The sequence below is a fragment of the Eutrigla gurnardus genome (assembly GCF_963514095.1).
Source record: "Eutrigla gurnardus genome assembly, chromosome: 14".
Taxonomy (NCBI): Eukaryota; Metazoa; Chordata; class Actinopteri; order Perciformes; family Triglidae; genus Eutrigla; species Eutrigla gurnardus.
In genome coordinates, this window is record NC_139937.1 from 17,483,253 (window position 1) to 17,627,431 (window position 144,179).

The 144,179-nt window shown below is 44.0% G+C and overlaps 4 protein-coding genes across 12 annotated transcripts; all 4 read right to left on the minus strand.

The window, feature by feature from the left end:
* Positions 1 to 2,493: 2,493 nt before the first annotated feature.
* On the minus strand, positions 2,494 to 26,119 carry lipeb (lipase, hormone-sensitive b). 2 transcript variants are annotated; one of them, XM_084027006.1, is made up of 16 exons: positions 25,975 to 26,080; positions 25,495 to 25,531; positions 23,496 to 23,533; positions 19,047 to 19,288; positions 17,527 to 17,811; positions 16,512 to 16,602; positions 15,370 to 15,515; positions 14,856 to 15,041; positions 13,837 to 13,989; positions 10,333 to 10,477; positions 9,104 to 9,331; positions 8,020 to 8,205; positions 6,979 to 7,160; positions 5,939 to 6,205; positions 2,854 to 5,380; positions 2,494 to 2,607 (listed from the first exon to the last, which is right to left on the minus strand). In XM_084027006.1, exons 1-15 carry the CDS (start codon positions 26,063 to 26,065, stop codon positions 4,976 to 4,978), a joined length of 2,682 nt encoding a protein of 893 aa, XP_083883132.1. In that variant the 5' UTR covers positions 26,066 to 26,080; the 3' UTR covers positions 2,494 to 2,607; positions 2,854 to 4,975. The 2 variants fall into 2 exon arrangements, with proteins under 2 accessions (XP_083883132.1, XP_083883133.1); XM_084027007.1 differs by lacking the exons at positions 23,496 to 23,533; positions 25,495 to 25,531 and having other exon boundaries at positions 2,496 to 2,607; positions 25,975 to 26,119.
* A 200-nt stretch (positions 26,120 to 26,319) lies between these two features.
* Positions 26,320 to 29,115, minus strand: cd79a (CD79a molecule, immunoglobulin-associated alpha). The gene is made up of 5 exons (XM_084026566.1): positions 28,983 to 29,115; positions 28,222 to 28,560; positions 27,650 to 27,765; positions 27,359 to 27,421; positions 26,320 to 27,182 (listed from the first exon to the last, which is right to left on the minus strand). The coding sequence occupies exons 1-5, from the start codon at positions 29,020 to 29,022 to the stop codon at positions 27,057 to 27,059; spliced, it is 684 nt and encodes a 227-aa protein (XP_083882692.1). The 5' UTR covers positions 29,023 to 29,115; the 3' UTR covers positions 26,320 to 27,056.
* A 2,462-nt stretch (positions 29,116 to 31,577) lies between these two features.
* Positions 31,578 to 66,872, minus strand: arhgef1 (Rho guanine nucleotide exchange factor (GEF) 1). 7 transcript variants are annotated; one of them, XR_014598274.1, is made up of 32 exons: positions 66,785 to 66,872; positions 50,623 to 50,709; positions 50,346 to 50,459; positions 49,898 to 49,996; positions 48,321 to 48,363; positions 48,107 to 48,212; positions 46,997 to 47,137; positions 44,835 to 44,864; positions 44,019 to 44,130; positions 43,809 to 43,884; positions 43,582 to 43,611; positions 42,987 to 43,187; positions 42,415 to 42,556; positions 41,288 to 41,299; positions 40,364 to 40,528; positions 39,171 to 39,361; positions 38,938 to 39,084; positions 38,573 to 38,655; positions 38,171 to 38,296; positions 37,888 to 38,002; positions 36,930 to 37,030; positions 36,674 to 36,748; positions 36,504 to 36,579; positions 35,748 to 35,915; positions 35,565 to 35,652; positions 35,373 to 35,480; positions 35,218 to 35,270; positions 34,954 to 35,097; positions 34,723 to 34,842; positions 33,866 to 34,044; positions 33,214 to 33,343; positions 31,578 to 32,463 (listed from the first exon to the last, which is right to left on the minus strand). XR_014598274.1 is itself a non-coding variant. In XM_084026326.1 (32 exons), the coding sequence occupies exons 2-31, from the start codon at positions 50,671 to 50,673 to the stop codon at positions 33,269 to 33,271; spliced, it is 3,168 nt and encodes a 1,055-aa protein (XP_083882452.1). In that variant the 5' UTR covers positions 50,674 to 50,709; positions 66,785 to 66,872; the 3' UTR covers positions 31,578 to 32,497; positions 33,239 to 33,268. The 7 variants fall into 7 exon arrangements, 6 of the variants coding, with proteins under 6 accessions (XP_083882452.1, XP_083882450.1, XP_083882451.1 ...); XM_084026326.1 differs by having other exon boundaries at positions 31,578 to 32,497; positions 33,239 to 33,343; positions 40,364 to 40,525; XM_084026324.1 differs by having other exon boundaries at positions 31,578 to 32,497; positions 33,239 to 33,343.
* A 4,148-nt stretch (positions 66,873 to 71,020) lies between these two features.
* Positions 71,021 to 103,281, minus strand: erfl1 (Ets2 repressor factor like 1). 2 transcript variants are annotated; one of them, XM_084026711.1, is made up of 6 exons: positions 103,163 to 103,281; positions 77,941 to 78,014; positions 77,078 to 77,312; positions 75,124 to 75,301; positions 73,507 to 73,636; positions 71,021 to 71,858 (listed from the first exon to the last, which is right to left on the minus strand). In XM_084026711.1, the coding sequence occupies exons 2-6, from the start codon at positions 77,999 to 78,001 to the stop codon at positions 71,026 to 71,028; spliced, it is 1,437 nt and encodes a 478-aa protein (XP_083882837.1). In that variant the 5' UTR covers positions 78,002 to 78,014; positions 103,163 to 103,281; the 3' UTR covers positions 71,021 to 71,025. The 2 variants fall into 2 exon arrangements, with proteins under 2 accessions (XP_083882837.1, XP_083882836.1); XM_084026710.1 differs by having other exon boundaries at positions 77,911 to 78,014.
* Positions 103,282 to 144,179: the final 40,898 nt, after the last annotated feature.

The following is a 144,179-nucleotide window of genomic DNA, read 5'->3' on the forward strand; positions in this document are numbered from 1 at the left end:
ATTGCGGGTGAGGGGGGTGCGCGCGCTCTTGGTTCCGCTCGTGCTTTGAGAATGCGACACGTCCGCACATTAAAAATGCTTTCGTCGATTGCGATCATGTTTTCATTAGAGGTCACACACACACACACACACACACACACACACACACACACACACACACACACACACACACACACACACACACACCTGTAATGAAGTCGCACTGAGGCGGATGAGGTCCGGCCTCGCGGCTCCAATTATCCCATCACTTATCAGCAGGATGCATCAACGCGATCTAATAGGCCGCGTTACTGCTGGTTCACATCAGAAATGTGACATTTCCAACAATACTGGGTCCACGCAAACACGTCTGAGGACGTCACATATACCGGCTCTTAACCAGATGTTGCATTATATATATATTGCAGGCTATATATATTTTGGGGGGATTTACAACATAGTGTTATATACTTTTATATTTGCAGTCTTCCTACTTTGTATTGTAACAGCTGCACAGCAATTCCCCCCCGGGATGCATATTTTAGCACGACATAAAAATACTGTTCCGAGTAGCCTATAACCCTGCATTAAAATCTTTACCGAAGTATAGAAATATCAGTAAAATGTGGGCTACGTTAAGTGTCAAAAGTTATGCAGAATGTCACATTTTTAAAATCTTAATCAATGTATTTTTGTGGCGTAGTTTGAGCCATGCAAAAGCATTTTACACTTTATAAGATCATTCTGTTCTGTATGTTAAATCTTTATCTGCAATGAAGAGAACAACACTTTCATAAACGATGCAGCAGAGGAGAAGTATAAGGCAGCATGAAATGATAATAATAAAAATATACCCCAAAACCATACTTGCAGTATTTGGTTACTTTCCATCCCCGTGTAGAGATGATGAATGAATAATATTTAGAGCTTTGCACATTGTGTATTTTTGATTTGATCTGACAATTCATAGTTAAATAAAAGGTCAACCTTGTAACTGACCTTTCCCCAAGTCCCGATTTAATCAAGATTCGAGTAAAATTCATTTAAGAGTTTTTGGTATTTATATATATATATATATATATAAACGCCATCAGAGATTCCAAAAATATCCGGGAACCTAGATTTAATTATAATCTCTATTTCTCATACTTAATGACTTTTAGTTGACCTTTAGTTTGATGGATGCAAAGAAGTGGGTTGATTCATGAACACAAGAGCAGCTTCATGGGAGAATATAATTTATTTAGATAAAAATCAACAAAAAGGAAGAAACCAGCGTACTTTCAGACACAACATTGTAGTATGAAACAAAGAAAAATGCAGTCAAAATCAATCAATCTGATTAACAAATCTGAAAGTAAAAATATCTACATGAATCACGTTTTAATTTACAATCTTTTTTTTTTTTTTATACACAGGTTTGCACTTGGTGGTGTTTTGAATAAAATAATATTTGAAAAAGTAAAAAAAAAAAAATTTAAAACAGCTTTGTTTTCAGTCTATGGCTTTTTTTTTTTAAAAGGCTAATCATATTCTACATAACAATATATGTATTTTACAGTAGCGGAGAAATTTGCATATGGAGTGCAGACAAGCCATGGCAAAGACTAGCACCTGCATTTTCAATGACACCAGTTGACAGCAAACACTAAACAGCATGAAGAGCACATCCGTTACAAGACAGTCTTTGGTTCTGTTTCATAACGTTAGACAATACATGTAGGATCCGACTGGTTCATCAAATTTGCATTTTTCATCAGTAAACATTTCTGAGAAGCGGTTGAGGTCAGTCGCATCAACGTATCGATGCCTTCGTGAAATAATGAGGTTTCAGTCAGTTCAAAACAAGTGTTGTGGTCTATAAGTTTGTATGATAACTACATATCCAACCTGGAGATGATTTAAACGCAGAGCATTGACCATAAAACAGTATTTCTGACTGAGGAATTATGATGTGATGCTGGTGTGGAACTGCATAGTTTATCTGTAACCGTGGAAGCAGCTTTCTCACGTTTTATTATAGCAGCGTAGTACTTTGCATAGCACGTAAACGCAATCTGCCTCGGGCAAAGAGAATCTCAAGTGAGAAGAGCTTTTGAAGAGTAAATCTATGGAGGTATGCTTGGACAACCTGATAATTAAAACAAAAAAAAAACAAGCAGCAATTTGTGAGAATAAAATTGGTCTGTGGATCATCAACAATTAGATGGTGTGAAACAGCAACACTCAATCATTTCAACTCTAAAGCTGAAGGAAAAATAAAAAGCCAGGAATTGGGAAAAATAAAAAAAAAACAGTTGACACTGCAAACATATTTTTGTCCAAAACACCAGAGGGCTCTCTGGTACATCAGCTACAGTCAGGTCAGCCTGATGCATGAGTGGTCATCAAGGGTAAGAGGCATACGGAGTTCAACAAAACAGCAAAAAACCCAAAGTGGGTGAATTTGACACTTATTTTCCCTAAGTTTTCTTACGAGTTGTCCCATAGTGGCTCGAGGTTGCTCTCAACAACAAGATGATTAACACTGTGAATAGTCTCTCGACTGTAAAGTGCCATTTGTGTCTTTATGTGAACACAGGACGAAAACAAAGTTTCTCTTGCATCACAGAGTACATGAAGACTCCACTTCAACCACACACACACACACACACACACACACACACACACACACACACACACACACACACACACACACACACACACACACACACACACACACACACACACACACACACACACACACACACACACACACACACACACACACACACACACACACACACACACACACACACACACACACACACACACACACACACACACACACACACACACACACACACACACACACACACACACACACACACACACACACACACACACACACACACACACACACACAGGCACCAAAAACAACCAAAAACAGCGACATGTATACGAGCTTTGACCGGTCGTCAAACTACAGCAAAAGTGCAGAGTAAGCATAAACGTTGGCCAGTAAAGCGAGAACAAACGTCAGGACAGCGTTTCCGAGAGGATGAGAGTATTACTTTCTTCTTCTTCTTCACGGCACTGGTTCTCTCCATCAATCTGACTAAAAATATTGCAGTAAGTACTGGAAGCTGACAGAGCTGAGCACGGTTTAATCCTGTAGCATGACTTTGCAGCTGACAATCCTACTCTTCTACAGGAGGAGGGGACTCGGGGCTTCGGCTAAATCCTATTCAGCACACAGCATCCTTCTCTACAGAACCTGGCAACCTTAGCTCTGTTACCAGGCAAGAGCAGGACAGTGCCAGCATTGTTGGCATCTATATTTAGTTGGACCTGGATCAAGGGACTGACCCTCCGAAGGACATTCTTGCCTACATCAAAGTGCTTTTGGTGGCGACACGCTCAGAGGCGTGCCGTCGGGTGACTGAAAACAAAGTCAATCCCAGAATGTGATGGTGGAGAGCAGGAAACATCTGGTCCACCACAAGCTCGGTGGCTTTCACACAGCACTCCCGCCATCAATTTTCCTGGTCAGGGTCCTCCGGTTTTGCCTAAAAGCCTCTGATTTGAAGTCCCCCCCGACTCCGGAGAAGTGGTACTTGACACACTGCATGCTGTGCAGAGGAGTAGTGGGCAATAACACCTGGCGAGGAACGGGAACAACCTGAGAGGAAATCAGTGCAGTGGAGTGTAAAATGTGTATTGATAGCCGAGGGCTTCGTGCTGCCCTTTTCTCTCTCTTACTCTCGTTCTGCAGAAGAATTTAAACATTTACCTCCGTCAGACAGTCGAGAGCAACAGTTGTTCTTAAAGATGGGTACGTTTTTAAGCAAAGCAACTGTCTTCAGAAATCTCAGTGCCTCTGCACAAATTTCACCGTAGTTATTAAATAAAATGCAATCGTTGCATTAGCGATATCAGCACTACAAAAAGCACCATGCAGCGTGGAGATAGGGCGCCGTGTCCCTGTGTAATATCCTATATGTATTCTACCCTATCAGTATGCATTACTGAGAGGCGTTTAATTGGAAAGGCAAGGGATGTCAGAGCAGCTGTGCCAAAGAAGCCGAGGTAAATATCGAGTACATTTAAAAATAAAAGAAAAAGTGGAATAAATAGATTACAAACAGTATGGCGTACAAATCAACAAGGATGATTCAAGGATTAAAATACAGCAACAGGAAAGACAAAAGAAATAACGAGTAAGAATACTACATAGGGTTAATATATGATAAATTAAAAAAACTGACAGAATATCAAGAAACAAGTAAATCAATTCTTCCAGTTTAGAGTCGTTCAGTCAGTTCTGTTTAAGGTTGTAATTCTATTTAGGAGTTGCTATCCACAAAGTGAGCTGTATTGACTGCCAAACTGGTGTAATGGAGAACACAATGTAGAGTTATTAAGTGTGATTTAGAGTGGCTCCCTAAAGGACAAGTGGCCGTTTTGACGGGGATGACTCCATACAGAAGCATATAGTGTGTCTACCACTATCTGATTAGGGACTCCAACGACTGCCTTGGCCCGGATGAATCACCCATTCAGGCCTCGTCTTAAGTATCTTCCGCGCTGCTTTATGTCCGAGCCTCCGCTGCCTAACTGCAAACTCTGTTAAGTATGTGTGCTGCATGTGTGGGTGGGGTGCTGGTCTTTGATCCGAGCAGTAAATTACCATTTTATTCTAAAACAACTGTCTTTTGTGAGTGCTTTCATTTTGTCAGCCTGGAGAGCCGGTGCATGATGGCACACACATGTGGCAAGCAAGGAGCAATGGAAGTTGTATTTCAGTGCTGCTCCTCTATTTATTTATTTATTTTTTTTGTCTTTTGAAAAAATTAGCAATCACCTCGACTGCCGTCCTCCCCATAACCGGTCTGAGGAAGCTTTCTCTCTCCCTTTTAGGCATTGCACTGCCTAAATATGTCTGACTTTCATTTACTCTTCCTCCCTTCACTCCCAGGGTTAACCGCAGCCCTTGTTTTTTGTTATCTAACCTTGTTTAAGGCCCAATACCAACAGTGTCAGTGTTGTTCTGGGCTTCCACAGCAACTAAGCCCTCCCCATCAGCAATTTTAGTCCCTCTCCCGACAGCTAGCTCCCCTCCCTCAATGGGGCCAATGAAGAGAGACCCGGTCTCCTCAGGAGAAGACGACACACCCCCATCGGTCCGTTCCAGCTTGCGGTGCTTGCGCGGCTCCGGGGGCGTGTCCTCCTGGGTGAAGACGGCGCGAATTCTCTCCACGCAGACGTTGGCAGCCTCCTTCGTCTCCTTGCAGAGCTGCGATAGGCTGAGGAAGCCGTGGGGGAGGTCGTCCACCACGCACAGAGTGACAGGCTGGTCGATGTTTCGCAAGCGCTTGGCAAACATCACGGAGTCATCCAGCATGGGGTCTAACGCACAAGCCTGAGAGGGGGAGAGGGAAGAAGCAAGAGGGAGGGGAGAGGGGTGGTGAAAAGCAAATTAGGATTCCCTTCAGACATGTCAAGAATCTTAATTAAGGAATGAAGAAAAGGAAGCCAAGCATCCCCGTCTCTTTTGTCCCCACTTTCTTTATGTTCTCGCTGACTCACTCCAGCCACTTTAAAATCAGCACCAACTTCTTCATTTTCATATTACCACCCTTGAGAGAGCAGGCTTCAACCTCCCCGTCGCTCCCATCACACTCCGTCTCACTCTGATACAACGATGTAAAACAGTAGACTGTCTTCAGTAATCTAGCTCTTAACATTTGAGGCTGCCGTGTTTTACCTCCCTGCTATCTGCTACAACTTGGAGAAGAAATCGTTCAGCTTTTCTCACACATGCAAACAAAAGGTAAACCGCTGCAAAGACTCAAACGCTCTTTACTTTACTCAGACAGCTAACCTAACACCCAGATGCTGAATACCCTCCTTCACAGTTAAGTTAAGTGGAGTAAAGCTTAATTATCCCGTCATCACTCCGGCTGCTGCTTCATCTTACCACTAGGTGTACAGGTGGCAGCCCTTTGAGCATGCTATCAGGAGCCAGCAGAGGCGAGCAGAACGGATCCTTGACCACTGGAGAGCTCTCCACCCTCATCTCAGACGGCTGCTCCGAGCGCAGCGGCTCAAAGCCCAGGGGAAACTCCCTTGGGTGCTCCAGCTCTGATCCCTCCTCTACAGCAGGGGGCGGTATGGCCACTGAAGACAGGTCCGCGGACATGGAGGGATCTACGTCCTTGGAGAGGAAGAAATTCACATCTTCTGGCTGCATAAAAGAGATAAAGAATAATTCAGGTGAGGTGAGAAGAAGGTAATGTTAAAGAAATATGGAGAACGGCATACAATAGTGGACAGGCAGACTTGATAACAAATACACACAGAGCACTTTGTCCTTGCTAAAAATGTTGGCGTAGCGCCCGAGTCTTGGCTGAACAGTTCTCATTTCAAGGAGGAAAAGCACATTTAAAATCTTGCGTCACCCCTTCTCGCTACTTTTCTCCCCCCAAGCCAGCCACTAATCCAGCCTGACTGTGTGGAAATAAATGCAAAGAAAATCTGGACTACCTTTCTGGTACTTAACGAAAATGCTTTGATATTCTGTCAGCATTTTATAGCCAAAATCTGTTTATGAGGCATGAGTGAAAAAAAAAAAAAAACTCTCAGTCCATCGAGATGAAACACACATCACTGCAGGTTGCACAACATTAGAGGGGCAAAATATCTCCATGCTAATAAACTGCTCGGCCTCTTAAATAGGCTACAGCTGGATGCTTAATCATGTTAATGCAAGCTGGATGGAAGCAGATATAACTTGATCGCAGGTGAGAGCCTGGTGCGTTTTCGCTTACCTGCAAATTGTACAATAATTATCATTAAAATATGTTTCCATCATAGCGGGTTAAAATCCCCACAGCCGTCCCCACTAACCTCTAAGTGTTCTTTTAAGCAACAGCCCTTAGACATTTAATGTTCGCCTGGATTAAAGCATCAACTGGGAGCATGCTAATCTCAATGTAAACATGTTCAAGCGTGACGTACAGTGCGCTCAGACAGCAGCGGTGAGCTGTGAGAAGTGGAATTGTTGTGGGATCCCAAGTCCAGGCAAGTCTGGCTCTTCACAGATAATTTCCTGGAGGGGGACTGCGAGTTGTCTGAAGCTACAGGGGGGTCGGCGTGAGGAGAGGAGATGGTCGCCTCTGAAATGCTCTTCCTCACTCCACCTAAAAACCGAGACGGAGAGTGGTGGAAATGGAGTGATGAACGAGACATTTGGCAAAAAAAGAGACAAAAAAAAGATATTAATTAACCAAATGGTTATATTATGTGCAAAAGGATACAGACTCCGAGTTAATAGCAGCTGGAGGACAGGAAATAAAATACACAAATAGTAATACACATCCACTTATTCCACCGTTTCCACTTATCATATGTCCTCTGGTTGACAGCCAACAGCTAAAAGCCTGGAATGCAAATGGGGATCTATCAGGATGAAGAGAGAGGAGAAGTGGGAGGAGGAGATTCAAATAGTGCCTTCGTGGCGAGATCATGGGCCCACCTCGTGCCGTCAAAACACAGCTGGAGGATTCGTCATGGCCGGTCACTTCACAAAGCGCTACTGATCGGCCATCTCCTAATAATGAACCATCTCAGCGATATGATGGCCTTTTAACAATGCACACCCTCCAATGACATGATCATTAGTTTGGGTTAGCAGCTGAGCGGGGTGTCACCTTTCTAAAGGGAAAGCAGGGAAATCACAATTTGCTGCTGGAGCCCTGCTGCTCCAAAGAGGTGAAGTGATATGAACGGACTACAGGAGTGTTAAGGTGGGATGAAGCGATCCTTGATTGGTTGCATGCTGAATAAAGGGGGTCGTTTCAATAACCTCCTCAATATGAGCTGTAGATGAACTTTGGGGAAGTTAATAATAATAATACTAATAATAATAAATGTAATTTATATAGCACTTTTCTAACACAAAGAGGCTTTACAGAAAAGAAACAAACAAATAAGACAAAGACATAGTTGAAGTCCCTGACACACACACAAACACACCCATGCACACAGCGATGGTCATACCAGTGGCTCCCAGTGGCGTCTCTGCATTCGTGCTGGGGGAGGTTGAGGCTCTGTTGGAGTCGAGCAGCGAGTGGATCCAGTTGGAGGCTCCCTGTCGGAAATCTCTGAGCAGCAGGGCCGTGTCCCTCCTCACCAGGCTCAGCGTGCTCACTTTCTCTACCTGCTCCTCCGTCTGCGGCCCGGAGCCTGGAGGCGGAGACATGGAGGAAGTCTGAGTGGTGAGCACGAGAGATTAGGGCGTTTCTGATTCTTGAATAAGTACGAGTAACAAAGAAGATCAGAAAGCAATAATAGGAAAGATATAATAGTAGAATGAAAGTGGGTTCAATAGTACAATATATATAGCCAATACACAGTGATGACAGATGGAGTGAATAGAAATTGATTTGTGTTTTTGTTCAGTAATTTGGCATAGGTGCCTAATTACTAGTCTTCCTCAGTCGTCTTTTTTTCTTGTCAGCCAACAATTTATCAAAAAAAATTTAAGTTTCTCCTGCTTCTTACATGCATTAATGACAACTCATGAAAAACAATCTATATGCTAATAAGTCGAGTTGTCGTGAGTGAAGGTTTTTCAGACCCAATGCAACACAGCTTGAATAAAATCCATAAAGATTTATGATTACAATTTTTTTTTTTTCATATTATACACATTGTCTACTACATAAGGAATGGAGACAACAGAGATCCAAGATGAGAGCAAAACAGTTTTATGATTAATATGATAATTATTACTGTCTAACTAACAAAGATTGGCAGTGCCGACATGAATGCTGGTACATTGTGTGTTAGCTGCTGACCTGACATGGCAAGATATTTGAAGACATCACTTTGGGCTTTTTATACGTTGTTTTATTATCTAATAACTGGAATAGAATAGATTGGTTGACTTAATAACCTAATCATTTATCGTACACTTCTAGCTGTCAGTCAGCATCATCGTTGTTTACAAACAACTACAGCAAAGACCATTATGTTCAGTGTATAGAAGATGTGGAGCGGCTGACAGCAGAAACATGTTTCTCAACCAGATAAAAGAAGAACTTGATGTAACACACGCACACACACTTACTCACACACTTACCTGCGTAGGCGCTGAGACACCTGGAGAGCACACTAAGCGGCAGCAGGGGATCCATAAGTGTTAGCAGCCGGGAGGGCGATGCGCATGCAGTCAGCAGGGTCGCCGGGTAGGCTGCCACGAGGCCATCTGGCATTCGCACGCCATAGGCAGCAGCGCGCATCGACGTCGTCACACACAAGTTGCCTCCCGCGCTGTCGCCAGCCAGACACACTTTCTCCCCCGTCCACCCTGGAGAGATAAATAGGACGGTAATGACAGAGGAGGTAGACAAAGGAAAGAAACCAAAACACAAACAAAGAAAAACATCAATGGGGAAACAGAACATTGGACAACAAAATAAAATATAATTACTCCTCATGGCTATACGCCTCTGCCAAATCGGCAGGTTGCAGATTCTTTCTATCTAAATTGTCTCTATGACTCCTTGAATTATGGCTAAAAAATGTTCTGTCAGGTCCGAATGACCTTGACTTTTAAACCACCAAATCTAATCAGTTCATCCTTGAGTCTAGGTGGGAGTTTCTGCCAAATGTAATAAAAGTTCCCTCCAGGCGTTTCTGAGAATGGGACAGAAGGAAGGGACGGATGGACAACCTGGGACCATAATGCTTCCAGCCATGGCTGACGTAAAAAAAAACAGTATTTTTCTGTGACTATGATAAATCCACTGTGGTGCAAGAAAAAGCAGCCATCAAGTGACCTCCTTTCTCCACCGTGACGCTGCATATGTGGCCGCTTTGAGAGGCTCTTGTCTCGTGGCTGCGATATTGTCTTCGTGTACTACAACGCAAACATATTGCACCGCCATCGCTGCTAATTTGACACAGTGTGGCTCAGCGGGCAGATGCACCCCAAACCGACCAGATGTCTTTTGTTGTCTGCCTGAATATTGAGCCTCGCAAATTGCGTGATATTGCGAAACAACGGGTAGCGCGAGGCATTGTGCTGTAGCGTGATTACTTTCAAAGTGATGAATGAATCCTCCTCAAGGAGGTACAGGGAATTGGGAAGCCAAGGTGAGGATTTACAGAGGCAGTGGACACCATCACTCTGAAAGGAGTAAGTTTTACCCCTTTTCTTTCTGCTCATTAATTCTAATAAGCCAGCTTTATTTAGCCTGCCTAATGCATGCCGCATATCGTTTTCCATTTACTTTAAAAAGTAAACAGAAAATGTACGGCGTAGCTAAAAAAGCCAGCACAGCGAAATAAACAATGATGTGTGTATACCTAGTAGATGGTGGTTTCTCAGAGCCCAGCAGTAGGCATAGAAACACTCCTCCAGGGCCCTTGGGAAGGGGGCCTCAGGGGCCAGAGAGTAGTCCACCGACAGGATGGGGACACCTAAGTCCTGGGACCAGCTCTTCAGATAGGGCTGCACAAGACAGAAGACATGGTTGTGAAGGGGTAAATTTATGAATGAAAAAAAAAAGTCTCACAGTGAATATATTACATTTTTTTCAATTTATGAGAAACGATAGCAGTCGCAGTAAAACACAGAGGAAGGGAGACAGAGAGAAAAAGTAATGTGTTTGGAGAGAGACGCACCGGGGTGAGCACCGAGAAGCAGGGATAAAAAAAGTTATGAAAATTATGTGTTCGTCTGATGTCTCCTGGCTGCTTTCTGGTTTACGGTCTAGACAAAGTTGGAAGGAACATTGCCCTCAGTCACCTTCATTTCCTTTCTTCTCATACGGTAATAACAAAAGGTGCCTACAATCCTAGTTCGCTGGATATAAAGAAAGAAACACACAAAGACAAGGGGATGGTGTGGACTTACAGGGATAGTCTCCAAAAACAACTCGCTGTCAGAATATTGAATGTTTCTCTTTTTCTTGCTGCTACAGTCAGGTTAAGTGGTTACTATTCTTGTGCAAACCTAAGGCAAGTGTTTTACTTTACGACCTTGAAAAGTGAGAAAGGTAGCAAAACTTGTTGTGACAAAATATTCCTCCCACAAAGCATTCGTCCTTTTTCTCCTTCGTCTTTATCTTCTCTGAAACACCTTTTTGAGTAGCGAGACAGGGCTGGCGGTGAAAGCGACAGCTCTCCATTCACACTGCCAGGAAAAGCACTGTGTGTCTGTTTCCATGTTGCTTTCCCCCACCAGTGATTCAGCATGCAAAAAAAAAAAAAAAAAGTAGCAGCTCCAGCAGTTAGCTGTGCTGTCTTTAAACCCTATACTTGTCACAATAAATCTTAAAGGAGTCATCACCCGGAAATCGCAATTTCTCTTGTTAAAACATGCATATCTGTGTTTGACCTCAGTTGAAACTTGCCTGAAAGGCTGGAGTTTGAAAGTGGCGCCGTTTTTTCGCTTCTGCTCTTTTTCCGAACAGGAATAGCACACAAGGGTGTGCATTCCTAAAGCACGAGATTTTGATTCTGCGCCTTCGGTGACGTCACCGTGGCGGCTACTTGCATAAGCCCACCCCTCTTTCACCACCCAACCCCGCCCCGTCCGCTACCTGAAATCGCCGAAGCGCCGCCATTATGTTTTGGAGTCTGCATGCAGGCAAGCCCCCCCGGCTCTGTCCTTCCTGCGGCGAATCAACGCGCGCCTCATTACATATTATACAATGCACATCCGGACCAGTCAAAACCTCGCGCGTAATCTCGCGTGATAAAATCGCGGTACGAAAAAGGGTCAGAACAAGCTCAATGTTTGATTAAATTTTTTTTTTTTTTTTCTAATAAGTTTTACGAATTGATCCAAAGCGATCCAAGGGGGGCTGGATACGTATAAAACCAGGTGATGACTCCTTTAAAAGGAGAACGCTGACAAGTGAGTGTGGAACTTCAATCACACACCAAGGCAGTTTGGGTTTATTTGAATCAGCAAAGGTAGCCCTAAGGTGCATGTGTGTGTGTGTGTGTGTGTGTGTGTGTGTGTGTGTGTGTGTGTGTGTGTGTGTGTGTGTGTGTCTGTGTGTGTGTGTGTGTGTGTGCGTGCGTGTGTGTGTGTGAACAACAGCCATTATTGCCAGTGAGTGTCAATATATGCCGGAGTCCATGGACAGGTTTGTCAGTCAGATACAACATTGACTACCAGCATAAAGGGAGCTAAGGGCTCAAAACAGACGGCCCAACCAGTGTGTGTGTGTGTGTGTGTGTGTGTGTGTTAAGCTAAGGACCAAGGCAGTTTAACTTAACACAATGACTCAGGAAACACTTGTCACACTCTCTCTCCCTCTCTCTTGTGGATGCACACATGCAGACACACAATCCACCAAGAAAAGCAACAATTCAAAAGGTTCCAGATCTTTTCTCAAAGCAGGAATTAATGGGAGCTGCAGTTCCACTTATTTCGCAGACAGGCAGAGCAGTTAATCTGCAAGTTTATACCTCTACTGGGATTGTGTGTGTGTGTGTGTGTGTGTGTGTGTGTGTGTGTGTGTGTGTGTGTGTGTGTGTGTGTGTGTGTGTGGTTGGTCCCCAAGTTGCAGATGCAAGCACATCCATTCCTGTGATCTCAGCATAATTGGGCAATGAGAGAACCAAAGGCTCCAGCCACTGAAGTTCAACTCTCCATCTTGCCCGGACGACAAGACAGACAGGATCAAGGGAAGGACATGAGAGTAGAGGACATGCAAGAAGCACAAAAAGGGACCAACCCTGACCTCCAGCCTCAGAGAATCTTAAAATTCTCTCTTCTTTTTCTTTGACCGTGCCTCGGGATCAAGAGAGCAGAAGGCCCCTAGTAATAGGAGAAAGAAGGAACACGTTGCCCAAATGTGGCAGGAAGGAGATGTTAAAAATGGACACTAAGTGAACAAAAAAGACTTTTGTGAGATATTAGAAAGATTGAGAGGGAGGATGTTATAAAAAAAAAAAAGGCAAGCCCTGAAGAAGAAGGAGGAGAAGAGAGAAGGATTGTCTGACAAGTCTTCCATTAGTGCCCGGCCCCAGGGTGATCTTTCTCTGCAGGGTTGTACAGTTCTCCGTTTAATTCAACATGACAGCCCTGTTCACCCTCTGAGTGCTCCCTCTCATCTTCTGGTTGCTACGCAGGACGCCCAAGTCCTTGGCAATTTCAGAGAACCCACTCTCTTATAGTAGCGATAAGCAGCCTGATTCCACATAAAGACCACACGCAGTCACAGATGCCCGGATCAGTGTAGGACAAACCAGGAGAGGTGGGGGCACAAACTGTGTTAGAATATCTCTCATAAATATGTAGGACATTTACATTTTACGTTTAGCAGATGCTCTTAGAAGTAGTAGTAGCAAGCATGCGTCCTTCTGCTACCATTTCATATATCGTCACTTATGTAAATCTATAATAAAAACTGTGATTGTTGGAGAGAGGTCCAATTCTTAAAACATGAGACCTAAGCTTATGAGTGGATGTTGGTGTACCTGCTCATCCGGTTGCAAAAATAAAATCGTATTGTATAGAAGTCTATGGGGAAATGAGCCAAATCCTCACTTTAATTTATTACTTCAGTAAACATTGGTTTATGGTCTCGATCATTAGTTTCAGGGCTCATTTAGATTCATTTAGTAAATTATGGTCACAATTAAGAGTAAAACAGACTTTCCTCTTACAACTTCTACCCTTTCTGTTTTTAATTCCCGAATTTCAATCTGAACTCCTGTTACTACGACGGTGGCGGCCAAAATGACGAACTCGTGGCTTCAAATCCGTCGCCCACAAACCAATGGGTGACGTCAAGTGTCTGAAAGGTCTTCTGGATTAACGGGAGAAGGGGAAAAAGTTTATTTGGAGGGTACCTCATGGGACTTGGAGGTCTGGGCCACGAATCCTCCCCCATGGAAGTGGATCAGGAGGCAGGGAGACGAGGGGAGGCGCTTGGTCTTCATCCCCAGAGACAGAGAGATGGCGCCCCCTTCAGGGCGGGCAAGAGATAGCAGAGTCTCGCTGTCCTGAGAGAGACAGATTTGATGGAAGAGGAATGAATGACCAAAGTGAGCAGGAAAAGATCCCATACAAATGACACACAACATTGCATCGCTCATCGCTGCCTACAGATGTGTATACTGCAAACAAAGCCTTGTTTATATTGTTAATATGTTTTATTGCTAGTGTTAGCAACAGTGCCCCTTTGAGAGAAGGATTAACTAGCTTGCCGCCAGCCTCTCCTGCGCCTGCCTGGACGCACACTAATTCCCATTCATTAACAGAAACGAGGAGGGAGGGGGAGTCGCGGCTGAGAGGGAGGCTTTTCGCTGATGCAAGCTTGTATTTTAGAAATTAAAGAAAACACTTGTTTCGTTGAAACGTGATCAATAGCCGTAAACGTTTGTTAATAGGCGTGTCTGGTTAAGGGTTATAGGCTACAAAGAAAGGAGGAGAGGAAGCTCCGGTGGAGAGAGGGAGTCTCCCGAGAGAATAAGGGAGGGAGAAGAAAAAGTGAGAGTGATACCTACAGTTAGACAATGTAATAGAGCCAGAGAGACAGAATTGAGATAATAAAGGGGATTAAGTCGGAGTAGTTGTCTTCTCTAGCTTGGAGACATATTAGATATGCCATTACATATTGTTGGATATTTTTAAAATATGTATGACTGGTATATGCAAGAGGGTTTAAAAAGAGCTGGTAAATGAAAACTGTCATAAAGTAGGTCACACAACACATACTTGATACTTAGACAGGAAACAAGGAAGAAGACAAGTGCACACCAAATAAAGGAGGTATCCAGTTCTGCATACAATTTGACATTATGACGTTTTTTTTTATTGCATTTCCTACTGTGCCACCACAGCGTGAACAGAATAATGATTTAGATACCTGTCCTTCATGTAAGGCATAGGAGATGAGCCTCATCTGAATGGGCGCGATGCCGATGTGTGCTGACGGTGGAGCTATGGTTACTGATGCTCTGTGGTTGGCTGTCAGGGGAAGGTCAAAGGCCACGGGGGGCACGGAGAGAGCCCGGTTCACCTTAACTTGCGTGGATGTCATACTGGCAAGACTCTGGAGGAGGACGAAACAAAGAAAAAGATGGACGGAGAGAGACGATGGAATAGAGACAGAAAGGCAGAGACAGAGAAGAGTACAAGTTAAAGAGCGAGGCAGGTCACCGGAGAGAATGAGAAACTGGATGAATAAATCATAAACCCCATTGAATAAATTGAATTCCACTCTAGTATTACATACAGCCAATAGGCCAAATGCATAATGACAGAAATATTCACTTAAAAGCAGGGCAGTGCACTTCTCTGTGTGCGTGGGTTAGATTTGTGACAACATTTGTAGATTTACAGATGTCTTATGAACGTGTGAGAATAAACAGTCTGCTCACCGACAGGACTTCAGTCTCAGTGATATTCCAGAAGGACTTCCAGAAATGGACGTCCAGGTTCTGGGTGATGCGTTCAAATTCCGCCCCTCTCAACTCCGGGTCGATGGCATACTTCCCGGAGGTAAAGAAAGAGCTGGCTGCGACACCTGGGGAAGGTAGGAAGGATGACACAATAAGGTGGGGGTAAAAGACGCCAGATACAGGGTAATGAAAGAAAGAAAAGTGGGACTAGAGTTGAAAGTAAAGAAGTACTTGCATGGTTGAGGAGGGAGTCAGAATGAGAGCTCAGAATAATGGGGACGAAAAAAAGTGATTTCGAAAGGAGAGCAGGATTGAGGGAGCATTAGAAGAGCAGTAAGTAAAGAGAATGCAAAAGAAGGAAGGAGAAAAAGGCTGGAAGGCAGATGGTGGAGAAGGAATAGAGTGCACAGCAAACTTCAGAGATAAGGCCCCAATTGAGAACAGTCGTCACACTCAACAGAGCGAATTGGCTTTTACTCTATAAGTGCTATAATCTTATGGCCTTACAATTATTTCAGGTCTACTGTGCTCGTTCTAATGTTGAAAAAGAAGCCTTTCATCACGGCAATCAGATTCTACCCTGCTTTTAAAGAAATCAAGGATGGGCAGTAAAGAAAAGGGAAGGGATTGCACTTTCAGGAACAATGACCACACCACTCAGACTTCAATTAAATTAAATACAGAACTGCTCACTACAGAAGACCATGATGAAGGGGTGAGGGGGTTCCAGTACACTCACCATATGGTGCAATACCTCCTGACTCCACTGTGGCGCAGCACAGAGCACAAGAAACCATGAGAGTCCAGTGATTGTGTTTTGATGGTTAAATATTGACGTGTGTGCACAGTCAAAATGTGAATATGATGGTGCATGTTATTCCATCTCTGCCTCTGTACATAACCGTGTGCGTGTTCAAAACATTCTGAAATATAAAAAGAAGCACGCCAGCTAACCCTCAATATTCCAAAAGGATGAAAGAGCATCTACAATCCAAGCACACAACATCAAAAAAAAAAAAAGGTACGCAGTCGGGGGCCGAGGTGCAATGTGTACGATATATGAATGAGAATTAAGTGATTGGGTGATGAGAGGGTACAGCTGCAGACGAGATGATGCTGACCTATTCCTGACTGATGGCGTCTGTAGTTCTCTCCAAAGGCCACAAGGCCGATAGCGATGGTCTGGAGAAAGGGCCGAATGGCCGGACTGAACTGGAGGCATGGACAAAAAGAGAGAGAAAAACAGACTTTAAATTCTAATCCAGGGTCCAACTTGAAAACAAGAAATAGACTACAATTAAAAATAAAAGTAGCTGCATAGATGATGGGATATCAGAATATCAAATGAGTCTTAGACATTATAAATTGATGCAGACAGTACGAGGGAGGTTTCATCATTTGTTACCTTTAGTTTGATTATGACCTCTGTCTGCTGAGGGCTTAGCCTCTCTTGTAAAAACACAGAGTGTGGACAGAGGAAGACTGACTTCCTCTGTCCATCAGAATCACAGGTTATTTGATTCGGAGGTCATTTGTAGCTCCCTATTCCTCTCCTGTTTTTTACGTTGCACACTCCTGCTCTCTTTTCAGGGTCAATTCCTTTAGGCTGGTGCCAACTAGCCCCTGGCACTGTTTTTCTTTAGTCATCCGACACCTACTCGTCACTTCTATTTCAAAATAGAATACCAGTTTGATTGACAGGCTAAGGGGGACTTCGGGGAGCTTTATTTTTTTATGTGACATCCCCAATAGTATAACAAAAATTTAAAAAAACAATTACAGGCTACAGAATGGAACATGGACAGTAAGAGTAAGGGTACCTTTACCAGCACTGGAGATAGGTACATTCAGTTGCATGTCTGAGTGAGAATTGTTCAGTTTGAGGTTGCTTTCCAGTACGTTTCTCTGCAATGTTGTGAGAAGTTTTATTGTTGTGTTTTAAGAAGAATATCCCTCTAATCCCCGTTTGCCTTCACTGGTACCTTTGTGCACATTTAAGCATTGCTTGCCTTTCATTCCTACAAGTGTCCTACTTGCGCTTGAAAAGAAAAAAACAGTTCTGGCACTGCTGCTTCTAAGCCTCCCCATTCTTCACTCTTCCCACTACTTGTCGCCGTGCCACAAAGCTCATCTTACCTGAAAGCCAAGGCAACGGCCATAGAAGCACCCCTTGTGCATGGATGAGTACTCGCGGACAAAGCTCTCGCTGAGGCCACTTTCATCCTGGAAAAAGAGGTTGCCATGGCTGTTGTCATGGAGCATGCGCTGAGCCAGGTAGAGCAGGGCACGCAGCTGGCACAGAGCGTTGCAGTAGGCCTCCATTTCGCCCGCATTGTGTGCTACTCGAAAGAAGATGCTGCGGCGGTTAGCGGTGATGTAGCGCCCCTTCTGGATGATGTGGAGGAGGCAGCAACGCACTACCTAGAAAAGGATGAAGAATGTGTCAATAAAATGTATGGCCAAAATGTGCCCTCTACCATGCCATGCCAACTCCTCCATATGCCAAATTAAAATCAGCAAAGCAAGGTCAATTAAGTGGAATTAAACACAAATTACAATACAGTAAGAAATTGCTTTCTATATGTACGTGTACATGTACGTCCTCTGCATATCTCGAGAACCATTCATCGGAGCGACTTCACACTCACGGGTTTATTGCTTGGTTTACCAAAGACGTGCAGTGTTGAAATTGGTGCATACTTGAGAAGCGACAGATTCACTATTAAAACAATGTTAATAAACAAGCTGTGCAGCAGCTCCTTGACTCCTACTTGCTGCTGGACGTACTAATGTTACAACTGAACTCTTCTTCACTTCCCTGGAGTCAAAGAGCGAATGCAGTTCTCCAGAATGCTGCAATTTCTGGGCAATCAGCCCACTGCGAACAGTCACGCTCTCCCAACGGACATGTCACCTGAAATTTCGGGGGCCAACCAGTGGGAGAACACTAGTTGTTTATTAAAAAGGACAGGATTTAAAAATATATATATATGCGTTATTGAGCTAGCAACTTTTATATTTATTTTCTAAAATATGGATGCATAGCATTTTGCCAAATAACAAATTAAATTCTAGTTCTTAAAATCATTAAAGAGCCATGTCGTCTGGGTGTGCTTAAATTGTAATTAAGATTAGGGTGGTAAGCTTAAAGGAAGAAAAAAGAAACTGTGTATGACAGCATGCCTGAATGAGAGCACGAGTTTCACCAGGATCTTACGGTTTAGCCCGAGTAGGACTGTGGGAATGAGACGGATTATAAATGTGGAAATCGAGAGGCAAGAAAACAGAGCAGCATTAATTTGCTTCTCAGCTAGACTCCTTCGGTTATGGTGGGTTGCAGCCACTGAAGGTCAGGATGTTTCATCAATAACTGTAGAAGATAAAGTACAGTGGGTACAGTAGGGGTAGATATTCTGCAGCTGGAGGAATTATCCGACTTGATTTGAAACATAAAATCAATCTGTAAAACAAATGGACTGACCTTGAAACAAAGAGATACCGAGGCAAAGAGAAGCTGGTGAGCAGTTTCTCACAGTGTGGAGAGAATATTGATAAGAAAGTATTGCCGTATGGAGGTTATTATACTCTGCACGGGTTAGAAATGAGAACACAGATCCAAGACTTGACTCATGCACACAAAACATCCCACAGCCTACCTTGACCAGTGAGCGATAGCCGTTGGCAGGTATGTGTGGGTCAAAGTCAAAATGGTGGTAAACCGCAGCAAAGCCCGCGATAACGGGCTCCAGACTGCGAGCATGCTCCTGGATCAGCTTCATGGTATCCACCAGCCGCCGTGCCGCATCACCCTGCGACCCCTTGGCTCCTCCCGAGAAGAAGGCGGCGTTCTCTTCGCACACGTCGTAAAGGGCCGCAAACACTGCCTTGGTGTCCATCACTAAGAGCAGTGAGATAGAGGAGCAAGGAAACCAAAAAATAAATTAATTGTGTGGGGAAGGATGTGCATGTTCTTTTCATTAGGCAGATTTCTGACATTGGGACTTGCATCACAATAACACCCACTGGGCTCGCTGTCCGTTATGTCATCTCACCCATGCATACTTCATTAATAAAATTAAAGATGGTTCATTATGTTAAACTTGACTGTCCTGCAAGCAACACAAAGGAGCACCCTGATCGCTATTCTGCACCACACCCACACTTGTAATTAGCATGTAGACACTGTACAAGGTGGGATATCACTGGACATATCCTACACAATGTTCTCTTACTCCTATTAACTAATCCTCCATAGCCTGGCGTATAGAAGCTCATTGATTGAATCGTGTTAAGCAAGCCTTGAAATTAAATAATCTAAAGCCACGCTAAGCAGCCAAAATCCACAGGAATCTAGGAAAACATGCATGGAAGAGGAGGAGGAGGAGAAGGCAGAGGCCCTTTGCTAACGTCATGCTGCTGGGAACAAACACAGATTAGTCATACACAGACAAAAACACATAAACCACTCAGATAAGAGTCCCAAAGGGAGTTATACAGCTGACAACACACAGCTGAGCTTGTTTATCAAGTGTACCCATACCCCTGCCCTAATGCTGCATAACACCGACCTCGTGCTACGTCCCTGTTGAACTCCCACTGTGGGGGCAGAGCTCGTCTGTCAAGTCATCTGAGATCTCTGTTTCCACATCACCTAAGCCTGGAAACTATCAGGTAGTTACTGTATAGGGTGACTGGCATGCTGACAGACAGAGGAAAGAGGAGAGGGGCTGGTGGACACGCAGAAACCAAAGTAATAGAGACAGAGGTGCTTTTCTAACTGATGAGAAAGTGAGAATTTTGGGTGAGGAGAAGACACGGGGAGAAAATAACGTATCTCTGAAGCACATGATTGGAGATAATAGTCCATGATCATTTCAAATTTCTTTTAAAAGGACTATTGATGTGTTAAATCATCTTAAGCTGTGCAAAATCTAACTAATGAATGTCCCAAATTACATCAGCCACCCTTGGAATTAGCACACTCCCCTCCTCAAACTTTTGTTATTAAAACTTCCACTAAGGCTAGTGGCTAGTAATAAAGAAATACAGAAAAAATGAAGAAATATATAATAATAAAATAAAGCCAAAACAAAACAGCACAGCAATTTCTTCACAGGACCCCAAAGCAACATCATGGGATGTGGAGCGGAGATTGCCTACTCATGAAACATATTTCACAAAAGTGAAATATTGTTTTGAGGGTCAAAGACATAATGGCGCCCTTATCGCACAATTATTCTGCTATTCCCTGCCATTCAGGAAGAGTAACGGGAGGAGGTAATTTCAGTTTGATGTGAGGAATCACAACCCCTCCGACATCTGGGAAGAGACATTTATCAGCCAGATGACTTCTAGTACACAAGCATATTGCATGAAAAATCTCTCCAGCCGTCCTCTGTCTTCGCCTCTCACCCCACTTCTCGTTGAGTTTTTTTTTAACCGTGCCCTTCAAGACAAGACACCCTTCTTCATGGGCGTTTTTCCATATCAAATGCCAATTTGTCACAGTCAAAGGTCATGGGCAAGGGATTATTGAATCATATCAAAAGGTTTCTCCTTAAACGTTTTACAGTTGACAAACCATTATCCATTAAGCACTCGGCTACTTTGGAGCGAAATTAGATTCTCAATTCCCAATTCTCACAATGGTTCCCAAATGCGTATTTGATCATCTACACATGAAATAAACCATTTTCTAGTGTATAAAATGATTTGTTACAATCTACACACAAATACCAAGCAATTTGAGTACATCTAAAACAGTTTTACGAATGCACGCATCATGATCCGGATAAATGCTAATCGTTTGGTCACAGATTTTTAATTGAGGTGACACGGTGGTGTAGTGGTCAGCACTGCAGCAGGGGGTTTTCTCTGGGTTTTCTGACTTCCTCCCACAGTCCAAAGACACGCAAGTTGGGTAGACTGGTGACTCTAAATTGCCCTTAGGTGTGAATGTGAGCATGAATGGTTGTCTGTCTCTATGTGTCAGCCCTGTGATAGCATGGCAACCTGTCCAGGCTGTACCCTGCCTTCGCCCAATGTCAGCTGGGATCTGCTCAGTCTCCAACTCCATAAAGATCCACAAATGCTGGTGAAAACTGGGACATCTAAATAGCGTGTAATTCCAAAGTGGGATAAATAGCTGGTTAATATATGATTTTAAAAAAAGCTAGTGGACTATTTCTTCGGTTGGCTGAACTGAGAAAGACAAGTTTGTTAGCCTAGAATTAGCTATGATGCTAACATGCGATACAAACTAGACCAAGCTGAGCTTATCGTAGGCGAACTTGATCAGATAAAAAACATTTAGAATCAGATTGTGATGAGTGCATATAATTGTGTGAGGCACACTGCCTAACCTTCCTCTTGGCACTGGAAAATATGCCTAATCAGAGCTGGGTTTTGTAATTTAAAAGAAATGAATGAAAACTCAGAAATATGTAGGCCTACCATGTCCATTTATTAATTTTCCTTGTTTCCGTTTCTGTCACAAGCCAAATTGTAAACAGCAAAGCCAGTGTGTATTTGCTGTGTGGCCCTAGGGATGGAAACGGACTGAAACAAATATGCAGATCCAAATGAGTGGACTGAACATAGCAGCACTACAATGGAGAACAGTTTTCCATTACAATATCAAGTACTAAATATCCCCATAAAGTTTGATAAAGCAGCTCGAGGCATGATTTCACATCGTTTCAACCATGTCAAGAGAATATCTGGGAGAACGTCACGCCAAGGAGACTGCCACATTAAAACAGAATTTACATTGTGCTAGTACCAACTTTAAATTATAATCTTGAAATATAGCCAACTTTCAATTTGTGATCTCCGGTGATTGATTAATAGTTAACCACCATTAATGCCATGGGCTGGACTTGCAGAATGTTTATCAAAAATGAACAAAACCTGAGTAAAACCTTATGAGTGAGTTTTGCAAATATATTATGCAAACATCAATCACGCAAATTCATCATAAAGATCAATAAAAATAGCTACAGTACTTGCGTGCGTCACGTCAAAACAATTCAAAAAAGCTAACAATAACACACATACAATCCTGGGACTGTTGCTCCATCTCAAGATTACGCAGCGACTGTGAATGTTCTGAGCCAGACAACACAGCAACCTTACATTAAGTGCACAAAAATTTCAACTCATTACGTCAGTGGATCAGCAAGAGAGATGCACAAAGAACATCTATAAATACACATTCATGTGTCTGCATGAACCCAAGCAGCAGTGTGGCCTTAGAGGACCACAACGCCTACCTTGGTGATACAGTCACCCTGCGTGGCGTGCTGGCCGGTCCGGCCACAGCAATCAAATCGGTTTGGGCGAGCAGCCAAAATAAAAATTGCATTTCTTAATTGGAGCTCTGGGTACACGTCTCTAAGCTGGGTAACACCAACAGGCCTTATGTTGACAGAGTGCGGTCAGCATGAACTTTATAAACCCCTGGATCAGCATAAGCTGCTCTGAAAACTTGCTAAATGATAATGAAGCCAGTGGACATTCAACCTAAGGATCGTATCATATGAGAATACTGTGCAAACAAACCAAATTATTTTTATCCAGCAGTACATTCTAATCAAGAGCTCACTCCGAGTTCAAACATGCCCGATAACCTTTGTCTGACAGATAATACCTCCAACAGAGAAACAATAAAGCTGCCACTACACCTAAGTCAATATACCATCTATGGGAGGAAAAGCACGACTCACCTGCTTGCCTCGTCAGCTCGGCCCTTTCGTGTATCAGCAAGTGTACCAAATATCTATGTCAGTACTGCGCAACTTGTTTCAGCATCACCCCTTCCTGTGCTGCCGACACAAGTGGTTAACGTAACCCCATTGCAACCATAAAATTGCACCTGGTCTCTCCGCATTAAAGATGGATGAGAGTGTGCATGAATAAGTCATGCGCAACAACCAATAGCAGCGACATCACAGACATATAATGACTCCCGTGGGGCTCGCATACAGTGTGAATTGAGTGTTTGCACAAAACTACCCACAGGCTGCTTCTGGCATAGGATGTTATTGATGGTATAGGCTAGCTATTGAAAAGCTGGAAGAGAAAAAAAAAAAGTTAAAAGTGTTTACCGGCTGAGTTCAAGGCTCTGTCCTCCTCAGTCTCCTCTCTTCCACAATGAGAGCATGGAGAAGAACACAGCGAGAATGAGAGAAAGAGAAAGGAGGGAGTGATGGCAGGGATGGAAGGAGAAGGAGTTTTCCCGACTGGTTTGACAACAACTCCGTCCCAGTTAACTTTCTCCTTGTGACAGTGGGCTATTTTCCTACTGGCTGTTCAGCTTGCAACTCACTGTGTGACCTCCAACCTAATTGGCAGATCACATACAGAGAGACAGTGGCAGATCACAACCATGAGATAACAACTTTTTCAGATTTGGATCTATTGCATTTCGCGAGGTTTGATTCCACATTTCTAATAAGGTCACCAGTCAAATGCGAGCAGACAGCAGTTAAAGTGAAAAGGTGTTGACTTTTGTGTCTCTGTAGCACCTCTGTACAGATTTATTGTTTGTGCTGCACGGGCCAACTGTTAGGAAATCATAATGTTTGACAGATGATGAATGAAATGAATGTAGAACATGGACAACGTATGCAAAACAACAAAAACATTGTTACATGTAATTCAGGACATCTATTTCAGGGAAAATGTGACTCGATTTTCTTGGCTGATGACACTCCCATAACTCAAGGACGTGCGATATGACCTTTCACCCACTTACAGAAATTAAGAGATAGACAAACACACCCAGGAATATGAGTCACAGACAACAAATCTGACTTTTTTTGTTCTCATTACTTGTTCGTCTGCATGCTTACATTAAATATGTGAATAATAAATATTAATATGCTGATATATCCTTCACATTCCTTAAAGTTTGGCTATGACGGATGGAAAAAGAGATGGTGTGGATGGTACGTTACTGTATTTAGAAGATTTTCTGTCATTAAAATATATAGTTGACTTTTCTGGTGACAAAATCAATCAGGCTGGTCCCTTCCACGCAGACATGGTCTAGTTTAACGTTGAGCGACGTCTCAGTGTCGGCATGATTAACTGCGCTGATCTTGTCAAGGTTGTTTCGAACACGTGGCTCTCTACTGATTGCTATTTATCAAGCCTTTAAACAGACACGTTCACGATATGAGAAATGTGAAGCCTGGGAAAACTTGCGTTCACGGATATGAAAACACAATGGGCAGTTCCTTAAAGTGGATCTCAGTGTACAAGCAAGTACAAGTACAAGTTCTCACCTATCTATGGAGGGAGAAAGTCTCAACATGCATCATATGTTGAGACGAGACAGTGTTAAAGAGGAAAAACTCTACGACATGGTAACTAGTCGGTCGTTCAGACATCAGATTCTCTACAAAATGTCGTTTCTATAGGAAGTCAGCTTTAAAAATAGCAAACTCTGAGCAGTTCCTCTGGCAAGAGGAAGCACTAACAGCAGGAGCTCTGAAGTGTCGTGTTTAGGAGCCTTTGACCCTTCTCCCAGACACACACATGCACACACGCACACATGCACACACACGCCAAAACTGATCAACAGGAAACTAGCAACAATGAGCCTCCATACCCCCTCCAAATGGGACACAGGCTACAGTCATACAATTAGATGTGTTTAATGAGAAATAAAATGACATATGTGATCTTCAGGTCATCTTAAAACTGAGCGTAATACAACAAAACTCTTCCAATCCCTTTACACAGGCCGACATGTATTATAGACGCGCACTTAATAAATATGCATGCAAGCTTTTTATTTCAGTAGCAAAGAAACAGCCATTGTGTGGGTTATTGTGCTAATGCTAACGACGCCTTTTGAAGGTAGTAGTGCTTTGGGAGTAATTGAATTGTTCCAGTTAAGGCCTAGTTTACAGCAGGAATGGGGCAACAGAGGGTGTTTGTTTGGCCAACAGCAGATCCACGGGGTCTGCTACCTTCTTTCCCAGGTTGCACATTCTTCACCCACGCAGTGATGACGGCTTCAACGCGCTTCCTCGTGCATACCACAGATAATTTAGTGACCCCCCCCCCCACCGGACCCTCCCACCCTCCTGGTTGTACCTGTTCAGGTGGGTCCTGTCAGAGTCAGCGGCTGAAACTAAATGGCACAGAAGGTGAAAGTGTGAATATAAATACAGCATGAGGGGATATATTTTTAGTATAAGTCTACTACTACTACGGGGATGACTTCACTACCACTTCTACAGCTAACGGTACACATGACGTTACGGTAGTTATGACCGGGGGGGATGCTCCTAACTACAGACATGCCAGCGAAAGCACTTCGAAAGAACAAACGAAAGACTTCATCTGTACCTCCTCGTCATGACGTCGTAAAACAACCATGGGACCTAAGCAGCTGAGACACAGAGCCAGCGGCTTAACGTTAAATCCTAGTTGTTCGTTTTGGGGCTAGCGCTTGCTAACGTTAAAGAGAATGCTAACGCAGGCTAGCGGGACTGGTGACTGCTTTAGGATGAGACACTAAAAAGGGGGGGGGGGGAAGGCGGTGACGTCGGCACGGCACACGGAGACACTCACCCACTGGAGCCTCTTTGTGTTTGGACGAGCGTCTCCCATTCACGCCCTTCTCAAATCTGTTGCTGCCGCCGCTCTTCTTGCTCGACGCCATCTTCGCCTCCCTCTGTTTACGCACCGCCTCTCATGTCTCTCCATACCTGCCCGCGAGCGCGCGCAGGCCCCGCCCCCCAAGCCAAAAATACAGACCAATGAATGACGGCGGCCGTGATCCAGTAGCCAATCGCGGCGCTCTAAAGTCGATAAGCGTTCGACCCCTTTTTTTCCCGTTTGGTTGTACAGGTTGTATAACTAAAGAAAAGTGGGACCATTCAGAAAAGATTAGAGGTGGTTAAGTGTCTTTTTTTATGTAACTTTATTCTGGCAGAAGCAAATACATTGTCAAACATAAAAGCATCCAGTCATGTGATTTTGCAGTGATTTTTTTTTTAATGAACAGAAATCTAAAGCTGATAACAAAATATTCTCATCACCAGCTCCACTCACTCTTTTGTCATGAACTTTTAGCCTAATTCCATGACTATAGGGTGAGAAAGTTACTACATTTGCACAGGAAGATCATTCAAAAGCTCAGGACAGCTACCAACTGTAGAGGAAGCGTATTTCCTCTGCACTTTTTTGAAAACCTAAAGGATAGCTTCCAATTTTATACGTAACATAAAGGTTTTATAGGTGTTCAAAAAGACATTTAACATTCTTTTCTAGACCTGCTGTCTGTGAAAGTTGAGGAGCACACTTCAATGTTTAAATGCCTATAATTTGTACAAGAAACAGAATGTACCATACATAGAAAAGAGGTCACTTCGAAATGAACTTGCACTTCTGACCTACATTTTCTATACTCGTGGTTACAACATGACCGAGCCAATCCTGTGGTGGGACTCTTTATATACACTGCTGCTGCCATGGCCAAAGGTCAATGCTCAATCTTAAAATCAAGCAAGCTAATTAAACAAAAATGTGATCATATGCTGAAAACATAACTGCGGGCTGTGTTAAAGAAGGAAACCGTTATCATCCAGATATCATAAAGTTCAATCTCTTCCTTATTTCCTTCCCTTTCTCTATCTTTTCCCCTTTTTTCTTCAGGGTTTCTCCAGCTGGATCGGCTCGTCTTCCTCCTTAAGGTTTCCCACATCCTGGTACGGGCCATGTGCCTGGGACCGTTGAATCTCATCGTATGCGGACTGACAATCATCCAGATTAAGCCCCTGGCGTATTAGATAAAATGAAAGATGGAAATCAAGCAAACATCAATTAAACACATTCATGTTAAATTGATTAGTAGAGGATAACATTCATATTCATAATCCTGCTCCAGCAATGTGACTCGCACAAGTGTGTCTCACATGCCTGCTTATCGTCTTTGAGGAGGCGACTCTTTTACCTGATATATGTTTTCCTCTTCCCTCATCGCTTTCTTCTTCTCGAGCTCCCTCAGTCTATTTGACTGTTGGGGGGAAAAAAAGAAGTTGCTAAAGCGGTGCAATGGTTCAATTTCCCATGAAAGGAAAGCAAAAAGCCCTATGAAAATGATGAGAAACGTATAGGGTCGAAATATCGTGAATGATATGGCAATGCCATTATTGAGAAATGTGGGGAATTAACCATTGCATCGACATCAATGCTTACAAGTTAGGGGTATGGTAATGGTAATGGTGTCATGTGACCTTCTGACCTTGAGGAGAATGGTGAAAGAAGGCACAATCACACACAGCAGCAGCAAGACTCCCTCGGCTGTCAGGATCTTGTTTTTGGTGCTTTCGCGGAGGTTTAACGTCTTCTCCAGCGGCTCTGGGCACACAGACGGGGTTCAGACAGGGTTCAGAGGTGAAACAAACTAGGTAAGTTCTTTCCTGTTTTTGTAGCAAGCAGCAGAAAGAACCTGGCGTGTATAAAAATGATCATCGATGGTTGTTATTTAAGGGATCTCAAAACTAACGTGCATCACAGACGTTTTGTCACAGAGATTATGATGCATTTCAGTGTGGAACAAAATGCCTCTTAACATTATCTTGACTGCAACTTGATCTCAGTTCTTCTTCTCAGGGCTATTTAAAGTGAACGGCCAGTGCAGCAGCAGACTGTAATGAGAGCATTCTGCTCATGCAAAGATTATGCAATGGATGCTACCACTCGCACAGCTCTCGGATGGACTAACGTTAACAGGATTTTGGGGCTTATGAGGTGTTAGCACTTCTTAGAGCTCCCTTGACTCCATCTCACGCCACCACGCTCACGAACACTCACTGTAGACCTGCAGGTAGGTGCCGTGTGAGAAGAGGTTGACGTCACTGCCGTTCAGCCAACACTGGTACAGTCCAGAGTCGTCCAGCTCGACCGGCTCGATGGTTAGGGTGCCACATGATTTGCCGGAGACTGAAAAGTTTCCTTTAGCCACGCGGTCCGAAAGCGTCACGGTAAAAAGACCCTTGGTTTTGTTGGCAGTTTGGTTTTGTTTGGTCCAAGTTGACTTCACAGAAGGATCACTGGTTGTGTAGCAGCATTCCAGCTCAGCTGTGTGAAAGACATGCACCCTCAAATAGGGCCTGTCCGCCTCCAAAATGATCTTGGGCCGAGCAACAGCCACTGCGGAGGGAGAAGCATTTGTTCATTTGATCTCCACCCAACATTAGTCAAATAACGTAATTATGATTGTCCCATCACAATGATAACCTGTTTATCCAAAAGGCGTACAAGCTGTGAAAAGTTGAGTACAAATATAAATGAACGCACTGTAAATGTACAGCATAACGAAGCAAAAGGAACACGGCAAACATGCAACATCATAGCACGGCCATCTGCTTTGACTGGAGATGTGGTTCACTGAAGCAGAACATTAAGCAAAACAGCTAAAAGAGAAGAAAACATTATATAGAGTACATTTATTTAATATACGGACATGCCTATGTTCCACAAAACCCAGAAGATAATTGAATCTACACAAACACAAAGTGTTTGTAGAGTATTTTAATTAATATGGCTTCTTAGAATAAATGGATGTTACTCACCGACGAAGCTGCAGAGCAGAACGTTTGTAACCATCCCCATTGTGTTGGCAAGTGTTTCACCCAAAGATACAAATATGTACTGAAATACACCCGGACCAGATGATCTAACACTGATCCCAGTCTGAGCTTCTATGTTGTGCAAACACGCTGGTGTCTTGTTTTTCCTCAGTCAGGATTTATGCTTGAATGAACTCGGACTCACCCACATTTGCGTAAAAGTAACATCTGTATGGATTTAAAAAATAGATTATATGTTCATTTCTTCATGAAGAATATTATGAGGGCAACATTTCCCTTTCTATATACTTACGTTGTATATTTTAAAAGGATACAAAGGGATATGAAATTAATACACATTGGATCTTAATCCCTGGATTTATAAAGAGTCTAACTAACCTTGATCACAAACCATTGGCTCACACGCCATTCTAACATTAGTACAGTATAAATTATGTAAAAAAAAAAGGCAAAGCAGATATATTTATTTCCCCAATTTATTTAAAAAAATGAAGAATTAAAAAACAGTACGTACCACAAATTTCCTTAAGTATACATCATTAAAGAGCCTCTTACACGATAAAAAAAGGAAATAATCAAAACCCAAATACACAGTATAGTTCTTGCAATATTTCATTGTTTATAGACATGATGGCAGAAGCCTGTATGACAAGCAGCAGTGTCATTTTCTATACAGGGCACTGGCTGGCTGAGTTGGTGGAGGGCTCAAAACCTACTGCTGCAACACAGCAATAGCTTTTGCGGACACAAAGACAGAAACCTGGACTGGTTTCTCTCGATAACTGTTAGGTATTTAGTCACGTCTCTCACTCTCGAGAGGTCAATTTCACAGTCCTCCCGTGAAAAACAGCCCAAACACAACACGAAAACAAGGCACCACGCTATAAATACAGTTTCTATACATCTAGCGGTTTGTGTATAGAACGCATGAGGAAAAGCATCCGGAGGAGAGAGAGAGGAGTGTCTGCAGCAGTCGTTCAGCCATCGCTGTAAGCTGGTGTTAACTGGGTTTCAACTGCTGACCAGTGGTCCAGCTGATCCGTTTAAACGCCGCTGTAAGCTGGATAGCCACAGTGCAGAGAGCAGGTTTGTGCTTTACCGTGCACCAGAAGAAGAACAAAAATATATCCCGGGTAACGATATTTGCATATTTGTTCAATTCATTCATGCATAGACGAGTTACAGACATCCTGTCTCTCACCGTTATGGTCAAATGCATACATAATTACAAAAGGTTGTTTGGAAGAAAAAAACAACAACAAAAAAAACCTCCCCCGACCCGTTTAATAAATCAAATACAACATATGGTAAAAACTGTGCGGTAGGAAAAGGTGATCATGCTGTCACAAGTGAGGGTGTGTATGCAGCAAACAAGCTTAATAAACAATTCATTCATGCGTTCTCTATCATTTTTTTTTCCTTCAAGCTAACATCTATGTACATTTTACAAGAGGAAGACATCGGGGGGGATGGCAGCAAAGAATGAATATTTAGACACTTGAGGGACTAATGGCATCCACCATCCGCACCAAGTTCACACTCAGCGGGGTCAAAGGAGACGCGCGTTGTCGTGGCAACAGCGGTGAGAATGCATGTGAGGAAGTGATCGTGATCACAGTGCTGGTGAGAGCCGAGCCGACTGCAGCTTTTCCTTCCTTCCTTCCTCTTTTTCCTGTGTATCCTTATCTAGCGTCACTGTCTTGTTGCCTGGTTCTCTTTTCTTCTAAGCTGGAACGGGTCCAGCTCTATATCCAGGTCGGATTAACGCAGTCAACTCCGGCTTTTACGGGTATTTAATGACCCCCAACTTTACATATAAAAGTCACTGAAGTGTATGCAAGAAAATCACAAGTCTACAGATTGTGTTTAGCTTTGGTCATAAGGCGAGGGCAGGCGAGAACTCTTCATCCCAGCATTTATTAGAGAATCGAAAATCCAGGTTGTTTTTTTTTATTGCTTCATTATTCTATGTGCTTTTTCTTCATTTAAGTCGCCGCATGTTGGGAGTTTGGAGGGAGAGAGAAACAGCAGCTGCAGGCGCTAAGTGACACGCTACTACACAGACACAGCACGCCATCAAGAGAATTACAGCTCGTATGAGGATCTAACGGTGCTTTCTTGTGTCTTTGGTCCTCGAAACGATGTCCTAATTACAATCAACTGCTAAATGAAACACAATTCGATGCAAATGTTTTTCTACCAGGGAAGAATAGAATCTTTTGATAATAAAATGGGACGCTATAATATCATTTATAACTCCATTTAAAGTTTTGGAAAGGTGACGCTGCAGAAATGAAGAAAACGACCTTTCGTGAAAACGTCTGCAGCACTGGGCTCTCACTGTTTGTAGGTGTGTGTGTGTACATTTTTAAATACAGCGAGGGCAAATGGTAATCTCATGTATTCTAGCCTACACATCATCTCATGACCGTCTGGTTCAAGCCGCCTTCAAATAAACCTCCAAACACACTCCCCGACCCTGCAGCTTCCACCTTCACCCTCGATCTTCGTTACACGTTCTAGGTTTGCCTTCTTATGAATCATCTTTTCTCTAAACACATTTTTTTTTTTTGGGGGGGGGCCCAGTGCTGCAACACTTCCACTCATGTGAGGCAACTCACTTTACCCGACAGAACTCAGAGGGAATAAATAAAAGCAGTAAATACAAAATACGTCTCCATTATTAACAGCATGTTTACCTACAGGTCCACTATTTATAAATGTTTCTATGTGAATAACAGTCATTAAAACAACTTGGTAACACACATACACACACTCGTGCATGCAATCTTTTCAATAACGAGGGCTGCCTACATGAAGCCCAACTTCATTGAATAGAGAGTAAATAGATTTTTGTAAAAAGAAAAAAAAACAGTGTGGGTTCAACTTAAGTTTGTTCTGGAAAAAAAGTGCATCTCTGTGGTACTTTGGCATAGACTAGAAATAACACTATATATCAGCAGTAGTATTTCAATACATCTTCAAACGCTACATTGGCCCCTTAAGGCTTCCACCTGGTTACAGCCAACCTGGCGGGCAAACACAGGATTTCTCCTTCACTGCACATCTGCTATTGGCAATAAAGTCGATTATTTTCTAGCGCGCGCACGTCTCTGGTGTGCGTATGTGTGTTACAGCAGATCGCAATCACTACATTATGTTAGGCAGCATCTCTCTCTCTCACAGCAAGAAAATATTGCTTCATTTTTTATTTATTTTTTTGGCACCGCTCTGCAAAAACAATCTCCCACTCAAAAGTAGGTTGTTTTCTGTGTTTTTTCTTTTTCTTTGTATACCTCTCTACCAAGCATGCACGCAGACAGATACACACACGCATGCACACACTCCTCCCATGATCCTTCACTGAACCACTGCACTGTGCATAAAGCCCCCTAATGCAGCAACGGGTCCAGGCTTGACTTTACGAGGGTTTAGACGGTTCCAGGGAAGCCTCTGAAAGTCACTCTTGCACTCCAAACCAGCACCAGTAAAAACATCTGGACAGAAGAAAGGGACAAGAGAAAATTGGAATGTGAGATAACAGTATGCCTGATGATGAACGAGAGCATAATGTCCACTTGGGATGGGACGGGCACTTTTCAAAACCAATTTTCTTTGTCACTTTTACAGTTTTAGTTCCATAAAGCCACTAAACGGCATCATCTAATGACAACAGAGTGTTTATCTGCTCACAAATCTACACAAAAGCTCGTCTTATTAATGGAGGAATGACAGAACGACTGCAGACACTCAGGGCGAAAAAATATATATATATATATTTTGGAAAATAGTTTTATTAATCATTTTATCTACAGATAATAAGTGAAGTGTACAGGAATGTACACAGCATTCTAATTAGTATTATTATATTTGCATGCAATTTACAATTAAGTGATCATCTTATTTTATTGTTTATGGGATATTTTATTTCATTCTTTGCACTTTAAATGGTCTGATTTTATCTCATTTATAGTGCTGAATCCTTTTTAAGTTGTTCCCCCGTGTAAAGCACATTGTTGCTCTGCTTTGAAAAATGCTTCAGAAATAAAGTGTTATTATAATATCATCATCATTATTATAGAAAGTGTAATAACTTAACTTTTTTTTTTGGTGCAAGAAATAACAGATAATCACATTTTGTAAAACGTACGCAGTTGATGACGAAGGATGCTACTTAAACTATACCGGAGCGCTTTAAATATATTAACAGTACTTTAAAAAGTGATAGTCGTTCTCACTTAGTGGCCAGCAGGTGGCGTGGTGGCGTCTCACTGGAAGTTTCCCCCCTCCAGTGAGAACTTGGAAAGGGCCTCCTGCAGCCCGTGGTGCTCCTCTTCTACAGTCTGCAACACACAAAATCAATATCACCTTAGGAACTGAGGACAGACACTCTCTTTCTCTCACACACACACACACACACACACACACACACACACACACACACACACACACACACACACACACACACACACAACACACACAACACACACACACACACCATCCTCCTCTTAACATCCTCTCTTCATCTCCCTCGCTGCTTCTCTGACACATCCCATCGCCCGGCGCTGGACATAATAGCTATTTTCAGCCAAGTCCAATTTCACGAGGCAATTTTCAGCCGAGCAATAACCGCAGTGGTTAAATGGTTTTTCTATTCTCTAGTCTCTCCTTTGTGCCATTTTGGCTCCATTTGTCCAAAGTATACCGCAGCTCGCTCCTTACTTAAGTTATCCTCAGTGAAATACTTGATGTCCAACCGTGTGTCTTTTTCTAGTCAGTTCCCATCTTTTCTTCGGTCTCTTTTCTTTATCTGCCCGTCATTCTACCCGCTTCCTGCACCTCCCCCCCCCCCCCCTCCTCCTCACCTGTAGTCTCTTTAGCTGTTCCTCCAGACTGTGGAGCCTCCTGCACACTTCCTCCATCCTCTCCTGGGACAACACCAGGGGCGCACTGATGCTCCTCTCCTCCTCCGTCTTCATCCCAGCGCCTTCTTTTTCACAAGAGTTCTCCTCCTCCGCTCCCCCGTCAGTCGTCTGGCTTTCTTCTGCGGACGGAAAAACCCAATTGAGATGTTTTTCACGAGTCAGCTTTGTTTAGAGGTGCAGTGAATTATGATCAGTAAAACGGTGCATTGTTAAGCTTCCTGTCCAGGTTCCTGTAACCTCGTCATGTGGTTTCTCTGGAATGCCATTTTATAGGGAAATAAGTCTCAAAATATATTTTTTTTTAGAGGAAAAAAAACAACAAAATGTATTTTGCCAATAAAATAATAAAATAAAATATAAATGTTAACTAATTTGAATGTTAACCGCAGGCATGTGTTCAAAATATGTGAAAGAGAATCCAATACAAATAAAAACCACATTCAGAGTACGAAGAGATGAAAAGAATACACTCATTCACTTATTTGCAGATAATTAGATGAGAAGATGTATAGTAGTCTCATATATCTCCTTTAAATATGAAGCTACAGCTAAGAGATGGTTAGCTTAGCTTAGCTTAGCATAAAGACTGGAAACGGATGGAAACAGCTAGCCTGACTCCGTCCAAAGGGCCAACCAGCATCTCTGAAGGTCAACAATTAACACTCGTATCTTGTTTTACCGTCAAAAAACAAAGAGGGACTTCTTTATGATAACTTTAACATTTCAGAAGTTGTGCCAACTTAAAGTCTGGCCTAAAACTTTAATTTTCACTTCCTTACTTTTAGACCAAAACTCACCCGTTGACCGACAACTATCCATTTCTCCACTCTCGGGTTGCTCCTCGCCGTTCTCTCCATCCGTCTGCGAGTCTTCCGATAGACTGATGCTGCCGACCAACAGCCTTTTCAGCGACATGACTAACAGGAGACACATTCAGAGGTTTCATCAGAAAAGACGCGACTACGAAACGAGAAGGAAAAGACTGGTGGTGTAAAATAACCGTCTCTAAAAGAAGCGCCCTCGTTCACCTTCATCCAAAGCACTGTTGGCCACCTTCTCCTGGTCGCTGTTGGAGTGGCCAATCAAGTCGAAGCCTTTGTCTGACAGGAAATCAATCAGTCTGTGCCTGGGGTCTGATGACTTGTCATCCGTCAAGCTGTCCTTATCTCGATCTACGAGCAGACACACACGAGGCTCAAGCCTGGGCTTCCAGCTTTTCACAAAATGTGGAACAATAACAAATTTGTCCTATTTATTAAAGTGTTGGAACGGATAAAGCGCTGCAGTCTCACCGCCGCTGCTTTTCAAACCGCCGTTCTCAGTCGGGCTCAGAGGGGCGGTCAGCCTGACGGGGAGAAGATGGCAAAAGAAATACGATATTTTGAGATTGGCAGCCGGTGAATGCGTCTTTCAACAGAGTAAACAAGTAACACACACACACACATACGTGGAGGGACTGAAGGGAGGGCCTCCACTTCCAGGAGTAAACGCCAACCTCATGGGCGCTCCGCTCTTCTTCAGATCATCCACCGCTGACTTTATCACATCGGTCCAGCTGTAAAAAAAAAACACACATAAATCAGTGGATTTAAATGACAAAAACAAACGGCATTAATCCGTGTGTTTCTCCAACACTTACAGTTTCCTCTCTCCGACAGACTGAGCCACCAGCTCATAGATCTGAGCACCGCTGTCCCAGGTAAAAATCACGTAGAAGGCCTTCCGATCTGACAGCGAGGAGAAAATCGGAAAGGTTGAGTGATATCGATTCTCACGATGGAAGGTAACACCCGCGCGTGAATAATGAAACGTCGCGGCTCACCTGTGGCTACTTCCCGCAGGAAGACGGAGTCCAGCTTGATGATGGGGCTCAGCATCTGCTTGCCCTCCTGCACGGCGATGTTGCTCTTGCCCTGGCACTTGAGGACCATCTTGTCGTCCTGCCTCTGCAGGAGCACCAGCAGGTCGCCGAGCAACACACACTGCACCTCTGGGAGACGGCAAGGAGAGGGAGCGGGACGGTGAGGTGGGGAGGAGAGGAGGGAGGCTCTCTGCCGGTCGTTTTTTTACATTCACTGCTTTAGATTGTACATTTAGATATTTATTTATTCATGTTTTTATTCTAATTCCAGAGATTAGAAAGCTTATCCCACGTGTGTGTATGCATGTTTGTTTGTGTGTGTGTATGCATGTGTGTGTGTGTCTGCATATAATTGATCCATTAATAAATTAGATTAAATTGAATTGAGGTTTGAAGCTAAACAAATTAGCTGAATATAAAGAAGGAAGTCAGTCAAAATCACTTAGACGACAGCTGGGTTTCCTTTTATAGCAACCTTCAATCTACAAATTTAAAAAAGGGAAATGAAAACAGAAGTATTCATAACTCATTTTCTCAATAACCCAAAATAAACCAGTGAGGGTTTGTTTGTTTTTTTGCCTTGGAAACAGATACACGTCAATCTAAGTGATCCGCCTTATTTTAAATGAATAAATATTAAAAATAAATATTGAGGATAATAAACAGTTTAATTTTAATTAACAAAATAGTTCAGCATCATTTCCAACGTTTATTTACCAAGTGCCTTCTCCTTGGTGACCCTCCAGGTCACCGTGCCTTCATAAAGCATCTTCTTCTGAGTCAGGTCGATGTTCTAGAAAAGACAGCGGGAGAATCATGACTTCCTGCAAATAAAATGCCACGCGTTAAGTTCAACAGCGTGTGCAAACGCACTGAAAGACCCTCACCTTGTATTCCGTGTAAAGCTCATTGCTGGGTTTGAGCCCCGATGTGTCCAGTCTACGCTGGTAGTCCTTCAGAGTCTGGGAACAGAGCGGACAGGGGGGGGGGAGAAGGTCAGCCGGGGTCACACAGCACAGAAGTGGACAGACGACGAACAAGCGAAGACCTTCAGGAGGTCTCAAAATGAATTTACCAGACTCCAATTGGTGCTCAATCACGACGAGAACAGTGTGTTCCAGTGATGGATTGTATGTTTCTCACCAATAGGTTCTCCATCACTTTGACCTCTTCATTGACATGGTTGAGGATCTTTCTGCAGCACTCTGCGCTCTGCTGGATCCTCTCCTTCTCTGTCGGGTCCTCTGGGGAGAGACAGAAAACACGGCGTGTAGGAAAGTGCAGCTTTCACAGGGTCAAATAAAATCAGGGACATTTAGTATCTTTAAATGTTTTGCTAGGGTGTAATTACATTAGTTCTGATATGGATGTGGTTTAAAGCATTAGCGAAGTAACGTTCTGCATTCTGCTTTGAACATATATTTAATTTACTCCTCATTTTCACATTCACACAAACAGATCTCCATATAAAACACACAAATCTACATCAACACCAGACATTAGTGAGGGACGATTTCAACAATTTTCATCCCACATTTCCCTCTTTTTAACAAACCAGGATTTATGAGAAATTCAATATAATGATTTAAACCATGAATCTATGTAAAAATAAACCAAACTGTCGTCGATATGCCTTTAATAAGTGAATTCAGTAGGAGATTGTGGGCAATGCTGTAAATCGATGAGCAGAACTGCATTAAAGGCTACAGTCTGCAGGATTTAGGGGGATCTATTAGCAGAAATTGAATATTCATAACTTTATTTTCATTAGTGTGTATAATCACTTGCTTTCATTAGCTCAAAATTAGCCGTTTGTATCGAGATCAGCTTCTCTTCACAGAGTCTGCCATGTTTCTACAGAAGCCCAGAATGGACAAACCAAATGCGGCTCAGATTACCTGCAATCTGCATCCTCACCTCTAGATGTCACCAAATCCTAAACCCTTTAAGCTAAAATGTTCATGATTTTTTTTTTTTTTTTTTTTTTTGAATGAGCTGAAATAAAAAAATATATAGTAATAGTAACACAGAAAAAAATCACAATATATAGTTTGTCAATATTGTGATATAAAATGAGATGCACACACACACACATACACACCTGTATTCTTGGCAATATTCTCAAGCAGCAATGGGTATTTGGTCAGCCTCTGCATCTCTATGGGAATGATGTCCTTGAGCTGCAGCCTGCGGCACTGGGGTTTACTCTCTGCCTCCTGGGATTCAAACACATTCAGCATGAGAGCACACGTATGAGAGCACAGATGTGACCTGTTGCATTAACCACCACATCTGCGAGTACGTCCACGTCCGTCTGAACGTTAAAACCCTTAATATTCAGCCCGTGTGCATGTGTTTGTTTGTGCGCTGGCGGCTGTGTTTACCAGTATGAAGGAGTTGAAGCGCGGCTCTTTCTTCTGTCTGCTCTTGATCTGGTCCAAAGCCCACGTCTGGTGACTGCAGGACCGGGCTGTTAGTTTCTGGAACCACTCCCCCTCGGTACCTCCGAACTGGAACACACAATGACACTGTGTTGTGATCGCCAGAAGTAAAGAGCGGAATAAAGAGGCGGACAGATGGAGAAAGAGCTGTAAACTGTGTAGCTGTTGCAGCCAATATTTGACTTTATAGAGATGAATAGCTTTCAGCATTTGTTAAAATAACAAAATCAGATATTTGGCACGAGTGCTGACAATTGTCAACACGTATCCATTGGAGTTTTTTCCCCGCACACTGAGAAGAAAGAGACATTTAATGATATAAACAGAAATATAACGGAGCCTCACTCTGTTGAGCACCGTGGTGCTGATGGATTTGACTATGAAGTTGTCATCCGTACGCAGTTTCTTCAGGTTCTCGTAGAAGTTATCTGGATTCGCAGCCGGAAGCCGGACAAAGAAAGAAAAGCACATTTAAAATCTTCTTTACAGAACAGTAAAAAAAAAAACAGTTCTATTGTATCCGAATTATTCCAGCTACAGTATATCCTGTCATGTAGGCGTTTACAGGTATCGTTATCTCTGGCAACAGATACGCACAGCTTCACGCTCAGACTACATAATGCTTTTTGCTTGTTGTGTGGAAGGGAGAGCACCATCGTCCCCAGTTCATGCGCAAACAAACAGAAAGTCTGTAAAAAAGCAGCACTCACAGTGCATTTCAATGATCTCATCCAGGTTGGGGAAGATGGCGGACAGCTCCGTGGCGGTCAGGAGCTCCTCCCTCTCTAAAGGCTTGGAGAAGATCATCTGGAGGACGCTAAGCATCCGCACATGGGCGTGCTCGGTTGCAAACAGCTCTAAAGAGAAGGAGAGGGAGAAAAAATGTTGCCTTAACTGCAACCTCATTGTATCCGTTAGCCTTCTAACCACTTCATCTCCTCACCATTGATGACCTCCTGCCTCTTGGTCTCCTTCTTGCTGAGGCTGGACAGGGCTTCGGGGGGAGCCAGCTCCCTCCAGTTGGGTGGGTCCTGCTCAAACTCCAGGAGCCGGGGCTCCATCTCCTCCAGCTGCGGGGAGGGGCTGGTGGGGGACTGGCCGGGCCCCTCGGGAAGTAACACTGGTCCATCGAAACTGAGGAAGGCGGGGAGAGGAAGGGGGGCAGAATCATCCATTTAGACCGGTCGCTGCAGTGCAATGTGATTCAAGTATGACCCAGGGTGGCTATATCGAGGTCGCTGGCTGAGGAACAACGGTTGCTTTCAACAGCTGGTCGCATTTGGAAACGCACACCAGGGGATGTTAAATGGCTAGACAGAGTACCTAGCAGATAAGCTATGTATCAGCTTTCTGTTGTTATTCCTGTAGCTTATCCTCGAGCAGCTGACTCACTACAGATATCCTACAATAACAGGTAATGAGAAACTTCAAAGTGCTTCATTGTAAGAAATAGTGAAATGGGAAAGTATAAAAACCCACGCTGGTTATCTGTTGTACCCATCACATGATGCACTTATTGTTTTTTTCCCTTGTTATGCTAATCTCTGGCTTTATTTGCAAGAAAGCCACACTCCACTGGATCTCCACCATGACAGCAGCAGTCATTGTGAGGATTATAATTAGAAATAAATGTGCTTACTGGGATCATTTAATCCAGACAGACTGATTATTGTATTGTGGACGTACGGTTATTTAACAGCAAGCAAACAAACCCCGGCCTAATAAATGGCTGGCATCCCAGGCTTACCCAATAGTCAACATTGACGTAAGTCAATAATCATCCCCCTAAAGAGCTTAATGTCTGACCTTTCACTGAGAGTGCTGTTACTCGCTGCCTGCCAATCACAGAACAGGTCAACAGATGTTAACTGACTCAATATTGACCATCAGACGGATGTCAGTCAGATTGAGTCATTTAGTTTGTGTCTACAGGACATTTAATAACGTCGTTGAAACATCGACCTAATAGTTATTCCATCAAATCTTCACATTTTGGCTGATTATTTAGTTTAACTGATCATTTCAGGACCGCTGCGTTTAAAGCGTCGGGTGTTTGACAGGCCGGTCTGTCCCCGCTGTGCTCCTCTTCCAACCAGAGGGGGGGGGGGGCATTGAAAGCAGGTTCATCCATCTTACGGATGGAGGTGCTGGGGGCTGAGCGGGGTAGGTGTTCCCGGTGCGGTAGAAGGCGGCTGGAGGTCCACGTCACTACGGGAGCGAGACTGTTTGGCCCGGGAAGAGCCGCGGCGCCGATAGGAGTGCCGGTCCACTCGGGCGCTCTCGCTACGCGCCACTTTCCTACTGAAGGGAGGGAGGTTGGGAAGAGGACGAGAGAGGGATGAGGAGAGAGATATGGACAGAGTAGCAGGAAGGAGGGGTCGGAAAAACAAGGCGGGGGACAAACGCAAGGAAGGATGTGAGGAGATGAAAAGGAGGAGAGGCAAAGAGATGAGGAGATACCAGCAGAGAAAATCATAAAAGTAGAAGAAAGTCAGTGTGCATAGACATTTGAGTTAGTTATGAGGGTTGGGAGGAGGATGAATGAGGTTCGAGAGGAAGAATAACATCAACAAACGATAGAGAAAGAGAGAAAATGAGTGACAAGTGAATATGCATGACATGTGACATGCATATTACTGGTTAGACTATAAAAACACAGAGTATGCTTCATATACTGTAGACATGGCAGGACTTGAACACCAACACTTTCTAGATTTCCCGATGAGTTACTCGGAGCCAAAGTACAACAGAGTTTTAAGTAAGTAGCCATGCATTGCTTCTACTTAAAGTCTGGACCAGGAGTTTTCAGTTAGGCTAACGTTACTGGTCCACATTTGTCCAAATCCACACACAACGTGCATTAACATCCACTGAAAATCAAATAATCCAGCTGATCTCAACAATCAAAGCTTCTTCCAGTTCCTTCAACGAGCAGATACTTATCCATGTCGTGTTTGTGTATCAGGGCTGCAGGACTAACATGTGAAGTGTGTGTGTGTGTGTGTGATCAGTATAAGGCCTGAAGCATGTCCGTGACTCAGTCAAGGCGCTGACACCCACCTTGTCTTCCGTCTGTAAAAACATGGGACACCACATCGTTACACACCGGCCTTTTCAAATGAACCCATTAGCCACAGCAGCAACCACAACATGCATATGCACACACCCCCAAACATGATTAGATACTGAACTCGCTGTAGAACCGCTGTCGGAGGAGTAGCATGCCCAACAAGACGCCGAAAGCGGCACAACATGTAACCCGCACGCACGGTGCAGACAAGCATGACGAAGGACGGGCCCTGGCCAACGATAGACAACAGACACCTTGAGAAGCACACGGGGCGACGAGCAACAAAAACTAACAGACAAGTCAATAGTATATTATAGTATATAGTAAAAGTATATCTGTCTGCAATCTTGAAAAGCGCTCTATAAATACTAAATATTATTAGAATTAAGATGAGCCACATTGTGTAGAAGTAGTAGCTAATCTGCACATGTTAAGCTTTAGACAAAATATTGTGTTGCAGCATAAATTCAGCGCCAAACAAGCAGAATTTCTGAAGACTCTCAGTCATCCAGGTTCAGAGTAAAGCTTTAAATCCAGGCAACTGGACCAAGAGGCTTCTTCCAGAGAAAGTCCAAAACGTCTCAGTCAGAAACCAGCAATGCGTTGACCAACAAGCACCTGTCTGAACCGCACCGACAAACGCCTGTAGGCAACGACGACTGCAATGAAGCTCTGTTGTAAACATTAGGAGATGCACAACAGGAGGACGCACACAAAGGAAGACAAAAAAAACGGACAGAATGGTTGTGAGGAAGAGGAAGTGGAGAGGGAGAGAGGGAAGGCAGAGGGCTGGAAGGGGAGACCGGGTCCGAGTCCACCTGCCGAGGGTCCTTTCTCAAAACCTGCAGGCTCCGTTAGCTAGCGGGCAACAGGCAGCACGACACAAAGCTTGCACACGGCAGGGACAGACTGCTGAGGGGGTTTTACCACGCCCCCTCAGCCTGAGCATGTCAGACATGTCACCCCCCCTCCCCCCTGCTCATTATACGCTCTTTACACCGGCTATACAGTCTGATACTCATTTTAATATCATCTCCAATCCTGTACATGTCGTATATCTGCTCATTAAGTGAGTTTGTAACCTGATGCAACTTCTATTACCGTCTTCATTCCTCACCTTTCTTTCTCCACGTTTTCCTCTGTGGGAGTGTCCAGGGGTGAGAGGGGCTCCCCCAAGGTCAGCCCCCCGCCCAGCCCAACGGGGGAGACGTCACCCCCGTCTGACAGGGCTGGAGCCTCTAAGCGATTGCCTGAGAGGCCTGAAAGTAAAATATGAAAGGTTATGTGTTGAATTTTTTTTCCCGGTTAAAAAGAGAATTAATTGGTGCTTTTATTCAGTGAATGAATCCATTCAGAATCGATGTTTAAATAAACCATCTATGAAGTATATCTTTGACACAATAATTATTAAAGCTTCAGTCTTTGGGCGTGTCACTGGACTAATCAGCCATTTCTTTTAGCGTTTAATGGTAATCAAGTAACAAATACATTTTAAAAAGCTGTTATTAATTAGTCAAAATACCATTCAATCATGCATTTGAAGGATGCGAACAAGTTAAGCTGAGATGGAGAACATTATACCGTGAGCACCTTAGCATGTCCTCACAGAGTCGTTTAAGTGGCCAAGTAATTAAACACACAATGACAGAAAAAGTCTCTAATTGGTGGAGACGGCAGGAGCGGGTTTACCATCGATGTGTGCCAACTCGGGGCTGTTGATGGCGCTGATGTTGTTGCCTGACCCGTCGCTGATCTCCAACCCCGGCAGGGAGGAGGGGCTCCCGCTGGAACAAGACTTCCTGCTGGGGAGGGAAGGGGCCGCGGGGTCCGTCAGAGATCCTCTCCCGGGAGCCGGACCTTTACGCTCCGGGTTCACTTTCTCCTTTTCCGCTGAATGGGTGGATGGGGGGGGGGAGGGGGGGAGGGGGGGATTTCAGACAAAGCAGACGCATAAAAAACACGAACCGACGACCGCTTCAGTCGGTGAAAATGAGACTTCATGAGACGGGCGGGATGAGTACGGTGCAATCAGGGGCCTCTGCGTTAAACGAGACGGTTAGTACGGAGTCTCTAGACGAGATAAGTGTGATTATTATTCATGTGATTAGGAAAAATATACAGGACAGCTAATTCTTCAAACAACCACCCTGAAACACACCCGACCACACGGTGTCCCACCCACATCCCCTCCCACTTTGATTTGGCACATGCAGACATGCGTATGGGTTGATTAGTAGGGACGTGACCATTCTACAGATATGAAGGGACTCTGGACGTCTAGTACCTTCAGCCTCCGTCTTAGGTTTGACATCAGCTGCAACGGGAAAGAAGGGCAGGACAACATGTTCTCATATCCAGATGACTCAATATTTAGAGGTATATGTAGTTCGTTTGAATGTCAATATAAAGGAGGTATATAAGGTGTGCATTTAGAAGTTGTAAATACTTTCAAATATCATTCACAGTAAGTCATACATCATGTTTGCGGAGACACAAAAAGCAGATACATACTGTTGCCAGCGATCCAGCTGGGGATGCCAGGAAACACCCCTCTGGGCTTGGCCTTGGTGGATTCATCCTTCTTATTCTGGAGAGATAAGACCGGGAAAGGAGCATGAAAGATGCTGCACAAGCACAAATGCGTCCCTCACAACGGTGTCATTGCAGTGCATCTAATGAGCTGTCGGATCAGGGATTCATGAGGTTTTTCCTAACGCGTACCTTCACCAGCTGTCTCCTGAAGAAGCCTCCTCTGGACTTCTTGCTGTCAACTGCCCTGGTTTTCACCCCAAGGTGTTTCATGAAGAAGACCACCGCTGTAAAGATGGATTGGCTGTGGGGGAAGTTAGAGAAAGGTATTAATAAGACTTATTTATTAATGTTCTCACACTTATTTAAACTCTTCTTATAGATGGTATATTTCACATCATATAAAGGAGATTCGATAGTCCCTCGAATGAGGATGAAGATGAGGATGTGAAGAGGGAGGTGGAGAGTTGAAGATGTCCAGTGGGAGGAGGAGTTGACAGAGAGCGGGGAGGAGAGAAAAATATGAGACAAGAAAGACAAAAGGAGGAGTTGAGGGAAATTAAGAGGAGAATTTGAAGAACTGGGGAAGGGCGGAGCCTCTGGAGGCAAAGCAACAGTTTTTCCATTTTACAGAGTATGCTGTCTGAATACAATGCAAAGAACTATTGAGGGGAAAAAGCACAAAAACTAAGATGACAGGATTCAATAATTCACCGTACGTGCAAAACATTAATCAAAAGTAGAACGCTGCGAATGCATGAGGGTCTTTTTACAAGATACTATTATGGACTGCATCGACCATTTTTGAAAAGGATAAAAAAAGGGCATTTTCAATCGAAAACTCAACTGAAAGAAATGTTTTAATGAGTATTTGGTGCACTTGAGCCAGTATGCAAAACTCCAGTGGTTTGACCACACCCAGGCAACGATGGAATCAGCTCCATGTGCACAAACAAAAAAAAAGAACACTCGTGTAAATATTTCAAACTTTACGAAAATAAAACTCACCATTTTTCCTCGTCAGAGACGATTGACGGTCTAAAAGAAAGGAGACATGTGTGACGTGAGTATCGGAAAGGAACAAAAGCAGAAAGCACACTCAGCCATCTCTCAGCACCGAGCTCACCTCTTCTTTTTAAGTAGCATTCTCCCGTTCTCTTGCTCGACTGATTATTAAGTGTGTTTTGGGCCGGTGGAACCTGAAGTGACTAAGCTTTTCCTGATCCAACTCAAACCTGACGCTTGTGTTATTGTTCTCAGAGCAGAAGCTATTGAACATATTCTAAAAATGTGCAAAAAAGAAAGAAAAAAATAATCAAAAAAGGAAATGATGCATCAAAAGCTGCACTTCTGTCTGCTAACGATTAAAAAAAAATCTAATCTTGAAGATCTGCAAATAATTATCTCCAAACTGTGTGTTTTCTGGTCTCTCCGGTTCGCTCTCCTGCAAAGGGAATCCAACGTCACGAATGGTCCAGCACAGCGGAAACGTCTATTTAATCATGTTTCTGTCTGATGCAACACCAAGGCAAGACTGTGGAAATTGGATACTCATGTTTTGGTATGAACAATCAAAAAGGTGGGAGGGGTTTCCCCGGGATTCTCCTGCATAGTCCAATGGGATGGTCGGGTTGCCTCGTTCACATCAGCAGAAAGACCAATGAGAAGCAGCTGGGGGGCGAGGTCACCGTGTTGTGGTGGGAAGTGCGAGGCTAACAGAGGGATGATTGTCAGGGAGGATGAATGGAGTGAAGCTGAATGACTGGCTTGTGCGCTGAGATAGAGATCCAACTGTGTGTTAATAACCGAGTGAGTCCGAAGCTGAATTATCGTGTCTTTGATACGGACTGCTCTGCAGGCTCTGTGTGTCTCCTCCACTGACAGCCTGGTTATATATTCGCTGCTCCGTGCATCTCCCTTCATTTATGTTCACGCAATTTTTCTCTCTCTCTCTCTGTTCTGACGAGATGAAGTTGGACAGTTTTCTGCCCTCTCGCTGGCCTTCCTCTCTCTCCCCGTCTGACTCTCCTGGTAGAGGATAACACATTGTAGTCGGCCACGGGGTCGAGGATAGATTAACTTTCCCCCCAGATCTCCTGCTTTCCTTCTTTTACCGTGTCCGGGGCAGCATCGATAACCCTCTGGCCCTTTCTCTCTCCCCTTCCCTGTTCCGCTGTGTAACACCACCACCACCACCACCACCACCACCCCTCCCTCCAGCTGGCACAATGCCAGGGGAGAGCCTTCCTGCCAGCGTGGCACTGCTGACTCCATCTTTTCCTCTCTGCCTCCTCGTTTCCTTCTTCGTGCTCGCTTCCAATCACGGTTCCCTCTCGTGGCTCTGGAGCCCAGCGAGCTTGTCTTTCTCCAGCTTTTCTTTGAGTAGATTGGTTAAGTGCACAGCTAACGTTGAATATACCTACTATAAGGACTTGTTTTTAATCTGACAGACCAATCATCTTCTCAGCTTAAAGGGTAGAACAGCAGGGAGCGGAGAGGACACTGGAGTATTCATATTTGTTTTTTTCTTAAGATCTTCATGAGTTGTTTTTTTCCCTATTGTGTGAGAATTGCATTTTGGGTTGTTTTTAATCAGTCATCGGCCTAATTAGCCTGATTTCCACAGATCTGCGGATGTGGTGGAAACGCAAACACAAATGCATTTTCATTTCCTGGATTTTAGTTGCCAGTTCTGGCTGCGTAATTCCAGGTAAAAACAAAAAAAAAGCTGGTTGTTTTTCACCCAGAAAATCCTGCTTTTCGGTCAGAGATACTATTATACAGCATGAGCCGACATTGGAGGTGCAAATGATGATTCATCATCATCATCACTGAGGCACCTTATCTGCTACAGTCATTCAACACTGATGCATTGATTCAAACGGCTCAATCTACTTTCTACAAAGTGCATTCTTCAGCTTCAAATCACTGCATTTGCAAAGTACACCTTGGGCTTCGTAGCTCTCCTCCCTCCTTATGTGTTTATGCACCCAGACCTCATAATCAGAAGTATTTTACCGGTTATTCAACTGGGTGAGTTTTTCCATCCGAGCTTTTGAAGCGCTAACTTCTCTACTTCCTCCTTCCTCATTGCTATTCTGCGTTTAGCAGACGATAAAAACAGCACAACGACTCTTCCTAATGGGAGCGTTTTGAGGTGTTTCTCTCACTGTGTCTCTGCCATCTTGTCCAGCAGGTTCTCGGCTACAGACTTCTCCTTCATCTCCTGCGGGATGCGGTCCGTGGGATAGTGGCTCTCCACGTCGATGAGCTCGGCCTCGTTGGGCGTCATACCCATCATCCTCTTCTGCCTGTGCAAAAGGGAGGCAAGAGGTTTGGCAAGATTAATATTGAAAGCAAAGGATTCATGCAGGATGCTGATTATTGTTCCCCGATTCCGTGAGCAGACACGTAATAAAGATGAATGCACCGAAAATATTCATATTCATCAACGGTTCTAAGAGAACAGAAACCCTTTTAATTCACAGACAACACATTCTCATTATCCTCTCTGTGATGTTTATATTTGCATATTCTGTGTTTCTGGATGCAAACAGCATTTCAGCCGTCTGGAATCTCACAGCGGGTCGTTTTCTTGTACATCGAAATCCAAAGCAGTGAATCGAAGAGTTATGAGTTCAGGTTAAAAACCATCTCAGGAACACACGAGGGAGAGATCAAAGCGAGCTTTTCTTGTGTTATATAAAATGAAAACATGGCTTCAGTTGCGAAGGAGCCGAAGTAAGTCTCGAGTTCTAGTCACAAGTCGTGTACATGTGGCCTTTTAATTTGAAGATTCGAGAAAAAAAGTGTATGAGGAACGTGTCAAATATGAACACTGAATCGCTTCCTCTTGGATACATTACTCATCTAAAGCACGTTTCAAATCAATAGTGGGTGATTTTCATTTTAGGGAACACGACCTGAAGCTGAATGCTGCCTTGAAAGCAGGAAATCGTGGTAGAAACTATTGCAAAAAGCTGTGAGGGCTGTGATGAGTTGTAACGTTGGGGTGGAGTTGTTGCAGGTTAATGCACTTAAAACAAAACGACCGGTTTTCTGATTTCCTCTAAACCACAATTCGGATCAAAATGTGACCGTAATTGAAAGTGAAACATCTTTCAAATCTCAGAAACTCACACAGGAAGAAGAAACTGAGAAATAACAGCCTATTGTCCTTGTGGAGTAAATACAGCAGAGATGAGACCTTAAACACATATTATTATTAGTCCCTGAGCAGAAGAAGACCCTGACCATGAGTTCAGGATGGGGGTTCTCACCTGAAGTCTTCCAGCTGTTTGGCCACTTCAGCAGCCTGCAGGCTCTGAACCTCCTGAGCATAACGCCTTTGGGTGTCCTCGTGGAGCAGGTCTGGACGGGTCCGGTCTACGGGAAGAGGGGGGGCGGGAGAAGTGAGGACAGAAGACACAGCGTGGGACTGAGGGGTGCGTATGTGGCAAAGGATATATAAAGACTACTGAGAAAATAACGTACCCAACTCGTAGGCCACATTCGGAGGTAGTAGCACTCTGAGAATCTATATTGTGGAGGGAAAGAGTAGTGAATAAGATATTAAGCATTTGTATTTGAGCATTAGAGATGGGACGATATGAAAATGTCACGATTATCCCGGTCAAAATAATTTAGATTCTCTGGAATCACTTTTTCGTTAAGAAACAAATGTTTTTATTTCTTCACCGAATGGACACATTTTATTTTAGTGAACAACAATGAATCAAACAATCTCAAATATGATAATCATAAATCATAACAAAAACAATTGTATGTTTAAAATAGGAACAGTGAGTCTGTTTTTATTACACGATAGTTCCTGTATTTTTAACGTGTGTGTTTTTTAACGAGAATTAAGATTTACCACGATTAACTTATTCTGGATCCACGATAGAATCTTCTATCTTTGATCTTCATTCATTTTCCAGTTCATTAGTTACACTTAGCTATAATGTCCAGTATTTGTTGTGGAGGCTGAATATCAGCACACCTGAATAATGTTATACAGTTCAACAGCACCACAAAATATCTAGTATGGGCTTAGTGTACTTAATTAACTGGCAACTGTATCTGGATAATACCTTCTTTGTTATGTTTTGACCCGAAGCAAAACAATGTGGTTCCCTATAAACCGATAAGAATCTAAACAGAGCATGCAGTTGCCACATGTGACCACAAGGGGTCGTATAAACATTAGAAATGGAACAACAACCAACAGAAAGAAACACATATTCCAAATGGGAGACATGAAAACAACCGCATGGGCCAACTTTATGTCATTGGGTTGATAAAAGATGAAGAGTGTTAAAAAAAATAAGTGAGGTTAAGAGAGGATGAGTCCCCCGAAAGGGCTTTTTTCCCACGATCCAGACAGGAAGCAGCGGGGTCGGACCAATGACAGCGAGTGCAGCACGGAGTCAGCTGAGCTGACGGACGTGTGCGGAGCATGAGATCCGAGCAGGAAATCTAGCAGAGGCCAGGTGTGTGCAGGGAGGGGTAATGGAAAGTGACAGGGAGAAACCAAAGGGTGCTACATGGAGGGAGGGGGGCAGGCCTGACGCACATGCGCACACTCCCAAACAAATCACGTGCAAACAATCTCTCTGCAGAGTTCAGCATGAACCGTACAGCTGTGCAGAAAGTTCCTGTTGATGCAACACAGCGAGGGAATCATATCTATGCCGCGGTCTTCATGCCGATATATTTCTGATTTAATCAGCAGAAAAGAAGAAGTGAAAGAAGAATCAGAGATTAACTGACAGAACTCACTAAAGCCAAGAATCACAGAAATGCTGAACGTAAATAAAGAGAGCGACGATCCAGAGAGTCTGACGGGGGGGATTTCATCCTTAAGGCTGTCATTATGGGATATAACATAACATAAATGTGATAATTCAAGCCATAAAGCATCTGCAACATCTGCTGAGTTCATCAAAATAAGGTGCTTCATGCAGTGGAGTTCTAAAGATGCACCCGACCTGAAAAAGACCCCTGTTCTATGTTAAGCTGAGAATACATTTCATTTGTTGTGACTATCATGGCTGGAAGGAAGGACTTACGGCGCCCTTGTCCAAGAACGTGTTGTAGAACTCCACAAACTGCTTCTTGGTCTCTTTGGTGCTGAGGTTCTTGAAGAGATCAGCGTGGAGGTAACACAGCTGAGAGGGGAGACACACACATCAACCCATTCATCGGTCCTAACGCACAATTATGTGTGTATTTGACAACCCGTGTGATATCCTGGCACTCAAACTCATTTCACTTTATTCCACCCGACCTTGAAGTCAAGCTGCCGACACAAAACAAACAAAGAGCTGCACGGAGACTCATTTTAATCATAAATCACTCTTTGAATAAAAGTCATAATCATAATACTTCATAAGACATTAAACACTATAATCTCTGATGCTCTGACACACTTCTACTCTACACACGCACGCACGCAGCCCTGGCTGCAACATATGCCGCGTAGACGGGGTGTTGCATTGTGGGAGGTGCAGTTCTCACCAGCGGAGCGGGGTCGAACTGGAGAATGACGTGTTGCATGAAGACCAGCAGGTGTGTCGGCCGATCCTTCAACCCGTCTATGGTGTTGAAGTGTCTGCATTGGTCGTCCATCACCTGGGAGGAGAGAGAGAGAGAGAGAGAGAGAGAGAGAGAGAGAGAGAGAGAGAGAGAGAGAGAGAGAGAGAGAGAGAGAGAGAGAGAGAGAGAGAGAGAATATGAATATGAAAGAGAAATAACGACAACATCTAATGATAAAATGACTCTTTCGTCCACTCACATCGTTCAAATCATTCTCGAAATCCTCATCCTCAGCCCCGATGATGCTCATGGCTGGGTTAGAGCGCTGAGCCCCAAACACGCCCTGCTATGAGAGAGAGACAGAGACAGAGACAGAGAGAGAGGGGGGAAGAAAACAGGACAATTAGCAAACGTTATGTGCTGTACTCTGAACCGGCAGGCTTCCTCTTTGACGTCCCGAGCCCCGCTGAGCAGAGCCAGACATAAAGAGCGATTAGGGTTTGGACACCGTGAACTTTTCCTCGTGAAATATGACATCGAGCGGAAAGCAGGAAAACTTCCCGGCATCCAATCATGCCTCCGCACAGCGAGAGAGAGAGAGAGAGAGAGAGAGAGAGAGGCCTGATGTGTCATAACGTGTGTGAATCCTGAAGTAAGCAGGATGCCATTCATATGAGCTATACAGCATCAGCTCCACGTAAAGTAAAATACAGGTGAAGCATGAAATATGAACAATATTTACTTATTAACAGTATGTATTCCCCCTTGGCCACACTAAAACATTTAGTCCAGGTGTTGAAATCAAAGAGAAATAATTCAGTGTTTAACATAGCTTGTAAAAGAGCCTTTTCAGATTTCAGCTTGGAACGAGGCCAAACGTTGCCTCTGGGAAACTATCGGGTTCAATAATACACTCGCAGGAAAACGCTCCATCGCCCACCATGACCAGGTCGGAAAAAAATAAATAAAACGCAATAGAAATGAAAGCTTTATGCTCGTCTTTGACATCCACGAACGGGAAATTCAAAAAAATCACTTCCCCTGCATGCATACACGCCCAAAACACCCAAACAACACAGAGCTCTGGTATCGAGTCCTCTGAAGGCACGACGGCATTAAACGACAGAAGGTCTGAGATCCTCAGTGTCTTCTAACAATATCTCAGACTAATTATCCTTAAGTGGAGGCAGAAGACCGGAGGTGAGATGTGGAATAAAACATCTGGAATCATCTGTTTCAGGAGAGTTCATGTCCTCTCTACTTCTTCAACCAGTTAGCTGCAGTTTATTCAGATCTGTATTATTTTATACTTTCATTTTCATGTGTTAAGCCTTCCTTTTTCCCCTTCTTTTTTACTTTATTGCACTGTTGTGGCCGTCCGTGTTGGCTTTACATCACTCCAGTTTGTTTTTATTTAACTACACTAGAATATAAATATGTGTCAGCCGTCACGAGAGATGTTGCGCTGCTATTTATATTCAGCTAAACCTTCCAGATTTCTGGTTCTGTGAGGCAAATGTGGGAAAATCTCTGTGCAGAACAGCTTTATGGCTTAAAATTGGATTTGAGGGATTGTTGCATCGCATGTGATGAAATAACTTGATTTGGGATTTTGGAAGAGATTTGATCCAATTAATTAGGCTAAAACAGACCTTTCTGTTATGTTAGTTTATCTAAAAGCGATGTCTAAATTTAGTTTGTTTTTCAACTACATTCTGATATATAAATCAATATGATGAGATACAATTACATATACTGGAATAGAGGATTTTAGTGATATCACTCACCCTTTTTATCTAAAAAAAAAACATGAATAATGTAAGACATGAGAAATGAATTGCTGATGCTGCATTAATAACTTAAATTAATAAATACTTTCAGATTTGTTGATACATTTAAAGTGTGGTTGAGCTGAAGGATGGATTTTGTACATGTTCTAATTCTACGTGTGAACGCGTGACGCGGTCGTTTTTATCAGGAACTGAAAACTCATCGAGCGGTGAGAGTTTATGAGGGAAACGTGAGCGTTCACGAGAGCGCCTCGTCTCTGAATAGAGTGTTTGTGTGGTCGGAGGGAGAGCTGACGAATGTGGTGAGGTCAAGGTGAGTCCTTGGAAAGAGAGAGAGAGAGAGCGAGAGAGAGAGAAGGAGAGAGAGAGAGAGAGAGGGAGAATGAAACTGAGGGACAGAGAATGTGTTCATTCATGGTGAGATCCAGTGGGCTGCGGGTTGAGAAAGGCCAGTGTTGGAGCAACATGAGTAGGAGGGGTTAGACAAACAGAGTCACACACACACACACACACACATCTGCATGGAAACACACACACACACACACAAACATCTGCATGGACACACACACATATCTGCATGTACACACACATCTGCATGGACACACACACACATCTGCATGTACACACACACATGCATGGACACACACACACACACACATCTGCATGGACACATACACACATGCATGGACACACATCTGCATGTACACACACATCTGCATGGACACATACACACATGCATGGACACACACATCTGCATGTACACACACATCTGCATGTACACACACATCTGCATGGACACATACACACATGCATGGACACACACACACACACACACACACATCTGCATGGACACACATCTGCATGGACACACACACACACACACACACACACACACACACATCTGCATGGACACAAACACATCTGCATGGACACACACACATCTACATGGACAGACAGACACACACACACACACACACACACACACACACACACACACACAGCCTGATGGCTAGTTGCATGTGTGGATAACACACACATGCAACTACCAAAAATGACCACGCCAACCCTTATGTCACCATGACAACAGCTGCTACAACAGACGAATGTAAAAGGCCGTCTAGACGTTTCGTGGTGGGAAGAGGAGATTCACGTTTAGCTCCACGGAGAACTGTGTGATTAAAGCTGGTTTATCCGACGTTATCTGGAAACGAGCATCAATTCAAATGTATTTCATATTTATTTGTTGGAAAACGGGCTTTACAACCGACGCCGCGCTCCGTCCCCAGACCTGGGATCAGATAAGGACTCGTTATGGGTCGGTGCAGTGTTTGTTTACACAGATGGACAAGTGACACGACACGAGCCACAGCTGATGTGTGAATGAGGAGGAGGAGTGCTTTGTACACATCTGTCATCTCCCAAAGGTGACCCTGAAAGCCATGGCTTCATATTTTCTTGATCGATTCATAAAATGTCGTATAAATGGCGTCTTCATATACCTTTTTTTTTTGGTCCGACTAACAGTCCAGAACTCAAAAGATATCAATTTTACCAATTCTCACATCTGAGAAGCTGAAACACAGTAAAGGTCGGCCTCTTTGCTTGAATAATAATAAATCAAATATCAAAACAGTGAATATGTCCTTCACAATATCATAGAGCTCAAGCGAATGCCAAACTAAGACTAAAATATTATATTCACAATCATGTAAGACCGAGAAATTCTTGAATTTTAGAGGTTGCACCCATATCACCAACATTTCCCCCGATCGACCTGGATTAAAGAAGTCCAAACGTGTGTAAATGATTTCTGTTTCAGAAGAAGGCTCAACATGCAAACTTGTGTAGTTTTGGCTGTTTTTATGTTGTTGGAAAACCCCAAATAAAATGGTAAAACAAAATATATATATATATTCTTTCCATCTCAGTTAACTGTTGAACTTCCATTATGATGCAAAGAGCAGAGGATGCTCCTCTGTTGCTGAGTCACTGAAATGCACGCTCGTACCTCTAGATATAAATTGGAGAAGTCGAGGTGAGGGGGGGGGGGGGGGGGGGGGGGGGGGGATTGCGGTCACACATAGGGAAGTAGGGAAGGTCAACTCTGCTCTGCATTTAAAGAGCACAAGAGAGTAGTGAAGGGGCAGCAGGAGTGGGAGCTTCCTCTGCCCCGACGGAGCCAAGTGGTACATTCCAGCATATGGCACAGTTCACACAACAGATGGAGGCCGTCTGTGAGCCTCAACAGTAACCAGACCCTCCCTCGCCTCACCTCCATTAGCTGGCATGAGAGGGTCCGACACACACTAAGTTAATCAGGAAGAGAGACCAGGAGGACAGAGTGTCCCAGAGGTGCCCGGATCAGCTCCCGTGCTCCTGAGAGTCGGCAGCTGACCCCCTCCACCCTCCACCCTCCACCCAACCCAACCCTCCCCTCCCATCACATTCCAGTACTAACTAAGTGTCAGGTGGCATCAATCCAATGATAGCCATCAAGCGTACGTGCCTTTGTGTGTGCGTGGGTTAAGACTGAGCACGTATGTGGGAGGGGGCCATTCCTATGTGATTGTGGGGAGCTGCCGGCGTGTGTGTGTGTGTGTGTGTGTGTGTGTGTGTGTGTGTGTGTGTGTCATAAGACAACTGGTCTTTACAACAGCATTCCTCTCCATCTCTGACCAGGCCGAGCTCTAATACATAAGCAGCACCTGTTTCATCCGACCTCTTGGAACGTTTCGACAAAGTAGCATCAGAGTTTACATGAATATTCCCACCAGATCACTGAGAGTTACACTGTGGTTCTAATAATAACTGTTAATAACTGAATCACTGTTACATCAGCTCTGACGCAAAAAAAAAAAAAAACAAGTCCATTGTGAAACCTCTAAAACAATCCGTTTTAGTAAGATCCCTCAGACCGAGAAGAGAGGCGGAGTCAGGTTGTGACCTCACCCCGACCTGGGCATCTTAGTGGAGCAGGATCATGACCAACCAAAGTGATATTACACTTTATTACATGCACTGGCACTACAAAAGTGTCATTTTTTTTCAGAAGCAACCATGAGGTTAATCATTTAGTGGATTTTCCCAAAAGTGAGCACATTTTTTTTTCTGTCGTGTGTTTTTGTCGTCTTCTTCCATCTGTTAAAACAATCTCCAAACGTCCAACAGTAGATGAACAGCATTGTTTGGCAAATAAATAAATTAACATGTGTTTTCTTCTTGAAAATGTCAACATAGATGGGTGTGTGTTAATCTGTGGGCTCATGGGCAACGGACAGTGACTTCATCTACTTAAATGGGAATCTTCCTGCCGACACACTGAAGTTACATAAAAGCTACCTTTGAATAATAATTTGTGCTTCTGAAACATTCAATTAAAGATTCTTACAATTACGTCTGTTCCTCCTTTATTTTTATAACTGCTTGACACAGGATTTCTCCGACCTCAAGCTCACTTCTGACCATACCCACCCACACCCAACCACACCCAACCACACCCACACCTAACCACACCCACACCCAACCACACCCAACCACACCCACACCTAACCACACCCACACCCAACCATACCCATACCCAAACACACCCAACCATACCCACACCCAACCATACCCACACCCAACCACACCCAACCACACCCACACCCAACCATACCCAACCATACCCACACCCAACCACACCCACACCCAACCATACCCAGCCACACCCACACCCAACAAAGTCAAACAGGCCTCCAGTCAAACAGTCAAACACTGCTCTTCACGCCGGTGTTTTAAGTTTCCCTCTAAAAAGCAGATTTTCTGATTTCGGGGGCTCTGAGTCAGCCATGTGCATCACCACTGTCCACCACTATCTGATCCAGGGACAGCCAGATACATGACTGGAAATCAAACACACCCATTTCATCAATACATAAGATGGAAAAGGAAAAGCGTATGTCATCATAATCCGTCAGCAGCTCTAATCACATAATGCTCAGATATCGACTTCACTTATAAGAGATGCTTCTTAGTCAGTAACCTGATTAGTCACTTTCTAAAACAAGCAGGAAGCACAAAAGTAAAATAAAACATTTGAACTTGACTGAGGAACACTCCTCTTCCTGGAGTGAAAACACTAAAATTAGCGCTTCACTCATCCATCCCTGCATGCACCTGGCCACAGACTCATTGTATAAGCACAGGTGGTCACTGATCTCTCTCTGAACTGCGTCACAATAGGCTGCGTCCTGTCCTCTATATACTATGAGGGCAGCGTCCACAAATAGTCCAGCGGCTAATGGCTATAGCTGGCCGTGTTTGTGCTGCTGTTTATCTGGCCGCCTCATCAGGCCCCATTAGCAGACTGGGGGGATTCCTACCAGCACCGCTGCTCCCTCCACCCGCTGCTCCCTGAGGCGCCTGAGCAGAGGAGAAGAAGAAGGAGAAAAACTGGGGGAAGGTGGCAAACGGGGAGGCACACAGACAGGAAGTGGGTGTAATTTCCTCAGGAAGCTATCAGAGCCATTTCTATGTATGACCTATCAGATGAAAAGAGAGAGAGAGAATGAGGAAAGGAGGAGGAAAAAAGGCTGAGAGGGATAAAGGTTGATAAAATAAGAGCCTACGAGTGTTTTTACGGAAGAAATATTACAGACTAAACTGCATCAAACAAAACCTCGTGTGCCGCTCGACTCGAAGTTCACAAGGGAAACAGAAAAGGAAGTTGCCTGCACAGCATGAACGAAACCCCGAGTTGAACAAATGAGGAACTCGCAGAAAGGTGTGAACAGGGGAGGATGACTGAAGACTTTTCATTCTGAATAGAAAACCACAAAAGGTTTTGGGTTTTTTTCTTTTAGCAACAGGATGGCATTTGAGCCTGAAACCCTACGGCAAATATATATGAAATAAAAGTAGGGTCCTCAATGTGAAAATTCAGGCCATACGTGTATCTAAACAACTATTGTTTCAAGCTTTTAGCAGAACTTCTAGGTGTTTCATTCAACACCAGGACATTAAATAGAGCCAACTTTAACGCCTGTACTGTGGTGATATACTTCTAGGAGTTACTAGGACAAGCACGACGCTAGTTAGTCCTTATAGACTAAACAGAGAGAGAGAAAGCAAGGGGGCCTCGTGAGAAGGGAAGAGGGAGCGTGGAGGAGAAATTAAAAGAGGGGACACGCTGCAGCAGGAAATGAAGGACAAGGCAGCGGTGGAAAGAAAAAAACAGGCAATGGAAAGAGACGTGTGAGAAACTCTGGAAAGTCTAACAAGCATCCAGAAACGGTGTTTGAGCTCAGACCTACACCTTCACGTTGTGTTGTGAGCTTTAACACACACACACACACACAAACATGCACACTGAACACTGGCAACCTTGACCAAATGGTTTTGGCTGCAGCTGGCAGAGTTGACAGTGAGCTAGCACCTCAGTGAAAACAGAGCCAGAGGCATTTCTGAGTATGGAACATGCGTGTGTGTGTGTGTGTGTGTGTGTGTGTGTGTGTGTGTGTGTGTGTGTGTGTGTGTGTGTGTGTGTGTGTGTGTGTGTGTGAGTGGCATGTATATGTCTTGATATTTAACATGCAGCGTGCATAGGAACTGTTTTAGAACTGGAAGGTTTAATATAGCCTAGATGTGCTAGAAAGACTGTGTATGTGTGTGTGTGTGTGTGTGTGTGTGTGTGTGTGTGTGTGTGTCTTAAGTGTAAACTGACAAAATTACACTCAGTGTAATAAATAAAATGCTATGGGACAAGTGATTTGCTTCCCAATGACTAGAAATGAATAAAACATGAGCCAATAAATGAATAAATCAAAGATTCAAGGACATTGATTATATTTGTCACATACTCTTAAGGGTGTGCTAAAAGACGTGTGTGACGAATAATAATAATAATTAGAATAAGGGTAGAAAAAAAAAGACTGTGAATAGAAGAAATATTAAAAAGGATAAAACATTCCAGTGACATTGACAGTGGCTCTGGTCGTATCAGCTTCACCGGGCCACTAGTTGCCGTGACGATGCCGGGCCGTAGACTCGGGAGGGCGAGTCTACGGCCCGGCATCGTCACGGCAACTGTCAACCAGGATCAGTCTGCGGCGATGTGGGCATCCCACCCGTATCATTCACCTGACTTTGTGGGTGTGGCCTATTTTTGTTGCAGTATTACCATTCATTTGTTTCTGATTTTTTAACCAAAGTATAAACATAAGTAAAACTTATAAATACCAAAGTGTAAAAGTACACTTGTTAGGCTAAAATTCCTGCATTCATAGTAAAAGTACAATAGTATTAGCATCAAAATGTACTATCCACCAAAAGTAAAAGTACTACCAACACAGAAAGGCCCATTTAATTAGTAGTAATAGTATAATTATTGACACATTAATGTGTAAGAACACAAAGTTCTCCAAAGATCCGACCCCATTTTACACCAGACTGATTTATTTCACGTAAAAACGTACAAAATCATCTCCCGAGGGAGCCCGACCCCTGACCCCAACGAGAGGTTCAAGGTCCACCCACCACAGACTCACACAGTCTCCTGTGGGAACGCGGTTCTGACCGAAAACGTAACCTAAAAACGGCGTCACAGGAGAGAAAAGGCAGAGTTTAAAGGGACGGCTTTGCCTTTGCACGAGTTACAAACTGGAGATGTGGAGGAAAAACACAGAGGGTCTGATGAAAGAGACTATGAAGTTGCATCATGGGTAATTGACCCATACTAGCGAGGTAAAGTCAGGACATTTCAACCTCTGCTGCTTAGACTTTTAACCATTATCTTTTCTATTGTCCCACTAAAAAAAAACACACATTATTTCTGCTTTCGACTGATTAACCCGACAACAACAAGAGCATCTTAAATCATTCTACAAACCGGCTCGATTAACGATAAGTCTCTCATCACCTCGCAGAGATAAGACGTCTCGAGATAACGAGGCGTACCGTGACAAAACGTCTGCATGGAAGTTCACGCGGGTAAAAGGGCAACGGAGCGGCGGCGTGAACACTACGGAGGGCAGGATCGGCGAGACACCGGCGACAGTGAGTGTACAAAGGAAGTGACATCATGTGTGAGAAAGAGAGAGAGAGGGAGCGCCTTGTCTGTGGTAAAGGTGTAAAAAAAAAGATGCTGTTTTTCCTCCTCTTTTTGACGACCACATCCTTTTTTTCCCCCTTCAATCATCCCTCTACATCTTGTTTCATTTTCCTTCCCTCTCTTCACCTCCCTCCCTCGTCTCCTCCACCTTTAGCTTCAAAATAAAGCGGCCCCTTATGCGATCGCTCCAAGACAGCCAGTGCATTCATGGCCGGCAGACAAGGGCCAATTATGTAATTTAACGACCATTACGTAGCGGCTAAAATAAGATTATGGCCAACAGCGCCGGGAAAACACAGGCAGGCCTTTTCATTGCCTTCCATGTCGTCCGAACAGAATCCTATTGTTGAGTCCCTCTGTTTCTGTTTTAAGTGACCTTTTCTTCCTGCGATTTTACTTTTGATACAGAGAATCCCTGACCTTCTCCTCGTATGATTTCAGTGGAGCAGACATTGCTGCCAGAGGTTTTTAATGATGCTGAACAACCCCCCCCCCTCCTCCTCAACATCCCAGCATTTTTAAGGACGATGTTAAACAAGGTATCCCAAACAAACAAGCCTCCCCCCTCGTTCATGCACAAACAGAGACCAACACACACCTTCCTCTTCATTTTCTGTCTCGGAGCCAAAGTATACTTCACTCTCCTGCCTCAACAAACTGCCAACCCCACCCCCCTCCCCGTCCCCGTATAGAGGTCATTGGCCTCATGGAAACAGTCGTGTATCGACTGGCATGGATTGGCAGCTCGCAGTAAACCTCCAGCTTGGCCTAACTGCTTCCATGTGTGTGTGTGTGTTTTAATTGCTCGAGCCAAAACACAGAAACAACCCGATTTGGCATTTTTGTGACGAAGACTGCACTCCGCTCATGTCCGTGCGTTCATTGGCTGCCGGACTTTGACGGGAGACCAAACAAAGCGGCGGCAACAACAAGCAGACGCTGAACATTTGTTGGAAGGGATTCAGGCCGCTCCCAGAATCAAAGTCTTTGAGGCCGAAAAACAAAAAATACATGCCTCTGGACTTTTTGCACGCGAGCACACCTTGGTTCCCGATGCTGACCTCGTGCCAAAGGTTCGCCGTCCAGATACAGAACATTCCTCTCTCTCTCTCCCTCAGGATCGACTTATTAATGAGGCATCGAGTAATCATTCAAGCTTCATCCCAAACGGCTCTCTGTGCTGATTATTATCAATGAAATAATGACTCCAACTGTGATTATGTAACACTCAGGATGAGGCAAATGAGCTGATAAAACATCCCATATAATGTTATATAAGATGATCAGAAATCATAAAAGGTCTCCCTGCATCAATAAAGGATGAATAAATAAACACATTTTTGTATCCTGTATATATGTATTAGGGGTGGGTAAAAATATCGATACAGCAATATATCGCGATACTTTGCCGCCCAATACAATATCGTTGTGAATGCAGTACTTTATCCTTTTTCATTTTATTTTCAATATTTATTCCAGTGAATTTTCTTGGGAAATAATAAAATGAAGAGGCTGTTTTGAATGAAATAGTTTTGACTCAATTTGTCCTCTGATCAATACCATCTGATGTACATATACAGGTACTTGTGTTTTCATCTTTATTTATATCGCAATATCGTGATACGTATCGTATCGTGACCAATGTATCGCGATACATATCGTATCGTGAGGTTCTTGCCAATACTCACCCCTATATATATTTTTTTTTCTTTTCTTTTTTTTAAATGTTTTGATAGCTAGCTAGACCGCTTCTTCAAGTCACTCGTGATATTTACAATTATCCTTTATAATGGAAACCATGGTAACACCGTTTTTGGACGTCTTCTCAACAGCTGGTTTCTAATGTTAGTCGTGCTGAAATAAAAGTAGGCCTCTACTTTCCTGAACTTCTACAATATTAGTATTATTTATGTTCATAAAAGAGCGTGGAGAGAAGATGAAAGTAAACGTCTCCATGTATCTTTCAGGACCTTCGTCTCGCTCAGAGGTCATCGGTCCGAGATTGATCCGAGAAACGGCAATCTTTAAGATTTATCTGATATCCTATTGGCAAAATAAAAACGTTCAACAGGTCTGACATGAGGATGAAGTATCTACACCGATGTCAGCGAAATAACACAGAACACAGTAGATAAAGTGTATGCATCTGTCGGGACCTGCGCCTCCCTCAGAGATTAGCCGTCCACGAGGAGCAACAGCGTTCAGACGGTGGCTTGCGTGGCCGCGGCTTTGCACTTCACTATTTTTCCAGGTTTTTTTCCCTCAAAAATGTATGACTTCATAATCTCACAAATTTTTATGAGCTCTTTCTCGGAAATCTACCACTCTAATTTCAAAATATTCAAGTTTTTTCCTCATAAATATATGACTTTAATCTTCGAAATGTCAAGTTTTTTATTATCCACCCATGGCCCTGACACACTGTCATAATTATCAGTATGAGCCAGCGACTGCTTTACAAATAGGCTCTATGATTATGTGTCGATACGCTTCACAGAGACGAGTTCAGTTCCAGGCCTCGGAGAAAATAGTCAAAAATGCCAGTTTACAATTTCCCAAAGCAACGTTTTCAAATTGCTTGGTTTGCTCCAAACTGTTCAACGACCACGAATAATGAACTTCACCATCTTCACAATTGCAAAGCTGGAAAAAGGGACATTTGGGGCATTTTTTTTTCAATAATGAAAAAGAAAGCAAATACACTTGAGACAGAAATGTAGTCAGCCATGAACCAATAATAAATCAAATTAAAAAAGTTGAAATCGCAAAAAGGATTATTGTCAAGTGTCCTTCGTGCTGCGATGTCTCCTACAATATGCCAAACGTAAGATTGCTTTTTGTTTGTAAAGGCCTGAGTGCTGCTGACACACAGTCTCTGTCTGCAGAAACACTCAGACTGGAGGACCTTTCACCCCGGCAGACCCCCCATCTCTCACTCCTCCAGAGTAAACAACTGTGAGTCCAGTCTTGCCTTTTTCAAACACCGAGCCTCAAATGAAAGAGCTCATTCTCCGCTCTCACTCACTCACTCCGTCACATCAGCTTTCCAGCCAGCCGCCATCTCTCTGACTCACACTTGGACAGATGGATGTAACTCTTTCCATTCGCTACCTTTTTTTTTTTTTATAAGGACTGCTGGGAACAAGCTGCTGTAGCCCTGGTTCAACTTACCCAAACTTCTCTCATCATTAAGTCTGACAGCGGACAATTGGCTGCATTCATTTTGGCCTCTGATGGAGTCACACACACACACACACACACACTGACACACACACACACACACACACACACTGACACACACACACACACACACACACACACACACACACACACACACACACACACACACACACACACACACACACACACACACACACACACACACACACACACACACACACACACACACACACACACAGTGACAGATCGGCAGGTGAACACACGTGACTGAGCTGCTTTAACTAAGAATCGCTTCCCTGTAAATGAGCCGAAGTATGACGAACACACAGTTGTGCGTCAGCTTCATGGTGAAATGAACACATGAAGACAACAATCAATGTTTTGCCTGCATTAAAACCGCTCTGACCAACGGGCAGAACGAGTCAGTGCAGGAGGGTAGTTCTGTAATTCCATATATTTATATATTTATTACCCTGATGAAGTCATAGTGGGATTATCTTTATTTTTCCAAGACTAATTGTTTTTTTTTTTATCGTGATCAACGCTGAAATCCTATGTTTTCTAATCTTCTACGACGCGTTCTCTCATGACCTGGACTTCGACCAATAGGAGCACAGAACACAGTTCCAACACACAACTGTAAACCTGGCGACGTGAAAGAGGAGTGATGTTGTTTTTAAGTTTTTTCCCCCCTTAAACACAATGCAGCCATTCACATAAGCACCGCCGTTGCTTGTTTACATTCGCCTTCCTGGAAGTCGTTTCCAAGCTCCTCCTTCCCAGTGACATCACGGCCATCGTGGAATACGTTGTGATTGATCGGCTGGTGACCATGGTAACTGAAGAAATATATCGTGTAGGCAGAACCTGGCATTGGAATGACAAAGACAGTGGGCGGACAGGGAGGGTCTAATGAAAGCATGCATGAGGAGCATTATGGGATGAAATGATTCCTGAGCTTGACCCATAGTGAAGTCGGGATATCTTGAACTCTACTGCTTTCATTTAGACCAATCAAGCGTTCGATCCAAACTCAATGAAACACTAGATAAAGATCTCCTATTACAGTATATTTAATTTTACATTCCAATATAATCTATATTATACAATCCTACCAATAACTCCACTGGTAATTGTCCACGACATGCACACACTTTTCAATTCCATGATTCTAGATGCAAACATGAGTCACCGATGATGTCAAATGACACAGCGGTGATATAGAGCTCACTGCAGCGTAAACTGTTGTGTCTATTAGCGTCTATTATAAAAGGGAGGAGTTGTTGTAGTCGGCCCGGCACGATAATTACCTTATCGGCTAATCGTAGAAAACATGGACATGATCTCCATTATGGTCGGTGACCTCGATATCGCCCGTTGCTTTTACTGCAGGGTTTTCCCCGACCATTATGAGACTTGGGCGCAGAGCCAAGGCATTTTTTTACAGCCGACACACACACACACACACACACACACACACACACACACACACACACACACACACACACACACACACACACACACACACACACACACACACACACACACACACACACACACACACACACACACACACACACACTATGTTGACACATTTCTGGCTGTGCTGCTTCTGTCCTCTTGTCTGTACTTGCATTATAACGCTACTATCAGTACATCAGTGACATTAAATGGTCTTAAAATGACAAAAAAAATACAATTTATGGGGATTTTTCTCTCTCGTTGCTATCATCATACGCCTCCCCCCCCCCCCCCCATCATGGTAGAAAAGGCGCGGGTGTGTGTTACGAATAACATCAACAACGGCTCCGTCCAAGAGTCCCAGTAAGCCACGACAGCGTGACACTGATCCAGCATAAACAAAACCAGGACCTGAAACTGCAGCAAACATGAAACACAGTGAGTCATCATCAACAGTGTTATCTCCACCTTTTCTTTCTAGAAACTGTCTGTCAGTATCGTTTGTCTTTTTGATGCTGCAGGAAACCATCACAGATAAAAATCCTGTTAATCCAGGTAATCATCGCGTGAATACCGAGGTACGTCGTCACACGGATCCCACTTAATGATTTACAACCCCGACCTGGAGATCGCCGACGGCAACCCGATCAAACAATATTAAAAAGGAACAGAAATGTCCTGCCAACGAGGTGAGACAGGCACCTGTCTGCATGCCTACATGTCATCCATTCACATGTACTCAGCGACACCTTGCTCCGTGCTGAGGAGGTCAGCTGTGGTTTCAGGTGGAGTCACATGCTCCGTGTAGCGTGACCGCCTTCCTGTGAACGCACACACACACACACACACACACACACACACACACACACACACACACACACACACACACACACACACACACACACACACACACACACACACACACACACACACACACACACACCTGTAACTTCACCTCTTCAGGAGGAATCAGTCAGATTTTCAAAAGAAAGAGAGAATAAGAGCGGCCCGGTCCGCTCTGTCTCTCATTATCTGCTGCCTTCAGCCAGGGAAGAATACCAGTGTTGCCTTTGAAGTCCGAGCCCGACTACAGTAAATTATAAGGCTGCCATGTAACACAGCTCCAGGCCCTCAGGACCCCCCCCCCCCCCCCCCCCCCCCCCCCCTCGGCTGTTCCACCATGGGTGCCACTACCTGTCCTTCCAGTTGTTGGGTATGTCTCACAGAGGACAACGCCAACGCTTCACCGTAGCCCTACCCGCCGTTCATCCGTGCCCTCTGAGAGACGGTTGGATGTGGGTGAGAGACGGAGGGGGAGAGGGAGAGAGAGAGAGAGAGAGAGAGAGAGAGAGAGGGAGAGAGAGAGAGAGAGAGAGAGAGAGAGACGTGGCACGGCAACTCAGGTTAAATAGCCAACATTCCTTTAAAAGAAAGAGAAGGTAGCCTTTAGGCTTCAGACAAGCCTGCACTTGTAAAAACGTGGAGAGAGAGAGAGAGAGAGAGAGAGAGAGAGAGAGAGAGAGAGAGGGAGAGAGAGAGAGAGAGAGAGAGAGAGATGACAAGTGCCGTGCTCCTCTAGCCGAGCAGAGTGAAACAGGAAGTGGCAGGGCCCTGCTTCACATGAGGCCTCTGGGGTGCAGCGTCTGGCTGTGAACGCATCACAGTCTCGGAAACCGCCAGCTGCGACGCCCTCAACACACACACACACACACACACACACACACACACTCCAATAATTAGCCAACCTACTAAATTTCACTGGAATCGTGAGTTTGTTACAGAGCTCACAGCCCTGCAGGAGTGAAAGTGAGTGGAGGCACGAATACGTCAGACTGGCAACATGGAAATAAGGAGGATTAATGGAAACATCACGGCTTACTGGCAAGCACGACCCACGACCCACGCTGCTGCTGCTGCTGCTGCTGCTGCTGCTGCTGCCACCTTAGATCTCCAGCTAATGACTGCACGAGATAACGAAGCCGCGACAACGTGCACAGTAATTGCAGTTTCCTGTGAGCACAGGAAGCCCGTTCTGCACAGGCGACGTCCTCCGTTTCACGAGGCAAAAAAAATAAATAAAGCAGCATGGATAATCAATTGTATGCAGACACTAATTAGTGAACACTGTCTGGACTGAACCGCCACTCTATAGGCTGAGAGGAGTGAGTGGGGAAACAGAGGAGGGAGGGGGTCAACCAGGAGGGATGGTGTCATACATGACCTTCTTTCCTAGTGTGCACAAAACAATGTAACCAAGAGGGAAAACAAGAGGCACGGATGATGTAAAGATACCTTTGTTTGACAAGAAAACAACACAGAAGCATGTTTTATATCTATATTTCCCTCATGAGAAACCACCACTGTACTCTCCCTGTATGATAAATGTCAGGATACTGTTGGAAAGGAGGAGAATTCAGAAAAGAAACCTCACAAGGTCACCAGCTATGAACTGTCTGCTAATATTTGTAGTTCTTTAGAAGAACCTGAACGTAAAGTCGTAAAATCCGAGGTGGTTTTGCCCGAAAATTCACACGCTGCTGCTGCCTGAAGTTGTTACACCCGCACAACCGCTCCTGACACACACATGCGCACGCGCACACACGCGCGCGCACACACACACATACTCGAGGGGTCCCGATAACGAGACGCTACATTCAGTGTGAAATAAAAACCGTCATCGGCTCGTGTTTTAATCCAGAGCCGAGCCGAGCCGAGCGGAGCCGAGCCCTCCGCCGTCCCGCAGCTCGGTCTGCGGGACGGCGGCTCGGTTTGTCTCCGTGAAACAAAACCCACCGCGGAGACTTTTATTTTTATTTTTTAAAAACGACCCCCCCAAACACAAACGCCTTCAAAGTTGTACTCTTTGTCACATCCGCGTTATGATGTTGGGATAATAAACTCACCCGTGAATAGAGAGAAAGCAGCGGCCGAAGCGTCTAATAGGTTTCCTGTTCCAAAGTTGCCGTGTGTGTCAGTGGGGGAAAAAAACATTGTACGCGGAAGTACACTTCAAAAAAAAAAAAAAAGGCACAGGGTGATCAGCAGACGGCGGATACAAAGTAGCGAGAGATTCTGTCGTTTCAAAATAATCCATCACAATGTGTGTTTTTTTTTCAACACTTTAAAACTGCTTGTTGCTTATTTGTGTTTTACAGCTTGTTTTTTTAAAAAGTTTTTATGTATTTGTTTGGTTTAAAAAAAAAAAACGGCTTGTTTCCGCACTGTGTTACACACTAACTCGTCCCCACCCTGTGATATACTGGATATGAATATTTTATAATAACACGAGTTTGGTTTTTACATGGTTTGTAGGCCTTTTTTTTTTTAGAGAAAACAATCAAAACTAGGCTACACCACAAATACTTCACCAGATATTTGTGTTACATCGAAGTGATGTTCATGTTATTTGCACTTTACAACACAACTGCTTTTGATGTTTGGTTCATTATTAGCCATTATTATTCCTACACGAACTCAGAGGAAGCCTTTTGCATAAAACTATCACGAGTATTAATCAGATATCATTTGTTTTCTTTCTATATTACTCAATTATTCTGTATCTCCTAAACAACCTCCATAAATGGTTTCCCCTTTGTGCTCCTTTATATCTCTAATTATCACTATTACTATGAACTATAATGCACACTCAACAATAGATTACAGACCGTAAAGGAGTGAAATCAAAGCAACTGTTGACAGAGTTGATTGCTCAGGTCAAACTTTGCTCAGGTCGCCCCGCTTCTCTTCTGGCCTCCTTGCGCCACCTAGCGGACAAACGCACACATGAGCGGGTCCCCTTCACATCTACTGTTTCACCTACTGGACTGACCTCACAATTTGTCCAAATTACACACATTGAATACTCAAGTAGAAGTACAGATACTTGTGTTCCAAAGAGTAGAAGTAGAAGTACTGATTCAAGAAAGTACAGGCTCTGAAGTGTACTCAAAGTATAAAGTAAAAAGCAAAAAAATCTCTATGAAGGACATTTCTACTGGCTGAATCTTGCATCATATTCATAAGAAAAAAGAATCGATAATTCCCCTCAAGTGCATTAAAACTAAAGCAACAAGTTTTGAAAATGTGAGGAGTAGAAAGTACATATATTTGTTTTAAAATGGCGTAAAAATAAAGTTTATAAAAACTCTTAATGACATAAAACTATATTTCTATTTATTGAAGCTCCATTTATATTGTAAATCTTCAAATTGACTTCCTGTCCAAAGTTGGCTTTATTTGAAGCTTTATGTTTATTTTGCATCACGAGTTGAAACAGTTCTGAACGGTTTATGCTGGTATTAAAGGAGGCATGTAGGACTGTATAGGAGGATGAACTGCAACGACACGAGGACCTTGTCACTTCCTGCTCTCTGTCTGCTTCCCCGTCAGGTGGTCAATGCCTCCTCGTTGCTCGTCTCATGGTCATAACCTTGATTTATTCACACACCTTGAGTGGCGATTTAAGATCGACAGTTGAGGACATCAGGTCGTTTCTGTGAGGTTGTGCATACATTCCTCGGTCACGGCCTCGACTTAAAATATGTGTTTGGACCTTTGAAGTGTGTCGTCACTGTGACTTCAGCTTGGATTTGCATTCAAAGGATGATTTCCTGATTGGCGGTGAGAGGTTTGCAGTGACGTTTGGACAAATGGAATAATCCTATAATCAAATGTAATAGTATTCAAATACTAGCCCATAAATTATGTCCATCAGAGTTTTTGATAGTCAACATTTGGGTATGAAAATGAAAAAGGTATATATATATATATAGACAAGTTCCTCATGATGTCTCAGACTATTATGATTATTATTGTGTAAAAAGAAAGTGTCAATTTTAACCAAATTGTTGTATTAAGAAGTAAATCAGGAAAATAGTTACTAATTAACCAAATTATTATTAATTAAACAACACCGTCAGCAATTACAATATTTTTATATTATCGTCTGATTATAAATGTAATGCTTTTGTTAATCCAATTAACTGAGATCCAAATAATTTTGCTATGATTAAATCAATTTCCTTCATAATGTAGCTCTTTCTTGAGAATCACATACATTTGTATCAGTTTAATAACTTTGTATTTCTTGTCAAAACTAAGCACAAAATTAAAATTTGAATTATATATATTATCATTTACCAGCTAGGAGACATAAAGTGATCAAATAGAAATGTAGTTTTATTCCAAATATTTAAATATGCCGTGGTGTCCCGAAATAATATGATTGTTTTATAAAGTTATAAATGTGACGGAGAGCATGAAATTAATTTCCAACATTATGACAGAAATCTAGAGCCGCCTCACTTTCAGCCGCTCGACGTCGCACAATGAATCCATTCAAACAAACACAGTCAACAACAGTCCACTATCCAGAATAATGTTTATTGCTTTTGAAGATATTCATCTTTTTTCTTCTTTTTTCCTCTTTACAGTAAAACAAAGAGTGATGACAGGGAAAACCACTGCATTGTCATTGTTGGATGTGTACACACACATACGCACACGAAGGAAACCGTATTTACAGCTGTTAGTCGGTGACGGGAGGTCTTTCCTGTAGCAACTCAACGAACATAGAGCTTTACATTAACTTTACAATAGAGCTTTCACAACTGATCATATACCGCCACTGTTTGACAAACCATAGGCTAGAAAGGCTTATGAAGCTGTACAATATGATTTAGTGTCCACTCTGTGCTGAGAAACAGGCCGGAGGCAGGATGTTGGTCATTAGATCTGGGTAGAGCAAACAGTTTTTGAATATTTCATTTTTTTCCTCAAGCAAAACCGATTGCCCCGCTGCTGGCACGGACAAAAAGCACTGATTGAAAAATAATCAAAACAGATTTTTCGTGGGAGGATTTAAAAAAAAAGAAAATGCAAAGACAAATTATTCACATTTGACTAATTACAGTACGTTACACTGGGCGAATGCTAACTATAAAAATAAGTCTACTGGTGTATTTGTGAACCCAAAGGGTTCGTACGTTGGGCATCTGGCAAAAATGACCAAAGGGCACAATTAATTGGGGGTCGAGAAAATCAGAGACAACTCCCAGTGTGAACTCTGTCCTCATCATAGAAAAACATCTTCAGAGTGCAGATCTTCTGCCATTAATAATTTAAACTTACACCTAAGCTTATAATTTTTCCAACATGTTTAAATACTGAATTAAATCACAACAATACAGCTAAATCTTATCATAGTGAATAATAATTAAATGTACACCATAATAAAATATATACAGTGAAATATTCATACAAATTTCTCGGTTGGCCCAGCTCCCTCTGCTCTCTTTTTCTGTCCTTTTTTTTTTTTTTTTTTGTTAGAAAATGTGCAGGAAATACTTGAACCACAGGACAAAAGAAATATTCACAGACTATCACAGGTAACTATTAGAAATATGGATTTTCAACATTTAAATTAACCCCGCAGGAAACGATATCATAGAAAAGTAAGTGCAACATAAACTCCAGGGCAACAATTTCACTCACAGGATTACGGAGGTAAGATGATTTCATTGAAGGAGACCGAAAAGGACCACTAGGTGGCAGTATTTGACCACGTCTCAAGAATGATAGCGATTCCACATGTAGAGTCCAAATCTCAAGAATTACAGGACAAATCTGTAAAAATTGGATCGATCTGAGCATTATTTGTTGTTCTGTTCCGTTAATATAGGGATGCTGTTTCGTTAATGTTTGTCGAGGCAGGCGTTGCAATTTACCACCTGGCCGCGCTTCTATCGTAGTTCAGCCGCAGACAGCAGATTGTACTGCTGGCAACGCGTAAAACAAGCCTACGCATCATGGAGCCGTCATTTGGTGTGAGGGATCAAAACAGAAAGGACAGGACGGTGATACAGACAGCTCATACCCTAAAAACTGTACGTTGTAATATCCTAACATGGACTTGTGTAATGGACTGTAGGTAAGTTTAAAACTTCCACAGCAAACAGGGAAACAGTTATTCCACAGCAAATAACAGAACTGCCTTTCCTGGAGGAAGGATCTGCCAAGAGGGGTTGGGGTTAGGGGGGGGGGTCTACAATTTAAAGCAGAAAAGTGTCTCCGAGAAGAGAAAGGAGAGAAAAAGAGAGTTATCAGAGCTCAGACTGGCAAGATGGTGGATCCGGGAGGAGATGTATTAGCTGCGTATCATTTTGAGAGTCTCTGTCTCCCTGTGTCTTTCATGCAGAGCTGCGGAGGGGGAAAGTGACGGAGGCAGGGACGGGGGTGGGGGACTGACGGGCATCAGGCTCTTCACAGGCCGCGGGGACACTGTCGGGGGGAGAGAGGAGACGGGTGGCAGCGCGCTCCCTTTCTTTCCATCCAGCACTATCTGTGATCGGTTCGCTAGGCTGGATTCCTTCCTGATGCCGAACTCGTGCTCGTTCTCGTTGTCCGAGCTGCAGTCGCTCAGATCTGTGATCTCCAGGTCCGAGTCCGACTCCGGGTCCTGCTTCACGCCTCCCCTCCTCTCCGTGGGGCTCTGCCGGCCCGTCCCAGTCCCGGCTGACAGGCCGAGGGCGCCCAGGCCCAGACCCAGACCCAGACCCAGGCCCAGACTCAGCCCTGCGCCTGGAGGATTGGCCTCCGCCCTCTCCCTTTCCGCCCCGTTGCCAACGTCCGTCCGACCCAGTGACAGGCTCCCGGGGTACGGTGGCAGGCAGAGTCTGACTGGCTGACCACCCGCCGTGCCGTTTGTCCCTCCGGTTTGCCCCGCTGCTCCCCTCTCACCCCCACCTGCCTCCCCCGGGGGAAGAAGGGAGGAGAAGTTGTGAGGCAGCTGGGAAAGGCTGCTCTGCAAAGGGTTGGGGTAAAACTGGGAGGGGTAGAGGGAGCCAGGGGGCAGTTTGGGGCAGTTATTGAGGGAGAAGGCCCCTGGGAGGTAGGGGTTGAAGCCCCAGGGGTAGTCAAAGGGCGGGTTGCGAGGGTACGGGCCCAGCAGGGACGGGGGTTTGGTGTAGCACGGGGCACCTAGGACAGAGAAAATCCAGACATGGAGGTTAACTCTCAGAAGGGCCAAAGGTTTCTTGACATACAACATCCAAGAATGTTCACTAATTATGCTCATCGGCATTAGCAATTCTAATCAGAAGCCACGGGGGCCAATTCTGGCACGGCTGCTTTCAACAACAACAACAAAAAAAAAAAAAAACCTGATGGTTCATTTATGCATGCCAGTACTGAGTCGCACACCCACTTCACACTCCGGAAAACCAGATGTGAACACAAAGATCCTGCACTGCAGTGAATAAACTAATCAAGCAGTCTTCCAAAACACCGTATTACGCATTTATTATGTGTTTTTTTTAAAAGGAGATGGCACATATGATCACGGTGGTGAAAGTCCTGCTGGTTGAAAAACACAGCTGAGATATAAAGAATGCATCGGCACGGACCGTGTGCTTCCAGAGGTTAAGGAACCGACAGGAAGGAAACTGTCGACGTGTCTCCGTATGATTTCACATTAAGCAAAAACCTTAATATGTCACAAATTAAATACGGCATCACGTTGGAATTCCGTTTCCTTGCGAGCATCACTTGATAACAGAACGAGGGCATAAATCAGAGGTGATGCTGGAATTCAATTTTAATGAACAAACAAAAGCGTTGCCTTTCCACCTACTGTACTTCCTTCCAACTGACAACCAACTCAAAGATTCTCTCTCTCCCTGCTGCACCCTCCACCTCTCTCAGCCTCCCTCGCTCACCCTCTCTCTCTCTCTCTCTCTCTCTCTCACTCTGTTATTTACTATGCAGGGCTAATTTGACAGTGGTGAAGTCTCTGCGTGCTGGGCCAGGAGTAGCTGGCAGACACATGAATATTGAATCAGTCAGGCAGGCCTCACTTGCTTATGAAAACACAGTAATGGGCGCCCACAGGCCACAAACTGAAGCCTGCACCCTCAATTAGGGCCTTCCTGCCTGGGAAGGGATTAGGACAGCAGGGACACATGGGAGGGAGAGGAGGGTGAGAAGAGAAAAAGGGGGGAATAGGACCTGAGGACAAACAGAGTGGTGGGGGTGGGGGGGGGTTGGAAGGTTGTGTGATGAGGAGTGCATATGTGTGTGTGTGTGTGTGAGTACATTTGTTTACACACTGCTTCTCTAGCTCTGCACATTCGTACACATTCTGATGCAGAGTGTAGAAGTACAAAGCAGGTGCATTAAACTATAAACGGATAATATATAATAGGAAGACACGCGAGTCAGCGCTGCGTTCACCGACGCTCGCGTTGCAGAGAAAGAAGAGGACGAATGCGGCGAATCGCGCTGAAAAAGGTGGATGATAACTCCAGCTTTCACCTCGTTTCTTACCACCGCCCAAATGCATAATTCACCAGCTAACCTGGCCTCTCTCACCCCGAAGCATAGCCTCACCGCGGGCTGCGATGGGACAGCCATCTCTTATTTCCTTTAACAATAAATGTTCATGCCTCCCCATATCCTCATTGCTCTCCCTGCTCTCCCTTCTCCACCTCCCTTTGTTTAAGAAGCTCTGTCGGCTGCCTATAGCGCCTCACTCTGCACAGGCCGTCTTTCTCCTCACGAAAAAGGCTTTGTCTCTGGGATACGAAAGATTCCTATTTTTTTTTATATATATATATTTTTGTTGGCTCACCTGAACTGAGGAAGGGGAATGCATCCAGTCTCAGCTTGTCTCCTTCGGGCCCCGGCGGCGCGGCCCCTCGATCAAACAGGGACGTTCCCCTGCCAGAGTCTGGCAAACGAGGAAACAGGGACTGTATGGCCTGAGACAAAGAAGAGAGAGAGAGGGGGGGGAAATAATTAAATTAGTCAGTGTGCGTCTCAAATAGAGCAAACGTTACTGCCACAAATCCAACGTGATGGCGCGGCGGCGGTGGAAAGTCATGTGTTGACAGCAGCGCCCCGCAGAGCGTGATGCAAACAGTGACAGAGTCGCGGCAAGGACAGGATAAAAAGGGGTGTCGTGGGACTCGGGTTAAAACGGGAGGTAGGAGGACGCGGCGGCTCAGAGACTCAAAGGCAGGAAGAGTACAGAGTCAAATGGAGACCAGCGATTAAGATTGTGGGCACAAAGGATAAATGACGGGGAGAGAGAGGGATTGTGGGCCTTCGTCCTGCATGAAGGGACACAGGACGAGTAGGACTGAGATCTGAGAGAATGACATCTATTCAGGATGTAGGGCAACTGTGTGTGTGTGTGTGTGTGTTTTCCCTCTGTAAAGTATGTGAAGGAGAGGCAAGGTAAAATAAATGGAACAGTTGAATCTCGGGAATCAAGGGGACAAAGGGGGATTTTTCTCTCCCCCTTAGCAGGCCTTTGGATCAATAGTATCTGTCACCCCACAGCCCCAAGTTTGAAAGGCGAGACTGTACTCCCAAGCTGCGAGATCTGCGTTGCTTAACAAACCGCATTAATGACCCGCCATTGATCTGATCTGACGCGACCCCTTTGCTTTCTATTTCTTTCATTTTCCAATCGATGACAGATGGATACACCATCGGAGACGGATGAGAGAAGGAGGGGATAACGTCTTCTTTTGTTTTAAGGACAAGTTAAAACCGCCCCCCCCTCCTCCATTGTCTCCTTCAGAGTCTCCTTATCCCATCTTAAGGGTACCGCAGACAAATGATGAATGAGTCTTACTGTACTTTCAAGTTACGGGCACTTTCTAGGACATTGGTTGTTACTTATCTGCACAGTGGTACCTAACAAAAATTATATTATAAATGTGTCCATAATGTCTTTAACACATCTGTTCTATTTTCTCTAAATATCATATTAATTTAAAGTACCAGTAATAAATTAGGACTTTTATTTTGCTTTCTGTGTTTTTGCATTTATCTCAATGCAATGTTTTACAATCTCTCTGGGCAAACAATAAGTATTCTATTATGATCTCCATTAGAGACGGTGAATAAAAGATGGGCGCGATGATTACCACCCATTCTCTTGTAAAAAGTGAACGCACAGCAGGGGCCTTCGAAATACAACAGCAAAGATCACTAGAGAGAAATGGATTCACCTGAATCAGATTACTTTTAACACTAAATTAACGAGTAGAGCGCCGTGTCTCGCTAATGCTTTGTTTTTATTTGTTCCAGTTTGTTTTTAATTCCCTGCATATTTAAATGAAATTAATTACCTATATAAAGACAAATAAAGCAAATATAGTTTTTAGTCTGATTTATCAAATGTGTCAGACGTTCATCTTATAAAAGGCCAAGCCCCCCCCCAGCCTACCGTTCGTACCTCTGGGGTGCACTCCGGTGCCGTGGAGCCCCCGTTGAAGTGGTTCTGGGCCAGAAAGAAGGGAGAGTTGGCCATGTCCAGGATGGGGTAGTTCACCAACACCACCTTACTGAAGTTGAACTTGTAGGTGAAACGCTTCCCTTTGGTTTTGTGCAAAATGCGCTTGTTGTAGTAATACCTGCAGAGGAGGAGGAGGAGGAGGAGGAGAGGATATCGAAGGAGAGATGGAGCAGGGGGGTGGATAAGGGATAAAGGAAAAAGGAAGAGGAAGAGGAAGAGGAAAAGAGGAGGCAAGGATTAATATAATGCTCGCATCAAGGTTTTGTGTCTCATCGCTAACGGAAACGAATAAGTAAACAACTCCAGCACTGTAGGTGCAGGGCTTTGCTGATTTCCCACTGTTTTTATTCATCTCCTCCTTACTCAAATCAATTCATGTCTGACTGCATTGATTCAATACAATATGGTTCTTTAAAAGGGAAATTTTATTCAGCGGTTAACAGACAAAAAGCCAAAAAGCAGAATCTCTTCAGGAGGGCCTTTACAGTCAACATTAGAATAAAAACAACAAAAGTAAATCCTCCCTTCATCGTGCACTATATCAATGCAAAACAAATGATTTAATATTATATACAAGTAAATAAAAACATTATCATCATGTGGAAAAATATTGGTTAGGGAAAAAATAAATAAATCAGGAAACACAAATTTGTCACTGTTGAAGGGGAAATAATTGACTAAATGTTAGGTTTGGATGTCATATTTATTTATTCGTCAGGGGCATTTTGAACTCTGAAACATGCTCTCCAACCCAGGTGATGTGTAAATATAGCTGACACTGAGAAGCTGCCACTAACAGAAACGCGCATTTACAAAGACGTCTCCATGGTAACGACCTCAGGTGTCTCCCGCTGGGCATGTAGAGCCATCGTCATGCCCGTTTCCTGTGCCACCCACTGAGGTGTCACAATGTACAGCCTGCCAGGATGCAAGATTGATCAAGAGTAAATGCAAAAACATGGGAGGCCATCTGGGCTCAGGTAAAGGCGTTGGGGTGGTGGGGCTCCGGGGGCCGCAAAACATGAAAAACCTGCGGATGTCTTATCGAGAGTTGAAATCTCAGGGGGGGGGGCGCTTCTTTGAGCGCTCTCCTTGTTTTAAAAGTGACCACGGCGAGTGCACCAAATACAGAATGCATTAGACCAGCTCAGCATTAAATAGCGATGTGAGCGACGCCTCATTATGCAGATGCACGATACCAACCAACGCAGCAGCATGTAAGTATCAGCATGTAGCCACAGTGGCTGCGCCCGGTGCAATGATGTGTACGTGTTTTGCTTTGCGTGGCAATTGTGCCGTGGCCCTTAATTGAGCAATTAAGTGAGGCTAATTAAGAAGGCTAATTGTGGCCCCAGCCAATTCATAACAATTAGAGTCTGACGACAGCCCCCATTAACAAGAGGCCAAAGGAAAGAGGAGGGGAGGGGGTAAGAGAGCCAGTCGGGGTAGTTAGTATTTGCATGAGAAAACGGTGTGCGGTTGGGGGGGGGGGGGGGGGGTTAAACTGCTGAAGGTACTGAGTCTGAACGCTATTATTTGAATCACCTTCGGCAAGTTCGGTGCAACGAGCAGTTTCTCCACTCCGAAAGAAGTTCAAGCAATTTCAGACTGGGGCTTAATTTTGAAATCCCTATTGAATTTTTTATTTGGCAGTTCAATGGTGAACTTTCCATTAGGATGTCCACAGATAAGGAGAAATTGCGGTTATTGACGTTCCCCTGGAAAAGTCCCACCTTTATCTTTCTATTAAACCGACATGAAAAAGAGAGACATAAGTACGGCTTCAGCCAAACAAGGGTAAACAATTTATGTAAACGTGTGATAAACATCTCGATTTATCTGGCGCTGACAGCGTTATTGCTTGACATTCAGCGCCGCGTGCACACACACGTACCTCAGCGCCCTGCTCAGCTTGTCGTAGTTCATGTGAGGCTTGCACTTCCTCATCCCCCACAGCCGAGCCACCTCGTCCGGATCCTTGATCACAAACTCTCCGTAGTCCCCCTGCCACGCAATCACCCCGTGATACTCCTCCTTCTGCAGAAGCTCCAGGATGAAGTGCCACAGCTGGATCTGTCTGGACCCGGGGCTCGACTCGGGCTTGTAGGCCCAGTCTGGGAACGCGATCCCTGGGCAGAGGGAGCAGGAAAGAGGGGAGGATGAGGTTAGGGCCTGCCATTTGTCCCGCTGCATGCCGGGGGGGATCGCTGTCCGGATGACTGATGGGTGATGGTGGTGAGGGATGATGTGTTTAATATCACAGCACGTGCCTAGAGCAATGTTAGTCTGTGCTAATGCCCTCTAGCTTCAACAGATTGGTCAGTGGGATGATGACAGCTCGCTGGGAGAGATCTGATTGATGCCGCTCGGGCAAACTCTATGCACATCATAGACGGAGTTAACTAGCTTTTTGACCCATCCCAAAGTGAATCTGGCATGAACTAACCTTGTAAAAAGATTGGATATACAATCGATTACTACCAGAAAATGAATGTGTGTGTGTGTGGTTAATTTGGAGCTGAATTTGAACATGCATCGCTTTGATTTTCATAACGATGGTTCGGTTTTTATCATAACCAAATTTGCTTGTTTTGGCTCAATTCACACACGTGACCTGTAGATAGATTTAGAGGCATGTTTTGAGATTTCTGCGCATGCACGAGTCGTGATTTTACAAAATACGTGATTTTAGAAGGAACTAGTCAATAAAAAAATAAAAAATTATACCCCTTGCGAGAGCTTGGTGGTGGGACTGACCTGGCGTCCATAGTGCGGGCACCGGGGGGAGCAGCAGATCACTGACGCAGTTACAGTCCATACCTCCACAACACCTGGAACCAAGCAGAGAGAACACGGGAAAAAATTACACATGTATGAAGAGCTAGAGAAAAACAAGCAGCGTGTTGAAGTTGAAGTTTGAGAGTGTAAACTTTGTTGAAAATGGAGGTGAGCTGAAGGTGTTGCGTAAGGGTCTAAGGGCGCAATAGGAGTTCAAAAACGTACCTTAAATCGAAAATATGGCAAGGTTATGTTTCATATGTCTTTGGTAGAGATCAGGTGTTTGATGGATGTGATCTTGTGTGGCCACCTGAGGCTGTGTCTGATGCAACATGGTGGACATCCCTATAGTGTATTTATGAACAGGAGGAATTAAATAGATCTCTGAAAACCAAGTTAAGAGCCAAATTATACATTAAAAATAGGACATATTAATATATAATATGGCTTGGCTATTCCTTGGTGGAGGTATTAAAATGAAATAAAAAGAAAATACACATTAAGTCACAGAGCTATGTGCAATGTTATATTCAGGTTAGTTACAGACACTGGTAGGTTTATCAGTCTATGAGAGGAATGTTACGTGAATGAAAAACAGCTCTCAGTACATTTTCAACAGCACCACAAAAAATAGAACCTCTATGAAGGTGGGATTTATTCTATGACTGTTGCATTAGACGCATTTGTTTCACCTAGCTGCAACTTCAAAATTGTACTTAATTACAGTAATTTCAACTAATTTCACCACATTAATTATTGTGTTTTTAAAATATTATTTAAAAAAAAACAACAACCTGAAATCAGATTCAGGCTATATTATGTGACCATGTCGACAAATACATGTAAACTAGTCCATGTCGGTGATAATATAGATATTTTAATTTCCCCTTTTAATATCGACTGCAAACTTGCGCCATTCTCTTATGCAAACCGGACTGAGCACCACACCTGTGAACGCACCACAGGTGTGCATGAAAACCTTGAACAAACTGTTGATTTTCAATCCGTCCCATTGCATCGCGTTGCTGCTTTTTTTTATATGCGAAACAGGTGAACGCATCGGCAACAATAACGCGCGCACGATAACGTCTCCTAAAGAAATGCATGTAGACGTCCGCTGACAGGAGGTGGTGAGGAGATTTCAGCGTTTCCATGACGAGCGCGGGGACTAGGAGATGGGATCTCGTTTGGATATCACAGTTTCATCAGGGTTGTTTTACAAAGCTCAGATGGAAGAGATGCCCTGCTGCTACACTGGTATCTTTAATGCTGGCCTCTCTATCTCTGCCTTCACTCTCTGCCTCTATTTAATTATGCTCTGTGAATTTTGGATTTTCCCTCCAGCATTGAAATGGAACGTGAATTATTAAGGTGTGTTTGTATAAATTATTGTTGCTAACTCCAGGCATTTCTGTCTCTCTGACCGACTCTCTCTATCCTTCTCTCTCTCTCGCTCGCCCGCTCTCACCCTGCTTCTAGCCTTTGGATTGTGGCCGCTCTCATTCTCTCCTCCCTCTCTTCATCTTTCTTGTTTTCAAGCCGCTCCTTCTGTCTTCAGATATAGAGCTGGCATTCATCCTATCTCACTCACGTTATCATTTCTCCTCTCTTTCTATTGGCCTTGTGTCTCTGCCTGCACTCACTTTCCCATAATGAGTCAAAGTTTCACCGGGGTCCAAATAACAGCTATGAGTCACGTCTTCACAAAAAAGAAAAAGAAAAGCTGCTTGTTTTCATGCACAGAACTCTAATCAGACATCAAAACGCACATTGGCCCTTCGCACAATTAGGAACGACTCCATCCTTCCCTTAAAACTCGACAGCACATCTGAGCGTAGGCCCAGGCGGACATACGAGTTTATAAAATAAGCTATTCTTTGTGTTTGAGGTAGTAATCTATAAGTTCCCTCTTCCCTGTGGGCTACGGGTCATCAATACTGCATCATCTGTTTTATTCGCCATGTTCTCGTCGTCCACGGCGTGTACGCGGCTCGTCTCTTTCCGAGGATAATATATATGTGTGCTCCCATCTGTCAGGGTCTCTCCGGCTACCTCTCACACCACCTACACGCCGCCTACATCTATATCCATCCTCCCTTTTCCCGATCTAACAGCGTAACTATACAGGTGAATCCTCCTTTTCCTCTTTCCCACCTCCTTTTCTATTCACACACACCTATCCACGCTCTGCCCCACCCGTCTCCTCTTCTCTCCCTCTCTCCTGCTCTGTGTGTTTTGCTTCGGCACAGTAATTTTCCGTTTGATTTCGGAGGTAATGCATTTTTTACAAATCAAAGAGGAAGCTAGGCAGCCCCCCCCCTCCTCCTCCTACCTCCCTCCCTCCCTCCCTCCTCCTCCTCCCTCCCCAGTCTCCCGTTCTCGCCCCCCTCGGCCCCCCAGGCCAGAGAGGAGATAAAGGAGCCCCCATCATTTCCTTGTTAGTTTTGATTTGGGCAGCGCAGGGCTTTCAAGTTCCCCCCATCACCCCCAGAAACATTATAACTAGCAGCCCAGGGAATACTGTTCCTCGTACGCACACACACTCTTACACACACACACACACACACGCATGCACAGACTGTCAAGATACAGATGCTCACAGATTGTAATGGATTGTACATGCACAGTAAACACAGGCTCAAGCAGATATGCCATAAATACACAGGTATTCAGGTAGCCGACACACACACACACACACACACACACACACACACACACACACACACACACACACACACACACACACACACACACACACAGTGTGAAGCAGCACACAAAATAAGACATGGAGCCCATAGATATTGACTGAATCAATATAGACACACTAACACACGTCTCAGCGAGCTGAAAGAATGCACTTTGTTTACTAAAGAGGGTGCTGATTGAGTGCAGATTTATGTGCAGACAATCACACAGATGCAACACAAATGCCACCGTCCAAACAAAAGGACCTCTCTCCCACAAAAGGGCCACCTATAAAAACCCAGTCTGGATGATGGATCACACAGTTACCGATGACAAAGGTAAATACATACAATAGGGGGGGGTAGCGAGTTACTGCAGCAACAGTCACACGTTGACAAAAAGCACCTTCGCCGCAGTTGTGCTCCTCCACATGTTGGAGAGTGTTTTCGGCCCACACTGGTTTTTTAGCACACGCACACACGCGCGCACACACGCGCGCACACACACACACACACACACACACACACACACACACACACACACACACACACACACACACACACACACACACACACACACACACACACACACACTTTCCCGCTGCAAACCCTCTGCTGTGTTGATGAGTCAGAGGCTTTTTGATAATGCGGTGTGTTGAAAGAGTGTGCTCGTTTTAAGGGACAGTTTGTTTTTCCCGTGTCTTTAGGACAGAGATGCACGGACTCACACACTTACAGCACGTTGGGTCAAGGCTGAGAGCTTTTGCTCGACTTTCAAACAAACACGCAGAAGTCTCAGAAAGGCCAAACCCGTGAGCAACTTTAAATGTCAGTCTATAAACCTGCAATACTTGGCCTTGTGGGAACAATGGAAACATCAAATATGAGCGCCATTAGCTCACATTTGCTTTTTTTTACTCATCTTGCAGATGAACATTATAATTAATTTAGAGCGATTCTGGTCACTTTGTTCAATTTAAGTCTATTATTTACTCCCTTTTAGACCCCTCCACCAACTCCTGAGCAAATTATATGGTTATTTAACTGTAAAATATTTCACTTTCTTCACAACCTATAGCTGCTAACTTTGTCTGTCTGTACGTTATTGCTGGGTAAGTAGTGCACTGTGTGTTTTCAAGCGTTTTCCACACACCGAGTATAGCTGAGGGGATTGGGTGATAATTATCTGCACGTTCATCTCATGTCTATTAAGCACTTTGTAACTTCTTTTGTTTTATGCTCGTTTATTGGAGGCATATTTTAATTGATATTGCAGAGTCATATAATGTCACATGATTTTCACTGATTGGAATAAGCCTGCAGAAATGATAGAAAAAGAAGTAAAAAACCCTATTAATTACGGGTTTAAGAGTCTTCTAAAAACATGCGGCAAGTCATGTGGAATTGAAGTAATTACTTTTATCTACAAAGCTGATGCAACGTTCGGCTCAGTCCTATCTTCTGGCAACTTAATACTAGAGTCAAAATGTGATTTTTCGGTAGTTTGGAAGAGTTCAATATTTGGACGGGTATTTTGGAACATAACATCTTCTTTCCAGAACTGGATGGATGAATTCACACTGATGCAAGTTTGCAACAAGGCTGGTAATCTATAAGACCGGGGCCCGTCAGCAGAACTGTTATACTTGTGAAGCCGAGGTCAGTAGGCCACTGACGGGACTGAAGAGGAAACAGTGTGCGGAATACACTGTAGTACCAAATATGTTTTGAAATTCTGCGGAGTGACTTGGGTAGACGGAGGAAGGGGGGCAAGCCTGACATTCAGGCAACATTATATCTCCAGTGCTGTCTAAAGAAGGAAAGAGTGACGGGTCACGATATAAAAAGATAGAAAAATACGAGGCATGAAGAGTCTGGCCTCTCCCGCTTTCTTTTTCCACTAGATGAAACGAGCTCTGTACATCTGTCTCATCTTCCTTTTTTTGGTTGCCCCTGAAAAAGGCCCAACTGAACCCTCTCTCTCTCCCTTCCTCTATACTTGCCTCTCTCCCGCTATCTCTGTCTCTCCCTCTCTCTCTGTTCCTCTCCCTGGTTAGCTCTGACACACTGGTCAGCCTCAGGGTGGAAGAACAGAGGGACTCTGCTATGGGTTTGTTAGAGGAGATGGAAGGAAGGAGAGAGGAGGAACGAGGAGGGGAGAGAGGGAGAGAGAGAGATAGGGGAGAGAAGGAGGAGGGGAGGAGAGGAGGGGGGAGGGTTGGTCAGGAAGACGGAAAAAGAACCTGTCCATCCAAATGTTAAAGAGAACGGTGGCCTGTAACTCCTCGGATTTAGCTAAATCTCTCATCTAAATTCTGAAATAACATTTTTTAATTGGTCAAGCATAAAGTATAATGGATGATTTATCTCTGTTAAAATAATATTTAACCTACCTCAAAACATACAGAATGTATAAAGGAATGATGTATAATTGCATTATAGACTCTTTTTTTTAAACTTTAAAACGTAGAATTTCTTGCAGTTCACTGATTTGTATAAATATTGCAAAAAATAGGGCTTTGGTTTTTTTCTGGCAAGACTATCTGTGGGATGTATACAATCAACAATGGCATGGGAATAGACTGGATAAGGCAGTTCTATTTAAGGTTCTATTGTTTAAGTGTTCTCACTTACATTTTTTCCCTTGAACTATGATTTTCAGATCCATAAATAAATCAAATCGCTCGAAATGACAGCAAAACAGCTGTTGCTGAAAACTCTATAAGACTAATTTGTACAGTTTAAGAGTCAAAGAGCTGCATGACCTGACAGTATACTGGCCACATATAACTTTTGGGATGCAACACCGTTGAATGAACAGGAACAGAGAGCAGTGCAGTACTGTCGGAGTATTTAAGCGAGATGTATAGTAACAGGAGTACTGAGGCTCGGTGACTCTCCTCGTTCTCCCACAGAGCACCCATTTACTCCACACTGCAGGGGCAAAGCTAATGCTGAGTCCTTCACACCGAGAGGCGGCTATCACCTGACAGAACCGCCTGACCAAAATGTCATTCAGTGAAATTCGGCTGGAGACGTAAATGTACCAGCAGGTGTAATGATTGTGAGGCCAACGCATGTTTAAAATGGATAATCTGTCATAAAACTGCTATACAAATTCCAGCCATATGACAACTGAGAATTGTCCATAATAGCTAAAATGCTTCCCAAAAACTACATTGATCCAATAATAGTTTCAAGGCTTAAAGAATAAGTCTGACGTTATATTACATATATATATTTTACTTGACAACAAATCCCATGAATAGACCGACCATGCATTGATGTCAACCGGTACAAATTCAAGATATTTCTTACAACATCTGAGCACTTTTCTTTCTTTTTTTTTAGCAAAAGGATGCTCAAGGTGGAGCAAATTCTGCATTTGTTGGGGACTATTTTCAGCTGCGGATTGATAAAACACGTGGTGTCCTACAGTGGTCATGACAAAAAGAGGGATTTGAAATAAACTGTTCATTATAAGGAAGGAACGTGATCATTGTGCTGCTCATTTATGTGTTTTTCATAAGTTCTGGGACAACACTGGAGGTTAATGTCACAATGGAGACATGTTGTTGACAATAAGATAATGTTTGTTTTTGTTTACCTCCCTTATCCTGTAAAGTACACTTGTATTCATGCAAATTAGGTTCGGAGCTTTAAAGATTCCTACAGCCGGTGAAGATGAGGCTGCTCAGGTCATAAATGGGCTGCTGTAGCATAAATATGAAAGCTGTTTCTGTAAGGCTTTCATGAAAGGTGGAGAACTCCAACAAGTTTAGGAGGAGGTGAGTGGAGACGAGGATGTGAGCGCGTGAAACGGTATCAGCGCGCTATGGAACGGCGGCCTTAAGAAAATAAGGAAAAGAAGGGGGGAAAAGGATGAAGAAAAAAGTATCAATCGATAGGGTTAAATTATTCATCGTCATTAATTATCGATCGCTCTCCGCTGCCGGCTCGTCCGCCTCGCGCCAGAGTTGAAAGGAGGGAAAGCGCGCTTTATTAAAACCGGCTCGAGCCTCATTGTTTCATGTCCCGCGGCAAAGAAAAAGCTCGAGTTCGGCTCTGCCCGCGCCAGTAGAAAAACACACACGCACGCACGCAGACGCGCGCACACACACACACACACACACACACACACACACACACACACACACACACACACACACACACACACACCTCACTCTTTTACGTCCTCCTTCACTCCCGCTCGCTTTCTCTCTCTCTCTCTCTCGCTCTCTCTCCGGACGCGCGGGAGGAGCTTTGGGGAGCCTCGCGCGGTGTTCACGGGGCGGCTGTGTCTCGCGTGGATCGATGAGGGATCAATGGCTCGCGCTGACTAATAGCCAGAGAGCGCCTTTGATCTCGCGGCTGAGAGATCAAAACCTGCGCGAGAGGGAAGAGAAATAGGAAAAGAAACTGCGCCGGCGAGCTGACCTTCACACACACGCACACACACACTCATGCATGCACGCACACTCACACGTTTAAGCAAAAAAACACGTAGCCTACGCACGCGCGCGGAATTTAGGAATTTGACTGCAGGATATCCTACCAGCAAAACAATGAGAGATGCATCACTAACGAAACTACAGGTGAATATGCATCAGACCCATTTAGAATAACAACCAATACATCCATAGGCTATAACACAGATCCTTCACACTGTTCCTCACACCACAGAAACGCGCGTGTACACGTGCACGCGCGCGCGCACACACCACCCTTCTTCCCAGTCCAAGTTGTTGCTCTTGATTTTGACTTCCTCAGACAAGGTGATACAGTGAGAACAAGGAAACCATCTGTTGTTTCCAGCGAGCAGATGAGTGTCCTATGGGCTGAACTTCACGTCTATAGAGACCAGAGAGGCGTGCGCATGCGCGTGAGTGTGTGTGTGTGCCTGTTTGTGTGTGAGAAGCAGAGAGGAAGAAGAGGTGGTGGCAAATGTCTGGGGAAGAGCCGTTTGAAAAAGGAAACAAAACTGTTCACTAAAATAGAGCCAATGGAGAGTTTGTTTAGGATGTGAACGGAGGTTGATAGAGAGTTCTATGATGTCATTTAAAAGGAAAGTGTGAATGCATGTCTCTTGGCAACAAAGTAGTGATGACAGTAGAGGTTTTAAGATCATGATCATTTTCTTGTACAGCAACAGTGTGATTCCTGTTTAGGGTCCCCGTTATCATACATTATTATGTAACCTTGAAGCGTTATTGACTCAATTTCATGAGAACAGCTGATTTCAAACTGATGAAGGAATGACATTCATCTGGGAGACCCCCAGCTGCAGAACATAAACACAATGGGTTTCCATGTGCTACTACATCGCTGATTGTTAACACAAATCTGGGATTTCTGTCATTGGAGTTTTAATAATTTGTTCTTAAAAGGTCTAACGATGACTTTGATCCGTATACAGTCTATGGTTTGACCCCCCCTGGTGTCTAATTGACCCCAGATAGAAGTAATACATTGTGCACGCCTTTGTCTGTGAACTACTTTTTGGCAAACAAAAACAAATATATTTGTTCAGGCAAAGTCTACATTGCAAATACATGGGCTAAACATGTTTTATTGTCATTTCACTTGTATGTGCAAGCCTGGGTACATAAGTATTATTATTCTAACACAGCAGTGAGGTCTGTGGCCCCTTAAACAGCAAGAAATAAAGATTTGAACAAAAAAAAACAAGGGTTAATAGTGCCCTTATTAGTCACTAAAAAACACAACATAATCCCTTGCAAAATAGTGTCTTGTTTTCCTTTTATCGAGGAAATGCACCTCTCTCTCTCTCTCTCTCTCCCATTCACGCTGTCTCTATCTCCCTCTTTATCCCCCCTTCGCCCACCCTCCCCTCTCTGGTCAGTGAGTTACTCTCTCTATCGCTCTCACTTCCCGAATTAACCACTCAAGAAGTCACCACCGACTCAATCAATAGCTCATACATAAACCCTGCTATAATCGCTCCCCCAGCCTGTCTGTCTGCCCCCCTCCCTCTCCTCTCCTCTCCTCACCCTTCACCCCTTCCCCAGCTTCTAACTGGCACTCTTCTTCTTATCCTCTTGTGTCCTACTGTTTGTCTTTTTTTTATGCCTTCATCCTGTCCTTTTCTAATTATTTCAGACACTCTCTTCTCATAAAAACATCAAGCTTCGTTCATGGACGACATGCATCCTCATGCAGCTTCTTTTTACCTAAAATAAGAAATATCTTTACGTTGAATGCCAAAAGTTGCCACGAGCATGTGAGCACTAGACCGGGACATAGCAGTGACCTTCACATTCACATTGCACTTATCTCACAAATATTAAAACATCACTTTTTTCTCCATGCTCCATATAAGATTACGTGCTTTTGAGAATACTGCTTCCTTTTTTGCATTTGTTTTGTTTAAAGGTATTTGTTAATGTCAGGGATTAAGTCCATTATTGTTTCTAATCTTAGTCAACAGCTGATCATTATAAAATACTTTAAAAGACGGAACTAAAAAGTTGGAACATAAGAAGAAACAAACCATAAACCTCACTAGTACAATTACTACAGCCTGTTCATAGCTGTGAAAAATGAATGCATTGCAATTTGTATTATCCCGTGTAATAAACTCCTAATCCACATAATCGTGAGCCAGACTCTGGTCCCCCTTCGAGGACACAAAGACTTACAAAGAAACTTAAAGCGACAGCGACCCCCATCTGGACTTGTTGTGCATCTTGTGCTGAATACTTGGTCTGAAATGTGACCCGACTCTACTTTGGGAGTATTTTTTTTTAACTCACTCTGGTTTCACTAACCCAGTATTCCTTTTGGGACTTCGTATTTGTGTTGCATCCCTCTAAAATTTATTACAGGATCACAGTAATTCTTTTAAGTGCAAGGGCACTATCGGCCCACGTTAGTGTGTCCAGCCAGAATGGGCCCAGTATTGCGTTATAGAAAAGACAAGGAGACATCAATATTGCATTATCTCATGTTTAACTGTGAGACACAGATAGTTGTTTTGGGGGCCTTAAAGATATTGTATTACCAAAGGAGATACGGGCAGACATCAACACACACACACAAACACAAGAGGAGGAGAAAAAAAAAGGGAATAACACACAGAGAATTTTAAAATTATAAGGCCTCTACACACCCTCTGCTCGTTCCCCTTCTCTCTCTATCTTTCTCTCTCTCTCTCCCTTCTTCTCTGCCTCTCTCCTCCAAAGTCTTTGATTCGTCCGTACGGTTTGATCTGCGAGAGAGCGAGTTTTGTAAACACATTTTTCACGATCATATAGCCACGGGCAAGGGGAGCGTGAGGCGCGGAGGAAGAAGAAGAAGAAGAAGGAGAGGGAGGGAGGGAGGGAGACCGAGAGAAAGAGAGGGAGAGTGTGTGTGTGTGTGTGTGTGTGTCTGAGTGTGTAAGGGACGTTTAATGAGCGTGCAGGATGGAAAGACAGACTTGACAGAAAATGCAAGGATGGAGCCTCAAATATGACTAACTGCTATTCTGCACGGAGCAACAAAGACACACAGACACTCGCATGCAAAAGCACACACAAGCCAGGGAGCCCAGACTGATGGTTTTGGCACAAATAAAGCGTCACAGGGGTTGATGAAATGTGAAGCAACAAGGAGAAAAAGCAAGTTATTCAGTTTCCCTCATCATGGGGGTGGAGGGGTGGTGCTGGGGGGGGGGTATGACACTCCAACACTCCGTTTCCCGATATGACACTTCCATGCTGGTAGTCACACACACGCACACACAGAGGGAGAGAGATGCATCTCGTTTGGGATGATGAACACAGAAAACAGAGAGAAACAGCGTCTGAAAACAGATTATGGATTGAGCCAATAAAAGAGCACAGACGGTAAACACACCGTGGTGTAAAGCTGAACTAATAAAAAAAAAGTGCGAGGCTCTTATTCCTCCTACATTTCTTCTTTTTTTTCTCTCCACTTGGTTGGAACACTTTCTTTTTGTCATCTGTCAGCTGCTAAACCGGTTAGGTTCGATTGGCTCCGGTAATGGCGCTAAACCGCCGCTTCTACACCGACTAGTCTCCACGGGGGCGCGGCGGCGGAGAGGAGGCGAGTCCGGCTCCGGCACGAGCGTCAGACAGACACGACGGTAATAATGACCGAAGAAGAAGAAGAAGGAGGAGAAGGAGAAGAAGAAGTGCTTTAGGTGCAGCATAATTTGTTTAAAACTTTGGAACTTCCCTTTATATCTGCAGGTATTTCAAGAGACACGTGGAAAAAATAATGGTCGCGAAATAACACAAACAAAACAGCTTCAAAACAATACATTTCAGACTGTTTATGTCTTCTAATATGCATTATAATAATGATTATTATAATAATTACAAATAACAGCTGTAATTAATAAGAATAATACTTGTAATTATTATTATAATTCATAATTCTAATACTACTAATAATAATAATTTGCATTTCATCAGAAAGTTATAATATGCAAGCGCACGTTTTAACTTGCTGATGAATGTGGCTCCTCCGGTCCGGGGTTAGATGCAGGCCATCACATTTAAAGTGCTTTTCCACTTCGAGATTTGTTTGTTTTCCTAAAAGACGGGGAAACACTCCTCAACAATTCTGCAGAAATCCCTCGCGTCAGTCGTTAAAATGGTGCTCTTTTCATTTTTCCTTTCCTTCCATTCTTACTCTCTCTCTCCCTTTTTAACGTAGCCGCCTTTTTAGAAAGAAGAATAGCTTCAAGCAATAAAGTCGGTTGTCAGAATGTGTGTGTGTGTGTGTGTGTGCATATATCGCAGTGCAGTGTAGCGTTTCCTCTTCCTCTCTCTCTCTTTTCTTCTCTCAGTCTTTTCAGTCCGGGGAATTGTTCTCAGCGTCCACAAACACATTGCAAATACCCGCCGGCCCAGCTGCATCGATTTCTAATTAGACGCCAGGATAATCGTTGGAGAGAGATGAAAAAAAGGGAGAGAGTGATAGCGAGACCGGGTAAATAAATATATAAACAAATTAGAGGCCAGATTAATTGAATGAATATGAGCATTAAAAAAAAAAAAAAAAGGGAAACAAAGGTGATCTTGGCCGAGAAACCGAGGAACACGCGGCGGGAAAAGGGGTGATTGTGAAATTAGGGACTACTTTTTTTTTGGTTTGTATTGGAATTACTGATAGTGATAAATCCATTTCAAAATGTTTACATAAAAAAGTTCCCATAAGTTGAAACTGCAACAGACAGATCAAAGGACGATCGTGTAAGATGCTGCACTAGAAAGTCGTTTCAAACAAGCGGAGGGATACCATGATAAAAGTCTGACCCCCGCCCAAAAATATCCTAATATATATATATAAGATATGTGATCCGGGGATATCTGCACGTGCCTGTAAAAAAAGGGTGACAGCAGTCAACCTTGAACTAAAGCCACAGCTGGATTACCCAACTTCTCTGCTGTTCAGTCAAATGTCCCTCCCCCCTCCTCCCCCTCTTTCTGTCTCCTGACAGAGTGTGACAGGGGGTTAGCCGGAGAGCTCAGGTAGCTCGTTTACTTTAATTAACGTTTCATCATCCTCGGAGCGGGACCGCGCACCGTGTGTACTCTTTCATGCTGCTCCGTCTCTCATCCCTGTTCTCCGTCCATTCATCATCAGCCCTCACCTCACCCACCCTCCCTCCCTCCCTGCTCTCCCCCACCTTCGGGCTCGACTCTCATCTTTTCTTCAACAACTCGCCATATCGCCCCCTTGCTCTCTGTCTCGTGTCCACTCAGGCACATACAGGGTAATAATTCAAACGACGTCCCTTCCTTCCATCGTCCCTTCCTTCCTTCCCTCCTCATCCCTCTTTTTTTCCAACTTAGTTTCTTTTTCCATCCCCTCAACTCCCCCTTTTCCTCCCACTTTCTCCTTTATTTACGATATCATCATTTATTAACCGCATAATTACACACACGTCATTTTTTTGGATGCTGTATGCCACAAATAACCTCAGATTATTAATATGAAATATATATAATCACGCTGAAGACGGCGATAGGCCTTTCAGGGTGGACACATTATGGCACTTAAGGGATGAGAGAGGAGGAGGAGGGGTATTGAGCGGCATTGATCGCCTCTGATCATAAAATGGAAAATAAAGCTGCAGTCGGTGATCACATCAGGCGACCAACCGCGATAGATGAAAAATCCATATCGGAGTCTCTTTCAGTGCGCTTTAAAATCAATTAGTGGCCTGATGTTTCTAGCAGGATATATTGATATTATTATTATTTATGTTAAATACATGCAGCTTTTTTTAAACGGTGTTTTTGTTCGTCAATGTGCGTAAAGAGAGATCCAACAAGGCGCTGGACTGGAAAGTCCGCAGTTTTACGCACACTAATCATTCAAATTAGGAGCTTCTATAGAAAAAGTGTTTTCGTTAAAGTTCGGCTGACTTCTCTGCTTTCAGTTGATGGACGGGGATACTTTTGTGACGCGTTACAGATCACTGTAGTCTGTGCGCAAATTCATCCAATTTCAGCGTTATTATAAGGAACTAATATTAGCAGGTAATACGCTACTAAGAGTCTAAAGTAACTCTGTTATCGCGATATTTGAGGGGAAAAATCTCGTTGGAAGATGTGGTCTTAAAGAAACGAGGCGTGAGGATTCTGAGCAACAGTCTCATGTTTTTAGATTAAAGCTGTCTCTGATTGGGCTGAAGGCTGATTAATTAATTCAATGTCTTCACCTTCTTACAATAATTGGTCCTCATTCTCATTTGAACTTTGGAACACTTTCTCAAGAGTAATAGTCATTTTAAGTTGCACTTCATTTCAATGCATTTTTATTCACCAGTGGAGCCATTTTTGTGTTTTGGACAACTGGGCTCATGCATAATCAATCGACCTGTTCATTATGCTAATTGTAATTATGGAATCACAAATATGATATAATTAAAGCCTAAGGGGTACGCCTTTAGTCTAGGTGCTGTATTGATTATTATGAATATTACAATAAACCTATAATACTGATTGTAGTTTATATTAAAACAGAAGTCATCCGGGGATTACACAAAGTGATTCCATTGTAAAAAATAAAAACGATGGACAGAGAGAAAGTTGGCAGATAGTCAAATCACATAAAAGTGTCTTTATATTTTGCTAACTTGTTGTTAATGAAAAAAAGGACTGATGAAAATGAATCAATAAAGCCAGCAGTAAAAACTTGAGACTATCACAAACCAATCGTAGCGAATCCCCTCGGAGTCGGCTTAGAGCTGCAGTTTGATGAACCGGTGGAAATGGCAGGTGTTATATGAAGCAAAAATAAAATGCTAGGGGAAAAAAAAAAACCTAAAGCAAACGCAGTTAAGGCTCGTGCGGCTCGGTTGCGGTCTGGGCGGGACTCGAACACGGCCTCGGCGTGGAGCATTCGGATGGTTTAAACAGTTTAAAACACTTACAGTGGTAACCGGATTTGTAGCCTTGTGGGGTTAAGACCGTGATGAAATCCTCCGCGCCCACTGGGACTATACAGCGGGGAGCGCTCACATACAAATTGCCATTGATAAGGAGAGGAGGGGAAGCTCCGACATCACATCCTTTAAACCCTCTCACACTTTTTCAGACAAAACAAAAAAACTAAAAGACCTGGGAAACACTTCTGGCACCGCCTGAGACCCCGGCGGAGATCGACATTATTGGCAAAAAAATGTTTCTGCTTTTCGAATCTTTTCTCAAATGAACCGTTCATGTTTGACTGGGGATCACCCCTACCACAATGTATGCAATCAATATTACGGGACACGAGGGGAAAATTCAGCTTTGTTGAACACCAAACGTACCAAGTGTTGACCTTTGAGCCGGAGACTGCTGCTGCTCAAAAGGTGCCATCAATAATAGAGAACAAATGACAAGCCTGTTCCTCTGAATTTCCCAGACGTGGATTATGATTAATTGGTGTCATACAGCAGCCACGAAGAAAGCATTTGTACGACAAAATGCCTTCAAATGGAACAAATAATCACAGTGACATCATGACAGGTAATTAGGATTCAATCTAGACCACAAATTAAGTATGAACGATTGACCTAAATAATGTTATGAAATAGGAGGATGAAGTCATTATGGTGTGCTGGATATAGGCCTGGGTAGTGAGACTGAACTACGACGCCAGAGGTGCGGGGAGATTTAATATCAACCCCCAGAGCTGCAATACTGCTCAGTGCAAGAATATTGTTTGGTAACACAAAGGTGCCATAACAACTGGCATATCAACGGTAGACCGATGTATTGAGCAATATTTGCGTAAACAGATATGATGTTTATAAATAAACAAACAGAGGCAGAAGATAAAATACGTACTGCCCTCGGGGATCACTCTAATGGAGCCAACCCTTCTGGGTTCTTACCAAAACCTGAACCACAGCCACATCTTAACTAAGAATTAAAAATGAAATAACCTCACCACCTCCAACTCTAACTAACACGTTACAATTTCTCATAACTTTTTGTGGATTAATCATTATTAATCTCACGTCGAGGTCACGAGCTTTGGGATCACCGATGGGTCTACCAATGGCGCTTCGACACAGAACTTCTGCAAGAGGCCCACTGCAGATCGGTGCGGATTCCTGTTTGTGGATTCATACCGGGTTGGATAAAACCTGGCACAGATTTACATTGTGTTTGTAGAATGATGAGTGTGTAGAGAGAAACCTTGGTTGACACCTGGCCAGTGAAACCTACTTCCATCCCTTAAGGGTGTCTATTATTACTTTCCCTTTAGTCCATTATTATCGGTGTCTCCGTATGATCTAATAATAAAGAGCGCGGGCGTCCTGGTGGCTTAAGGGTTTTAAGATGCTGACCACATAAACACAAATGTCCCTTTTGTTGAATGTCATCGCCCCTCTCTCTCCCTCTCCTCATGTTCCGACATCTCTCTATTAAAGCTGTCAAATAAAGGCAGAAAAGAAAACATTATTAAATGTGCCCCAAGAAGTAGAAGGGCTGTAGGGTGAGGGTGAAAAGTAAAGCAAACCATACTGGCACAAACCACAAAGTAAAAGTGATCGGAGTCCAATGAGCACAGACTTAAAGCCAATGTGACTCTGACTACCTTCTGTTGTGACTGTTAATGATTCCTACTGTCTTTTAATAGGACGTCTGTTTGTTTCCATCACAAAGACCTTTTGGAAGTCATATATCACACACACACACACACACACACACACACACACACACACACACACACACACACACACACACACACACACACACACACACACACACACAATTCAATCTCACCATCTTTCTGTCCGTTTCCATCTTTTACTTTCTCTCTTACACACACAGACACACACACACACACAGACACACACACACTCTCAGTGCCCGTCGGCCCCGTCGGCCCCCGTCGGCCCTCTCGCCTGCGTGCGTGTCAAATCGAATCTCCACCTCAGTGCGTAGTACACCTGCTGTGCCGGCATATAATGCGCTGCATACAGTGAGTGCACGATGACGGATTACTGAATTAGACCAATAATGACAAGTGACACTTCTGTTACCGCTCCCTGAGCCACTGCAGAGACGGGGAGAGGTGTAAATAAAGAACAGACGCAGCGACAGAGAGAGAGAGAGAGAGAGAGGAGAGAGACAGCGGGAAGGAAAAAACAATAGATCAGAGACAAAGGAAGTCATGGAAGATGGATTGTGAATTTTCTGCTTGTTCTGTAAATAAGTTGGGTTTCATTCGAGTGCAACTTCTATGTCCTGTGTCTTGGTTTCCTCTCTCGCGGCAACACTCGGTTGTCATGGACTCACGGTGGCAGCTCAAAGTGGATCCGTATCACAATCACTAGTGGAGACAGTTCGATTTATACCTTTATACCACTATGTAATCCAAAAACCTATTGCTTTCTCTCTCGTAGCACAGATTTCAAGACCTAAGTGGCACCTGGACCCGAGCGGGGCTTGGAAGTACATGTGGTCGAGGCATCAGCTCAACTAAAACCCGCGCAATACTGCAGCAGCCTCGCACGTTTGGCGAGACAGAAGTGTTCTCAGAAAGTTTTGGACGTGCTTTTTATTAATGAATATACATGAAATGTAGAGCAGGGCAATTTGTGAGTGTCCACCAGTTGTAGACCGGGGCAGTGTATCTGCAGGATGTCTGGCCCCCCCATGGACCCGGTCTCCGCAGGCCTGTGCTCAGGATACTAAACCATGCCAAATGAGGAAGAGGAGGTGCAATCCTCCCTGGGACCACATGAATAAATCAGCCTACCACCCGGTGCTTCTGTATCGGGGCAAAGACTGACTCGAGGAGTGTGCATACAGAGAGATGTACACAAACACATGCATTCATTCATACATGCACTCATGCAGAAGAGAAACTGGGAAAACAGGGGACTACGTGTGATAGGTGGGGAACACCAGTGGCTGTCTGCTTGCTTTTGGGGCTGGAGACAGACTTCCCCAATACGAACATCAATGAGAATATTTGTGTTGGCGCTCTATCAGTGATGTCAATTTAACTGCAAGGCTCATCACCCCGACTGCATTGTCTCATTATGGAGAATCAGCGGGGGACGCGAGCTTGCCAAGTCCTCTAGTCATCGCGCCGCAGTCGCGTTTTAGCTGAGGAGGTGCAGAAGACTTCCCACTACCTTCTTTACACCTGCACCCGCTCGACGGAGGAAAAGAGGGACGGAGGATGAACGAGGCTGCCGTGAAGAAGAAGAAGAAGAAGAAGAAGTGAGCACTTAACTGAGACAAACACACACGTAGAGAAAGGAGCGGCGGCACAATTGGAGTCGGAGAAAGAAGAGCACGGGAGCGAGGAGGCAATAGGGGGAGCACAGAGGAAGGAAGACAGAAAGAAATATTGACAAAGCCTAGATATACACATAAGTCACCCGACACGACCCGCCTGCTCCCTGTATTTTATAGAGCTGCTCTGCGCCGGCGGAACAGCATGACAGGCCAGTTCCTTCAACGGAAAATATGGTCCCTCTCTACCCTCCCGCCTCTTGCTCCGCTATCACTCCTGTTTTCTGTCTATCCCACCTGATATCATTCTGTCACCTCTGCGGCGGGCTCTTTTTTCCATCATCCCCCCTATTTCTTTTCTCCCCGTTCTCCGGTTTTTATTGGTGCTCTACATCGCGCCCGTCATGTTTCACTCCTCCGTTTCTATCCGTCTTCATGTCGCTCTCTTAATCCCCTCTCATTTGCTCTCCTCGGCCCTCATCCCTCCCGTTTCTCTTCCTGCTCTCCCGGAGCCGTTTACGCCCGCCGTCCCATTTCCACCTACTCCTCTCCATTTCCCCTCAGTCTTCCTGATTCATTTCCTCTCCGCTATCCTTTCCATTCGTCCCTCTCCCCCCTCTATTTGTGCATCACCATCCCTCTCCACCCCTAAGCTCTCCTATCTCCATCTTACACCTTTCAGACTGTATCTCCTCTGACCTCCGCGGTCTTGCTTTAGTTCATCCGTCACTCTGTCTCTCCATCGCCCCTGTAAACTTTATCCATCCACTTCTTTAAAACAGAATACTTTAGCTTGGCCTTTTCACTTTTGCCCTTCACTTTCTTCCTGCAGCTTATTTCTCTTTCCTTACAGACATCTTTTGTCTGCCCCCCCCCGCCTTGAAAAAACGCATGCATTCACCACATTTTCCACTATTTTGCTGTTTACACTGTTGTCTCAACCCCGCAGCTCCTTCTCCATCCCTCCTTCCTTCCTTTTCTTGTTTGTTCCTCTCTTTTCTTCTTTCTCTTCTCTCCCTCTGCATTCCAGCCGGCCCTCCCTCTCTCATCCGCAGCCTGAGCACAGAGCCCCATGTGTCGGAATCAATTAGGGCTGAGAGCCGTCGCGGCCGCTCTTTCACGGAGGTAAATATTAAACTGCACCAAGCACCGAGGAGGAAGAGAGGGAGAGAGGAGGGGAAAGAGGGAGCCCTCCGTCCCTAATCCACCGCATCGATCAGGCGGGGATGAGGGTAATATATTATTTTGACAAGATACGATTCTCCGACGCGCACCGCTATCCCCGGCGATCGATTTCTTTTTTCTCTCCTTTTTTTTCTTCCCTTTTCTCCCCCTCAGCGAGTGGGACAGAGTTTGTGTGTTACTGTGTGTGTGTGTCAGAGATAGGGTGCGCACGCGTGTGTATTTGTGTGTTGCTTGTCGGCTGTCTTGGCGTGTGCATGTGCACCCGAGTGTGGATGGGTGACAATAGGAACAGCATTAGGAAATGTGGGGAAGAGATGAGGATGGTGCTGCTAGTAGGTCTGCGCTTTTACAAACAAGCTCCTGTCTAAACAGCTACATCACACGCTTGCCCAAAGACGGATCGTTGAGAGGAGGATCTAAAAATCGTATTTTGTGTTGGGGTTTTTTTCGGTGGGGTGTATGCACGGCTCAGCAAGGCAGGACGGTCAGGGTTACAGTTAGTCAAACAGGTAGAGCTGACCTATTGTAAAGTTAAGTGTCCTCCCCCGCACAGTCCCCTCTGCTCCTGTGCCTCCCCTCTATATCGCTTTATAAACTGTGTCTAAATGCTAAATTCACAGATCAATTTTTTTTATTCAACCTCTCCCCCCATCAACGCGCTCTGCCCCCTCTGTCCTCCTCAAACAGCTTCACATCTTGCTGTCCTCCAGTGATGGAGAGTGTCCTACCAGCGCGATGTGTGTGTGTGTGTGTGTGTGTGTGTGTGTGTGTGTGTGTGTGGGTGGGTGGTTGTCTACATGTCTGAGTCTTTGTGTGCAACTTATTCTCAAGGCAGGTCATAGAAATAAAACAAAAGCTGAAGATTTCCATCACATGCTTTTGGAAATTATAGTTTTTGCAGTGATGATTTTGAAAACTACAAAATAAATGGCAGCTTTTATGATATTTTTGACAAACATTGAATAAGTGTAGGCTAGACAGCCAACTCAGTTCATTGTTTTGTTTCACAAATAGACTGCAAGGTTGAGTCAAACAAAACCATAAGCAAATAAAATAAAATATGCTGGCATAATGTATGGTGCCCCACTAGCATGGAACTGTAGATTTTTGTCAGGTGCTGGTGGAGACCAAAACGTAGCAAAAAGGCCTGTGAATACTGGACTGACATTCACCTGGTGGCCAGAAACTTAAGTAGTATTTCATAGTCCTGCGAATGTCCAGCAACACAAATGGGCAACAAAACCACTCGGTTGAAGAAAATATTGTGGTTTGAGTTAAAATAAGCACAATTCTTATGTGAAATAAATAAGTTTGTTACGTAATTGACATCGGCGGCATTAGTTAACTACCAAAGTTACGCAACAAATGCAAAATAAGTCAACCGTGACTTGGTTTCACACGGGACACAAACAGTGGTCTCCTGGGTGAAAGTCCTGTATTTGTTTGTTGGCCTCCTTTGTCGGCCTGCACATCCGGGCTCACCATTATGCGGGTTGTGTATGGATTACATATCTTTTTGTAGGTAAGATCAGTGAATAAAAACAGCCTGTACATGGAGACACAACAGTAGAAAGCCGACACCTATAGGACAATGTGTGAGCTACAATACAGAGAACCAATCAAGCTCATACAGTGCCTATCGTAGTATGCATTGTGTTTCGCGTGGACGACGTATTTCGGTAGCGACCTGCCCTTTTGGGTGTGTTGTGGTGATACAAACAAGTCAAGTCTACATGCACACACACCTCGGCACCCAGCCGGTTTCCTCTCTCAGAAAGATCTCCGTCCAAACATCACCCGCTGGCGTCTCCTCCCGCTCGCTCCACTCTCTCTTACTCCTCATCTCCCACTTTCTCCGTTTCTGCCTGCCGCGACTTAGTTTTCCTCTTTCTTTCTATTCGCTTTTGCTTTTATTGTGCCATTTTCTGCCACTTTGGTCCAAGAAAGGGAGGCCGTAATGCAATCTCTCCCCCTCTCTGTCCCCTGCTGTGAGGGAGAGAAGCTTGGCCTGTGTGCTGGGCCGGGGAGAAGGGGGAGAGACGGGGTCAAGGTGAGCTCTAATACACTATTGATCCGCCCCAATTGAAAACCTGATGGAAATTTTACCCCCCTCCCCTCCCTTCCTCCTCATCCGTCCCCCGCACCCCTCTCTCTCTCTCTGTTTTTCTTCCCCCTCCTTTTCGTCTAGCACCCCCTCTCCCTTCCTATCTCCCACTCTTCTCTTCCCTTATGTCTTTTTTCCTTTCCTGTGTGTATCCTCCCCGGTGTCTAGAGTCTTCCTCTTTTTCAGTGTCTATCGCCGTTCACTCCAATCTGTTTTCTCTCCCCGCTGAATGTCTCTTTCAAGCGCTGACCACTTTCTCTCCTTTGCCATCTATCTCTGTGCCGGGCAGCGCTCTGCCTCCATGTGTTTTAAACCGTGCCTCTTATCATTTCCTCTCTTCACCTCCTTTTGGTCTCGCCATCTCTTCTCCTCTTTCAAGCCGGTTCCTCTCTTTTTTCCCTTTAAATCCCTTGCTACCCCACCCCTCCCTGCTGTTTCTGTCTCTCTCACTCGTTTTCCACTCATCCCCCTCTCTGAGTGTGCATCAGATGGTCCATTTCTCTCTAACCCAGTGCATATTGATCCCTATGGCAGTAGCATGCAGGGTGAGGGCTGGGAAGACCACTGCTACAGTGTATTAAACGCCACAAACGCTTTGGACGTGGGGCCTGGAACACGCCTCCCCGGCAGGGCCCTGTCAATAGCTGCTCCCTCCTGTCAACAGCAGCCAAATGGCCTCTCAATCTGGGACTTGTGATGGGCTCCAGATTGGTACACAGAAACTGCAATGGATGAGCCTCAAAAAAACAGACAGATTCTTTATGGGATAAAAGCCAGGATGAAAATGAAGTAAAAAAAAAAAAAAAAAAAGGAGATGTGTCGATGCGAGGGAAGGTCATTTTCTATAATGGTGAGCTGCTTTTAAAAAACCAACAACAAATGTATTCAGCATGGGTGTAAGCGAATGAAATCACGCCAAATCATTTCCAATCAGATGCCTTAAAATGTCGTACAACAAACATCTTCACCCCCGGCCGTCAATTTGCTCCATTCTTTGCCTTAACGGGCTTCATAATAACACACTCTTGTCCAGCAGTTATGTGGAACGGCAATTATGGACGCAGTCGAGTGTGCTATATGCTGTTCACGCACAACAAACAAAAGGAGGCACAACCACTGGGAAGGCCAGAACAATGGAGATGGCAGCAACAGAAGTAAACCTTTCACAGCTACCCATTACTTTCCCACTTAACAAGACGGACCACAACCTCTCCCTCTCTCTGACTCTATGCAGAGTTGGCTGCTATCACCGCACCGCTTGAGTGGGAGATAAATGGAGGGAGAGCGTGTATGTGTGTGTTTGATTTATGTACTGCTGTGTACGTGTCAGACGGCCGAGCTATCGGGACCACCATCTCCCAATAGACATAGAAATGCTACAGCGGTGGAGGGACCCCTCTGTCGACCCCGAGACCCCTGATACACATCTGGAACAACAGAGCACACCGAGCAGGGATTGGAGGGGTTTGTTGGAGTAGGAGGAGGAGGAAGGAGGGAGGGAGGGGAGGCTACCATCATTGCTTCTGTTCTTTCTTTTTTTCATTTTCATTCAAAGGAGATTCGTCTTCACTTCGTCCCTCGCTCTGCTTCTCCTCTCTACCCCCGTGTTTCGTGTCGACGAGAGGGAAGCGGCCTCCGCGCTTTCACCTTAAACTCAACTTCACAACTTCTCGTCCGCTCTCGGGGGAATAATCTCACAGGTAGCGGAGCTCCAACATGCAGACTGGAGGTCCTGGTTGGTTGCTTTCACATTAAGCCTCTGTCAACAGTGTCAGGAGTTAGTTCTGTGTGATCCTGATCTCCCAGGGAAACGCCTGTTATTCAAAGCATACCGGTGTGTACGAAGAAAAACCACAGCCAAATCCTTATGCACCACCATTTTGAAACATATATTTCACCTCTCGCCCTAACTTCTTTTACATATAGGGTGATCGTTATCAGTCATATCTTATCCATGTCGTAATTTGTAATTATATTATAATTCAGAGTTCAGACACCTGTTTTATTTTCTACCTTTTCTCTTTCAATCACTCTCTTTTCTTCTCTTCCCAGCTGTCTCCTCTCTTTCTCCCCCCCTCTCTTCAGCCTCTCCATCTATTTCTTTCTCTCTAGGAAGGAATCAGTCTCACCTTAATTGCTCTTAAATCGGATTAATGACTGACCGGGGACAACTTGACTTAATCTCTCCTCTAGTAAATCTCTTCCTCTCCCCTCTTCACATACATCACTCTTAAACATTTTATCCTCTCTTGCTCCTTTTATCTTTTGTCCCTCTCTTTTTCTGTCCTCGGCCCTTTTGTCCCCGCTTGCTTTCTTTCACCTCCTCTACCACCTCCTTCCTGCATTTCACCTCCAATCACTCCATCACACTCCCTATGAGTCAATCACTCTTTCATCTTTTTGGATGCGCTGTCATGCTTCAGCTCTGCTCGTCATCCGGGTCCCTTCATCACCCCCTCTTCTTTTCACACTCTTTCGACAACTTTCTATCATTCTTTAACTTCGTCATTCTGAGATTTTGCCAAAACATCTTTGACTTGGCTGTCACTCGGTCTCTTCATTCCCTACTTTGTCTCTCTCTTCCCTGTTTGTCTCCCCCTACAAGGTTGGCCAGTCACAGGGTGGTGTGTATGTGTTAGCGCACGTCGATGTGGTCCTGTCATTGCCTCCTAAGTGCTTTGGCAATACTAGGGATCTGCTGTCATGCCAGTGCAACTAATCTCAATTGAATTACACTGAACTTGTATTGAGATGGAGATAAAGGACATGAGCGTCTGTCTGTGGAGCCGCTCAAGCAGCTCCCTCGCACCCATGTGAAAGAAGCCACACCGACTTAAAGCGCACACATTCAAGAGATCACTTTTGGTGACAATGACACCATTTTGATCATTAACTTAAATGAGATTAATGCCAATAAAACCACAGAAGAGCCGCAGTACAATTCAATACAAAACAACCGCCGCCATGTCATACCGAAGTGATCCTCGTTGAAGGTATAAGGGCAAACAAATTGTGCCACCTTCCAAACCCCTGCAGTTCAAAAAAACAGAGAGAGAGAGGAAAAAAAAAAGAAAAGAAAAAAAGAGGCCAGCCTTCTGGACAAAAGCTCATTTTCCTCTTGGTTGCACACTGCTGCAGGCGGGCTAACATGCCACAGGAGAATTCAACCACTCATACACCTTTGTTTTCCTCAGGTTTTTCTCAACTTTGCACACGGCAGCAGAGCCAGAACTGAGAGTAAACCAGGATTTCTGTGTCAACCCAGAAGGCATGTGCATGTGCGCGGCTTGTCGAGCCGGAGGCGAATTCGATGATCTGAGAGCCACGAAGTCGTCCCTTTTTTTTTTTTATTATTATGACAGAGAAAAGGAGAATCCGTCATTTCCAAACGCTGCCACGTTTGTTCACCTTCCAGCTTTGCTCTGAGCCACTTCCACGTCCCCTCCTTGCACACATTTCTCTCCACTCGCCAACTCCTTTCAAAGCCTCCCTCCACCTCCTGACCCCTTTGCATGTCCATCTTTGCATGCTGCTACACAGCACTCCTCTATCTGTCCTCTCTCACATTCTCTCTCTCTCTCAGTGCAGTCAGGATTAAGCATTTATCTCGGTGGTCCTCCTTTCGGCCCTAAACGCCCCTGAGGATGATAAGAGTCGCTGGGATTTGTCAAATTGTGCGCCATTGATTAACTGACCTTTTCACGCCTGCAAGTCTCTCAGCCACTCCACTAACTGCCGACAGGCTAGATAGAGAGATAGATGGATACATCTGGCTGTTATTATTGTGTACAAGTTTGTAGTTACCAGGTGTGGCAGCGAGAGACGACAGGGGTGCGAGGGCCACGGGTGAGGGGGCGAGGGAGAGGGAGGGGGGGAGCAGGACAGAGGCTTGGAGATGGTGAGGGAGATACAGAGGAGTCCTTCAATTGCCCTATAGGCTTGGAGTGTAACAGGTAGAAGTGTCTACGGCCAAACAGCAACGCATGTTGAATAATGAAACACAGATTTTAAGGTGCGCCGAGGGGCTAATATCAGACAGGAAGGATTAAGAGGGAGCAGAGGAGCCGGAGGAAGCGTTCACATATTGGGCGGCTGGAGGAGCGTCTTGCATGCGATTGTAATGGCCAAAGGCTATTGCATGGCGCATTGGACACCTTTGATTATTTACAGACAGGTTTGTGCTGCTTCACTGCACATTTTTATAAGCAAGAAAGAGGAGTTTAAAAAAAAGCTGAATCCAAAGCTGATGAAAAGCGTCTGATCAACCAAGAAAATCTTTGTTCATAATATATTTTTAAATATGCCATCTGCAAGTCATATTTTGTATCTCCATATCGTGGACACACTTCATATTCAATTTTAAATCAGCAACACACAACTGACTCCCAAACATCTTGACCTTATGTGACTTCATTTGACAATAAGCAGTTTTTTAACAAAAAAAAAAAAGAAGAAGAAAGAGAGAGAGAAGGAAGGCAAAGGGAGACCGAGTTCTGAAGTTCACATACCTGGACTTCCGCGTCGCCCCGCCTCAGAGATGAACCTGAGGCCGAAGCCCGATCACCGTCTCTCGGACTGGACTGGAGTTTGTCGCCGCTGCGCTTGTTGATCCGACCCGGGAGGGAGGAAGCGAGAGGGGGGAAGTGCCGCTGTCGCACTGCACGAATTCGTCACTAAAAAAAAAAGGAAAGAAAGAAAACTCTAAAATTCTAATTTCGGACACACAAAAAGACGCGTCTGTGGTACGGGTGCCGCGTGGATCCATCCGAGTGGAGCCGATCCTGGGAGTCGTTTTCCCGCAGGAGCACTGCTGCCACATCGACCACAGATCAATCAGCGTATTTACTCTTTACTGACGTACAGTAACTGAGAGGAAGACATGCAGTATCAGAAAAATCACTACCGTAATGACTTCAACTGTGCGCACTTATTTGTAAATGACTGTATCGCACTTGGTGGCATCCAGTCCCCAAGACATTCCAACAAATTCCCCCAGCGTGACTTTATAATTTTGCTGTATTATGTCATGTAAATGTGAGGTCATAGCTCGTTTTGCCGAGACGGGGTGTGTCCGGGTTTATCGGCACGCAGCGCGGACACAGAGGCCCCGAATGCAGCGCAGCGAGAGGCTCTGCTGTCTTGTTATCAATATATGAGAAGCTCGCTGGAAAGGATATTGACCGCACTAACTAGCCGCACTTTGATCATACGAAATTGCTTTCCAGATGACAACACATTAAGGATGAGAGCATTTTTAAAAAATCAAAACCCGCCTCTCGCATCAGTCAGGAGTTTCTTTTTCCGAGATGGGGATGAGATGGAGATGAGGAGAGGTGAGAGCCCCCCATAAGTCGGCCGCCTTGATGAATAAAAGAAAGCCAATAGTCAATTACCAAAACGAGGAAAGTAAAGAAAAAAGGGGGGAAACGATGAAAAGAGAAATTAATGGAGGTCACATCCAAAATCGTAATTCCTCACCAAAGACTCGAAAAGTTGATTCAAAGAATAGATTTGACCTAAAATGAAAAACTCGGGTAAGATCTATAAAATAGGAAATTAATATAAGATTACTATTCCAATAATCGTTTAAAAATAAAGCAAAAGAACAGTTGCACGGATATAAAAAACGTATTTATACATTAGTTTTGGTGGAAATGGCGGCGAGTGAGTAAGAAGTGAATTACGGACAGAACGGCAACATAACTAGGTTTTTATTATTCTATTAAATGAAATATTGTATTATTAAATTAAATAAAATACATTAATGTGAGCTAATTAAATTATAAAAGGATTGTGGTCAGAATCTACTATAATAATAATAATATAAGTGGAAAAGGTGGAGTTTTAAATTCCAACCAGGATTCTTTGAGAAATAAACTCTTGAGAGCAGATTTATTCGATCTAATAATATTTATATAACAATATTAATAATACAATAAATAAATAACGATAATAATAATATTACTTCCAAACGAAAATAAGTTGGATCAGCTTATTGTATGAGAGCAAGTCTACATAATGTCATCGATTATTATTGTAATTACTTTTATTGTTATTACTATTATTATGATGGTAATTATCCCTGCAAATTGATTAAGCAGGGATGTGTTATCCGTGGCTGGGGAGATACTTAGAATATCTGACTAAATAGCAGCAGCAGCATTAAAGCGCTGATATTAGAACAAATGTAATTGGACGGGTTAACGAGTTCAAAGCCAGCCGTGCAGAGGTGAAAGATGAAGGAGGGGAGGGTGAGTGACGAGGGGAGAAATTTCCCCAAATGCCACTTAATGTCGGAAATATTTCCACCATATATTGACAGCGGAGACGGATGAGACGGCCGGCGAGAAGCGGCACAAAACCAGGGAAATAATCCAATTAAAGCGGCCTGAGCTCAGAGACGAGGCTGGAGAGGAGACGCTCAACACGTTGGCCTGAAACTTCACACACAGGAAACACAGCGACGCGTTCAGAGCAACACGCTGAAGCAGAGAGAGATGTGGGAAGTTAGCCTGAAACAGCAGAAGTAAAACAAATAATAAGAAAAGAAAAAGAAAGAGTGTATTTCAGTATTATTTGATTTATTCCCTGTAGTTATTTAAAACAAATACATTCAGAATCGATGGGAGTCAATTATCGTTCTAATTATTATTATGATTGTGTGTTTTGCATTTGCTGTTAATGTTAAATTAAACAAATTATGTTTAAGCCTTACTTCACTTTTTCTATCACAAACACGCGCACGCAGCATAAAAACTTTGTTGAGGCAGGCGGGTGTTGTGTAGACTTAGATGTGAATAATTGACGCCAGAAAAAAAAAAAACATTGGTTGGGGTTAGCGTGGATCCATTGATCGATCTCTTAATCTGCAATAGTTACATGCATGTATTGATTTACAAACACTGTTTATCTGGAATATACTGGCACAAATAATTGATGGAGTACACCCACGGCGCGCATAAATATGCATCAAAGTTGTACGGGGGTAAACACCTAAAAAAATAAAAATAAATAAAAATAAAAAGGCGAGGAGCGACCAGCCAATCCGCATAAAGATTATTCCCCAAAATATATATATATATTTTCAAGTTTGGCTCGCACTGTATCGATGCGCCCACTTCTGAAACAAACTCCCATGCGAGTCTGAGAACACACATACAAATCATCGGCATCACTCCTGCATTTTCCTTTGGTGAACACATTGGCGGATGGTCACAAGAGTTGGAGCTGCTTGGCTGATTTAAAAAAAATATCTATATTTTCTGTTTGGGATGGAGACGAGGGAAACGTGCTTTTGTGTAGACCTGGGATTATGAAGTAGAAAAATTAAAAATGTTGGCGAGGAAATTCTTTTAAGAAGTCAGGCTCCTCGAGAAAAGGAGGGTGAACTTGAACCTGATTCCAAAATCCAAGTCGAGAAATTAGAAGAAACTATTTGGTGGAATGAGTTAAACTGTTAATGAATGAAGGGACAAATAAAGATTAATATAAAAAAATATCCACAGGTGTAATTCCTCCCAAATCTGAGAACAAGAGCACGAGCAGAGTGACACAAAATAGAAAAGCACCCAAAAAATATCACACACACACACACACACACACACACACACACACACACACACACACACACACACACACTAACATGTTTATAAAAGGTAAATTAAACGGGGTCACTCTCTCACACACACGCGCGCATACACACGCACGCGCACACGCAGGGAGAGGGGGGGGGAGGGGAGATGCGCCGGCTGAGGTCTCGTGCAGCTCGCCGTGTGAGTGGCTGTTTAATTGACTGATTGATACGGCGGTGTGGAGGTGAGGGCTGGACGCCTTAACAAATAGAGACACTTAAAGGCTAATCCGGGCCAACGCCGACAGCTGAACGCATCAAAGTGCTCCCGCGGAGCCGACACTTTCACAACTGCACCCCCAAAACCAGCAGATTTATTTCCCCTCTCCCCCGCTGTGCGCTTGCTTGCGAAACGGACCTCAACTTGCGCAAAGTTTCCGAAAAGAAGACGTGAGCTAAAGACACAAAGATTCACGCTTCCGAACACTGACAGCACAGTTCAACTTTTGTTGTGTTGTTGTTTTTGGACAACGTAATCCTCAAAGCGACAGCAATACAGACAAAACACCCGCTACAGCAACACCATTCAATTATCAAACAGCACAAATATCGAGCCACATTTTAAAAAACACAACAATCACAACTTTTTTTTTTCCTGGTGGGAAAAAAAATCCCCAATTTAGATCCAAAATTTAAAAAGAGATACATATTATATGTGATACAATGTAGAAAGCGGACAACATACCTCCGTTTTTTTTTTTTTTTCACGCAGTGCTGTTAAAGCTCTCACAGGCTGAAGTGCGACCGGTCTATCCACACGCATTCACTCTGACGGCGCAGCGAGCCAGCAGCGACCGGAGAGGCAGCACTACTCCCAACCTGAACCCGGGGAGGAGAGCAGAGGAGGGAGGGAGGGAGGGAGGGGGAGGAGGGAGGAGAGGAGGTGTGTGTCTCTGTCTTCTCTCTCTCTCTCGCTCTCTCTCTCCCTATGTGTGTGTGTGTAAGTAGTTAATTAGTAAATCCCCATTCGCTGTGCCTCGGGTCGGTTTGTTTTCCCCGGTCGACAAGCCGAGAGGAAAGAGAATTTGAAGTAGGATTCGACCCGTTTCCGCTGCTGTGTCTCATATAGGAGGTGTCTGTGTGTGTGTGTGTGTGTGTGTGTGCGTTATTCTTTTAGGACTCCCTCTGCCACTACAAGTAGAGCCTCTCCATCTCCCCTCCTGGCCACCAAGGAGTCGCCAACAACCTTGACCCCCAGGAGTTGCTCAACTTGAATCAACAATCCCACGAGGAAGCAAAGGAAGCGGTCACACGAAGGAGTTGCTGATGTTCCTGACAGTATTCTCTATGACCTCTCCACCTAAAACTGGATTAAAGTCCGGAATGGGAGGAATCACAGCAATTTCCTCTTGTTTTACGTGGAGTAAAATGCCATCATCTTTTTCTTCCATGAATATAAAAAAATCTAAAAAGCCAAAATGAGCTCCATGCCAGCTTGGTTTCAGCAGACGAGAAATTCACTGTTGTTGTCAACATTTTCCCCTGCTGTCCCTGCAGCAAAATCCACATTACGTTGACACATTATCTGTCTTCAATAGCATCACTATCGACTATCTGCATGTGTCGAACGCGCACACACACACACACACACACACACACACACACACACACACACACACACACACACACACACACACACACACACACACAAACACACACACACACACACAGTGCCCGTGAATCGACTCTGCCCTTAACAAACTTTAATTATTTAATTGATCCTTAATCAGCAACTTAATAATCAATTAGGTAAACCTATGGAGCTCACTTGAGTGCAGAGAGCCGTAGTCTATGACAAGGGAATCAAAAGGGGAGGCGAGCCGAGGGATAGAAGGATGAGGAGGGGGAAAGGGATTGAAGCTGTTAGGAAGAAGAGCGTGCCGCGTTGTGTGCCGGGTATCCAGTTGAAGTTACTCTGACCGACTCTTACAGTGGAACAAGGTCAAATTCTGGTTCTGATAGCATGACATGCACCCGCTGCTAAAGGGGTCAAGGTCACATCCACAGTGACCAGATGTTGGAGATTAAAAAAAAAGAAGCAGCTTTAGGGAGGCGATTGTTTTTTGGTATCTCTGGTTTTTAGTGCTGAGCAGAAGGAACGGCATGCTGGTAATAAGTATTTTCACTGTTGACTGGAATTAAATGATTAATGACCTCATCAATTACTGGGAAAATCAATTAGCAACAATTTTGATTACTGATTTTCTTGTTTGTTTGGGTTTTTTTTCATGGCCAAACGTTTGCCGCTTCCAGCATCTCAGATGGAATAATTTGCTGTTCTTTTCTGTTTTTATTGTAAATTCAATATCCTTGGGTGTGCTACACAAAACTGTTGGAAGCCAAAAAACGTTGAATGCATGGCGCAATATTGGTCCATGGTCACATCCACAGCCGCGCACATTCATCACCACACACACAACCCGTGCACCTCTTTATCACCCTCTAGTGTCGACTGCTGATCTCAGCCTTCACCGCTTGTTAACCCCTCCAGCTGACATTTTCTCCACTCCTCTCCAGGATTTTTTGGGTTCACACCCGACCAAAGTTGCACCGGGTGTAAGCTTTGTGTATTTTCTTTGTGTGCATGGCTGTTTGGTTCTTACTGTATGTCAAGCTTGAGCGTGTGTGTGTGTGTGTCATGGAGCAGGGAGTATCAGACGCTCACACACTCAGCAGATGAAAGCTTTGCCAATACAGCGAGTCCCCCGAGGGTCATGGCAATATTGATGTGGCCACTGGTGTGTGTGTGTGTGTGTGTGTGTGTGTGTGCATGCTGCTGGTGCATGACAGTATTTGCACATGTATGCAGTGTCTGTTGCATTGGTGCCTGTCACCTCTAAAATCCAAAAGGGCAAAACTAGAAGCAGACACGCTGAAACGTGGCAGTAACCTATAAACACTGATCTCAGACCAGCGCTTTCTAACGTCCGCGGCCCCCCTCCTTCTGATCCCTCCTCAGCAGCTGGAGCATCTGTGCCTCTGACACCTGGGAGGTATACGTGACAGAGTGGGGAGGCGTTGGAAGAGGATGAATAACTGACCTATCACATCCCCATTGACTGAGTTAATTAATATAAGTAGAGCAGGGGATTCTTAGCTCACTTTTCACTGTATGGATTTGCTGTCTCCTTACATTTGGTATGTTTTATGTCTATTCAATGCAAATCCAATGTGTTCTGTCCCGCAGCCCGCTTATGACAGCTAATTTTGGTATGTGAGCTGTTCTGATAGGACGGATTTTAATTGTGGCACAACACAGCCTCGCTGTGACTGATTGATATAAAATCTCATGTGAACGGATGTCAATTTGCAGCAGAGTGAACTGGTAAGGGGCTCCCGTTCCCTGCATTATATTTCCGCTCGAGGCAACTGTATACTTGTTGTCAGTCTCTATGCATCTTTTAGATTTGATGAAGCAATAAATGGAATGTTTTAAGGGAATCGCCTTGTCGGCACAGAAATTAGGAGTGGGTAACCAGCGAGAGCAAGGGAGGAGGGACAGGGAGGAAGGACAAGGAAATCCTCATAGACTCTTAGACTCTCTTATACATGCAAACACTCCTTCTTCTTTGTGGGTGTGAAAGACAAGAGAGAGAGCATGGGGGGGGGGGGGGGGATGACACAAGCAGGACAGACAGGAAGACAGGCCGAAGAAGATGGGAAATGGAGAGAAAAGGAGGGGAAAGAGAGCAAGAAAGAGCTCCACTGCCTAGTCTTAATCTGAGCTGTTCTGATCAATAGCCCATTTCCCATTGTTGCCAGAGCTGTTCGATCGCTACACCACGGAATTAACACACCCACTTTAATCTAGGGGGAGAGGAGCGAGGGGAGGGAGAGGAGGGGGGGAAGGGAAAAAGGGGAAGAAGGGGGTTAAGGGGGTGAGTGGGGAGCAGCTGTGGAGGCATTCTCAAATGAAATCAAATCTAATTGTTATCACTGTAGCCGCTGCACTTATTACTACCACTGTTACAATTATCCACCCACCATATAGCCCTTTTTCTCCCTCTCATACCGTGCGTCATGTGGTGTAAACTGGACGTAAATAATCCGAATTAGTGTTTATTTGTTTCATCGTGCCGGCTGTAGATTGGATTGGGTTGGGGGGGGGGGAGAGGAGGGGTGAGGGGGGGGGAGGAGGAGGCTTGGCTCATTCCTCTGTGACTGGGAAAGGGGTTTGTGGTCAGGTATATTGCGCCCGATACACTCGAACATCTGGGTGTCTCAATTCGGCGAGACAATGCTGTTAACGTTACGAGAATGTGTTCGAAGTCGCAGCGAAAGCTAATTAAATGTCGGAGCGTCTGGACTGGTGGCGCCAATCAGACATCACATTTCCGCCTATCATCTCATATCATGCATTTTCATGTGTGGCAACCTCAAAGCACGACTTGCAAAGTCGGTATAATCATCGGCGCAACGATCGAGTAAAAATTTAAATTTGTATTTGAATCGGCTTCAGCTGTTGTGTTGAACGCTAATTGATGTTAGCATTGCTATTGTGAGCTTGCTTGAATGCTAACGTTTGCGTTGAGCTGAAAGCACGTATATATAGTAACAACATTCAGACACTAGCGTGGCTGTAGACCCTGAGCCTGATTAAAGATTAAAGAAAATTCCTCAACAAATATCTCAAAACCAACCAACTGACAAATTCAAACAAAACATCCACTGCAAGGTAAGTGAGAACATGTACTTTTTGCTGTTGTTTTACCTGTGGGTGAATTTTTAAGCCTTTAAACTTGGATTGTGTCGCTAATGTAAAATTATAATTCTGTATGTGCGTTGCCAAAAAAATGGTCACTGGAAACTGAAAGGGGTCGTATATTGTACAACATAAATCCATCAAAAGCAGGTGTGACGTGTCTTCGCCTAGCATGGCATGTACAGTGATTACAGACACTTTCAATACATGGAATGTAATAAGCATCATCTTGGAAACTAACCATGATTTCATATCATACAGCGTGCGGCCCCATCTATTCAAAATCCATTCGTCACACCAGCTACAGTCACTGCCATTATTTCTGTGTAGTCATGAAACGTCGGTTTAAGTGACATATATAAAATGCTAATTAATATATACTGCATATCTATATAACTGCGCTGATTAAAAGGGATCAAACAGGAAAGCAAAGTCTTTCCCCCTCTCACAACAAAGCTTCCAATTACCGATTCCATTACTAAAGTGAATAGTTGTGCTTTCTCAGTACCAACACTTGAGTGGAGCTGTTGAATATTGTAGTCTACAGCTTTGGGTGTTGCCAGCAGAGTCTTTGCTCACTGCCTTCCACTGAGACAGCTCGAGGGGAAAACACAGCACAGAAGCTCTTCCCTGCCACCCGAGGCTATACCCAACTTTTCCTCCAATCCATTCTACTTACTCCGGTTCTTTTGAAGTCATTTCATAACAGAGCAATTTTCTCGTTAGCATTTGGCTTTAATTGTGGGTAATTAAGCGTGCTCCAGCAGTAGAGAGAGCGCTGTTCGGAGGACTGGGGGGAAATTAGCCGTAGTTCAGCTGTGAAATATGGGGTTAAGTGGGAGACGGGGCAGGGAGAGGAGAGAGCCGAGGGGGGTCAGTGACTCCAAAACAGGGGGCGCGCCGTCTCAAAGGAAAGCTGGGTGCAGCCGTAGATGGGAAGGTGGCAGAAGGAAAGTGGGCAACGCAAATAGTTAGTTTTAGCAAGAGACGCAATTCAAACAGAAGCTCAACAGGGCTGAAGGAGACACTGTAGGGCACAATCATGAGTGGACACCAAAAGCCAGTGCACTGAAAGAGGAAACGTGCACCAATATAGAAAGGAGAATCTACATTTCAGCGCTGCTTGCACGTCATCGTACTGTAATGTGAGCATTTTATGCAGGATTTAGTGATGTTGAAGTTTGACTGTAAACGTGGAACAGTGCAGACAAGCTGAAACACAGTCCAGGTTCTGCATGAGAAAGGAAGTATTATAATTGTACAGAAACAGTAATGCATGATTAAGCCAAGCTTACTCCTTTCTCTAATGTCTTGCACATCAGAAAGTCTTATAGATAGGTGCATTGGGTCAAAACATTTGGACTAAATTATGCAATGGATGTGTCTGTTAACAAACTGTGTGCGGGGACTACTTTTTTCATGTTACAATAAGAGAAATAAGTGCATTTCATTCCGTCGCCTCCCTTGAAACAACAGCGTCTGTATACAAGCAAAACCCTGGGGTGGCACTAAATGTCAGCGAGTGGATTATGGACTTTACACAGAGTGACCCTTGATTAAATGCATCACCCTGCTGAATAGAGCCCCTGCCCTTCGCATCCATTAATACTTTTATTTTAACCCCATAACAGCTATAAACGTCGCTGTGGCCATAAAGCAGATGAGGAATGATTGGAGTCATTGACTGTACTGTCAAACGCTCAGTGGATGAGGACATACTCCGCTGGGCCCTTTATGAGTGCTTCATCCCTCGGAGGAACCATCCCCACTGACTATAATGAACCTGTTAAAGCCTCTATAAATATTGGCTCCCATGCTTAGTGATCGTTTGAATACCTCCGAAACGGAGCACCATTGGCAAACAAGTGGCTGGGCGTTGGAGGTGGTGAAGCTAATACCTAATCAATGCAGGGACGCTCCCTTGCAGTGGGCCTTCGCCGAGTCTTGATTCATGCAGAGAGCCCGGATATAATGCGGTTTAAAATAAGCACAAAACTACCGTATTGATTAACACATTATCAGTGTCAATGGAAAAGTTCTTTCAGGAAGAAGTGGAAACTGCTTGGGTATTGGCATGGCCATGTAGGGAAAAAAAACAAAAAACGTGTCGGGTTCAAGCGTTACAGACTAGACGTGAGTTCTTCGACCCCAGGAAATCCAAACATGCCCCAGTCGACTCTCCATAATAGCGGGAGATATTTAGATTGACAAGATCTTACTACTCGGCTCCATTTCAATTACAAAAGAAGGAGAAAAACACAGAAATTCAATACTGAGTTATGTTATTTGAAAATGTAGATCTACATTAACGTAGTCCGAGCCAACGTGAGATAATCCAGTCAACGTGGGTGTTTGCCAAGATGGGTGCTTTATGCTACAGCATTTACCATTTAAGACAAACTGGTAAAGTTGGTTTCTCTGCATTTAACTGTCTAAAAGAAAGGGAATATAACAACAGGCTACTCATCAGTTTCACTGTAGATTCATTGAGATAGGCATATTTAAGAAACGCAATAGTTCATGAATGATGTCAAAGAATTACAGGATGCATGCCACCGAAATATGGATGGCATTTGACAAATCACTGTGGCCTTTGAAAAGGAAGCGTTTCAGTTGAAGCTGCAAAACAAGAGCCGGAAATAAGTCATAGTGACCAAATGAGTACGAATCAAAACTACAATCCATCTATATGCTAAGCTCATCTTTGGGTTTACTCGCATTTGTCAAGACTATTCCCAAAAACGGTTTTGCACCTATGCAGTTGAAAACAACGGCAGTGGTGCTGCATTGTCACCAACTGCCATTTGACTTGACACACAACTTTTTCCTCATTTGCCAGCATATCTAGAGCATTATGATTTCATGCTGCACATTTTGGTGTTTTGATCTATAAATGAGAAACTCAGCAGGAGCCATCTCCGTTTTACAGGCGATGTTTTTGACCTTGTGACATGAATTTAAAATCAATGAAAAGGTCATGCTGATAGTGTCCAGGTTTTTTTTGGACACCTTAGAGGAACCATCGTAAGGGAGAAGCAGTTTTACAAAATGAAAGATATCTAAAAATAAATTGAAGATTTGTCTGTTTGTGATTTTGGAAAAAAAACGTTGAAGTTCTCGATGGTGCAAAAATATCTAGACGGCGATTGACGCAAGGGATCTTATCCATGTGTGTGGTGGAAGAGCCCATGTGACTTTGACCTCTTGAACTGCATCGTTTTCAAACTGAAATCACGAAGATAACATAAAGCTTGTATAGACCTACAAACTCCACCATACATCGCATGAGTTCACAGAGTCAGCCTCCTATTCCGTATCAAAGCAAGAGCTCCAGAGTGTATATATCAGCTGGACATCAAAGATTAGAGTCTTACTGCTCTCTCTGGAGCTCTTCATAATCACAAAAAAAACTGAGCAGACCACCGCAGGCCACGAGAATATGATGGTGAGATCTTAAACTGAGTGAAATTCCCTTTTATCACAGCATTTGCAAGCTAAATATGAGCATATCTGTTATGCTTGGCCACATACAAACCATACACGTGGTAGAAAGCTGCAACATATGCATTTATATTCTTGTTGTTTAAGAAGAAAATAGCAGCTATAATGATGATTTACTAGTTAATAATGAAGTCTGTCCATTCACATAACATGCATGGGTATGGTCACCTTTACGCATACACAGTCGGATTTTAAAGATTAACCCACGATATAGCTACGAGTCATGAAATATTAGAACAGGACCCTGCGCACGCGCATGTGCACGCCCGTTTTGACTTTGACAACTTTTTTTTGGAGGAGAATCTAGTCATTCCCCAAGTCCGTGTTCCACTTCCCCGACCGCTCTTTTACACTTTTCATCTCACATTTGTGCATCAGCTCGAACGTCTCGGTCCCTGAAGCCGCAGTTGGATACAAATCACAAATTCATCGCACCAACTCGTTTTCATTTTAAAGCAGAAACCCTTTTTTTGGGGAGGGGGAGGGAGGGGGGGATTGTTGCCGATCTATTTGGAGGGGAGACCCTACTGCGTATTGCGCGCTGTTCGACAACTCCGGCGCACGAGCGTTCACAGCCTCCATCAATCAATTTCTGCAGGAGGTGCGCGTGTTTCGCGCTCACCAAAGTGCATTATATTCCTCACGAGGATCGTATATATCTGACGCGTTTCTCAATTATTAATGCCACTTGGCCGTAACAGAATAGGGAAGTAGGGTGCTTACCTTCACCGATGCACCTTCATTGACTTGACCGCCAGCTCCCCACATGGGTTGTTGGGAATCCTGTCGACGTGCGCAGAGGACTGATGGTAATCTGGCCAATTTAACAGATCGGACCGCGCATCCTTCCTCCTGCATTTAAACTACATTGGTGAAGAGTTACACAGAGTGGCACTGTGAGTGAGCACCGCACGTAGGCGGAGGGGGGGGAGAGAGAGAGAGGGGGAGAGACAGCGAGAGAGAGATGGGGGGGGAAGCAGCGCGCAGGACTAGCGAGAGAAAAGTTGTCCTCGGAGCAACAAAAAAGTTGACGGGAATAAAAAGGGACTCCGCTGTCACCGGTATACTGTCCAAAACTGCTATGATGTAGTTTACATAAGCATTCTACCCACACACAAAAAAAGGGAAAGCAGGGAGAAACAGGCAGGTGTGAGGGGAGAGATCCGGGCGCCGGGAGGGATGTCAGGATGGGAGAGAGAGAGAGCGAGAGAGAGCGAGAGGGGGGAGGAAAAAAGAGAAGGTGCTGAGCCTGAACCTCCACCTCACATCAGCCCGACTGCGTTTAAGTTTCTATCAGCGGCAGACTGTGTTGCGCACGTGTTCCCGCGGACGCTGAGACAGAAAATTGACCCGCACAGCGAAGGAGACCGCAGAAGGAAAATATATGTAGACGGGTGGTGGCCAGAAAGCGGATCGATCGGGTTATAATTTTGTCCAAAGTCGAGGGGGGAAAATAAAGTTCAGGAGGAATGAAATTCTGAAAACAGATGGCGAATCCCGTCACCCCCTAAATAAGATTCGATCTCTGGGAATGGAGTGTTGATAATATTTGGTTGGACGTTTGATGAAAATGACGGATTTTTCATTTTGGGCAGGTGGGGGTAGATGGAGTGAAGGGTGGGGGTGGGGGGGGCAGCGTGCAGGTGAACGAGGGTGGATATGATGTGTCTGGGGACAGAAACTAAACTTGGGGGAGAGGAGGACGCTGTGTTTTTCCTCCCTTCAGATTTGATCCAAGGATCTCATCCCCTTTCTCCATTCGCCCCCAGCGCGCACAAGAGACCCCCCCCCCCCCCCCTTCCCACCTCCCCCCTCCCCCCCACACACGCACCTCCCCTCACTTTCCTCCACCTCACCCCGCAAAGAGGGGCAGCGGGTGGAAGGAGGAAAAGGAGAGAAAACAAGAATACCAAATAAATGAGAAATTTTCGTACAGGCCCCGCTTCCGTGCGTTCCATGCTAGCAATAACAATTAAATATCGACCGCTTTCCCGGCCGGAGAGAACCTGAGATACCCAGAGACTGCCAAGTACCGAGACCCCCCCTCCCCTCCATTTCTCCCCATCTTCCACATATGCACTCACTCACTCCCTCACTCTCCTCCTTTTCTCGTCATCCCCTCCCTATATACCTCTTTTCCTTCTAATCCAAGTCCATCAAGCCAATCTCTTCTAATTTGGTGTATCTCATTTCTCTTGATTCCAGCCCACAACCCATTTCAGCTCCACTTTTATCATTGCTGATTTGGGGGAGGTGGCCTCTCAGACGCATTCCACATTTTCTCTCCCAATGCAAGAGGACTTCCTCACACCATGCATGTTAGTTTATCAAAATCAATTATGGGATTGAGATTCACGATGCTTTGCCTTGGATGTGAGAGCGCACACACTCGTCCGCTGGCACACTGCATGCTTCAGCTTCACTCTGACAATTGACGTGTCATTTTCAACACAACATGCTCATAAAGACACTTATTGACCCAGCGTTGTATTATTAAAATGTGCTGTGTGTTTTAAAAGGAGCACATAACCAACCTGACAGGCTGCATGTAAATGGGTGAGCTGCTGTCATCCATTGGTTCTTTGGGAGCCTCTGGTTTGGTTTTCCTTCATGGCACGGTTTCCTTTTTCTCATGGATGAATTCATGTCCGGCGATGGTTATGGTGAGCTATAATTTGATGTTCTGTTATGCAGAGAACAAAAAAAAAGACATGTACATTTGTCACAACCAACCAAACTGAAGAAACATGACAGATGGCATCCTTTTGGGTATGTGTTGTTATACAACAGCACAAACATGAGCTCCTGTGAGATCCACTAAACTCTATGAAAAGCTCTCGTCTCCTACTGGACTGTATACTTCCCTTTTACGGCCTTACTTTATGATGGATGAATGGAGTCTTGGCATTTTATTTGGGACTGTAAAATATGGTGAGCTATAATTTGGCGGGTCTGAAGATAGTCGAAAACATAAAAGTGCTCACGCATTACCAGACTATATTGAGGTTTTTTGTTGTTGTTGTTGACATCTTGCAGGATTTTTCTGTGCGGTACACAAATGCACCTTTATTTCAAAACGTGTGTGGCTCCTTGTGCAATATGATGCACTATAATCTAGTGCTCTGTATCCAACAGGGAACAATAGCGTCTGGGGAGGGGGGGGGGTCAGACTTTGGACCAAAAGACAAACAGGTAGACTCCATTCCGTTGCAACAACCTCCCTTTTGTTGATTGACGGGCCCCCTGGATTTGTGCAACTCGTGACAAGACTGCCAGAGGAGTGGCATTATGTTGGACTTAGAAGTCCTGAGCACGCCATTGCCAACTTTCCAAACGAATTGCACAACTATCAAAAGTTTCTCCATCATTGTCGTTGTGTCTTCTCTCACTCCTCTTTATATTTTTTTCCGCCTCAGAACTTCTCTCTGCTCGCACCCAAGCCATTCAATTTCTATTTATTTCACCCCCCCCACCCCACCCCACCCCAACCCCCTGCGTGCTCCACGAGCCCCCCTCCCTCCGCCACCCAACACCTCCCTCTCGGTCTCCCTCATCCTCCCTTCTCATCTCTCCCTTTTTCACACCTCTCCGCATCTCCCCGCTCGCTATTAAAACCTTTCTTCCCCCGTTGTCGCCCTAATTCTCCTCCCTCCATCCCGCCGTCTTTTCCCTTTCCCTTAGACTTCCCTCTGCCTCGTTATCTCCCCCGTTTGACTTTAATTAGTTAATGCATTAATTATCTACGCCCCAATACCTGCACCATTAACACAGCCTCTCTTCCCCGTGGCTCCCTCTCTGCCTCACCCCGAGGCCTCTGGGCTGGAGAAGCTGTACGGACACACGGCGAGGCTGCGCGCACACTCACACGCACAGACACACAAAAACCGCTCCCCTCCCTTTTTTTTTTTTTTTTACCCCATGCCTCTTTTTCACTCTATTTCTCGCTCTTCCACTCTTTGCCCCCTACCTATTCCCCCCCAAGTCATCTCTCTCCCCCCGTCTATCTTTCTTCTGCCCCCCCTATACTCTCCTCCCTTTCTCTCTGTGCCTTGCAGTCGCCTCTGCCGGCTGCTCTCTCTCCCCGGCGACGGAATTATGAAAAATGCGCCCATCGACAGAGCGCCTCAGCTTCGATTAGCCGAGATGGGACATGACAGGCCGCGATCAATACTTATACCGTCCTATAACGTGTCAACTAATGAATCAATCTCGGCTAAATTTTCCATTTTTCAAAAGCCGACGCGAGAGACTGGAATATCCTCTTTTGTAAAGATATTATTATCGATTTCGTCGGCAATTTGACATCGGGGGTAGTTAATTCCACTCTAGAATAAAATTGAAAACACTTGAGATTGAAGTGAGAGAGGGAGAGAGAGAGAGAGGGAAGGGTGGAGGGAGGGGAGGGGGGCAGGAGGCAAGGGCAGGCGGGAGGGGAGGGGGAGACGGCTGTTGACTTGATAAAAGAGAATGGGAAGATGGAAGGAAGGGGAAAGGGGATAGGAAGAAGAGATAGTACTTGCGGTGGTGCAGAGACAGAAGCTGTCTGTCTGTCGTCTCCATATAAACATACAAAAACAGAAAGATTGGGAGAAGATTCTATATGTTGAGGGGGGGCAAGATAACAAACATCTGCACAATGCAATGGTTTGGCGTTAAAACCGACCACATTTGTGAAGCGCCTATAGCTCTACTTTTGTTACAACTGTGTCATGGAAGCGTTGAATTATCTCTGAGTTCTGTATGTTATGAAACTCCAGAGATGAAGAAGGAATAAATGCTGCATTTCACACACATTGTTACACGGTAAAAGTCTAGCCATTGTGCCGTCATTCGAGTGTTTTTAACGGACTGTAAAAATGTGTGTGAGATGCTTTTAAAAAAAAAATCCTCATTAAAACAGAAGTTGCAGGTGAGTGTTCAGTCAATAACATAGGAAGGAAGTTGGTGAAAGCTTGAGATGAAAAGGCACTGTGAAGCGGTGCGTTTTATGACATATTAACAAACCGTAAGTTATGGTAACAACACCGTCGGTGTGTTTCTGTGCGTGTACGTGCACGTGAATGTGTGTGTGTCGGTAGGGCGAGGCAGAGAGTCAGCATGTGTGTCAGAGTGAAATATAGATGGAGGAGGCCGGTGTGTGCGAGGGTCAGCGAGGTGCAGTGTAACTGTCGACAATCACAGCCTTATTTACCTGTCAAAAACACTATCATCCCACACAGCCCTAGCCAAGCAATTTCTCCTGTCTCTTCCTCCCTCCTCTCCCTCGCTCTCTTTCTCTCCCTCTCTCTCTGCCTCCAATTACAACCTAGAGGGCTATTTCTCTCCAGGACAAAAACACTCCCCACAAGCCCTCCCTCTCCTTTCCGATAGCCCCTCTCTCTCCATCGTTTCTCCCCTTCTCTTTCCTTTTTTCTCTTCTCTCCCCACTCTCACCCGTTCTTTTCCTCTGCTGAGAGTTGGAGAGTGGAAATGAACAAGCTGTAAACACACACCACTTATCACAGTGTATGCTGTTGTGTATTTGTTGGTGAAGGCTGGTGAGGTGAAGGCTTGTGGTATACGAGGGCCAGAGGTGTGGGCTACTGTACCGACGACGGAGAGATGTGAAATAAAGATGCGCCACAGGTTGAAATGCAGTTTGATCAATGCTCTGTTGGTCGCTCTCTACATCCTTCTGCTCCGGCAACTGCTGAAATGTGCACAGTTACAGAGTACGTCAAACTTTTATACAGACCGTGTAGAATAAGTGCGCCGCTGTCTGCTCTTTTATACTGTTGTGAGGCCCCCCGCTGTCCCTAAAGGATCCTGCTGTCAATATTCTATATTTTTCTTATCATCAACAAATCCCAAATAAAAGACCAAAAGCATCAATGGATTGATCCCACTATCAAGATTTTTCTGTGTAGCCGCACATAGCTTCTTCTTCCGTGCAAAAGAGCATTGAGAGGCACGGTCGCACTGGTGACACGACCTTTATGATAATCACAGGAATTGTAGCATATTTTAAGTCAATCCCTGGTATGATAAAGTCATATCTTTACTAATCCGCAGCTGGAAATAGTCTCTAACCAAAGTGCTACGTTATGTTTGCTAAAAGCTATAGTTTCAAGCTGTTGGGTTATTACTGAACCTTTTTCTTGGATCTAACTGTTAGTGTTCCTAATGAAGATTTATATATGGTCATCGGACTCATGCACAGACAGGGTGAGGAAGTTAAAAAACATTAAAATAACAGTGGTGGGTTTCATGGGTTTGACAGCGAGAAAAATAAACAATAAGCCTCAACCTCAAAACACATGAAAAGAGAAAATTGGTCAACATGATCCGCATCAATACTTCAACAAAAATGCCTAAAATATTTATTATAGCGGTTTAGTAGTGAAGTGCATTAGTGTTTCATTCTTATACATTTCAAATGACAGAAATCCAAGATGCTTTTATGAATACTTGCTTCACACCGCTTAGTATAGGCCTACTTAGGCTCACATACCTTACGGGCCTGACACAGAGAGAGCAGACAGCCCTCAGCAGGATGAAGCATGCCCCTGGCTGCACTCTATAAAAACCCGGCACCTGCCCACAGGTTTGTGAGGAAGTGTGTATGTGTTTATTTGTGCTTTAGAACGTAATCACCATGAAACAATCTGAAAATAACGCTTATGATTCACGGCTTAGTCCTCACCGCTTCTGGTCCCCCCGTATTTATTATATCCAACGTTGTATTAATAGTTACATTGGTTATCCCTTTTTGGCAATCACCTATTGAAGGAAATGTTCATATGTATCTGGATTTTACACAAAAGTGACACTGACAAACACACACATTGTGCATATTCTGTGTGTACGCAATATATTTGCCAATGACATCATGGCACCATATCGCAGAGATGTACATTTTCAATTACAAGAATTTTTCAGGATTTTGCCAATAACAATTTTCCTATAAAATAACACTTCTGGCAGATTATTGAGTACTTGGTCCGTATGACGGACAGTGACGGATTGGAACGACTGCTATGCTGCCCGACTGGAAAGCCACTCACAGGAATTTTGCTGATACATGACCGTGGCGGATACTTGGGTGGCCTTTTATTTCCTGGACCGAGTCTTGATGCCTGTGACTAAAACTTACACATGTACACACACACACAAACACACACACCTACACACCTACAGACTGATAGCAGTCCGCTGTCTGTCTTCTTCATGTCTGCCTCAGTGAAAAGGCCATCTGACAAAGCCATTAACAGGGCGGTGTAATACCTGTGTCTGTAGTGAGCTGAGCTTTATGGGCACTGCCATGACAGGAGAAGCTGTGTGACATCTGACTGAGTGACTGGACTGCTGGTTGACAGATAAAGGCAGGCAGAGACACCAACCCCACCGAGACAGTGATGGAGACGAGAAACGGGACACAAATCACGTCAGCGAGAGCGAGGGAGGATTCACGTGTTCTACAAGACGCTCCGGTAGCTACACGCCGGGAATACGTCAGCATAATTTCACTCACTGTGTCGACACTTCAGCCCCGAAGTTTTTTTAAAATGATTTAAAAAAAGCTTGTGTCAAGTTTGAGCACAGAAGGTTTTTATAATTAAGGGAACACTGGGTGTTGAAATAAAAATAAATAAAAATGAATTATCAGTAAGTGTAGCCCTCTGCTATAAATTATGGGGAATCGAGATGTCATTTTAGGATTCGAGCCAGAGAATGGACGCACCACTAAAGAGTAAAAGAGAGAAAGTGCTAGAGAGAGAGAGTCATAGACAGTAAGACAAAAAAAGTCAGAGCAGAAATGTAAAGTGGGAGACAGAGACAAAGCATGAGGCCGAGGGAGAAAGAGAAGAATGATGTTGAATTGAGTGTGTGTGTATTATAGTGTGTGAAGCCGGGGCAGCAGGCAGAGGCAGCTAAGCAGAACCAGCCAGCCCTCACAAACCAATCAGGCCTTCATTAGGCTGGGCGGGAGGGATCGATGGCCAGCCCGCATCAATTAAACAGCACCCACACCACACACACCTATTCTATACACTGCCATCACTATCACATACACGCGCCCTTCACACACGCTCACTTATTATGTTACAGCAACGCTAAACACATACACAAATGTAGCCCGCACAGAAAAGCAGAAAATAAGACGAAAGTGAAAAACATCTTTCACGCCCACGTTGCTCAATGTTATCAATAGCCAAACAACATACGATTAATACATGTGCTATTCTTAATACACTAAACTCCTAATATGTGAAATAAAACATTCACTGATTTTCTTAGTCAACAAATCCACTTCTCCAGGTTTGTGAACACCGTTGCTAATGTTATAGTCTCATGCCGAATAAACAAACACAAAATAAAGATTCATGGCGTTAACGATGGCTATAACTAATCCTGTAACTTAATTGAGCACACCAAATTAAAATCAGACAATTAAATATAAAAAAAAAAGAATGCCTTGAAGATAAAACATCAAATAAAAATGTGTGTACTTTTAAAAGGCATTCTCCAAACTGCAATCACGCCGTAACCTGTCCAGTCGCTCTTTCAACCCCGACATACACTCACAACATCGATAACACCCAATTACACACAAGCTCACACATGGTGGGTCCTGAAAACACACAATTACATGCGCTCCGGACACACTTTTTATTAACACTCAATTACACACAAGCATAAATCACTGACGAGCCGTTGCACCCACGAGAGCGTAACTGGGGACAGCCGCGTGAGGGAGGGAGCGTTTTCTTTTTGCCGTTACTTTCGCAAAAAGGCCAAAAATGATTTAGAGGTCGGCCTACAGACAGAATAAGAACGTCGGCAGGCATAAGGTCCTGTACGGCATGAGTTAGTTAGGTCCTTTTTGATATAGCTTGGTCCTGGTTTTTAGATGCAAATGCAGGATCACAGACGTCTAACAAGCAAGCGTGCGTCCGAAATACAAATTAAGTTCGTCGGACTGGTTTCGTCCAAATAACAAGTTCAGTGTGCTGGAAGTCAAACTCCATAGGAAAATCCCCAAAATGCTGTGGTTAACGGCGTTATCTCAAAACAAGAAAGTGTTGGCTTTCAATCTCTTGTGGAGGTTGTTTGTTCTCGCCATGGCACATGGGTTTCCTCTAGGGACCCCATTTTCCTCCCACAATTCAAAGGCATTAAGGTCAGGTGAAAAGAGACTCTTAAAGGACTCACACGGCCTCGCCACAGTCTAAGCTGTAAATCAGCTGCAGTGATACAATGCCATGTGTCGTATTTCTGCAGTACACGCTGAATGTGAAACACTGTCAGAAAATATAACCTCATTACAAAAATCGGATACACACTTATATTTGTAAGCCTTGCATGTTTGCTTAGCTGTACGTCTGCATCTGTATCGTCCTTTTACAGATCAAGTTACAATGTTTATACTGGGAGCTACTGGAGTCGACATACTTGACCAATAAAGAGGATTTTGAATCCTACTTTCAATTTCAAAGTGATTAAGAGGTCACTGAATACATGAATGAACTCATAATAGCAACTGAATCTGAGTTTATAATGTTTTCCGATGTTGTTGATCATATATGTGAAATTTATACGGTCAAAAGTTTGATTGGCCTTTTAAAAAGGCGCTGACACCAAGATAGAAGTCCTAAATGTGTATTACAAATGTCACCATCTAATAATAATGGATGACAAGGGAGAATCTGATCATTTATGGCTTTGTTTTAAAGTTCACACCACCATGGTTTAGAGAAAAAGCGCCTCTTTCCTGACCGGCCGTCTGACACAAGTTTCCCTCTGAATAGCCGCTGCGCTGCGGCAAAAACAGCGTGATGAAAATATTCAACTCTAAAATAAATGTGTCTGCATTGGGCGATTACCGGGCCACGCTTCCTGAGCCCCACGCGTCACCTGCTCGCCGTGGCATTGACACGTCAGTCTCCCGCGGCTAACGCAATGTGACAGTGTTGAGATTATAATATCTGGCTCGTATTACCGGGCATTAACGCCATTACCGCGCCCCGCCCGCTCAGGTGGGCCACTCCGGGACTAAGAGAGAGTGAAAGGGATCAGGATATTGAGAGAAGGCATTGTGGGGAAAGGAGGGAGGAGAGAGATGAGTGGATTTGAGAAAATGAGCAGTTTAGCTCCAGTAAAAGGCCTGTACTGTAGTGGAGAGGAGGTATAAACATGGATCTGAAAATCAAATGGGAGAAGATGGGGCGTTTCTGTCTGATTTTATGGCATTTCAGGAGGATGCGTTCAAGGAGGGACTGTGGCTTATTGTGATACTGAGTGTGCAACTAAACCAGTTACTGAATAATGATGCTGAAATCTGCCAGCCACATCACCAGAGTAGCCTACACGTGTTCTGTGTGTGCTCCTGATGACAGAAGAGGGGCTGCTGGGTGATATAATAACAAAGAAAAGGGGTAAGAGGGGGCAGCCCAATTGGATAAAGCTATTCTAATAATGAACAGCTGAACAAGCACCATCACTTCACATGATTTAATGTTTACACCGCGCCACGCCTGGTTTCATACCGCTTTCCGAGGGCCTTCATTTGTTTCCCCGAAAGAAAACACTTCTATTCCACAGCCTTGTTGTTTTAATTAGGGAAATTAATAAATAAGAATAAATTAATGTGGCCTCCTCGCCTCCCCCCAGAACGGCGGCAGGCACCGCTGCCTGCCTCCCTGCTCGCTCGCCTGCATGGGATGTATTTGCGTGCCATAATTAACAGTTAATAAGTAAGTGATTCATTATGATTAGCGTGCGGATTCACAGTAATCGCCCCTCTCTGTGCTAGCAATCAACCTCACGCTGTTTATCCACACGTAGGCTCCCTGATCCATCTCTGTCTGCGCCCCCCGATCTACATATCTGCCACTGTACTCCATTCCTCCGGTCCTGATGCCGGGCCATTTGTTGGGCTGCTTTTGGAGGCCTCTATCAATCCGAGTGTCATTAGGGATGGGGAGGAAGAAGGGGCCTCATTGTCATGAAAAACGGGAGGATCGCTCATTTTAGTGATGGGGGATAGATGTAGAAAAAGAAAGATTTGTTTATCTGGAAAGGAATTAATAGGTTTTTAAAGTGCAAGGATAAGTTGGCGCATACAAGGCTTCATGTGTCAAAGGACCACTACTTATCACTCATCAAATTAAGTATATGTTGATTGGTGCTTAGCACAAACCCAAGAGAGAGCGAGATGCATTCGTTATTGTTGTATATTTTGGGGCGGGATTGTGGAATGCTAAAGTACTGTGACTCTTGTAATGTGATAGAAGCTCATTTAGTTAAAGTCTCTCGGGGGCAGTTTGTTTATCGTTTTGCATTTAAACCCCCATGAGGGTGGTGTTTAATGCACCAGTGGTGGAGTAATTCGAAGAGCGAGAAGCGCTTGTGAAGACACCAGGGGCCTTGGTGACAGACACTGATGACAGGAAGTGTGAAGAAAGAGCTTTAAAGACAGCAAACCAGCAAAACAACTGACGGGTTTCACTGTGTTAATTCTGTACCAATAAAGAGATCTGGAATTCAAGCAACATTAAGGTTTGGTTAGGATTGTCCATCTAAATACATTACAACACTAAGAAGCCATATATGTACATTGAAATCATTCGTCCTGCGTTGCAAAAAAAATATGTTCCAAAGATGATCTGAAGCTAATGTGGGTCAGAAATGTATAAATACTGTAAATAATGTAAATTCACAGCCAGAAAAGACAAGTGACCAAAGACTTGTGAAACTATTCAAGGCAAGATGTGTTTATTTAGTCCCAAATAACAAACATGCCTTCACGATCTAGACAACACCATCTACCATTGGATTTGATTCAGGAGACTGTCCTTCCAACAAAAACAGCAGTTGTTTCAGCAAATTCCCAACAACAGCATTTGTTTATGTTCAAGTGACAAAGACTGCTAGCAGCTGTAGGAATTACCATTACTTCTTCCCACCATGACCACCATTATTGCAAAACCCAAGTAGTATCTGTGTCTAAACATAACCACCTTTAACCACAGTGGTCATTTCCAAATAAAGTCTTCCTGCCGATCAGATCAGAAAATTATTACAAAAGGTGTGCAAATTAATTTTCTTTTTGGATTACACAAAAATAATTTTCAGATCTCACACCGCTTTGTTCTTCACACACACGCATGCAATCACGTACAGAACAAACACGCACATCCTCTCTGCTGGCTTGACGGTGATCTACCAGAGGATCAACTCTATAAGCTTTCTCACCGACAACTCCACTTGACAGCAGTCTGCTTGAGCCATTTTGTACCTAGTGAGAAAGGTTTGCACTTTCTCCCCCCACCTCCTAGAATGTTCATTGCCCGCAAAATAATTTCTCTAGTCATTTCAGCGCCTTTGTGAGCGGCAATCAATTTCTCTTCTCTTCATGATGGTCCCACGTGTGGGCACAGAAGTTTGACCTTCTCTAAAAGATCTATCAATTTATCTGTCCATCCTGCAACCTATCCATTAATGTTTTCATCTTCTCCCGTTGTATTTTTTTTTTCTCTTTTTCTGTCTCTACTTCTGCTCCGACTGTTGGGCGGTAAAGTGGCTTTAAGCTTATGTGCTCTATAAGACCTGTTTGTGCAATTATACCTCAGTCTTAGAGCAGGGCCAAAACAGCCGGGGGAGAAAATGATGGTCATTTTGAGGAGGAGAATATGCACTTGAGACAAAGGGAAAGGAAGCCCATTTTGAGCATGGTGACGGTTGTGAACCCTGGGAGGGGACAGGGTCGGGCTGAGGCTAAATGACACATCACATTACCAGCCAGGGGTCACCCAATTTCTCCCAATCTACCACCAGCATTTCTTCTCTTTTAAAAGATAACCTATCGTTTATCTGTCCGTCTCCTTTGGCTCATGCATTCACACATATATATATATATATATATATATATATATATATATATATATATATATATATATATATGAATGCATACACCAGACCGTATATATATATATATATATATATATATATATATATACGGTCTGATGTTTCCTTGGAGATCTCCGGTGTTGTTCCTGAAAGCTGCTGGAGCCACTGTTCCAGTTTGGGGACTTAAAGCTTAGACTCTGATGCCACAATATGTCTAAAAAACGAACACTTCAACATTAGAACGAGTTGATCAAGAATGAAATACTGTGATTATGGGTGGGTGTGTATCATGGTCGTGTTTTCCTCGGGCTGAGGGCAAAACATACTGCTAAATGTATCAGTAGATGCATGTCATCTGTGAGCACATAATGATGAAGTCTAAAAGGGTGCACCTTGCTTTCTGTGTCAGCACCACTGGGAGAGAGCTGACAACATAAGGAGGTTCCAGACTCAGTGAGAGGGGTCATGACCCCAGGAAGTAAAACCCGGTTAGGAAATAGTGACAACTGCCTCCTCTCTTCCTGTCTGGAACGTAACAACCCGCTCTCGCTGCCAAGGCAGCAAATAATGCAGCTTGGTCAGTGCTCCTTGGCGCCCGACGCCGACGCTCACCCAAGCTTCGTTATTTGACGTATCGGAGTGAGAACGTGTTGCACATGAAGCCAACAATTAGATAAATGACTTCGGCTTGAATAACAGAAGTTGGTTTGAGGCTGAATCTGTGTGAGGTTCAAAGGAGAGAACGTTGCACTAATTGTTAAAGTGTTCCTGTCTTTATAATACCGACATAATCCTTCTAAACTGATGCTGCTTAATCTTTGCTTTTTGTCTCCGTCTGACTGTCAGCTAAAGAGAACTTTGGCTCTGCAGAGCTTCTCTCTATGGGCCTATTCTCCTGTATCCTCTCCATCTCACTGATCCCTTTCTCTCTTTTCCTCCCCCCCCCCCCCACTAACCCTCCTCTCCTCTCGTCCCTTCCACCTACCCAGAGCCTTTCCATTCTCATCTCTCTCCCTTACTCGTTTTCTCTTTCTCCTCATTCACACTGCTCTCTCTGTCCCTTCCAATCTCTCTCCTCCTCTCGCTCCCCCTCTCTCAAGCTCACAGGACAGTATTATATATTCCAGTCTCATGCTTTGCATGATTTGGGCAATAGATGAAGCCATATCCCTCTCCCCTCTTCGGGCTCTCCCCTCCCTCTCTCTCTCGCCTTGTTGTTTAATGTTTCAATTTGGAGGAAGCAAACATTCAATCAGACAGATTAACTGTTTAATGCATGTCATCAGTCAAACTGTCTACAAGAGGGGGGCCCCTCGGCCTGGCGCTGCCTCTCCCCCCCTCCCAACCGCCGCTACGTCCTTCTCACTCCCCTGCTCTCCACGCACACACTGTCTACTTTCATATAGATGGGTCCATCCAGGCTGCAGCCCAGACGCAGAGGCGTCTGCGCACACACACATCCACATCCACAGACATATTCATGAAACGTACACTTGGCAAGCGCACATGCATGTTTGGACACAGTCATACACACGATCGTATACTTAGACAACCATATGCATGAACAGCCTCATGCTGATATCCATCAAAATATAGTTCAAACAAAGCAGAGAATGCATTGGGACGCCTGCAACCAAAGTAAAAAAAATTGTCCATGGATTGCATGAGACAAACCTTGTAATTCCAAACTTCTAAACTGATGCGTTAAAGTATGGATGTGACGCACTGACAGTTGTCACTGCTTTCCACAATTAAGTCATGCTCTCTTAACAGACAACACACATGCTCACACACGCGGTTTCTTTCTTGCTCATTCTCACACACACACACACACACACACACACACACACACACACACACACACACACACACACACACACACACACACACACACACACACACACACACACACACACACACACACACACACACACACGCATGCATGCACACACGCACGCACACATCCCACAGGCCAGTGGATAGGGAAATCAAAGTGACACGGAGGTAGAGCAAGAGAGAGTGAGAGATTAGAGGAAATGAAAAGAGTAAAGACGAAAGAGGGGAAAGAGGGAACGGGAGGCCGAGCGTGGTGCAGATGGAGTAGACTGTAAAATAGGGAGTGACGCTCACACTGAGTTTATAAATGATACCGTATGAATTCTGGATGAGGATGTACAGAAGGCCATCTATAACGACAGGCTGAAACATGACCGCGGTTCTCATATCTACTTTTTATCGTTTACCTGAGCATACACTGAAGAATAGCCAATATATCCATGGTTATCAATAAGTATGAATCACATAGCTATCAGCACACTCATCCTAAATCTGTCGTCATGCTCTTCTGCTTTGATTTTGCACGTGTACGCCTCAAAAACCGTCGAACACTGTTAGCAGCTGCGACACATTCATAATGCCCTACAAAAAATAATGCCCTTCTGACCATTTTGTACGTTTTTGAGAGCGCCTCCTACATAATTAATCCATAACAAAGTAACACCAGCTAAAGCAGACCATATTTTTCTGTATCTAAAGTTTATAGATTACTTGGAATTATGATACATGGAGTGTAGTAGTGAGGTGTTTGCATGCATTGCTAGTACATAAGCTTGACCAACTGCTTATACTTAAAAACTAATATAAAATAAATATGTGTGCACAGATTTATATAGTTATAGTTATATTTGTGACTGTATTATACTGCATAGCCCTTACGAATAAATACATTAAATGCATTGAAAAGGAGAGATATACACTGCATAATGAAAAACATTAACAGCAAGATCTCATTTGTGCAGAAGACAACAGCTCCTGTAATGTTCCCTTTAATTTCTCATGAGCTACAGTATATTCTGGAATCATTATAATTTAAAACGTTTGTGTATCAAATTGTCGTAGATGAGGTTTAGAGTTTATGTGGCTGAAACAGAAATGTAGTACAAATGGTGTATGCTTGGCGAAAAGTTCTGAACAGTTACCATTAGCTTATGTGCAAAAGTGTCAGTTTCTGCCCTTTTTTCCCCTCAATATTTAGTCAAGTAAAAGAGGTAGAAGCCGAAATAAAGAACTGCATGTGATGGCTGCGTAAATCTAGGGCAGCTAATGGTGGCGTTACACTGTTCACGATCTCATACAATGACCGTAAAGCTTCACATGCTAAAAAAACCAAGAAGGCTCCACTAAAGTGAAACGGTTGCTGACCAGCTGCTTCACACACTGCCTCCCTCCATCATTTTCTTCTCCGTCCTTTCTTGTTTTACTCTCCCTCTCATTCATTTTTATTTTATCTCCCGGTGCTGTGGAGCATCTCGTGTATCTCCCTCTCTCCCCCACTCTCTGACCACAGCACAGAGGGTGGCCAAACCTGGTAAGTATTGACAGGGAGCTCCAGTGACACGGAGAGAACCAGTCAATGCCCAGACACCCAGGGCAGGGGTCAATGACAAAAGGTAGGCCGCCTGGAAAGAGGGAGGGAGGGAGAAGAGGAGAGAGAGAGAAGGGGAAGGCAGTTGATAGATGGCGAGGCGCGAGAGATATGTGGTGAGATAGTCTAACTTTGAGGCAAGATGAATACAAGGTGAAAGACGAAGAAGCACAGAGGCAAATACCAGGGAGAAAGAACAAAGAGTGTTTGTGTTTCAGATGACTAAACAAGACATGATAGTTTGGTTGTGAAGTAAAAGGTATTCAGTTAAGGATAATGTAAATAGCCATGGATGAAACATGTTAATACTATGAAAAATGTTTTTTTTTTTTTTAAATAGCAATTGTAGATAATCAGATCAATTCTAATAAAGACTGAAGAAGGCAACGTGGAAGTTCAAGACGAACTGCGACGCAGGGAATGAGTGAGATTGACATGAACGATCCTCTGAGACCGCGGAGGGGACAAATGAGATAGGACGCTAGACTAGGATTAACAGAGCTCTACCAACACACACACACACACACACACACACACACACACACACACACACACACACACACACACACACACACACACACACACACACACACACACACACACACACACACACAGCATGTTTGTGTATTGACACAGAGAGTGTCAGTATATATTGAACAGCGGGCGGTAAGTGAGCCCTCCTCTCCCGCCCATCCCCTCCTCCATCTCTCCTTCTCTATCGGATATCAGTCCCTTCTCCTCTAATCATTTCCTTCCTTTTAGCCCTCTCTTCTTTCTAATGTAATTATCCCTCATTCCTCCTTTCCTTTTTCTGTCCTTTCCATCCCCCTGTTTCTGCGACTTAGGGTCACCATCCTTCTCCTTGGTACTTTTCTGCTTCACTTTGTAAGATTTTGTTTCTTCCCCCCCTTTATTCGTTATCTCTCCAGTCATGTTCTGGCGAACAACACTGTGTCTAGCATTGTCAGTTGTACTTATTGTTCCTCCTTGTTTGCCGTTAGCTGGCTCTCTCCTTTGTTTTGATCTTCGGTGATCAGTCTCCCGTAGCTTTGGTGTGTGACAAAAAGGTTCTCATTAATCAATATCACTCTCCAAATGTGATAACATTCTTCTCCGAGACTCTGCAATACAGCAAAGAGAAACGTACATAATACTCGTGACCAAATACAGGGGTTAGAAAAAAATAGCCAACATTTCCTCATCAAAGACTTTGTAGTAAAAACGTAGGTTATATAAAGATTGCTTGGCAATTAAGAGTAATTGCTAAAGCGGTATAAATTGTATGTCGTATGGATTTAATTTTACCTTGTGGTTATTTTGTTAACATTTGTGCAGATTTTCAAGACTTTTGCTCTCAATGGATTAAATAAAATTGGAGATTTTTTGAGTGATACAGTTCGCAAATGTTTCCCAAAATAACTTACTATAATAAAAAAGTCTGCTAGTTGCCTCGTGTTACTTTGAAAACTCACAGATCAAAGCGATAATTGCCAGACCTGTTTCATAGCTGACAGCTGTTAATTGGCATCAAATGTAACATGATACACCTTTGTAGCAGTGTTTGTATTTGTGATCGAGGTATTTAAAGATGAAGTCCTGCTCCATAATTTAATTTAATTATGTCAAAATCCTGTGGTTTATAAACTCAGAGAAAAGTCAAAATGGAAATACTGGAAATTATTTTTTATTTCTGCTCTGTCCGATGGGGATCTGAAAAATATTTTTTAAATGTCTATAAAGTCAAACAAGAATACCGCTTGTGTGCAATTTAAAAACATTTCTCAAAGCTCTCCTGCAGCCACCCGTAACAAATTATATTATTAAAAAGCAGTAAATACAATAGGGAAAACCACATATACAATGGAGAAAGATAATGTCCTTCTCACATGAATAGAGTCCTCTTTCCTTCGCCTCAGGCTATGATCCTGTTAACACTTTCCACTCACTGTGAAGCGTCTGTGGATTCTTTTGGTCTCAGGTGATGCATCTGTGTATGATCTCTTTGCATGGGTGGGAAACAACCTGCACCCTAAAGTGGGAGATCTCATCATATTTCTCAATCGGACAAAAATCCACGTACATTATCACCAAGATTATGACAATGATCTTTAAACCATTGTTTCCCAAACTTCTTGTACTCGCTTTTTAAAAACGCATTTGATAAATCACAACTTTGTTTTATGCATGCGTTATTGAAAAAGATATTAGTTAAGTGTAGATAAATCAAATAAAATGCATTTAGGCATAATTGACAGGATGTCCCATTCTTTGAATTTCGTCTCATCAGTTATACATTTAGGGGGAGTTAACAAGCTAAACAGGTTTTTCCTCTCATCAGAAAATCAAACAGAATGTATGCTAGCCTCTCATAGTAGAAGTACTGCAATTATCAGAACAACAAAAACATTAAGGCTCCCTCGTGTGGCTCTAATGTGTACTGCAGATATAAATGTTAAATAAAAGTGGAAGAAATCCTACAAATTCATCCGGCGACCCAAATAAAATCTCCTGCGTCCCACCTGTGAATGGATTTATGAATGAATTTATCTAATCTAAATTTAAAAGAAGACAACTAGAACTGAAAGAGTAGAAAGATCATATCCTCCCCAAGGCACTTCCCATCCGAGAAGTGGAGATTGGTTTGTCTCTCTGCCAGTTTACCTTGACACTAACTCTCTTCACCCTCCCCCCCACCTGCACACAGACACACACCTCTGAACACCTGTTATGTGTTTGCATGGGCCAGCCTTAACTGCCATTAATAGCGTATTATGATGGGATGAACAGGCATAGTGAATTGTACCACAACCAGTTTCCCAATCCCTTCATCAGTGATATATCTCTACAAAAAGTACACTAATTGGACACTCCTCACACAGAGTTATTAGTGCGGCGTTCCGTTCGGTTTCGGCAACACTTCATTTCTCCTGTTAGGTATTACACGACAGATAGGAATTCAAGCGGAGGGGGGAGGGCGATATTTCACAACAAGCACATTGGCAGACAACCACCTTTCCTCGCAAATTTGTGAGCCTCACTTCCTGCATGCCCCGCGCCCGGTGCTCTGCCGGAAACAGATGGTTCCCGGAATGTCCTCGAGCAGAGTTCTGAAGAGCTGCTAGTAGCCCGAGAGGCACGTGAAGGAGGGAGGGGTGCGTTCTCTCTCTGATAAACTTAACTTCATCTGACTGACTCTGTAGCTCTCTGTCTTCCTACTCGATTAGGATACTTAATAATTGTTCGATATAATTACACTGTCAAGCACCGGAGCTCTCCAGCAGCAGCTGAAGTAGCTACATTTCTTATTCTACTCACTCCACGCCATCACAATGAAAAAGTGCTATAGCAAAGCATGGATGTGCTGATTTTGATAAGAGGTTTTGCGTTCTTGATTAAACAGTAGACCTATAAATATTATATAATATGTATTAAAGCATGTCTTGACCCTAAACCTCCCGGGGCTGGATGACTAACTTGTCATTTGGGAATATGTGCTAATTTGGGGCTTGTTAATTTGACAAAGTTTGGGAAGCCCCGTCAGGATACATTATGGTTTCAGTTATATTAATTTTATTTAGTGATCTAATACTGGCAAAATGATTGATAAATACAATACATTTGGCTTAGGGAGGCCTACAAAGTAATAAAAAGACAGTTTGGTTGCCTTCCCATTGACTGAAAACTAAAAAGGTTGCGATGGGGATAGTTTCAGCACCCTGGACAGCGAACAGATGTCCCTGCACTGAGGCTGGATGCCTTGGGCAAATTCAGCACCCTGGACAGCGAGACAAAAACACCATGGGATGTTCCTCAGGGACATACTGTAGTGTGTAATGCAAATAAAACCTATGGCTGTATACGACTAGATGAAGGGAGAGAACACATAATACCAGTATAATATAATCAGAAATATTTTTGACCTATACACCCAGCCACTTAGTGTTTGGTAAGTAACGTGACCTAACATTATTTTCTTGAAAAATACATTTAATGCATTGTTACAGATTACTTTACCTCGCATGCAAAAGCTATTGTTTTTTCTTGTTTCTTACATCACATCAGTGATAGGTCTAATCCAATAAATAACAGTTCTCCTACATGATGAATAGTTCTATTTAAAATGTAAAGTACATTAACCTGACAATACTAACCCTAACCACTGCATACAAATTACCCAAAACATTTTGTGTAAAAACGCCGAGGCACCCACCCCTAAAAGTATACGATATAACTGAATTCAAAGTCTCGGTCAACAACTACTAAGAAACCCTGAGCATTACTTGAGAAACCCTTAATGGACTGAAAGCATCCTTTCCGATTAGCCCGCTGTAATCCGCTGCTCATCCCTGTTTTACGGCCCACTTGTCCTACACCCGATACTTTGATCCAGACTTTGCGGCACCTGACGATCCGGCTCTTTGTTATAGAGCACGCCGGGGCTAATCTCACTGACCCGGCGCAACCTTGACCACCCACTCCCCCCGGCCTTGGGCTTGGTTCACCGCCGCCCCGGACACACAACGCTTCCCGAGAGAGAGTCAGAGAGAGAGAGAGACAGAGAGAGAGAGCCTCTTGATCGTTTCATCAAACGCGTCCCCGCTGCGAGAGCATGTGCGCGCCGCCGACCTCCCACTCGTCCCAGCTGCGGGGATAAGGGGGAAGTCGATGCAACAGCGCCAACACAGCCAATGATCCATAAACAGGAGCCAATAGGCGAGTGGGTAATGAGGGACTTCATTTGAACTTTATGTAAACAATAAGGAGCCTCGGCTTTGCTGGGGGGAAACGGGGCAGATATGACGGTTCTGAGTAACCGAGATGGATGGACAGCTAAAGCGTGAAATGAACGGATCTGTAGTCTGCTTGCTCCTTGAGAGACACACGGATTAGTGGGCCCTGTCGTGTTGTTGCCTCATTTGCTTATGAATCTGAAGGAAAACAACATAAAAAAAACAAACATCCACATTCAAGAGAGACGCTTTTACTTCAGTTCCAAAGCAATAAGGCAATAAAATACACACAAACACTTAAGCTCAAACAGAGAGAAAGAGAGGAGAGAGAAGCACCTTTCACCGCCCCCCTCCTCCTCCTCCCCCCTCTATCTCTCGTGTTCACCCCCCACTCACCCAAACACCCCCTCCCCTCCCGTCTCTCCCTCTCTCTCTCTCTCTCTGGAAAAAAACGGCAAGGAGGCGCGACTCGCAGGGCCGCACATAGCTGATCAATATTCGATTTAGTTGCTAATTTAGGGCCTTTCTATAGCTGTCATCCCGTGATGTATGAGTCCTAACCCGAGGTCGCCGCAGAAAAGAAGAAGAGGAGAAAAAAAATAAGAAAAAAAATCAAACACCAGTCAACTTTTCACTTAACAATAGAGCGACTTGAATATTATTTATGGGCGAAAGACCCACTTTATGGGTGAATTGCTCGTATCGCTGTTGGGATGATGAAGCGCCTTGTAAGTACATGCCACACAGGCTCTTGACACCCACGTAAACAGACGCGCGGGCCGGGGAGAAACATGTAAACACGCGGGGGGAAGCACGCTGCTTTTAAAATAGGCCAACGCCGTGCGAACAGGGGAAATATTCATATCAAGAGACGTCAATATCTCGGTCTCTTGGAGCTTACAATGCAGCGAACGCACACATTTGATTAATGACGATTGCGTGATAAAGAGATCCCCCGCGCACGCACGCCCGCACGCACGCGCCACGGCCAGTTTGGAATGACACAAAATGTATCCTATTTGTCATGCAGACTAATATTATGTATTATAGACCTAATTGTTTTTGCACATTGCTTTACGCACACACGGGCACCCATCACGTCTGAATACGGCTGTTTTATTTTTGCCACTTAATGTCTTCCCGATCGATCACTGTTCTAAGGATGTTATCAATAATTCGAAAGCTTGATTAACTTCAACGTTTCCATAACAATTCTACCACGTTCATCCTCTCTCGAATTTTTAATTAACGCTTGCTTAATTAGTTCGAGATCATTTGGGAGTGAGATACTTTATTTTAGGGGAAGGGGGGGGGGAGGAAATTAACATAAAAATCTCTGCTGATAAATTGACATATTATCAGGAAAGAAATGTTGTAGGAGTTTCTAGGCGGAACGAGTCACAAACATGCATCCATCAAAATGAGACAGCTTGAGACAACGTATAATTCTTTTGGAGTATTTTTTTTATTATTATTTAATGACTATACTGTTCTAATTTGTCCAAATAATGAGGGTGTAAATTATTTCTGTCTGAATCATTCATGGACAAAGAGACCAACTTATAATATACAGCATTAACAGGAAACCAATTTCCTCAGGTGACAAAGTATTTTAGGGAGCAGTCGGCCTGGCAGCTACACGGCGAAGTTGCTCAAACCAGAATAATCCCGTTTACTTTAAGTGTGAGTTGTAAAAAGATATATCTGTACAAAATCAGGAGGCAAATTGTTGACAAATATTTCTGTTTATTTGTGTGGCAATTGATCCTTAAATGCAAGTAGTAGGCTGCCATGTAAACCATTGAATGAATAAAAGGCATTTTAATTAGAGTGATTAGTTAAGGAATCAATGAGCTGGCACTAGCAGAGCTCACAGGGAGACCTGAGATCAGCTAATGGAGCAGTAGAACACTAAAGTAAGCTTTTAAAGCCTGCTTTTAATAGAAACACATTTAGTTGTTGTATGTTTGGAAGTTGGTGATGTGATAAAAATGAATTCAAGCGCTCTACAAAACAAGCAAAGAATATTTTCAATAACGGACGAAATTCTGTTCCCTTCTCTAATGTAACAGATCATGTGGCTGTTTATAGAAGCTAGATGTGTGATTCTCGCTGAATTCAGATTTTTTTTTTTTTTAACGCAGGCCATGCATCACAGATCCAGTGTGTTTAGGAGTCTCTTTGCATATAAACTAGGATATGGGGAGTGGGAGTGTGTGTATTGGCTGCTGCTGCCAGCTGCCATGCAGCCTCCAGGTTGTTTGGTGAAAGTGAGAGTGTGATTTCCCCAGACCCTGCTCTCCGGGGACGCCTTGCTCCCCCTGCCATCTCCCCAGAACCCCAACGGTTAAACGGACAGGTCATTGATGCACACACACACACACACACACACGCCGGGCCTGCCTGCCTTTCAATCTGCTCTCCCTAGATGGGCCCCCACTGCCATATAAAGGCCACATTTCCCTGGTCATTACTAGCAAGTCACAGAGAATCTCTCACCTCACTGTATACACGGATAATCGGATCAAACCTGGAATTACCGTCATTAGAAAGATTGCAGGAGGCGAGTCATAAGGAAACGACCTCGTGAATAATAGCCTACACTGCCAATGAGAGTTGTAATTGTAAATCTGATTCTACCCCTCAACCACATGCTGTAATGAGCACCCGCCATTGTTTAAATGACTCAAATGAAATTGGTGCCGATTTACCAAGCATGAATGACAGCTCATATGAAGATGTGTGCTGGGAATGAGCTATGATGGGGGTCTGGGAATGTGTGCACACTTTGGTTGGTTGTGTGTGTGCGGATGGTGGCGGCCCCTGAATGGGGTGTTTAACAGTGGTATTAATAATCTCCATGATCTATGAGCTCGTCTGGTGTCACTCAGCCATTAGAGACACAGTCTCTCTGTGTTCTCCACACCTCGTTTCCTCCCCCTCGCCCGTGTCGGCCCTCCAAAATAATTGTGCGTTAATGGGTGAGGAGGAGGGGTAGGTGGGGTGGGAATGGGGGTCTGAGGAGGGAGGATAGAAGACTTATCAGGGAGATGGGTCACTGTTAAAAGAGGAGATGATTAGGTGTGATGACTGACCCTTCCTGGTCACAGTGGAGGAGATATGAGGCCACAATTAGGGGACAAACACTGAGCAGGTGTGGGAAGAAATGATCCGAAATAAACAAAAGTGGGAGGGGTGAGGCCTTTGAGGGCATGATAGCTCTGTGTGTGTGATAATGAGAGAGTAAAAGGTAATAGTTTGCCTGTATTCCTGTGAGAAGGGGAGATCCAAATCCAGGTGAGGTAGCCTAAAGCCATTTACAGGTCCTAATCTGGGTGGAATGAGCCGTGAGAGGAAGAAGGAACTAAAGTACACCGACTAACAGGTCTCCCCTGACCCCTCTCCAACTCCCACTCTCCCACCTCTACTTTTCCTCTCCCTCGTTTCCTCTCTCCTTCCAACCCCGCTTTCCACCACTTCCATCTACAAAACAAAGTTGCCTGGCATTGACGGGACCCGAGAGGCCGTCAGCGAGGAAAGGTGGGAGTCACCCTCATCCAACAGAAAGTGAATAAGGGAGACAGAGAGAGAGAGAGAGGGCGGACGAGAGAGAGGGTGGAGAGAGAGTGAGTGTGCGAGAGAGAGAGAATGGAAAGGCGGGAGTGAGGAGATTGAAGCGTTTCTAATTTAAATAAACCCTTTGGCAGACTGAAACTGGCAGCGAGCTTCCCCTTTGCTCGCAAGGAAAAGAGGGAGAAGAAAGGAAAAGGGGAAAAGAGGGGAGGGCAAAAGGAAAGGAGAGATAGATAGATGGATATAGAGATGTCTCCATGCTGGTTTGCTTATCCGCATGGGAGAGTTAGAGGCCATAGGATGGGGAATGAGGGAATATAGAGAGTGAAGTGAAATAAGATAGGGAGCTAGATGGAGGAGAAAGAGAGGGGACACAAATAATGGGGAAAACACTGACAAGATACAGGGGTTAAGGGAGGGGAGAATAGGAAAGAGCTGTGAAAGTTAGGTAATAGAGAATAGTGTGTGTGAATAGATAGAGGTGTGATCCATCTATTGGGGAGAGTTCATCCATCCTCACACGCACGCACGCAAAGAGAGAGTCAAACGGGGTCTCTCAGCAGTGGGTCCGATCAAGTCTCATCTCATCAAAACTTGGCTGAAGTTTTTTGGATGGATCCCAGCTCCAATCTACTTGAGCCGCCACACTCTTCTCCGTCACACTGTCTCCCTCTGTCTGTCCCTTTGGCTCGTCACAGCAGCGGCCTACCCGCCGGTCTATACGCTGCTAATGGGCTGCCTCGGAGAGAGGAGCTGCAGCGATACAGGCTGTAATCTTAAGTCTCACTACTGAACGCCAGAGGATGCCCATTTTGTTTGTCTGCTGCTTGTTACGTTGGATGGGCGAGAGGTGACGACAGGCAAACCATACAGCTCGAAGATTCAGAGAGAAGTTGCTCAGGATGACATCCCCCCCCCCCCCCCAAAAAAAACACTGAAAAACTATAAAACAACAAATCAAAACACATAATATGGGTTATAAAATACAGATCTTTTAAAAGGAGAAAGGGTTATAAATGTCTGACTTTTTGTTTATGGTTTGTCTTATGTTGCCTGAAGGTCATCTTTTATTTCCCACCACATCACTTAACATAATGTTTGATTAAGTACCACGCTCATATGCATATAGACCGGCTATCGCAGGTGTATTACCGTGTCAACAAAAGAACCAGGGTTTGACACGGCTGACAAAAAATGACAAGATGCGATTACACACTCTCTGGATTAAAAGGTGCTCGTGTTTAGGCCCACAGGTAGGGGCAAAGTCTGTAGGATGGATAGGGAGAGAGAGTGATAGAGAGAGGGAGAGCGAGAGAGGGAGAAAGAGAGAGAGACTCCCGACCCCCTTCTTCAAACATACGCACAGAGAACTGGCTCCGGCTCCGGCTTCGCTGGAGTGGAGAACCATAAATCTTCATATAGCGGCTGTTTTGATTAATGCAGCCGAGTCGAGCTAGGGGGCTGGACCTATCCCATTACGGCCTAATGGAAGATGGAGCGGCGCTGTCTCCACCACTAGGCCCCTGTCATTTGTTCCACTTTGCAGTCCATTTGGCCGAGAGACTACAAGCCACTCCATCAAAAATATTTTCAGAGTTAATTTCCGCCCGCTTAATTCGCCTTGATTCGGATTGCGTATCGAATGGCAGGATCGATTTTCGCCTGGCGTCTAAATTAAATAAAAGAGAGGGGGTATACTTTAAGTCTGCGTTTTCTTTCTTTTCTCTTTTCCATTCCATTCTTCCACCTATTTTCCAGACATCCTTTACCATGGGCACGCTCATTCTTTTTTTTCTTTTTTTTTTTACGATGCATCTAATTTCCTCCTTTCTCTCGGATTTTGATAGACCCATGTTTGCAGAGGAGGAGGAGGCGCAAATCTGATTGTAGTTACAGATGAAGGGAAATCTATTGAAAGAGGAGCTGAGGTGGATGGATTTATGGATTTAACATAAATTGCAAACTGATACATAAAGACTTGTACATGTTGGAAACACCTTTTGATGACAGGTAGGTTAGGAAAATTAAGAAATAAAATAAAACATCCTATATCCTCACATGACAACGTCACAACATCACCGCTATGTGTGGATCCTGAAGAAAAGATTTGGAAAACATGGAGTGAAGAATTGGACAGGCCTACACAGGAAAAGTGAGGTAAATTAGGGGCATCGGGGTATTGAGGGGTGAAAAATAATAGGGGGAAAAGTAGCAAAAAAAAGAAATGAAAAGAGGCAAAAAGCACAGTGACAAATTGGTCGAGTGTGTCGCGAATTCCCTTTTAGATTTAAAGCCGCGTGTAGCCTATCGTCATATCTTTCCAGAGTAATTTATTTTCTCATTTCTCTCTCTCTCTCTCTCCTCACTACCCTTCTCCCTCTGTGTGTGAATTTATCTGGTAGTCACGTGGACAGAGGAGGAGGGGGGGAAAGTCAATAAAAGTCTCTGGCGACAACTGTTTCCCCATCGGTCTCTTGTCTCCTTCTTGCATTATCTCTCCTGCTTTGCTTTCTATTTGTTTATTCGCTGAATCTGCTTTGCTCCTCCCTATTTCCTCCTCCATCGGCTGTGTTTCCTGTTTCGAATCCTCTCTCATATCATAGGACTACAAGCTATACTCCCTCTCCAGAGAGGCCTATTGATTTTATTCTCCCACTAACAGCAAGCCCCGCGCTTTGAAATTACTAAATCAGGAAGCTGTAGGATCCATCTCTTGTATCCACCTCAGAAATGCTTCGATAAGCGTCAGAAAGTTCTCAGAGGCTTACAAGTTGGAGATGAAGGCCGGCGAGCTTTGGCCCAGAGACCTGAAGCCACTTGTAGATTGGCTCAGATCAACAAAGGAATTACATTTGAATCAATTAGATTGTATTAGACTGTAGAATCTATAAGTTCATCTAGCCTTTTCTTTCATTCTACCACACATTTTTAAATTGCATTTATTGGTAATGTTTTGATATTTGACTATTATTTTGCTTGGATAGTAAAAAAAAATATATATATACGATTGTATCCTACTATAATACAAGCTTAAGACCACAAAAGTCAACATTTATAAGCTCCATAAATCACAATGACCAAAATGCCAGTTCAAATACTCCCATGTATTTGGATCCTTTAGGAAAAGAAGCACAAGTGAAAGTCTTACATTCAAACTTTAACTTGAGTAAAGATGCATTATGTACTCAATGTATCAGAAGTGAGTATGCCGATACCGACACAGTAACTGATAATACTCCTGCAATTGCAACAATGTGGCTAAACAATTTACTTTTTAATTATTTAATTATAAAACCTTGTGCGCAACAATACAACCAAAGCTTTTTTAATGGGCTTTTTTTTTAATCACTGCAGTTCTTCTTCTCACCTTAACAAGCATGTATAAACTACAAAAACATTTGATTCAGTTTAGAATAACTGACTTTACCCTATCACTTGTCCACAGCTATTGCATAAAAGGTTCCACGTTATCAGACATAATTATCAGCTGAAATTCCATTATCATAATGTCAATAACATAATTTCTTATTTAATAGCAAATCATATATTGGTTCTAGATATATTGTGCATCCCTCATTAATGAAGCAATCATTTCTAAGCAGATTTTTAATGAAATAACTGGTCGAAGCAGAAATTATTCATTTAAGAAATATCCACTGATATTATCTTATTGTTAGATCTGTATCCCCGTATACGTCCACCAATCATATATTGCAGCACAATTTTCCCAAAGATATACACTCACCGGCCACTTTATTAGGTACACCTGGCTAGTACCGGGTTGGACCCCCTTTTGCCTTCAGAACTGCCTTAATCCTTCGTGGCATAGATTCACCAAGGTACTGGAAACATTCCTCAGAGAGTTCGGTCCATATTGACATGACAGCATCATGCAGTTGCTGCAGATTTGTCGGCTGCACATCCATGATGCGAATCTCCCGTTCCACCACATCCCAAAGGTGCTCTATTGGATTGAGATCTGGTGACTGTGGAGGCCATTTGATTACAGTGAACTCATTGTCATGTTCAAGAAACCAGTCTGAGATGATTGGTGCTTTATGACATGGCATCCTGCTGGAAGTAGCCATCAGAAGATGGGTACACTGTGGTCATAAAGGGATGGACATGGTCAGCAACAATACTCTGGTAGGCTGTGGCGTTGACACGATGCTCAATTGGTACTAATGGGCCCAAAGTGTGCCAAGAAAATATCCCCCACACCATTACACCACCACCAGCAGCCTGAACCGTTGATACAAGGCAAGATGGATGCTTTCATGTTGTTGACGCCAAATTCTGACCCTACCATCCGAATGTTGCAGCAGAAATCGAGACTCATCAGACCAGGCAACGTTTTTCCAATCTTCTATCGTCCAATTTTGGTGAGCCTGTGCGAATTGTAGCCTCAGTTTCCTGTTCTTAGCTGACAGGAGTGGCACCCGGTGTGGTCTTCTGCTGCTGTAGCCCATCCGCCTCAAGGTTCCATGTGTTGTGTGTTCAGAGATGCTCTTCTGCATACCTCGGTTGTAACGAGTGGTTATTTGAGTTACTGTTGCCTTTCTATCAGCTCCAACCAGTCTGGCCAATCTCCTCTGACCTCTGGCATCAACAAGGCATTTGGGCCCACAGAACTGCCGCTCACTGGATATTTTCTCTTTTTCGGAACCAACAACCATGCCACGCACCAACAACCATGCCACGTTCAAAGTCACCTAAATCTCCTTTCTTCCCCATTCTGATGCTTGGTTTGAACTGCAGCAGATCGTCTTGACCATGTCTACATGCCTAAATGCATTGAGCTGCTGCCATGTGATTGGCTGATTAGAAATTTGCGTTAACGAGCAGTTGGACAGGTGTACCTAATAAAGTGGCCGGTGAGTGTACTTGAGGTTATTTAGAAACAGGGATGATATTACATAAATTGTCCACCAGGGAGCACTAACAACTGAGGAATGTCCCGCTCAATAAATATCTTGGATACAATGCATTAATAAAATAAAGATTCAAAATAACAAATTAACTATCATTATCAACAGAATGTGAAAAGGTGGGTGCTACTTCAAAAAAAGTCTATTGT

Coding starts and splice junctions, on each gene's coding strand:
- erfl1 (XM_084026710.1), bottom strand. CDS start 78,001: ATGGACTGTAACTGCGTCAGTGATCTGCTGCTCCCCCCGGTGCCCGCA. Junction 77,313..77,910: donor CCACCAAGCTCTCGCAAGGG/GTATAATTTTTT, acceptor CCCTCTGCCCAG/GGATCGCGTTCCCAGACTGG. Junction 71,859..73,506: donor ATTCCCCTTCCTCAGTTCAG/GTGAGCCAACAA, acceptor TCTCTGTCCTAG/GTGCCCCGTGCTACACCAAA.
- cd79a (XM_084026566.1), bottom strand. CDS start 29,022: ATGGGGATGGTTACAAACGTTCTGCTCTGCAGCTTCGTCG. Junction 27,766..28,221: donor CACCTACCTGCAGGTCTACA/GTGAGTGTTCGT, acceptor CTGTGTGCCCAG/AGCCGCTGGAGAAGACGTTA. Junction 27,422..27,649: donor CTTTCACCATTCTCCTCAAG/GTCAGAAGGTCA, acceptor TCCCCCCAACAG/TCAAATAGACTGAGGGAGCT.
- arhgef1 (XM_084026324.1), bottom strand. CDS start 50,673: ATGAGCATCATCGGGGCTGAGGATGAGGATTTCGAGAATGATTTGAAC. Junction 37,031..37,887: donor GAATATTGCCAAGAATACAG/GTGTGTATGTGT, acceptor GTCTCTCCCCAG/AGGACCCGACAGAGAAGGAG. Junction 35,653..35,747: donor CCTGCGGGAAGTAGCCACAG/GTGAGCCGCGAC, acceptor CCTCGCTGTCAG/ATCGGAAGGCCTTCTACGTG.
- lipeb (XM_084027006.1), bottom strand. CDS start 26,065: ATGGCGTCGAGCAAGAAGAGCGGCGGCAGCAACAGATTTGAGAAGGGC. Junction 16,603..17,526: donor GCCGTTGCCTTGGCTTTCAG/GTAAGATGAGCT, acceptor CCATGCCTCCAG/TTCAGTCCGGCCATTCGGCC. Junction 15,042..15,369: donor CTGAGACTGAAGTCCTGTCG/GTGAGCAGACTG, acceptor GTCCTCCTCCAG/AGTCTTGCCAGTATGACATC.